General features: G+C 45.6%; 2 protein-coding genes and 1 long non-coding RNA gene across 4 annotated transcripts; 2 read left to right on the top strand and 1 right to left on the bottom strand.

Moving 5' to 3' along the window:
- Positions 1 to 24,714: 24,714 nt before the first annotated feature.
- On the bottom strand, positions 24,715 to 44,637 carry MTPAP (mitochondrial poly(A) polymerase). Its single transcript, XM_072854544.1, has 9 exons — positions 44,421 to 44,637; positions 40,628 to 40,800; positions 40,015 to 40,248; positions 39,454 to 39,678; positions 32,827 to 33,038; positions 30,614 to 30,840; positions 29,295 to 29,387; positions 29,109 to 29,182; positions 24,715 to 27,335 (listed from the first exon to the last, which is right to left on the bottom strand). The coding sequence occupies exons 1-9, from the start codon at positions 44,593 to 44,595 to the stop codon at positions 26,997 to 26,999; spliced, it is 1,752 nt and encodes a 583-aa protein (XP_072710645.1). The 5' UTR covers positions 44,596 to 44,637; the 3' UTR covers positions 24,715 to 26,996.
- Positions 44,638 to 44,641: 4 nt separating this feature from the next.
- Positions 44,642 to 46,056, top strand: LOC140648486 (uncharacterized). The gene is made up of 3 exons (XR_012041230.1): positions 44,642 to 45,108; positions 45,518 to 45,617; positions 46,019 to 46,056. It is a non-coding gene; the product is annotated as an uncharacterized lncRNA (long non-coding RNA).
- A 1,141-nt stretch (positions 46,057 to 47,197) lies between these two features.
- On the top strand, positions 47,198 to 67,306 carry MAP3K8 (mitogen-activated protein kinase kinase kinase 8). Of its 2 annotated transcripts, XM_072854546.1 has the most exons (9): positions 47,198 to 47,221; positions 50,067 to 50,191; positions 51,101 to 51,461; positions 54,257 to 54,421; positions 55,940 to 56,201; positions 58,810 to 58,916; positions 63,126 to 63,278; positions 63,909 to 64,155; positions 65,885 to 67,306. In XM_072854546.1, the coding sequence occupies exons 2-9, from the start codon at positions 50,157 to 50,159 to the stop codon at positions 66,016 to 66,018; spliced, it is 1,464 nt and encodes a 487-aa protein (XP_072710647.1). In that variant the 5' UTR covers positions 47,198 to 47,221; positions 50,067 to 50,156; the 3' UTR covers positions 66,019 to 67,306. The 2 variants fall into 2 exon arrangements, with proteins under 2 accessions (XP_072710647.1, XP_072710646.1); XM_072854545.1 differs by lacking the exon at positions 47,198 to 47,221 and having other exon boundaries at positions 50,104 to 50,191; positions 51,232 to 51,461.
- Positions 67,307 to 121,896: the final 54,590 nt, after the last annotated feature.

Here is a 121,896-nt window from a genome sequence, read left to right as displayed (position 1 = left end):
TAAGAAACAGCAAATCAGTGTTTAAGAGGAAATAAGTAAAGGGAAGCACCATGGTGTATAAAGAATGGAAAATACCCTGCAGGGTATCTTCAGTGTACACGAGGTGTTGCTGTTCACCACCCCTTTGTGAGCTCTGCAACGTGGTGCCTGGTACAACACTGGCACCCGGTGGGTGAGGGTCCCCAGCAGAGCCCCTGCCTGTGGGTGGCCATGGGACGTCAAAAGGGACAGCAAGGAAACTGAAAAATCAACTGGCAAGAAGCAACAGGGTTCAGCCCCAGTCTGAAAAGAAGAGCGCAGATGTAGACGTGCTGGGAATAGCGCTGTCCCAGAGCTGGGATACAACCTCCACTGCCTGCCAGCTGCTGGGAAAGGGAGTTTCATGGTAACCTCAGCCCAGCTTCTTATCTCGCTGACGCTAGGACGTTCACTCCCTTGCAGAGAGATAGCAGGATCCCCGCGCTGCTCCTCCTTCTCCCCGTGTAAGCCTGGAAGGACTGCGATGGCTTGTTTGGGTCGGCTGGGGAGAAGGGCTCTATGCAGCAGCTGGAGGAAACGCTGCCCACTCCCTCTGCAGCTGCACAGCCTCACCCGAGCTGATGCGAAGGAGCCTGGAAAGCATCACCACATCGATAGGGAGGGTGGGGTGACAGAAAAACGCCCTGGAGCCCCTGTGCTATCACACACATCAGTAAGAGCTCCACTGCCAACCTGTGAGAGGCAGCTCCACCACCCAAAAGTGCAACAAGAGATGAAATAGTAGTTCAGGGCTATGTGCTTAGATAACCGGCCTGACTAAAGAAATCTGAGTTTGAGCAGCTTACATAGAAAGGAAGATGTCAACACAGGGAGAATTTCCTATGTGAATACTGTAGGTCTGATTCCAGTTTTCTTGGCTGCACCTTTCTTAGGGAAAAGGGGTGAGTTTGCAGCAGGAGCCTGCTTCTCCATGGACTGCAGCCCTGACCTGCGCAGAAGGATAACCTTGTGGAAGCTTTTGCTCTATGTTGTGTGCTGAGTGAACAAGAGCATAAAAATACTGTCCAACCACTAATGAGAAACCCAGCAATCCCTGTAGTCAACAAACCACGGAGGTTATAGATGAGAAAGATCAGTAAAATTAGGTCAGTTGGAGCATCCCTGCGCCAGTGCCAGAAAACCTTAAAGCTTAAAGGGCTGGCTTTAAAGCAGAGCAGGCATACACATTTCAAAATGCACAGAGGTTGTAAGGGGTCTAAGTCACGCCTGAGCATCCCGGTTCTAACATGTGCAGTCCTGCTGAGGTCTTGCAGTGTCTTTGGTGGCAATCAGGAACCCAGAAGACCCCGTTTTGCTGCAAACATTCATTTGACCTTGCAAGTCACTTACTTACACTTATGATTATTCCACTCTTGTCTGTAGAAGGGAGCTCACCTGAGAACTGCTTTCAGCATTGCGAGATGCTCCAGTCTTACAGTTAACATGACTGCCTGAGTAGTTAAGATACCTGCTCTACTGACCTAGGTAGTAGATGTACACAAAACGTACACAAAATGTACTGACCTAGGTAGTAGGTCAGCACAAAACTAAAGCTTTGTGTGAGGGAGGGCTGGGATATGACTTCTCAAATTCTTGTATGTTTTGGTCTTTAACTCATGGTAACCGTTGGCTGCACTGGAAAAGCTCATCTTTGGAAAAAAACCTTCAGGGATCCTGTTCTCCATAGCCCTGGCGAAGACAAGGATACGAGGTTGTAGGCATAGGGGATACAAAGGGAATGAATCCTTCACTGTCTCTCCTGCTGTTTCAAGTGTCAGAGGAAGCAGGACTGGGAGTAAAACAAACATCTTCCAGCTTGCCAGCTACTTCAGCTCAAACCCCAGGGTTTTCAGGGTTTCCAAGCCTATTACATTCCGAAGGAAGTAAACTCCTTAATGCTCTTGCTGTTGTGACAGCCCAGTAGCCCTACTGAAAGGCAGCAGAGAGAAGTTCAGCAAGGATCAGCTGGACCTGTGTGGCACCAAAATTCAGGAGGGTGTTTCTGGGGCCCCACAGCAGCCTATTCCAACAACGACCATCCCAACAGGCTTTAGAGAAACAAATTCAAAAGTGGGATAGTCCCCAGATGTAGCACAACCTCAAACGGCTGGGAGGAGGCACTTTCAGCCCTCCCGATCTCCTGATTTTGACGAGCTTCAGGTGATCTTCAGATTTTGTTTTGGTTTTTTAGGAAATAAGATCCCAGATGCTCTGAGAAATGACAAGGGAAGGAAAGGCCTGGGAGTATTACCCTTGTGTTGCTGCGCTGTTGCACCAGGCTCAGAGCCAACAGCTTCCTTGCAGCTGTCTGGTGGAAGGAGAACTGATGTCTCCAGAGACAAATTAAGTAATTTGGATGTGCCCCCTGCCTTTTCATATGTAACAGGGTGGCCCTGTGTTCCTTATGGGGTAAGGACACAGTGTTTAGGAGAGAAAATCTGGCCTCTTGCGTGTGCACAGAAAAGAACCCACTAAGATTAGACCATGCACCCTCCCTCAGACCTAAACCAATTGCTCTTCATGGCCCCATCCTGTGGGAGATGCTGAAGGACGGGCCAAGCCCAGCCTGTGGCTCATGGCATCCCTCCAGACGACACTGGCTTGGACCTTCCTCCTGCATCGCTACCAGATCAGAGCATCTGGAGCGTAGCCATGAAGAGAAGTCATAGGATTTTGTTCACAGGCCCCTTTTTTTGAGCTTTCCTTCTAAACTCTTTTCCTTTCCTTTTCTTCCCACCTTCTGCCATGCCTCCTTGTGCTAGAAAAGCCTCGGACTGGCAGTGCCTGGGATGGTGTCACCCAGGCACAGAGCTGGCAGATGCTCCTGCTGGTGGCAGTCCAGCCTTCCTCCTCTCCCAGCACTCTCGGGGGACCCTTTCACCATCTGCTCCCTCCGAAGTACAGGTTTCTACACATACCACTGGTGCTAATAAGAAACATCAAGGTCGCTCCAGCAGAAATTATAATTATCCCCTGCAGCTGGGTAATGATTTTAGGACCTTCCCAGTGAGAAAGGTGTCACTAGTTACTGAAGAGCAAACCTAACAAGCAGCAGAAATAACATCAGACAAGCCAACATCCTTAGCTGGTTATGGGGGAGAAATGCCAGATTTCCTCCTGTATAAAAGAGGAGCTGTATAAAGCCCATGTACAGTCCCTCGTCTTTCAGGGACAGCTTCAGAAAAGCATCCACCTGGGTGGCCGTAAGAAAAGCGTGTCCATGCCTTCCCCTACCCAGCTGCTGTGGGGCTGCCTGCTCAGCACCCACCCGTCGGGCACGTACAGGCATGCTCCAAAGGACTCCGCGTTGCTGCATCTCACCCACGCTCGGTGCAAGGCAGCAACACTGGGGTGGAGGGTGCCCTTGGGCACCTCCAGTGGGGACCAGTGGCCAGAGGTAACGTTCCTACAAGCACATTGCTAGACTTCTTGGAACAGGGGCACGGCTGGTGTGGAAGGAGCATCCCTGAGGATTAGTCTGTTCAGCACAGCACAAAGGTGAAAAACATTATATCTCCATCAAATAAAAGGAAGGAATTGCTAGACTCAAGCTTGCTGATGTTTTCCACTCTTATGGGGGCAGAAATGTTAGTTGCATACCAGTCTGGTGCTTAGGGAGAAAAAAAAATGCGTTTTTATTTTGGATGACAACATCAAAAAGCCCACAGCAAAACAGACAAAAAGAAACATGATAGACTGTAAAGAAACATGCTGGGCTGTTTCTTTCAGATTGTTAACACTTGCCTGTCACATATATTTAGATACCTGTCCTGCGTATATTTTGGATACTTCCAGTGCTCACACGCTAGCAGCTCATTTGCAGGGGAGCCAAGCCAGCGTGGCTGGCCGGGTGTGCACCGTGGTTTCCCAGGGCCTCGTGGTGCCCAGACGCACCGTGCAGCCTCTCGCCACCCTGTGCACATGCAGAGCGCTGCGGTGGCTCCTACCAGCCCTGCTCTCCATCACAGAGCGGTGACAGCCAGCACCGAGCTCTCGCAGAGACTTGTGGCTTTGGGCTGCGTAGTTGGTTGTGCCTCGTGTCTACTAAAGCAGACAGTCTCGGCTGGTTTTAGAAACACACTGCTGCCCGTGCCGGGGCAGATGCTGGCTGCGATGTGCAGGTGTCCTCTGGGCAGGAGAAGCCACGAAGAAGGTCACTGCAGGGGGGGCAAGCGTTCCCCAGCAGGCTTGGGGCTGCACACAAAGAGCAGGAGTGAGGCTGCGGCTCTGGGTCCCTCTCTGGCTGAAATTTGGCTGTACTGCCAGCCAAAAGCCACAGGCACAGAGCAACCACATGGAGCTGCAGGCAGAAAATGAAGGGGCAGGTCAGCCCAGCTGGTTTCTCCATCGGCCGTAGCTTTGTCAGATAGCTCAGTGGTGTCCTCTGCCCCTGTTGATGGTGCAGACACCTGCAAAGCATGGGGCTGCCATCACCAAGCGTGGCCTTTGTGGTGTTAAAGGTGGGATTACTTCAGGATGCTTCGGTTAACAAAGGAAAATTAGCAGGAGGAGGCTTTTCCCAGCTGGGAGGGAGCGTGGGAGGAAGCGTGGTGGGTGACTCACACAATGCCAGCCCAACAATCACAGGAACTTGCTGGGGGAAATGACTAAAATAGCCACGCGGGGCAGCCCTGGAGAGCCGGCTTCACATAAATAACCAGGACACAAAAGCTGAACTGCACAAGGTGAGGGAGAGCACAAGGAGGGGGAGAGGGGAGGTCCCAGAAGGGGATGGCAGAGTCAACAGCTGCCATCCGCCACGGTGAAGGACCCTCTCTGGTGATGGCTGGAAAGTCGGCAGCAGCGCTGAGGGGTGCAGGAGGACCACGGCCTTCCCTGGGCTCCCTAGGACAGGCATCGCAGGTCACCTTCCGTTCCTAGTGAGCTGGGACTAGGCAACTGGTCATGAGCGGTGCCAAAAACAGCCAAGCAAAGGTTTTCTTCTCCCTCTTCCCCATTTGGAAGAACTTTTGAAAAAAGTTATAACAGCCTGACTGCACCAGGAGGAAAGCATTGTCCATGTTGCTGCCTGAGAAGAAAGACGCAGCCCCCATCCCTTCCCTGGCAGGGGAGGCAGAGCTGCTGCCCCGGGCGCCGCTCGTCCGGAGAGCCCAGCTCCATCTGCTGCCGCGTGCCTCAGCCTCAAGAACACGAGTGCCTTTGTGCAAAGTACACAAGCCTTTGCAGAGTTTATATTAAAATGGTGGTTCTAATAAACAATCTCCCTGCAAAACAAGCAAACAGATGAACTTCATCGCGCCAGCCTTTGTTTTCGAACGAGGTTCTCCCTGTTGGCTATCGCTGAGATGAATTTGTTTCTTCATCGCAGATATTCCCTATATAAAATATATAGTTTATTAGCTTTGATCTCTCTCATACAGTACTTGAAGCTGGTCCCAAGTTTTATACAGTTAAATACTACCACATGCTTCAAGAGCTCGGTACAGCCTTTTCTATAAACTAGCATAAATCAGAGTAAGAATTTGAACTGCTACTTGCCAAAATAGAGGGTGTGCCTCTTGCCCAAGCTAAACTCTTTTCTTCATCTCTGCTCTGCTCACAGTTAACCTGCAGTGTAGCAGCCTGGGTTTATACAATACCCATTACGTCCCATACAGGAACACTGCAGCCTTCCAGTGACTCTGGGAAATGCAGAAGAAATATAACAGCAAAAATCACCAACAGTCACGAAAGTCTTTCTGATCCTGGTTAATCCTTCAGCTTCCTGGTTACATTTGTCTGTCAAAACACACGAAACCTTGGGAAAAATATGAAGGGGGGAAAAAGTAATCTGTAGGATATGCAAGACAGTCAGTCTCTGGAAACTCATCCAGTACTTCCTCATCTCACCATCCACAAGGCCATTTCAAGCACAGGAATATCACTCATCACTGTGACAGCCCAGTTTGGTCCTGGAGCATCAAACATCCTCATCTCTGTGGGGAACTGCACCTTCCAGCATCTTTAGGAGGGGCTGAAGGAGAGGGCTGGTCTGGGCAGCAGGGGTTTGTTCCTGCTGAACGCAGCCGGTCTGCTAGAAATTAGATTGAAGCAGAGCCCACATTGGCCCTCAGTTACTTGCAGACATGTTCCTGAAGAACACGGGCAAGGGCTAAAGCAAACAGCGTGTTTCCAGGAGGGCAAGGAGGGAGCAGTTAAAAATCCTACTGAAGGGGAAATTCCTGTGCAGACTGGGGGTGACAGGAAGACATGTAAATGTGTGGGCAGCCAGGAGCCCAGCCTGTGGCTTTATTTCTGATGAGGGCTTGTTCCAAAAGGGATGATGTTTTCCATGGTGCTCAGTTGCTGCAGACTGCAAAGCTGTGTGTCCTGCCTCCATCCGGATACTCCTATGGAGCCTGGCTGGCATCAGGACTGGGGCATATGGAGCATGGCTGATGCTGAAAATGGAGCAAGGCTCTTGGGAAACCCTCTTTTTCGTTGCTTTGGGTGAAGCTCACCTGCTTCGGACAGTATAGCATTGGAGACCACACTTTCCCAGGGCAAGCACAAAACACAAACCCATTGGAAACGAGGCGTCAGTAGCTCCTGTGTTCACCAAAGGGCATGTTTTTGCATGAGCTTATTTTCCCTCTGCAGCCTCCAAGGGCTGTCCAGGGGTCAGAGCCCTGTGCTGCAGTCCCTCGACGTTGCTGTCAGCTGCAAAGGCAGGACTAGGCTTTCTGGGCTGACCATGCAGTTGCATTGCCCTGCTGCACTCAGAAGGTGACCCAGCAGGATTTCCTGACATTTCTCCAGACCTGTCCCAGTTTGGGGCTGGATACCACCGTTTTGATCCACTGAGAAGCGGGTTTCTTGCAGTCCTCTCCTGCACAGAGGCCCGGAGCACTGGAGGAGCTTGTCCTCACCCTGGACCAATGACAAGAAAAACAAGCACCTGAAGAGAGGAGGAGGACATGGAGTGATTTGGTTTCAGTCTGTGCTGCTCACACACACCGAGGGCTCTTTGGAGCAGTCTGAAAAATCCACTTGATTAAAAAATACAGAAACAATTAAACACTTACTGCTGTTTACTTTCGCAATAGGAACAATTGATCCTTCTTCCTTCTGACTTCCACCTCTGACCCTAATTCCTAATTCCACAGCCAAGCACAGTTCAGACAGGGGAAACAGTAGGAGAGATTAAGATTCTGGACTTCAGTTAGAAATACAAATCAGCTTTGAAATAGTCATATTTTTTGGCCTAACCAAAGGAAGTCATCTGTATAAATCAGGCTACGGTCACTTTTTTGTTATAACTAGAAATATGCCAGCTTCCTGGCTGTTGGAAATTATCTTTTTTTATTGTTTTTTTTAATGACACAGGGGTCACGTAGAGCAGGGGAAAGAAAGAGGCAACATACAGGCACCGCTGTGACAGTGGCTGCTGGCACGGCTGGGCACAGCACCCCTTGGTGACAAGCCAGAAGGAAGCTGAGCAGAGGAGATTGCATGGGGTCCCAGGCTCTAAATGGAGCATGTTGGAAGGAAAGGGAACACAAGGAGGAATGATGAGACCCCATGATGACCCTGCTCCTTCAGGGTATTTATTTTCATGGCTTTATTCTGTATTTTGCCACACTGGTGGTGAAACACTTCACAACACCGTATTGCAGGTGGGTCTACTGATGCTGGTGACCTCCCAGCCCACCCCTTGTTAGCTGGTGCGTGTGTCCCAGCGTCACCTGCAACGTGGGCTCATTACAGGTTTGGAGCAAAGGGGCAACTTACCACGTCAGCACAACAGCCCTGCTCCCAAGACCTGCCCGGGGGCTGCACAGCTGCTGGCCACTGCTAACCCGGCGTCTCGCCTCGCTTGCCAGCAGACAGTTACTTCACTTCTGTAAAATGGGTAAGAAAAGTAAACTATTTGCTCTGGTTAAACATACATTAAACAGCTGCAGCTTTCCCCCTTTGTCTTGCTATTTCTTAACCCAAATCATTTCACTGACATAGTTTATGCTACAGCCCAAAAAAGCAGTTGCATTGGTACAACTGAAGTGGACAGCAGGAATGACCATAGTCTCTGCTGCCAGAAAAAAATTCATCACCAAGCTTCCACCTCGTGCATGACAAAGACCAAGAGAGAGCCCAGAACAGCCTCTGGGATAATAACTTTGTGTGTGAGAGGCAGATAGGAGAGAGAGTAGAGGGTGATGGGAGACAAATAATACATTTTCTTTTTCCACTTCTACAAAACGAAGTTTTAATTTAAATGTTTCAGGACTATAGCGATGAGAGGGGAAGTACATTGAGGTATAAAACATATGAAGCATCTCATGGCAAAGAATAGCTGAGAAATGCCCAGCAATAACAGAACTTCAGCTTCACATCTGTTCTTAAATATGTAAAACATCTAAAACTCCACTGGGCAGTTCCCGCTGCCAAATCTGGGTGCACTGGACCTTATATTAAAGCTGTTTTCTCTCTGTAACCAGCTACTGAAGTTTCAAAGCAAAATGTGCTGTCCTTCACTTTGGTTTCCCAGTGTCCTTTCGCTGTTCAGTGTCCCATATGGCACTGATGCTAGATGAGAAGCTATTTCACTAAAAGCTCTCTTCCCCTAAAGAGAGAGAGCATCTCCTGCAAACACAGTGCGTGTACAGATCGGTGTCTTTGAAGACAGGAAAAGGGCATCTTTTTTTTTGAAGCCTGGAATACAACCACCTTCCTGCTGGCCATGTCAGCGTGGCTGCCGCCGACTGAGACTAAGGCTTTGTAAACAAAACCCGAAGATGTCGGGAAGCCACCTCTCTGCTGCCAGTGTTGACATCACCTGCGGTGGGTTACCTCAGCCCGAACACCACTGTGCTGACGGCACCGCTTGCACGCCCTCGATCACCCAGCAGCAGCACGTGCCTGGTCTCCAGCCAGCCCGCCGGCAGCAGGCGCGAGCGCAGGCACACCAGTCCGCCCGCAGCACCCTTCGCAAGCACGTCAAACACACATAGACTCTGATTTCGCAACTGTTTGCAGGCTTCTGTGTTTTTATTGCATTTCTGAATGGTTTGTGATTATTTCCCCCTGGGCTCCAGATGAATGGTGTATGATTATGGGTGTGACCATGATTTGTGCTGTACCATTCAGTAAGTGAAGGGATTGCACGGATAGAAGATCCAGGAGGGTAGAGCTGCGGGAATGCGAGTTATCGTGCAGCAATGTGGCTCTGGTGGCATTTGGAGGGTGACAGGGCTCTGACGAGAGAGTGCATCACGGAGCAAACACGGCATTACCTGGCTCCTGGTGCAGGCAGGTAAGGTGTTCACTCTGACCCTTCCTCCGCCTCCCCAAAGCAAACAACCAATCTGCCACTTCTCCTTGGAGAAATATGGATAAAAATACTGATATATGTGCCTACAGATCCACACAAATATTCTGCTTTTCCAGGCACCTTCCAATGCAATTCTTATTTCTCTTATATGGCAGTGAGGATGTTGGGGGCCAAAAGCCTCCCAGAACGGGGCTGCAAGAAGCAGTACATACTGCCACGTCTCTGCACTTACATCTCCGATATCCACCACGGAAAAGGACAGCAGTGGTGCAACTGTCACTGCTCATCAGCGTCCCAGGACCAGGGAGAGCCAAAGAGCACCAGAATTTACTCTCATCATCTCTATCCATTGAGTGTGGTCACAGAAAGTCAGACATGATCAACCTCAGAGCACAAGTGATTGCTGCAGCACTTCTTCGTCACGTCAGAGGCAAAGCAGAGGCTGTGTGTGGATCTGGCCTGTTCCCCTCTGGAAGCAGTGCTGCAGGGCAGCCTGGCTCACCGTGGTGGGGCTTTCCTGCCTATGGGTCTTCCAGAAGCACAGACTTTTGCAGAGTCGGTTTGGTTTCTGCCCCACCAGTGTCCTCCACACCAGTTTCTGGTGCCCTGCCGGGCAGTCCGTATAGCGGGGCAGGCCTTAGCAGTGGGATTAACCCACTGGGTTCTGATTTCTGAAAGAAATCACTCTTTGGTCATATGCAGATTAATAGAGAATGACACCATGACATTCATTTTCTGCTAAATGCAGAAAAAAAATACCTTATGGGATGCATCTCATTTTCTAGCCAAGCATATAGAAGGTAGGACCTTCTTTCTCTCCAAGTTAAAACTATATGCTCCAGAACATGGAATTTAATTGAAATCCTTTAAGAAGAATCTCCAAATGGCAGGGGCATAGGCTTGAAATCAGAGACCTGCCCTTCTGCCTATTTAGGTGATTTAGTGTGTCCATCATGTTGAGTGTGTACTTGGCTTTAGACATCTGGTTTATGCCAAATGCAACCTGCTCTGGGCTTGCAAACATGGTCTGGGTGCGTAGGAACAAGCTGGAGATGAAGCCTGGCTCTCCATGCTCGCTGCCAACAGGTTTCCCAGGGTGGGGGTATATGTTGCTAAATTTTTGTTCCATTTTTTGTCCTGGAGCAGTGGGTAATATTTTCTTGGATAGAAAATCTTTCCAGCTAGCAGCGTCCAAAATCCAACTGTCACACCATGGCTGAAACTACAGAAGCATTTGGTCTCACTGAAAGAGCTGAGAAGGATAGAAGTGCCAGTGTGGGGCAGAGAGGCGGCTGTTGGCACCCAGACCAGACGGGAAGATGGGGAGCAGGCTGGGGCCGAGGCGGGTTGCTGGGGTGATGTGGGCACATGCAGAGAAATGGGGAGGGGGACTTAATGTTTCCACCAGGCGGCTGGGGGCTCTGCAGACGGACAGGCAAAGGCCAGGCCAATATTTCTGAAAAAGCTGCAGTGGTGTATTAATGCAGAGAGTGTTCTTCTGCTTGAGGAGGCAAACATAAAAGGCAGACGAGCACTTTGGAAAAAAACCTGTCATTTCAGAGTACGCCTGCTCCATGGAAGCGTGAGTACCGGCACGCTTGACAGCAACCACCAGGAACTCTTCCCCGAGCCTGCCCAAGGCTTGTCAGGAGCACGATCAACTTGTGCTGGGCTTGCCGTGGTGGAGCAGGTGGGCTCCCGTGCCATGCCGTGCAATCCCAAGCATGGGGCAGCCGGGGCAAGGGTCCCCAGCCCCAGCGGGGAGCAGCGTGGGGGAGCAGCTCAGCATCCCGTGCCACCCTCTGATGGCCATACAGCTAAAAGCTGCTCTCACCTGCCATTAGCACTTTTTAACATCATTAATCTTTCAGGAAAATTCTGCAGTATTCTAAAGCACACCCTGGGTAGCAAGTTAAATTTGTATGGTTAAACAGAATCATTTCACCTTTTCACTGCAAAGATGCGGCAATGGTACCCCTTGCTGGGGATTTGACGATGTCAGTGCTGGGGCTGGGATGAGGTTAATGGAAAACCTTCACCAGAGCTCTCCTCTGGAAAATGAAGCTGAAATTTTCAAGTATACACCACAGGGGTTTAAGCGTGCAACCCTTGTGCCCCTCAGAGCAGGAAATGTGAGCCCACAGACATGCTGCAAAGCCTGTCTCCTCCTGTAGGCACTGAGGAAGGAGCAGGATTTAGCAATAAGGTGCTGGAGGTGAGTGGGATGAAAAGGGAGGGAAGGAAGGTAGATATATAGAGGTTATAATTACATAGAAACATTGCTGCTGAGGTCATTTGTTCTGGAGAATGCTGTAGAACTGAACAATAATAAAAAACTCCAATATGCTGTAAGCACTGCAGAGAATTAACAGAAAAGTGCATCCTTGCTATAGGATGTTATAGACTTCCCTGAAACCAGGGGGAATATATGGAGCTAGGAACACTTACTCTCAGTGGAAGTGGATCAGGTTAGGGAACATTTAAGCAAATTGGACATACACAGGCCCATGGGACCTCATGGGATGCACCCACAGGTGCTGAGGGGCTGGCCAATGTCATTGAGAGGCCACTCTCTGTAATCTTTGAAAGGTCATGGCAATCAGGAGAGATTCGTGACGACTGGAAGAAAGCAAATGTTCCTCCTTCTTCAGGAAGGGCAAGAAAAAGACTTGGGGAACTTTAGCAAAGAAGGCTCGTGGTGTCCTGACAAAGCATTGCCAGCAGGTCAAGGGGGGTGATCCTTCCCCTCTACTCAGCACTGGTGAGGCCACACCTGGAGTGCTGTGTCCAGTTCTGTGTATAAATACCTGATGGGAGGGTTTAAGGGAGATGGAGCCAAGCTCTTTTCAGTGGTGCCCAGTGACAGGACAAGAGGCAATAGGCACAAGCTGAAATGCAAGAAATTCTATTTAAACACAAGAAAAAACTGCTGTACTGTGAGGGTGGTCAGACACTGGAGCAGGTTGCCCAGAGAGGTAGCAGCGGCTCCATCCCTGGAGACATTCAACATCAACTGGACACAGTCCTGGGCAACCTGCTCTAGCTGATCCTGCTTTGAGCAGGAGGTTGGACTGGATGATCTCCAAAGGTCCCTGCAACCTCATCCAGCCTTATCAGTCTGTGATTCCAATGTTACCCAGCTTCAAATTGTCATGATTTTTATCTCTTCATTCAGTCGTTGATAGAAGGACTTTTTTAGTGAGTGACAGATGAGCTTTTTGTTGGTGAGAAGCATCTGATATACCGGACTTCATCAGCTCTCAGCCCAAACAGAAAAGTCTATAGAACTTCACAGGGATTAAAGAATGCAGCTACTACATGTACCTAACAGGGCTTGAAAGAATTACCCTGGAATAATGAGAATTTTGTAGGAAAATGCCGCAGAACAAATGATATCATTATTCTGGTTCATGCTTACAAGAGTAAGCAAAAGCTCCTTCTGGGAGGACTCTTTTTCAAATTCAGTTTTAGAGAAATCTGGAGGGATGGGAAAGGTTTCCCAGCTTGCTTGGGACTTCAGCAAAGCCCTTTCTAATCTATCGCCTCATGCTCCAGCCTCAGGAGAGAAGGCCAGGCAGGTTGGTTCAGAGCTTGCAAGGAGTGCTTTGGTGCCTTTGATGTGCGCTCCTGCAGAAGCAGCTATTCCATGTTAAAAATATGTAATTTTTGCACAGCAGCTTGCAGCCTCACACTGAGAGAAAGAAGCTGAGCCAAGGGAGGGAGGGCCGATGCTGCAACGTCTGTGGCAGGCAGAACAGATGCATAATTTCATTCTGAAAGAAATCACCTCCTTATACGAGCTGCCTCTGTTATCCCTCCCACCACTATTGGTGGCATTTGCCTTTCTGGAAAGTAAGCCCACCGCACAGAAAAAGTAATTTATCTTCTCCTTTTAGGAGATGTTTTTGCTGGCAGAGCCAGACACCTTCTTTGCTTTTCAAAGTTTTCCAAGCACTGTGGTGGAACGTTTCTAAACACCCTCCAGTAAAGCCCATCAATGCAGTCATTGCTTGGCTGGGCGCGCACACCCCGTCGGGGAGATGTGCTTGGCTTTGTCAGCTGCTTGCACCTCAGCTGGTGCAGTGCCGTGTACCCCGACAGCAGGACAACCTGCACCCCCAGCGCCACGTGTAACCTCATGGAGCTGCGATGAGGAGGCTCGGCTGCGGTTCGGCTGAGCAGTAAATGTTTTTTGACAGGGAACAGCAGTGTGAAGTTTAGTCTTCTGTGCTGCGCTGAAGTCATCCAAAATTATGATCTACAGCATCTCCCCACCCACTGAGTTGCAACTCCTGGGAGCAGACCACCCAATCTGCCTTTCTCAGCGTATCGCAGGCTACTGCAAGGCCAAGTCCACGTGTCATCCCCACACACTACGGGACGGAGAGCTTTCCAACCCATGACCTTCACCATCATCAAGGACTGGTTATGGTTAAACTCCATGCAGACAAAAGGGGTTTTTTCTATTAATGCTGGGGATAAACTCAAAATCAAGACAGGAGGTGGTGTTTTGCTGTCTTCTGACTGTCAGGCTCTGCCTTTCTCCCAGCTGTTGAACGTGCAGAAGAGGAACAACATTTGTCCATAACATGGACTGAATACCAGAAAGGTGTAAGTGATGCAGCAATCCAGCAATGAATAAGCTGACAGGTGAGAGAGAAAGTAGACAGAGAGCAGGAATTCTTTATCTCAAGAAAGAACCCACGCAGGGCTTTTCCCAGCACAAGGGAGAGAGGAGAGTAAGGTTCAGAGGTAGGTGTGAGGAGACCAGAGGAGAGGGGGACGGCACACAGCCCCGACCCTCACTTGTGTGCTTTTACCATCATGAAAAGCGTGAAGCAAAAGGCAGAGAAGCACAGGGGGTTGCAGGGCAGTGCCTGCCCTGGGCTGCTGCCGGCCACCCCATTTCCAGGGAGGCAGTTTCTGCAGAGCAGCTCAGAGCGGGATGCTCTGCCCCCGACCGCAGAGGAAGCCACGGCTGCACCCGACCATTCGGCATATCCCTACCTCCCTGCCGTACGCACGCTGCAGTACGGAGTCACTCTCACGTGCTGACAGCACCATCCGCCTGCCTTTGCTCACTGGTTTTGAAATACAAATGAAGTTTCTTCAAGTTGTGTAAATGCTTTAAAAGGAAGAACACAGAATTAGCCCACTTTTCAAGCTGTCCGTGTAGGAAGGGACTTCTCCCTCCAGTGTTATACGAAGAGAAAACATGCTTTGCGTTATACCCCTAACAGGGCTGAGCAGCACAGAAACACTCTCATGGACTTTGCAAAGGAGATGGGCAAAGGAGGGAATCAGGCCCTTTCCATGTTAACAGATTTATTCACTTCCTTGGGCCAGAATTTCCATTTCCAAGGAGTAGTGGAGCACTGTAGCCCAGGGTTTCAGAATTGGAGCTAAACCCAGGAGCGTCACAGCAGTCAGAGTTTCCTTCTTCCCTTATTGGAAAGTGTGGGGTGATTTTCTCTGCAAACAGACAGCAGAGCAGCCAGCTCCCCCATCCCAGGGACTCTGGATGATTTGGGGAATGCTGCTGCCCAAGGGGTCCCCCAGGGAGGGACAGCGGGGGAGGATGCTGAGAAGATCTCTGTGAGACACTGCACGCACCCTAAAACCTCCTGATAGAGCACAAGACATTCCCCAAGCAGAGCTGCAGCTTTTTTGAGCATTGAAGCATAATTGCTCCCAGCTCCGAAGTCATGTTGGATGAGGACAGAGCTTTCCACATTACCTCTTCTACAGCTAGAAAAGCAAAAGCTGCAAGGTCCACCCTATTGCACAAGAAGGTCTCGCTTACGCAGGGGGATTTCCCAATGAGGAGTGCAACTGGCTGAGCCCAACCCTGTGAGAAGCTCTCTGCGTCACGGGATGCTGTGTGGGCACGAGGCATGGTGCGGTGATGGTGGGGGCGGTTGCCTTGGGAATAAAGCCCACGTCGGCCTTTTTCTGATTAAAACATAAAGAGAATGTAAGTTATTAGAAACTTCTGATATTTACTGCTGACAGGCTGCAAGAGCTCATAAAAGCAAAAGAAAACCAAGCTTGTAGCCTCCTGTGCTCATTAAACAGACAGAGGAGCAGGGGAACTGCGGGCTTTGGGGTCACTTTTATGGACCCCCTTCCAGGGGTGATGGCTGCATGGACATGGGAATGCGTGTGCCCACACAAGAGGGCAATGCAGGAGCAGGAACAAGGGGAGGGCAGCTCCCTCGGTGGCAGCCGCAGCTGAAAGGGTGTGCGAAACTCAGCTAAAGGGTGTGCAAAGCTGCTGCCTTCGAGCAGCTGCAGCCAGAACTCGCTCAGGAAAGCGCTGCACAAGTTTCTTTCCCAAGACATGGGAAAATCTAACAGTTTCCACGATTTTCTTGTCTTAGCCTGTGCTGAGCCACCAGAGCATGTATGTATTTTGCTGTTGACAGTTTTCACTAGAGGTTGAAGTGGTGTAGCCACAATCAGTCCATGGTAGCGCTAGAATTGCATGGGAATTTAATCCAATTATTTTTACTTTTAATGATTTAGGGTAAATTCCCCTACTCTACCTCCGTTGATTATGTATGCCAAAAAAGTGAGATTGAATTTGCCTTCTGTCAGTGAGGTAAATACACTAAAAAAAGGCTTTCAGTCAACTTACAGGACTATTGTCACAGCTGATCCACATTAATAGTTTAACAGCCTTGAGCTTGCTCCTGATTGAACACCTGACCTTGCCAGGGAGGAAAGCACTACACTCCCCCTGAGTTGTAACAGAGAGCTTTTGCAAATCTCAATACATTTTGCTCGTTATAAACAGGAGCTTGTTTCTGAAAATAGTATCAGCAGGATAGGTTGTTATAGCCCAACAAGAAGCTTTCACATAGATGTGTATAGAATGCCTTAGAAGTGCGAGGGAGGAACAAGAAAACTTTCATGAACAACTGAGAAATCTAGCCTTGAACTTTGGGGGGTTTTGAGCACTGTCAGCTGCATCCCTAGTGCCAGTGGAGAAAATCAAGGGCGACCTTGTTTCTCTTAATTTTTATAGGAATCAGACCAAACCCAAACTTTTTAAAAGTAGCTTTATTTAAATTAGTGCATAAAATAGATGCATATTAAAATAGCCTAATATAACAGTAATAATTACAGCATCCAAATCTAAATATAATCTTTAAGCCTGACAGTCAAAGTGTGTGTGGTAAAGTCTTATCAAAAGATGTTTTTTCATCCTTTCATGCTACTCCTTATTCTGGTGTTACAAATATTTAAATGGAAGATTAGAGTGTATCTCATGATCTACACTCCTTTTCTTCTACTTCTTTCAGCAACAAACAGTAGTGGCAGTGTTAAACAAGGTTATATCTTGTTTAATTAAAACCACCACCATTATTTGAACATTTGAAATAGTCAGCTATGCTTTTATTATAGCATCAACTGAGCTATTTGTTGGATCAGTTGGATCAAGTTTCCAGATGACTTCCCATTCTTCCAGATACACACTGGCTCATTTACAGAAACAAAGACTGGACTGGAAGGGATGACTGGCTCACCAGACCTACTGGCCATTCATCACAGTGTGATGCTTCAACAGAAGACATGCTCCGTTTCTGCTTCCCAGCATAAACTGCTGTGTAATTGATTTTTCAGTAATTTTTCAAAGATGCTGAAAAGATTTGGGATTTGACATTGGAGCCCTTTGAAAATTCAAGCTGCGTTTACATACAGATGCTTCTCTGTGTCACAACGTGGTGTTCTGCTCTGTGTTCGCATGCATTTCACGTAAGAGTGCAGTAGCGGAAATCAAAATCCCCTTATTATTCTTTATGCCTTTATTCATAATCAAGAACAATCAAAACCCTCAGCTAGTGACTTCTGTTGAAAGCCATTAAGCTACAGATACATACACAAACACTAGCTAGGGCTTCAGCCCCTACTAGAAGAGAAATCTGACCTTTAGGCAGGTAGACAGAATTTCCCTGGCTTTTTTTAAATTAAGCCTCACCAGCAATAAAAGAAAATAGAGTAAATCAAATTCTCATGATGAGGCTGAAATAAAAATATCAGAGTTACCACTCACTTCCCTTCTGAATTGTGTTGCAACTTAAAATCTTTGATAGCACGTATCGTTATTTCAAATTTATTATCACCTGACTTGGTATCTTTCCTGTATGAGACAGATTTTCATAAGATAATTAACTAAACCCCAGAGAAAAGAATTGCTATAAACGGTTAGGACCTATAGAGGGAGGAGAACAGTCTCATGAAAGTCCACATTGTGCTAATAAACATGCCAAGAAAAAGTATGATCATTAGACAACATCATGTCCAGCCATCAGGATTTACTTCCTTCTTTCCAGTGGAAAAAAAAAGGGTACATGATCTGATCTTGGAACACTGCCTCCAACTGCTTCAAAAATCTATTCAGCTCTCCAGACATGGGACAAAGAGAGTAAATTTTTCGTTGAATGTGTGTGGTGTGGAACCTAAAAAAGTATGGGTCTGGCTGTAATGTTTGCCATAACATATATTCGATCGATGCTGTAAGGCATTGCACATTTCTCCCACTGGTATGAGAAGAAGCTGACAGTCAGTTTCAAGGAGATGCATCATTTGGGAAAGTTATTCTCCCCAAAATAGGAAGGCACAATATGTGCCTCAGCTTCTCCTAGCTATGGAGCAGTATTAGCTGTAGTGCTGCTGCTTATGTAGATAATGGTAATGGAGGACCAGAGGGACAAACCTGGAAAGTACAGCCTGAGGTGCTTGCATGGGCACATGCAGAGACACACCATGCTCCGAAGAGTGCACGATACCATCCAAACCTACCCAACAAAAGCAGTCCCAGGTCCCTCCCTTGGAGCACTGATATAGGGAAAGAGATAAAAGCTTGGTTCTTCATCTTCAATAACCAGAGGCTTTCCTGGAAGGAGGAGACATCAGGGGAGAGCTGGTAGACTCCCACAAGAAGACATGTCACCATGATGTGCAATGGGGTGTCCAATAAAATGTTGTAATGCATTACACAAAATTATGTCCCCAACAACTTTATCTCCTGCCAATTTGCAAAGCCTGTGTTGACTGAATAGGGAAAACCCAAACTGACAGGTGAACAAGTTTCTGAAGCACTATTACAGATATTAAAAGGCACAGGGCTGCAAGAAAAGTCCTGAGCTAACCAAGTTACCTGACAATTTCCCCTGACTCTTAAGTACATGAAATATCCACATGAACATAAACTGCTGTCAGGAACTCATGCTGGAACAGCATCACTGAGTATTTCTAAGGGCCTTCTCCTTGACACAGACCCAGACTTTAATCACAGAGCTTGGATAAAGAGTAAATGAGCTGTTTAATCTGAAAAATTAAACCTCCTCATACACAGTGTCCAGCTATGCCAGCTAGACAGCAAGTATTCGATAGCAAACTGTTTATAGCCTACCTCTGCCAAGGGAAGAATTCAAGTAGTATCAGAATCGGGTTTTTCCTGTCATGCTTCCCATTCCCAGACTCCTTTGTAAAGTCTGCAAACAGAGATGCCAACATACCCCATTCTGACCTACATAGCAAACAATTGGACTTGTGTTCCTGCTGCATTATCACCGAAATGAATCATTGTCACGTCTCCTCAATGGCCTGGCAAGACGCAGAGTTTTCTGCTGGGAAGCGTCAGTTGAATCCTGCACCTACTGCTCTCATGACACCAACTGCATATTTTGTGTTTATCGCAGAAAAGAAAAACACCCAGCAGAAAAAGGCTCGGCTTTAAATTTTGCTCTTTGCCAGGACAAACATGGGAGCAAGTGAAGCACAACTCTGAAAGCTCTAGCTTATTAAACTCCAGGGAAAAAAAATAAAATCATTTCATCAATCTTTTTTGAAAAACAGAATAAAGATGCTAGATAAAAATGTCCGGCCGCCCCCAGCAACATAAATTGCACAATTCTGAGGAACAGAAATGGCCATGCTGTAACACCATTGCCCACTCTTTCTGTATCTGAGAAGAATTTTAGGGTTGTATCTTGCTGTTATTGGAGTCAGGAGGAAAAAATCTTGCCGGGAATGGGGCATGGGGATGACAAACCATTCTTTACCTTCTCAGGCTTCACAGGTCCCTGGCTCAGCTTGGCAATGAAAGGTCCCCACTGAATCAGAAAGATTAACTTCAGGGGAAGGCTTCCCTACTGGGAGCGAGCAGCTGGCAGTAGTTAATATTTATAGTCTTCTGCTGCAATGGTGGGTGGAGTCTAAAAAAGTGTAGGAGATTTGGACTAGGTGTCTTTGAATCAAGTCTGCATTAACCTATGTGATCTGAAGCTTCTCTCTTACCAGCATTTGGAGCATAAAATCCTATCACTTATGCCTAACTGCCACATACTTGTAACCCCATACATGTGGGATAAAATTAAGACAAACCAAGACGCCCGTATTCCCCCTTTACAATTTATAAGGATAAAAGTCAAGTTTTTTGCCAGGGCAGGGTTCAGAAACTTTAGATATCCTGCTGGAAAAAAATTCTTCTCTCCCCATTAAGAGATATCTTTCAGAGTTTGTCAGACATCCAAAATATTATTTCTGCTCTCTTCATTAGAAACCATGTTTTGTAAGCGAGAGACACATTCTTCACAGACTACCATTTACTTAAACAAATTATTAATCATAAAGTGATGCTGGAATGCAAGAAATGCTACATCTCCAACCATGACTCAACAGCAGTTGGTTTGACCTTTGTTTTGTTTGGAAAATCCCCAAAGTTAAAAACCTCTGTTGGGTGAATTGAAGCTGGCCAACAATCAGGTTGGCTTTCTCAGAGTTTTGTTTTCTTGCTTTTTTTTGTGAGCCCTTTAGACATAGTTCCCTAGACACTGAGGGGTTCAGAGATCAACAGTTCAAAACCATTGCTCTACGAAATGCATCCTTGTTTCAGTATGCAACAAACCTCTGCCCACATCTGAGGAAGGAAAGCGCCGGAGAGTTTATTCTTTATCTCATCAAAGACTTCAACAGCACAATGGAACAGCAGCTTACTGAACAAATACAGAGGAGATCTTTTGCTTTACTATATACCTCCTAGAAGAAATATAAAATTAATTGCTGCAAAACATTTCAAAAATTGACAATACTGTCTACAGTAAAAAAGGGAACTAAAATCATACAGCCTAAGTGGGAGAAGTGTAAAGTCTGTTGCTATCTGTAAGCTTTTGCATTTTTAGGATAACTGAAAATGATAATATCTCACATCCCTAAGCCACCTGCAATGCAAACCCTCTTAAACATGGATATTAGTGCAGAACTGTAATAGCTAAGGTCTTCAGTGTCTCAACAAAACAGATCATGGTCATTTCAAATGTGATCTTACTTTGCAAGATCAGATATCAAGCAGTTATAGCAAACCCTCTTTTGATAGGTGTCCAAAGATAATTTTCAAAAGGAAGAAGTATGAATCACCTAAAGATCCACAGAACAATTCTCTATATTGTATTTTTGGAGTCCCAAAATCTCTGAATCTCATTTCATGATGGAGTCAGTAATGTTTCTTTTTTATTTACTGCAGTGGCTAAATACTCACCCTCCCATGTATTGGATATTGTAATTTCCATTTGGTATGCTCTCCCAAATCCCATCCTTTCATAAAAGTAGTGCACCCCTGGGAAGACTACAGAAAATGAAGGGAGGAAGATTGGTTCAGAGAGACAAGGCAGTGTTCCTTGTTATTGCTGGACTGTTACATGTATTACTTTCCACTGTATAATTATTTTTGATAATTAATCTAATAGTAATTACCATTTATCTAATTACTTGAAATATGAAGCCTTTATGTATTCTCCCAGTTCTTTCTCTCATCCTGAAAATCTCCAGCAATAGCTCCTAGAAAAGGACTTTAGAAAGCCAAACTTAAGATGGAAGTATTCAGAAAGAATTTAAATAATACTGCTTTACAACCTAACAATCCGACTTCTAACATACGTACCTTTCTCTGCAGGAAAGCAGAGTTTTGCCTGTGTCCAACATGAGAAAAAGTGATACAGAATTATGGGAATTGTTCCATCCTGTGGAGTCAGCAACACAAATGGGAGGCTATGCCTTACTAATGTGCGGTGCTTTTACTTCCCCTGACAGGCTGTGAGGATAATACCTAGAAGACATATTCTGGGAGTTGTTCCATACGAGATTCCTGTACAGGGCTGCACTGTTTACATTGACTATAAATCTGTATGCACAAGAGAGCTCAGCATGGGAACAAAAACCTATCTCTGAAGTCTTTCTGTGAAAGAAATTGAACATAGTTTTCCCCATAACAACAGGGGAAAACAAATAATTTTGAAGGGTAAAGCCTCTCTCAAAAAATTTGCAGGTAACTTCTGCTTTCTCACACTACAGACTGTTAAACGAGTCTCTTAAATGAACAGACTTCCTAGAAATACGTGCTCACTATAGGTGAGGCACATCAAGTCCAGATAATTGATCCCTCTACGAGCCACGGAAAAGGCAGTATGGAGACTCAATCTACACAAGAAATTAAGCAGTCGAAAAAAGTTACATTGCAACGTGAGAGCCATGTTTTAAAAATTACCCGTTTCTTGAACGCAGCTGTATTCACTGTTGCTCCACAAAATACTATGGGCCAAATTAAATACTATTTTTTACAGATCAGATCAGATGAAATATGATGAAAAGACAATGAGGAGGGGGAAAAGAAGCAGGAAGGTCCTGCAAAAGAAAGCAAAACAACCTCTACTTAAAGAAAGTACAAGAAACAGGTCTGCAAAAACAGTGGATCAAGACTTTCAACTAAGAGGACTTATGGAGGAAGAGATTTTATCTCCAGGCACAGGTTAGCCTTGTATAAATCCTAACCCTTGTTTTAAACAAACTGACCTCAAATTACCCACGACGTTTAGAAGAATTTTGTACTAGAAGAGAACCTTGGTGGTAATTTTGCAATAGGCAAGACAAAGCATTTGGAAGAGAGCTTTCCAGTGAACAAGATGATTTAACTTTGAAAAACTTCCTAATTGTTGACTCCTCAGATCTCCAAAGCAGCCCAGGCTGGAAATCCTAAACTTGCTTTAGTTGAACTTGGCATGGACCTTTAACTAATTTGTTGGCAAAATTATTTTAAAAAAGGTTGTCTATCTTTCCTTTTTCCAAAGGTACAAAACTGTGTCAAGTAAAAACATAGCCTATACCCCCCAGAGAGTATAAACTAAATTGAATTTAGAATTATATTTGCAAGAATGAAGACATGCTGTTGCAAGAACACTTTTCCTCAATGACCACTGACCCAGCACGAGCATGGAGTACAGCTATGTTGCAGCTGAGAACCTGATTTCTCTGGACCCAGAAGTAACAGAGCATCAGCAACGTGCCAAATCCAAGCTGACAAGCTCTGCTGGGCAGCAGAGTTCTCTTCCACACCTGCACGAGTGTCTCTGCATGGTGTTATGTGTTTCTCTGCAGATGCACCAGCACAGCTGAGGCTAGCTCAGATGTTCCCACCATGCTCCCCTGCAGAGGCACAAATGTATTTTCTGCTGCTTTTCTGTCATGCCAATCTGGTACTCACAACCTCTTATTTTCCTGCAGATCCTTTTAGAAATTAATTTTTAGGCAGGATTTGAATGCTGGGGGGACTTTGTAAGCTGGATAAGAGCAGTGTCCATATCAAGGCTTTCAGCTAGGAACAATGAGGGAGGACAACTATAACCAAGTTAAGTGAGGCAGCGGTGGACATGGAATAACAGCAAAGGATGCAAGGTGACGGGAACAAGAGGGACTTCAAGAACAATAAAAAAGGATGAACAGATACCCACCTTAAATGTACAGATACAAACGTGTGGCAGCCTGGGGAACAGTGTTACTACAGCACTGTTGGAATAACAGATATGGTGGGAGAGCTCGCATGTGGTGGAAGCACTGTGATGGATGGATACAAGCTCCTCAGGAAAGACAGGGAAGGAAGAAGGAAAGATTGGCGGGGGTCTTTACAGGAAGGAGCAGCTCGAACATCTGTGATGGATGGTAGCAAGAGTGACAAGCATGTGGCACTGTATCACAGACCAGCCCCCCAGGGTGATGAGGACAGTCAAGCACTGGAACAGGTTGTCCAGAGAGGTTGCGCAGTCTCCATCCTTGGAGATTTCCAAGGCCTGACTAGATAAAGCCCTGAGGAACCTGGTCTAATCTCACAGCTGATCCTGCTTGAGGAGGCTGGACTAGGTGCAGAGGTCTCTCCCAACCCGAATTATACTGTGATCTAAAGCCTACAGGACAGAATCCCAGGCAGGAACTGTAGTTTTGAAATTGAGGCAGAGGAGTAGAGCATCTGCTACCAGCCAAGCAGTCTCAGTTTTGTGACTCTGTCTTAGCCATGAGCACCACGCACAGATGCTCACCCAGCAGCTAACTGTAGACCAAGGCTGCAGATTCCCAGGAAGCTATGGAGGAATGATGGAGCACTGGCAGTGTAGCAGAACCCATTCCTGCAACTGTTGTGAGCATCAAACATTTAGGAAAAAAAAAACAAAAGAAATCCCTAGCAACAAATGTTAACTTGAAGTTAATGTCCCAAAGACCATTTTCTCATGGCAAGGAACTTTTAAATGTTTTCAGTTTCCCTAACCAGCTAAGAGCCAGGGAATGTGAGACAGCACTAAAAACTATTCCCAGCGAGGGGAAGAGGCAGAGGGACAAAAATGTGTTTAATGCACTGATGTTCCTTATATGTGGCCTCCCCAACAGTCCTACCCCACAATATAGCATATCAGTGCCAAGTTTGAGAAGTAAGTACAACTTATTGCCTCACTCTCGCAGAGACATTGTTTACATGTTTTTGGACCATATGGACAAGCTCTCAAATCCAGACTGTCATCATAGTCCTTTCTTGACAAATATCCAACCCTTGTTTTTACCAACAGAACCATATTGATTGTTTCTAACCATCTTCAATGTGATAAGGCTGCTGCCCTCAGGAAATTATAATCACACCATCTCTCTTGATTTGCCAAATACACTCCCTCAAATCTCGGTCCTCTTCTGTCTGGTTTTCTTCCCACAGGTGGCTTCAGTTCCACCAGTGTCACACAGCTCTTCTCCCAGACACAGCTCATGCTCTAGGGACACTTACGGTCGGTTCTCCACCCCCAGCTAGCAGCCTCCTCTATGAAAGCTGCCAGGCGGGCTTATTTCTATCATCAATGATAGCTGCTCCTCAAAGTCTCTAGGCTTTGCTCAGCAGCCAGCCTCCAGCTCCCTGGACTTGCAGACATCTGAAATAATCACCTGTGTATTTCCATTGTTACAACACTGCTTTTGGCTTCTTTCTTTTCTTTTCAGAAATTGGCCTACAGCCATGACAAGGGTTCAGAACTATTCCCAAAGGGGACAGGCAGTCTAAACAGAAAAGTGATGCTGAAAGGCACTGCATGTACAGTAACCATGTTCTGCCCTGCCTTTTAAGGAACACTAAGCAGCTTGAATGCCTATACACATTTAGAAATGAAGTATGTGCTTCAGCGTGGCTCAACTGTATAACCAAATGACAAAGTTTATTGGTATTTGACTACAATTGTCCTGTGTCTATGTGTCAAAATTCTTATAAAATCTCTCCTATGTATGTCAGAGTGAACCACTGTGAATATAATGGAAGTAGGTATATGCTGCCACAGTTCTGCTGTATGCTTCTGTCCCTGAGAAGCCATTTTCTTATTATCCCACTGCAGTATTACCCATTTTGTTTAGCTGGAAAAAAGAAAACTCACAAGTACCCAAGTGCTGCCCTAATCTTCAAAAAGCTTCAAAAAGCTTCAAAGTCTATTGCTGGGGAAACAGCAGAAAACGTACCTCTAGGTTCTATAAAGATTAAAGTAGCAACTGACTCCTTACAGCATCAGTGCCAAGCTTGCTATCAAAGGCTTTGGGTTAGTACCAATAACAAGTTACAATAAGCTTCATACCAGCCTCCAAAAAGAAGTTCACACACTAGCACCAGGATTTAGGTAGAAAACTAAGCTTGAAATTCAAGGGTCAATCTTGAAGAAGTTAATATGAGAATTAATTCCTGTGACCAAAATAATGATTATGTGAGTCATTATTCGAGAAAACTTTCATGAATCGGAAATGGATACATAGAAATATTATTTTAAACTCCAAATAAACTAATATGGAATTGATCTGTAAGAGGGTCTTCCTGCCACTCAACGTCTAAGCCTTTAGTCTGCCAACTGCTGGAAAGCACTTTTCCTTGCCCAGTTTTTACAAGTACTTTGGAAGTATGCATTACTGCCCACAGTATTTGCAATAAATAATACCTCAGGGAAAAGAGAAAACACACTTTTTAACTGTTCAGATGACACCATTAGAAAGAAAGTCTACACAAAATCACATACCACTGCAACATTAAAGAATCTAAAAATACTGAAAGTGAAACTGTAATCATAAACACCAATGGTGCATCTATATGATAATCTCTGAGTCACAGTAATGTCTTATACAGAATTTCTGTTAAGAATAAAGACAACAGTCTGTAGAGTCGTTATCACTGTTACCATTTAGTTTTAATGCATGAGTGGCTCTCAAACTGGACAGGTAGAATACTCACAAATGTACCTGGAAAATCTATCTGACATTTGCATGCCCTCCATTTCCCTTTCTGACTTCCTTCCTTCCCTCCCTCCCCTCTCCCTCTTAAAACACTCTTTTGTGGCAGATGGGCAGAGAACTCAATGCTTTAAGTCAGTGAGAAGCACTGACTCTCACTGGCCCAACTGATCTGGAAGGGGGACAGTCACCGTTCTGCTGAATATCCAACAAACAAGGCAAGACTGGGAACAGGACTCCAGCACGATATATGATTCTCTGTGGATCTCTGCAAGGGACAGATCCCTCTGCAAAGGATAGCGAGAGGAAGGCTTTGGTGTTGCCTAGTAGGCAGCAACTTTGAGGAGAGCGAGGAGACGAGAAGGGCATGCAAAAGCCCCTGCCTGAACCTGAAATACAGGTTTAAAGTGAAGTTGAAGGCAAAATGAGAGACATGAGTGTATATACAAGTGTGGGTGGGAACCAGTCCTATGGGTACAGAAAACAAAAGAGTTGACTGAAGAAATTTGAGATCAGGTGGTAAACACTAGAGCAAAACCACCTTTCCAACGCAAAACAGTTGCACTACCCTTGGAGAGCAATGCTTTACAAAACTGCAAACCCTACTATCTAATTCCATTCTCTTTATTTTGTCTTGGCACTATCTACATGAATGGAAAACAATTGCAAAAATAGATACGTGCACTTTGGTTTTACTGGCTTCCAGAATATGATTGGAATGGAAGCAATGGTTCTAACATTCATCTTCTTTTAAACTGTGGTTTCACTGAAAGGTGGTTGTTTCTTGAGCTTTTAATTAGCCCATCATTTGTATGTTAGCCAACAGAATTCCCAAAGGCTTTTTCCCATGCTGCTCCTGTCAGTCTTTTTAACGGTTACTTCCAAAATGTATCTGTAAAACTTGCATTTGAATGCTCTTCATTTTATAAAACAGATGGAAAAGTGAAGAGTAAGGAGGAGAAAAATGTACAAAAAGAAAGCAGACCTGTACAAAAAAGCATCACGATGGAAAACAGGTCATTTGACTCTCCATTTCACCATACTAGAAATATTAAAAGTAATGTTCTTCAGACTGTGTGTCACATTCAATTCCTAAAACAGAATATCAGCTACTGTGTTTCTGTGCTGAAAGTCACTTTCCCACTGCTTTTTCTAGACTGTTTGCATTATTTAACTTTAAAGAGTCCAAGAGGCTTCTGATTGTTTCACTTCCTATTCCTTTCATCCTATTCTTCATCTTGCTGGGATTACTTTTTCCAAATGGTATCAGTAGGGCTGCCAGTCCCCATGGCTCTTTATTGATCATTCGCTGAGTTTTATCTTCCTTCTGTAAAATCCAGGCACTTTCTCTGGCCACAGCTACAAATTTCTCCAGCTGTGGCTGATTAACATTCTTGCTGATATTAAGGTCTTGTTCAAAGGGATTCCAGATATAAAGAGGAGACGACTCAGGTTTATTTACTTCCTTTCCCTGCAGACAGTGTAAAGAAAAAGCCAAAGTTGCATATATGCATTATAGGCTGAGCAAGTAACAAATCACTCAAGTTATTACATTAGCATTAAGAGTAAAAGCATTTTGACCTAGTAGAGAACTTTCTGCAAAAGAAAAAAAAGGCATTATTAATCAAGTTAATTTTCCTGTCAACCTGACTGTATGACTCCTGTTCTCTGAATCCTCTTAGTGGTGGTTTTCCTTGCCACATTCAGCTTAGATTTCCTTCAAGGCAAAGAACACACAACTACAGCTTAGCCTGTCTTTTTGGCCACTGTCCCATTTGCTTTTCCACAAACCTCAGATCTCACTCATTGCAACCTCCTACTCCTATCTCCATTTGTGTACGGGCAGCATGAGTGTGTCATATTAACCTGCATAGCCCAGTTTGATAAACTACTACAAGCACTTAAACTGTTCAAACCATTCCTCTCACAGTGCTCATTAAGAGCTAGTATAACAAAACAAGATTACTGCCTTGGCTGAAATTCCTCCCAGTTCAGTCTGTCTTTTAAGTACAGAACTATTCAGGTCATGGTCCACTTTTGGGCACTTGGTATAGTACAACACAAGTTGTTGATGACTATGTAGTTTGCTATTTAAATGCACTTCCAACTCAGTGCTTATCAGTACTCCTTAGCTGACCAACTCTGTGTTACAGAACCTCTGCAAGCCTTCCATCACCAGCTCTAGAAGGAGCCTACCAGCTAATGCTAGTCCAGGAAGTGTCTACGTACATGCTACATACTCTTGCCCCAGGGCCAAAAGGACTCACCAGTTAAAGAACAAAACATCAGCAGCACAGACATTTCCCCTGACTAGCTCAGGCTCCAACCTGTGTACATTTTTACCTGCTTTTTTTAAGGCTTAATGGCAAACAAAAGTTCTCCAGCTTAATGAATTAGTTTCTAGGATCAACCTGCAGCAGCAAAGAGCTCTTATGCCAGTAATCCACAGTGCCCAAGTAGAAAATAGAACAAAAAAAAGAGCGTCCGCATAGCAACGTGGCACTGAAATCCCCATCCTGTAAGCAGCCCAGCGGGAACAGGTGCCAGTTAAGGTAGTTACATTCACGTATATTTCTATTGTACTTGCACACACACACACGTATCAATAAATTGCATGACTTAAACATATAAAGTAAACCAAAGTGATAGTGCAGACCTCTTTGCAAGCACAGAATGATCATGTTACCTGTCATGCTTACTGAGTTGTCAGTACACTTACTGTAGGCTGATAGAAAAGGCTGCAGGAAACTCAAATGCCAAAAGCAAGTTTCAGAACTCAGTTGTAAGTTTTAATGCAAACACTGTTTGGGTCTGGACTCCCAACTCTAAATGCAAAGCCTGTTGGTGTACAGGGTTTGTCATAGACTTTTGCTATGACATAACATCATAACATCTTAATGGTCTTTCTCTCACAGAAGCAAAATAGCTTCTACTTTTTAAAACTTCCACTTTTATTACAAGGTTTTCAAGAAAAATCATACAGGCTTAGCATCAGAGTTTGTGGTTTCCAACATCTCCAAGTAATGACACTGTAAATGTTCTTAATGGTGCTGTAAGTGATTAGGCTCTGAGAGGAAAACTCTCTTCCTTCTCAGAAAGGACTCAATTTCTGGATACAACCGATTTAAATGTACTTTGTATATACAATTAAAAATGATAGAAATTGTTGCTTAGCATATGTAGTTTGTCAAAAGGCAGACAGAGAAATTCAACTGATAATGATGAGAGATTAAAATTCATTTACCTTTCGAAGATTTATGGAATTCTTTCTGAAATCAAAGTTTCCAAAATATTCAAAAAAGTCACCCAACAATACATCTAGGGGAAGGAAAAACAACAGCCATCAATAATGTTAAGGAAAAGTTTATTTTCAATATGCTCATAAAAATTAAGAAGAAAAAAAAAAAAAAGTTGATGAAGATTTACCTACCAAGTGTTTCAGTATTTTTTGTAGGCTTAATCTTGCTTAAATCACTAACAAATGAGCAATCATATCCTCCAATTACATGCTTGTCTTTTTTATCTGAAACAAAAATCATGGGCAGATTTTACAGTGATAAAACAATAAAATGCCATTGTATTTAATAAAATTCAGATAACAGACATGACTGAATTCAATGAATTCTATCATATTAAGCGAATCAAATTAGGAGTTTGCGAGTGAACTTTCAGGTTAAGATTCAACTTAAGTGGTTAAAGATTTAAAAGAAAAAAAGTCTATGGACAGGCAAAGGAAAAGAAACATGAGTAAATGGTGTATTTTCAAAAGCCTACAGGAATAAGGCATATGACATCTTTGTATCTCTGAAGTTACTTCTTTTAAGTAACAAACTTGCTAACTCTGCATACAGAGCTTTCTTATACACTAAACAGCACAAATCTCTGAGGTTAATACCTATATGAGGGTTTCAAAAAAATCAGACCCAAAGTGTCCATGATCTCTTTCTGAAAAAAAATTAAGAGAATTAGGAATACTCTTGTAAAATTTCAGGACAGGTGTTTTGTTTTATGCATAAAAATTCTATAGAATTCTGATGGAAATGTTTAAACTGATTTTAAAGCAACTGAACACAGACCTTTTTCTCCACTCAAAGCACTCAAAGCTTCCAAGGAAGCATGTCAATAAGCAGAAGGCATGAGCAAGGAATCAAGAACTTGGGGTGTCATTCTCTATGCTTTCATTAGATTTACTGAAGATAATACACCCTGAAAGCTATGTATGAAACAGCCAGAACAGCTTGTTTGCAAAGATGTAAGAATTATTTGCAGATGGCCTGAACAGTCTCAAGGATATTACAAATTGTGAGGAAAAAGTATAGCCTCTCTTTTAAACATTTGGTATCTATAAAACAATACACATCATATCAATATGCACAAAATCCTTTACACCCGCAGAGACCTTTGAGACCCTACAAGTCTTCTAAAAAACAAAATACAAAATAAACAAAAAACAGCCAGCATGGGAGCATTGAGCAAATAAATGACTTTTAATTATCTGAGGCATAGAACAAGCCTAACGCCTCTAAATAGAATTTAGTATTGTATTGAAAATGGATTTATTTTGCCTTTAAAAATGCATTATTTTCACCAAAAAAATACAAGTAAAACTTGCATATTCCCTCAAACTTAAGGCACACATAATATGCATTAGAATTTGAGAGCATAAAGAAATTGCTTGGGTTTATTCATCAATTCAGAGAAAACAAATGTGAAAGTCACTTCAATAAACACATAAACAGCAGTCCTTACCTGCCAGTTCTTTAAGTTGGTCTAGTGTTGGAATGATAGGTGGTGATCTCTTTTGCAGAAAAAACATGACCATCATGGTTAGGGAGAAGTTTGTAATCCAGGTACCAGGAACACTATTTGTAAGTCCATGAACACGGGCCCAACATCGTACGCTGAACACTAGTGCTCTTACACGGGAGTCAAGACAGCCATAGATATACAAGAGTTCTGAACTTTTTATAGCAATGCTGAAGAAGAAATGAAAAGTAAGAGACATGTAAATAATGAGAGAATTGTGAAGTAGATGACGTGTTCGTTGTTCAGCCCTAGAGCATCAGTTATAAGGGAAGAGGGTATCCATAAAAAAAACCCACCACATTTAACTTTTATGCATTTAAAAAAAATAGAAGAGAATGCCTGAAATTGTCCACGATTAAATACCTGGTAGTTTTCTGTAGTAAGAAGGATACAGTTATGGGTAAATAATAATACTGCATTTGCACTGTTTCCTGTTTCCTTGTTCCACATCACAGTGGGAGAAAACAAAAACAAAAACCCACCATCAAGTACTCAGGAGTGAAACTATGCAGAATCAAGGTGAAAAACATAATTTAGCCACAATTGCCTTTGAGGTACCTTAGATAATACCTCTATCCTAATATATAATAAAATACAGCTAGAACTTCTTTTACAACTTTAATCTAAAATGTAACAAAATAATGCAGTGAAAAATACGTGAAGTGCAGAGACACAATGAAATCTGCAAAACAAGTCAATTCGGTAATTTTCATATGATTAACGTTTGGTCCTGCTGAAAAAACAACTAATCTGAAAGGTTTTCAGATGGATCAGTTTTTGTTCTGCTTCATCATATGGTCATACAAACATTCATCTAGTGTACAAATGGGAGGGCAAGAAAAAGCAGAAGAAAAATGGAAGCACAATGTGAGAGCAAAACTTACTTTGGGGTCAGTTTTGGTCTAAAGTGCTTGTTGAACTACAGTTGCAGAAGTTTTTACTCCCAGTCTTGCACTGAATTCTTCTAAAATTCCACCATGGCATTTTCGGGAAGTTTACCATGCCAAAGTTTTGTAACACCTAGACTTCCAGAATTACAACTGTGAAGTGCTTCCTTGTGTCCACAGAGGTTTGTTATTACTCCAAATGATAACAAGACAACACAGACAGTCCCAACCAGCCAAACCATCAGCAGAGAATTACAAGGAAGTTTGCACAGAACTGTATGCTGACTTTCACTGTAGCTGCATATATTAAAGTAATTTTATTGTAAGACATTTGATCAGTACTGCCTTAACAACTCCTGCATATTCTGAAACAGAACTTCGGGTAATTGAGAAAATTCAGTCTAGGATCTGATTGTATCTGATGTAGACAAATCACAAAATCTGCACTAAAAGTCATATCAAAAGTATTCTGAAAGATAATCAAAAGTATTCTGAAAGATAATCACTCATATTTCACTATTCCCTAACAGCAATGAAAAGGATTAATAACTCATTTTCGATTATGTACCTTTATGCCAGGGCTACATATGTATACTGAATTAAGGTGAGTATTTCTTAATAAAATAAGTGACAGCAAAACAAATTATATGCTTTACTATCAACCAAATGAGAACAAGCTGGAAGAGGAAAAATAGATGCAAAGAGGTATTTCTAAGAAGCCTGCTCCCTCTACTGGGCACTGCTGTGAAAGGTCCTAAATGACAGTAGTGCTTCAGACTCCGTTTTCTGATGCAGTGAGCTAATTTAGCATTCAAGATACCTTGCCAGCAAACAGGTGTATGCAGGCCCTTAAGAAGAAAAAAAAACAGACACCAAAATAACCAGAAGCCCAATCACTGAAAATTAACACAATGGAGCTGCTTAATCTGAAAAACAATCAAAAGAAGGCTGTGTATATACCCGTATACATGAAGGGAAGTAATGACTAACAAACACTGCCTTCTTTCAATTCCTTATAAGCCAATGTTACTGTACAGAGTAGTTTAAGTCTTCAGTTTCAGCTAGCAAATATTTCCTATGCTGGAGAAAGATATCTTGAGCACATTAAAACCTAAGTTCTAGAAGTCAAAAATATCCTTTTTACTTTCAGAGCCAACATTCACATTTGTTAAGAACACAGAAAGGAGTAGGCTAAACAGTTTTCATTACAGGTTTTCAGAACATAAGTACATTAGTATTCCTCCTAAACGTTTTAAAACCAGGTCTCACCTGTTGCTCACTGACAGATCACACTGGAATCCTGTCGGTTGATGAGAAAATTTCACCAGTGGGCAGCGAGCATTGAGTATCTTCTGTATGTTCGCGCATCCAGGACCGAAATTATCAAGGCAATCACCAATCACAGAAAGAATTTTCTGAGTTGCTAATCTTTCAGACGGTAATCTTTTCATCTGATATTCCATTTCAAAGGGACCTTTTTTCTAAAACAGAATTTTAAAAGTAAACTGTTAGCTCTGGAACCAGAGACACATTTAAGAATACTTCTGAAAGACTACAACAATTTGCAAAGGAGTTTGTACAATTAGAGACTGAAAGATAAGAATTATTCAAAGCAGCCCGCAGAACTTAAAAAAGGTAAAAATATATTGCTTTCTCTTTTATATTCTTCTTCAGTGATTCAATTTTTCCAGGTTAATAGATCAACTTACCGTAAAGTTACTTCTTCAGAGGAGGATATAATACTACTACATCTCACTATTGCCTAAAACAAGTAATTCTGGAATTCCCAAGAGACCATATATGCTTTGACTGAAAAGAGGAGTGTACAATTAAATTAGAGTGGGGCAAAACACAACCAAACCACCGTTCATTTCAAACTACCAGTAATTCCATTTCAAATCCTCAAAGAACAATGCGTTATTAGTGAATCACGTAGCAGTGTAAAGGAAAATTACTTTTTAATTTAAAAAAAATAAAAAAATTTAGCATGCAAATTACTTAATGCTTCAAAATGAAGATAAGCTTCTGTAAGACTTAAAATAATCATTTCACATCAGATACAGTTTTTCTGACAAAAAAAACATGGAGATGTATTCTGACAACATCAGACATGAATTTTCCTGTAGGTCTTTGTATTTTGAATTGTCATATTTGTAGTTTATACCTCAATAAAATAACTTCATACCTATGAAATCTCTGTTCTCTTTATAGTCTCTCTATGGTTTTAAGCTTCAGCTAATTTTGCTTGCTAATCCAATACCTGACACTGACTTATCCTCCCCCTTGGAACATGTCATGGGTGAATGCATACTATACAAACAGCATTACACAGTGACCTAACTAGTCCTCTGAGACACAAACAGAGGAGATTGCTTTTGTTGCTACCAGGTTAGTGCAAAGAAAGCATGCACTCACAGACAGGTGAAACAATTCAGAAGTTATGAACCTTGCAGTCTTTCCCACAAACTCACTTTAGGTGCTGAATTTCTGAGTCACTCTGGCAATCACTGAGGTGGCCATTCCTGCTCTCCCCTTGCCAACAGTTCTCCAGCCAGTGCGTGTGTTTGAACACAGCCAGACAGAGGTCCCTAATCCCATTTGGCTGTGGAGCTGCATGCTACAGCAGGGCTGGCTCAAAGTGAAAGGAACCTATAACTATCAACATTGACGTAGGTAACAGGAAAGAAAAAGATGGGGACTCAGCCGCTGGTATTCAGGTAGGTGCGCTGGTATTCAGACCTTTATGTTTGTGACAAAAACCACAATGTGCCTTCCCAGACAGCAGCTCAATATCTCTTAGATGCTGGATGAAGACTTTTTTTGTAATGATAAAACAGACACTCCTAACAATTGATAGAACCTTCATATATAGCTTTGGTGTCAGCTGAGGGGGCTGAAGTACCAATACACTTGCCCCAACCCTGTGGTTCTCCCCCTATTCTTGCCATGTTGCTCAAAACAGCAAATGTAAATAAACTAAACTATTACTTTGGGGTAAATTGATATTGTACCCTCAGCAAGAAGCATAACTGTTTTAACGCAAAAACTGTTACTCTAAAAAATATCACAGAACTCTGTTTTAAATCATTCACTAATCTCCCAAACTAACCTCACGTTAAAAACATCTTATCTGTGGTCAAACACTGTATTGGTAGTCCACTCTTAGTAAAGGATGCTCCCACTTTTGCTGCTTTTTAAATTCACAATCAGTAATCAGTTTGCCATAAGACTCGAAAAATGCTATTTAATGTAAATAGGTGCTGAAATACCTGGTCATCCTCCTCCATGGCTGGTACCTGCTGAAAGGTTGCAACAGTGCAGAAATCAGAAGATACCCTTTCCACTGCTGCTATATCATCTCATAACTAAAGCTACCTCCCCTTGTCTTCACTTGTTCTAAGACAGTCAACTTATGTATGCTAGTAACAGAGTTTGCCAGGGAGAATATCATTATCCCTATAAATCACACTGCCAACTATATGAGACTTCTGCCTTCCTCTGAAGTATTGTCTGTTGCCTATTACAGGAGTTATACTTGACATCTTATTTTCCTACTGTATTGCGTTTATATGGCAAGGTTTTGGTAGTGGGGGTGCTGTAGGGGTGGCTTCTGTCAGAAGACACCAGAAGCTGCTCCTTATGTTGGACAGAGCCAGTTCTAGCCGGCTCCAAGACGGACCTGCTGCTGGCCAAAGCTGAGCCCATCAGCGATGCTGGTGGCACCTTTGTGAGAACATATTTAAGAAAGGGTAAAAAACGCTGTGCAGCAGCTGGGACAGAGAAGTGAGAAAAATGTGAGAGAAACAACCCTGCAGACACCAAGGTCAGTGAAGAAGGAGGGGGAGGAGGTGCTCCAGGCACTGGAGCAGAGATTCCCCTGCAGCCCGTGGTGAAGACCATGGTGAGGCAGGTTGTCCTTCTGCAGCCCATGGAGGCCCACAGTGGAGCAGATATCCACCTGCAGCCTGTGGAGGACCCCACGCCGGAACAGGTGGATGTGCCCTGAGGGAAGCTGCAGCCAGTAGAGAGCCCATGCAGGAGCTGGCTCCTGGCAGGAGCTGCAGGCCATGGAGAGGAGCCCATGGCAGAGCAGGTTTTCCGGCAGGACCTGTGACCCCGTGGGAAACCCATGCGGGAGCAGTCTGATCCTGAGGGATTGTACCCCGTGGGAAGGACCCATGCTGGAGCAGTTCTTGAAGAGCTGCAGCCCGTGGGAAGGACCCCACGCTGGAGCAAGGGAACAGCATGAGGAGGAAGGAGCGGCAGAGACAAGGCATTATGAACTGACCGCAACCCCCATTCCCCATCCCCCTGTGCTGCTTGGGGGGAGGAGGTAGAAGTGTGGGGAGTGAAGTTGAGCCTGGAAAGAAGGGGGAGGAGGGGGTGGGGTGGGGAAGGTGGTTTTAATTTTGTTTTTTTATTTCTCACTATCCTACTCTGTTATTAACTGGCAATAAATTGAGTCTGTTTTGCCTGTGTTAGTTATTGGTAAGTGATCTCCCTGTCCTTATCTCAACCCACAAGCTTTTTCAACTTATTTTCTCCCCCCATCCTGCTGAGGAGGGGGGAGTGAGAGAGCAACTGGGTGGGCAGCTGGAGGCCAGCCAACATTAACCCACCACGCCTACAAAGTACAAAGCTCTCTAAGTGCTGGCACCTTAGTCTCCTATTTTGGCTATGCTTAAATCAAGACACAAGAGTTGCACTAATGATTTCTACACTTCTTCACAGGACAATGCTCTAACGTACCTTATTTTTGTACATACTTTCACATTGATGCAGCAGATATGCCCACATTTTAATGCTCCAAAATTACAACAAAACCAACAAGATCATAATCTTCAGCGCATAAAGATTGTGCTTGTACACAAGACAAAAGCCTCACTGCACCACACAGAGTATAAGTGACGAGTGGTATCCCTCAGGCGTCCATATTGGGACCAGTAGTGTTTAATATCTTCATCAATGACATAGTGGGATCAAGTGCACCCTCAGCAAGTTTGCAGATGACACACCTGAAGGATGGGATGCCATTCAGAGGGACCTGGACAAGCTCGAGAAGTGGGTCCATGTGACCTCATGAGGTTCAACAAGGCCACGTGCAAGGTCCTGCACCTGGACTGGGGCAACCCCCAGTATAAATAAAGGCTGGGGGATGAAGGGATTGAGAGCAACCCTGTGGAGAAGGACCTGGGGGTACTGGTGGATGAAAAGCTGGACATGAGCCGGCAATGTGCACTCACAGTGCAGAAAGCCAACCGTATCCTGGGCTGCACCAAAAGCAGTGTGGCCAGCAGGTCAAGGGAGGCGATTCTGCCCCTCTACTCCGCTCTGGTGAGACCCCACCTGGAGTACTGCATCCAGCTCTGGAGTCCTCAGCACAGGAAAGACATGGAGCTGTTGGAACGGGTCCAGAGGAGGGCCACAAAAATGATACGAGGGATGGAACACCTCTCCTTTGAAGAAAGGCTGAGAGAGTTGGGGTTGTTCAGCGTGGAGAAGAGAAAGCTCTGGGGGAGACCTTATTGCGGCCTTTCAGTACTTAAAGGGGGCCTACAAGAAAGATGGGGACAAACTTTTTAGCAAGGCCTGTTGTGACAGGACATGGGGTAATGGTTTTAAACTAAAAGAGGGTAGATTTAGACTAGATGTAAGGAAGAAATTTTTTATGGTGAGGGTGGTGAAACACTGGAACAGGTTGCCCAGAGAGGTGGTAGATTCCCCATCCCTGGAAGCATTCAAGGTCAGGTTGGACGGGGCTTTGAGCAACCTGATCTAGTTGAAGACGTCCCTGCTCAGTGCAGGGGGGTTGGACTAGATGACCATTAAAGTTCCCTTCCAACACAAACCATTCTATGATTCTGTAAGTGCGCCATGCAGCCTATTAACTTGTCCTGTAACTTAAAGACATATGATCAGATAGTATGCCTGCTGGCTTTTGCTGCAGCATCCCCATAGTAATACGTCTGTTGACCGTCCACAAGTAATCACAACTGCTAGTAACCCTGTTCATCATCAAATAACTCTAAAGTTCACAATAGAACTTCTATTTCTACAGAGGATGAATACTAAAGAAAACAGCTAGTTACAAAACATGCTTTGAAAATAGACATTCTATACTTGAAAGATTTTTCCCTCAAAATTTAAAAGGCAAATTTACTGTTTAAATGCAAAGGGTTCCTAGATTTTAACACTTCCCACACATGCATGATGATCCTGCTTTTCAGCTGACATATTTGCTTTCTTTGTGTTTGATCACTCCAATAATACTAAAAACTATATGCATTTGAAGGGATATTTCTTTAAAAATAAAGTACATAGCAATATACAAATTGTACAGAAAAGCTGAGCGAATTTTCAGTCTTCAAAAGCTTAAGTGCATTGTCAATTTTTTTTTTTTTTTTTAAGGAAAACAAAGCTGTTTTTCCCCAAACTATCTGTCACCAAATAAAAGGAAAAGTTTTCAAAACACCAGAATCACTTACTTAATTACCCACTCAGAATCCATGAAGAATCCCAAATTCTCCACAGGGCATTTCTGATCCAACTTTCCCTTCTTCCTATCCTTGATTCTCATCTCTCTCCTTCATATTTCGTTCTCCAGTCCGAAAGGACATTTACACTGTCCACAGTTAAAAAACAGCAGCAAGAGGTAAGAGCCTTCCAAAAATGCCTTATCTAGTCCTTTCCCATTCTTTATGCCTACACACACAAGGACTGAGACATAACTTACTCTAAATAACTATTACGATTTGAAGCTGCCCAAATCCCAACACTAAACATGTGAGCTTGGTTACATAGTGCAGATTTCCAAATTGTAGTACAGGTTAAGACATGATTAAGATGAAATTTAGGATGTGTGTTGAAAAAGGCAATACTGTTGACTGAATATTGCCTACTGAAGTCTTGTAACCCTCCAACTTCTCAAGGTGTTGATGCAAATTCTGTACTTTGGTCAGCAAATTCAAGTGAGCGTATTTCAATTTCAAGCCTCTACATGTGCTTAGTAATCACCACTTGTCTTGGTGCTTACTGTTGTATTATCAATGAGGCATTCAAATAATTATGAAGTATCTTATGGAAAGTCTGACAACTGAAATATCTGCATTATTGATCTGGCTTGGTTCCTGTTTTGCTCCTGGGTCGGGGTCCCCAAAACATCTACAGTTCACATACATCAGCTTACCCTCGGGTTCCTTTCAGGAGTAAGCCAACTAATTCCCTTCACAATGAAAATCAAGTGCTGTTAACATGGTAATTTTCTCTGGACAGACACCACAAACATGAACATGTGTGCCACCTGCAACTATTCACCAATACTATCCCAGGAGGTCTTAAACTTTCACACCTCCACACACTCTTATGGATATATAAGTACATTATTCAGTAACTTTTCTGTAGCATGAAGTCAACTCTTTAAACTAAGGAAAAGAACCTGACAACCCTCCCAAAATGCATGGGTATACACATGCACAAAATTACTATGCTTCAGAACACAGGGGACCCTAAAAATCAAAGCCAAGCTTTAAAAAAGCATGGATGAAGCCCAGCAGCTCCAGAGAAGAAAACCCAACAGTAGGATGGGAAGGTCTGACATTGCTGAATCAATTTTGGAGGATGAGGGGTTTTTTTTCCACACTGAAATTCACCTTGAGAGTACAAAGACTACGCAAACACCAAATTATTTTCTTCCTGTTGCAAGGAAGATCTCTTTCATGTCACATCCAGCTTTAGAAAGTCTTCAAGTCCAAACATTCAAATAAACTTGTTCACAATCTATAGTATGAACTCATGTAAAACCTAAGTATAAATAAACTGATTCCTGTGTGTGAAACAGCAAATGAGCTGCTCTGTTGAAGAAATCCAACAGACTGAAGATGCACAGCATAATCTTACCATTGTTGTAGCATGCTTTCGTATATCATGGAAGTCCAGAAACATGTCCACATCACATCCCAATTTGCCAAAGGTGTTGACTGAAGAGCCAAATGGCTTTACCACGCTGTCTGGAAAATACGCACGTGTGAAATCCCGAACCAGAGAACAGGCCAGAAATCGGAGCTTGATGTTTTCTTCTGTGAGCTGATACTCATTCAGTAGAATGTACATCTGACTGCTTATCTAGTTAAGAAAACAAACATTGTAAAAATACAATGACCCATCTTCTATCTATTAACATATATTTTCATCTACTTAATATAATTGCAATTAAAAGATTATTTTTTTTAATCTCAAACAGGTTTATTTCATACAGAAGAAATTATTTTGACAATTAAAATGACTAATTTTGTCTATTTGTTTCAATGTAGGAGAACCATTCACACAAAATTCTAACGGGGGTTACTTTTTTTATTTTAATAGAAATAAATTGCTTTATAAGTTGCACATGACCACTTGCAAATTTGAAATAGACATGGTTCAGTTTTAAATGAGAGATATCTAGAAACCTATACTTACATTGTCTGCATGACAAAGCTTTTGAATAAGCTCTTTCGCTGGAATGTGAGACTGAGGAGAGAGGTGAACTGGTGTCTCTTCAGCAGCTTGACTCACTGGGTTTTTCAGCGTGAAAGTAAAAAGTCTAGATTTAAATGGGACGACATGATGCTCTGCAGCACTTGGGATACCAACAGCATCCTGCAATGAGGCTATACTGTCCTTTTCAGAAAATTCTATTAAAGCATGGATACCCTAAAACATTAAGAATGGAAATAGACAGGGTTAGATGAATGCATACAAGCCTTGAACTGATTGTACTGATATTATTCAACTGTTTCCGGGAGTACTGAGACAGTTTAATAAAACAGTCCTGAAGCTGAATGCTATTTTCTGTACCTCAACACTTTTTAGACACCTTTTTTTAGACCTATGCCTTAGGGGAGGTGTTGCTTAGCTGCCTTATGAATAAAAATCTGTTGCTCAGCAACTTGCAAACATTAACAAAGATAAAACTAATTTAATATATTAATTGTATATAATTTGTTTAACTTACATGTATGAGGCCTTGACCAAATGCTAGTATTTCTTTTTGTCTAAGTCTAGATTTCAGTTTACGTTGTTAATTACTTACACGATTTTCAAAAAAGAAGTGACTGTTAATGTTTCCATGACCGGATAAATACTGCAATAATTTTTTTTCATTAAGTTTTGGTGGGCACTTAATTAAAACAGTCTGTTCTGCTTGCTCCAATCGTTCTGTTTGAACCTCAGTGAATGTCTTCTTTCTGATATTGACTTCAGCATCTGTGAGAAGAAACAAGCGTCAATGTTTTTCTACATAAACAAAAAGATTTAAAACTTATTTTAGTACACTTAATCTCCTCCTCTGAGATTGAACAACTGAACAAAGGTTTGCCCTGGCTCTCTAAAAGGGTCACAGCAAAACAGAAAACAATCAAGAATGAATGGAAGACACAAACATAATTGTATTTCTCTCACAAATGCATACATTTGTAAGAATAAGGAATAGGAAATGCAGGAAGAACACAATACTAACTTCCCTTGATACCACAGGAAGCTTGATGATACAAGGAATCTTAGCTCTTTTTTGATTTGCTGTTCACCATCAAAAAATTCATCACACACAGTCGGACTCTACATACAAGTCTAGAAACACCAGCTAGGGTATGAGGCAGAGCTAGACCTTTGGCAAGCTGCACATAAAAGATAATCTCTCTCGGCTACCACAAAACCAGCACTTTCACCTTCGGAACAATTCATCACTTGCTTATTTTTACAACTCCTCACCTTCTTTTACAGTAAACTCCTACTCAAAATTTTCATTTAATACTATACTTTCATCTACTCTACTACAATAAACCCACAGATCAGTCATATCTCACCACGCTACTGGCAATCTATATTGCTGCTGACAGCCTACAGAATTAACATGGAAATGAGACATGCTGGAACATCCAGAAACACAGAAACTTTTTTCTTGACTGCATACAGGCAAAGGGGCCACGTCTTAAATTTGAAATCATAATCACTTCCCTGCAGAGCAAACTAATCCATTGAGCACACCACATTACCAGAGTCTGTGAAGCTGCTACCTGATAATACTGACATTTGTAATTCAGACTGGGAAGCTCGAGAACACACAGTTATTTCCCTGCAGCTACTATCTGCTACAGGAAGATTCAATAGAGAACTCTTTGTTCCATGTTTTTGATTCTGAGGAACCCACAGGATATTGTGGCCTCAAGAAAATCTTAACCATCATCTAATGACACTTGTTAGTATTTATTATTATTTTAAAAAAATCTTTTATTTTACAAGTTTACTGAGCTCTCACGCAGGCTTGTAAATAATAAATACCCAAAGTAGTTGTTTCAATAGTTTAGTTTTGTATAGCATTTTTCATCAGATGACCAAAGAAACACTTTATGAAGATGACAAATATCCTATTTTCCGTGGGGGAAGAGAAGTGTGAGGTGACTGAGATGCAGAAAGGAGAAGTCCCATAGACGAGTGACACAATCAGGAGATGAGCCCAGATCTTCTCACTCCCACAGCTCTCTGCATTAGGCCAGAGTGGCTATGCGATTCTTGCATGATTTACTACCTGTACATGCTTAGTTACTATAGCAGAAGATGTGCTCTGACATCTCTTCCTGGCTCTGCTGTCATTTGCACAGTCCGTCATAGCACAGATGCAGATGATCACATCCAAATGGTGGTGGTAAGCATTTTAAATGCATGAGAGGCAGTCCGCTTTGCTTTCTTCCCCTGTTCCATACAACATTTCCAGTTAGTGCCAGAGTTTCACAATCATTTTAAACAGGTGTACACCAGCACTGCTGCTGGAAGAAACAGCCCCGTCCTCCACATGGTGCTCGTACATATTCTAATGCTGCCCTCTGCACACTGATGCTAATGCAAGCATTCATGTAGTCATGCAGCAAAGCAGATGAGACTAATAATCAAATTTATACACCAAAACAAGAATGATTAACTGAAATCTGGAATTGTTCCTTAATCCATTTTGCTACATATTTGTTAGTACAAGGATACGAACAGCAAAAACTGTTGGTTTTGTGAAACTGTGATAATACAGCCTGATCTCCTCTCTTTAAAAAAAGGTTGCTACCTAATGTTTTTCAAGCTCTGAAACATGAACATAAGTAGAAGCACAGGCCTCAGGCTCACAAATGCATTAACTGTAAGTTACACGGTACGCCCAAGTTACAGCACATGAACAACAGGCAGTCCTCACTAGTTCTTGGCTTGTACTAAAGACACAGCATCAATCAAACATTTCCTATGTCTTTCTAAGGGGGTCTCTCAGGATAACCACTGTCACTTCATAGAAAACATAGAATCATTAAGGTTGGAAAAGACCTCTAAGATCATCAAGTCCAACTGTCAACCCAACACCTCCATGCCTACTAAACCATGTCCCGAAGTGCCACATCTACAAGTTTTTTTAACTCCTCCAGGGATGGTGACTTCACCAGCTCTCTGGGCAGCCTGTTCCAATGCTTGACCACCATTTCAGTGAAGAAATTTTTCCTAATATCCAATCTAAACCTCCCCTGGCGCAACTTGAGGCCATTTCCTCTTGTCCTATCACTTGTTACCTAGGAGAAGAGACCGACCCCCACCTCTCTACAACCTCCTTTCAGGTAGTTGTAGAGAGCGATAAGGTCTCCCCTCAGCCTCCTTTTCTCCAGGCTAAACAACCCCAGTTCCCTCAGCCGCTCCTCATCAGACTTGTGCTCCAGACCCTTCACCAGCTTCGTTGCCCTTCTCTGGACACGCTCCAGCCCCTCAATGTCTCTCTTGTAGTGAGGGGCCCAAAACTGAACACAGTATTCGAGGTGCAGCCTCACCAGTGCCGAGTACAGGGGGCAATCACTTCCCTGGTCCTGCTGGCCACACTATTTTTGATACAAGCCAGGATGCTGTTGGCTTTCTTGGCCACCTGCGCACACTGCTGGCTCATGTTCAGCCGGCTGCCAACCAGCACCCCCAGGTCCTTTTCCGCCAGGCAGCTTTCCAGCCACTCTTCCCCAAGCCTGTAGCATTGCATGGGGTTGTTGTGGCCCAAGTGCAGGACCCAACACTTGGCCTTGTTGAACCTTATAAAATTGGCCTCGGCCCATTGATCCAGCCTGTCCAGATCCCTCTGCAGAGCCTTCCTACCCTCAAGCAGATCAACGCTGCTGCCCAGTTTGGTGTCGTCTTCAAACTTACCAAGGGTGCACTCAATCCCCTCATCCAGATCATTGATAAAGATATTAAACAAGACTGGCCCCAAAACTGAGCCCTGGGGAACACCACTGGTGACCAGCCACCAACTGGATTTACGTCCATTCACCACAACTCTCTGGGCTCGGCCATCCAGCCAGTTTTTTACCCAGCAAAGAGTACACTGGCCTAAGCCATGAGCCACCAGCTTCTCTGGGAGACTGCTGTGGGAGACAGTGTCAAAGGCTTTGCTGAAGTCCAGGTAGATAACATCTACAGCCTTTCCCTCATCTATTAGGTGGGTCACCTGGTCTCGTAGACTGCGTTTATCTCTAGCTGATATCTACAGCCCTAGAGAATGATAGCGGATTCTGGGCTCCTGGACTGCACCCTGGCGCTACGGCCGGGAAAGCACAGGCCGACCTCGCTGCCGTGGGGATGCCCCCCGGCAGGGGCTCCCCAGGCCCCGAGGAGCACACCACGCCCGGGACGCTGCTAGTGCCCAGGATCCTCTCCCGGAGCCGAACCACCCGCCGTGAACACGGCAGGCGGCCACTTCGCTCCCCACGCCCTCGCCTGACCTCATCGCCCCCCGGGAGAAACAGCCGTGCCGCCCCGGCCCCACACGGCAGCCAGGCCCTGAGGGGAACGCGGCGCGGCCCGGCGACCCCTACCTTCACCCGCCTCCTCGGCGGCGGCTGCCTGCGGCGCCCTCTGCACCGCGGCGCCGGAGGAGCCGAGGCGGGCCTGCCCCCGGCCCGCGCAGCCGCCGGCCGCCGCCGCCGGGCCGGTGAGGCGCAGGCAGCCCTGCAGCAGGGACAGGGCCCGCCCGCCCGCGCGGTGCGCCATTACCGGGCAGAGCCGCGCCGGCAGCAGCCTCTGCGCAGGCGCCGTCCGCCGCGTTCGACGGCGGCCGGCGAGGCTCAACCTTCCTCCGTCTGGCGCGGAGCGGGTCCCGGTGCCGCGGGCCGCCCCCGGGTTGCGGCGCCGGGTTGCCGCCGAGGCGTGTGAGAGCAGGCAGCTGCCAGCTCGGGCATGAAGGAGCAAACCTAACCGGCCAGCCCAGCCCAGGCCAGGCCCAAGGCATGTGGGTGCAGGCAGCTGCCTGCTCCCAGGCAGAGGGAGAAAACCCAGCCACCCAGGCCAGGCCAGGCCCCGGGCACGTGGGTGCGGGCAGCGGCCCGTTCCAGGCAGAGGGAACAAACTGAGCTGCTTAGGCCGGGCCCAAGGCGTGTGGGTGCGGGCAGCTGCCCGTCCGGCACGAGGAAGCACGCGGCGGCCTGGGCCCCTGGCATGCCAGGCTGCTGGGGCCTGCGGTCGCCCCTCGCACGGGCCCCCCCAGGCCAGGGCAGGAGGGTAAAGGTGGGCGTGGAGGTGAACCTGGAGGGGAAATAAAACGTTTGCCTAGGCCCGTGCCTGGGATGCAGAAGCAGGGTTGCTGTAGGGGCGGCAGTATGCAGGTTCTGCGGGGTCAGAAGGGCAGTGGTTGGGGTGCAGAGCTGCAGGGCGCCCAGGAAGTCGTGGTTGGCCTGCTGCGTGGTTCCCTGGATGTGGAATGGAGAAGACATCGTTTTCTTCAGTATTTAAAGACAGTCATTTATGTAAAACTTGTGGGTACATCTGTAGTGTATGTTAGGGGCCATGTGACTGCTTCGTGTGTTAGCAGGTCTTCACTGCTGAGCTACGCTCTTGGTAGCCTCCGGGTAAGTCAGGGTCTGTAGGTAATTGCTATAACCTTATTATCTTTGTTTTGTATCCCACGATGATCCAGAAGACAGAGAGTAGATTGCTTGTAAAATACTACGTTTCAATTTATCTCCTATGTACGCATGCCATGGAGCAGGAACTTGTGTTTCCTCCGTCTCTCCACAGTAAGTACGCAAGTTTCCTGTGGAATTCTATGACTTGTCCTTCCTAAATTCATTGATGTAGAGAGGGAGAAACTCCTCCTCTTTTTTCCTTTGAAGCTGGTCTAAAAAAGGAAAATGGTTTCATTAAAATAAATTGTGGGTTTAGGGAAACTAATAACCCAAGCAAGTTCCTGAAAGAGGATACCTAAAGTATCCTAGCATGAGAGCTGCTACATGTTACCGATGTGTCACTCAGCCTTAACCTCCCACCTGCAAGGTCCTGCCAATTCCACCCTCTCCTAGGCCTGGCCTCTCACCTTTTTACCTCTCCTGTAGCCTACCTTCTTCCTCAGTCCCCTTCGTTTCCTTCATCTGTTTTTCCTTCCTTTAATAATCTTCAACTTTCTTGCACTTTTTTACAGATATTTCTTAGCAAATGCACTGAATAGTGCAATTGAACAATGTCAAACTCAACAAAGAAGATGTGTTTCTTTATGGAGGTTTGCCAATGTGCTTATCATCTTGTACATTTTGGAGAAGAAACCCTGTATGAACAGAGGTCAGCCCTGCTAGCGGCGTTGCACATCCTAAATTGTGATGCTGAGGAAAACGAGATCAAGTAGTGAGTCTGTCTGAATCCCTGCACGTTTCAGAATGTCATTTGTGCCATACTTTGGACAATTTTGAGCAACATAGGAGAGGTAGCCTTTAAACAAGGGAGTCAGTGTGCCTGGATAATATAAACAGAAAAGGAGTTGTGTGTACTGAAAATAAACACTGATGCCTAAGGTGAGTGTTTGTCCTGAAACTTTGTAATGAAAGTTTTGCCATTGACTTCAGTAAGCAAATAGTCATTATAGTGCAGATAATAAACCGAAAATACAGCTCGTGTCTCATGAGATCTGGAGACAGGTTCAACTCATCAGCTCCTAGTGCTGCAGCAACTGGTTTTGGTGATTGAGAGGTGCCACTTCTCTCCTTAATCAAAACCGAATTCACTGAAGAGGAGCTATTGGGCAGCACAGTCCTGTGAGAGCAACTGCCTTTTGGAGGGAAAAGAAACGCAGTCCTGCCCAATTTTAGCCATTACCAAACTCGCGCTCCTGTCTCCCGGAGTGTTTTAATCCTTCTGCCACTAGCGAATCTTTCACGTTGTTGTCCTAAATTCCCCCCGCGTTTCGGCTGAAGTTTTACTCGGATAACGCTTGAACTAACTGCGTAGCGAGCCGCTGGGCTCCCCTCTAGATGCGCACGCTGCCCGGGGGAACATCAGGGGCCGTAGGGAAGGGGTTTCCCGATGCCACCCGCCGGGGACCCGCAGCTGCCATCAGGAAATGCCACCGCCAGCGACGGGCCGGGGCAGGACGCGATCGCTCGCCGGGGCCACGGCAGAGCCCGGCCGCCCCCCGCGCTGCGCCCGGGGCAGGGCGGCGCTCGCTCCCGCCTTCCAGGAAACCGAAATTGAAAGGCCGGCCGGAGCCGCCCCGGTCCCCCGCCTCGGGAGGGGCGGGCCGCGCTACCTGCGCCCTTCCCCGCCCCCGGGAGTTTCCCGCGGGACGCGGCCGAGCGGCCCCGGCGCTGGCTGCGTGCGGACGGGCGGCGCGGCCTCTCCCGGCGCCCCGCGGGTAAGCGGGGACGGGGCGCGGGGCTGGGAGGGGGCTGGCGGCGGCGGGGAGAGGCGCCGGGAGGGCCCCGGCGGGACGGGACGGGACGGGGCTGCGGAGGCGGCTCGGCTCCCTCTCCGCTCGCCCTCCAGCCCGGCCGGCTCGCAGCAGGGGACGGAGGCGCGGGGGGTTGTAGCTGAGGCGGGCGTCTGGCCGCCCTCGGCCGCCGGAGCACGCGGTGTGTGCCGCTGGGGTCCCTTATCTCCAGCACCTGTGCTGTGCCCGGGGGGCGGCAGGGCAGGAAGGGGGGCACTGAACACCCCCCTGCTGGAGGTGAGCCTCTGCCACTGTCAGCGCTGGGAGGTTTTTGTTTTATCTTTTTCCCAAGTGGAAGTCTGAAGTGGTGCAGACGTTGAAGTTGTTGCTGTTTCTTGTCCCTTACGAGCAGAGCTTTTTTTCAAAGAGATTGTGTTTTTCGATAACTTTTCTTAAAAGCAAATAAGGACTTTTGTTTCATCGCTGGTGGACAATTACTTGGCACTTAGACCAGAAAATTATTCCCTAAAAGCAGCACAAGAAATCTGTATTATGGGGGTGTGATTGTGTTGAGCCATTCTGTGCAGGTTTTGGTTAGTTTTTTGTTTGTGTTGTTTTTTTTTTTTTTAATTTTTATTGTAGTTTTTGTTTGGTTTTTTTTGTTTTGTTGATCCTTGACACAAAAAAATCCCACAGGGGCTCAGAAGTCTGGTATCCAGTTACTATTATTTTGATATGGTGGATGTAAGGATGCTCTCAAGCAGCACACTTCTCAGAAAAAAGGGGCTTAAGGAAAAGCTACTTGTGATAAATAGAGAAATAAACCCTTGGCTTGCAAATTACTCATGTGACGATGTTGAAATAATGGCAGAACTGGAGAAAGAGCCTTGTGCTTTAGCAACTGACTTAAGTGCTTATATTTAGTTTTATTTTTCCACTGTAGGTAACCAGTTTTTTAACTGAGAACAGAAGTAAAACATACTTAGTGATGTAATTTCATCATTTACTGGATTGTATAGAATGCTTTAGAACATTACTGAGGTGCCCAGCACAGGTACTAGTACTGAATTTTAGGGAAAAAAGGGAGAATGAATTCCCTGTTGGTAACTGGACACCTTTTTTGCCAGTGGTGGAAATATAATATATAAATAGCAGCATAATTTTAAAAATCACCTTTACAGAGTCTAGACACTGCTCTCATTATGTGAATATTTAGTGTTTAGAATTTGCTAGATATAGGGAAAAATGAAGGGTCTGCAGCTTTTCTCAATCACTAAAAGCACAGAACTGAGAATATGCAGGTTATAGTCACTTTTTCCTTGTTATTCAGTGCTTTTTGGGTAGTAGTGAAACTGTTGAGAATATTATTAGTATTGTGCTGTAGTTTGGGAACATTTTGAGGAACAGAGCAGAGCTGGCATTTGTGGAAAGCTGCATTTGGTCTAAAATTTACAGACGCCTTATACATGAAAACATTATCAGAGTGTGAATTAGTTTATTTGTGGTACGTACTTGTCTCTATCCACAAAAGACTAGAGCATCTGGAGGCTCATGTTTTTCTTCAGAAAGTCCCTCAGGACTAGTTTCTAACTTTACCTGACTTTTCACATGCAGTCTCTCAGTTCCTTTTATGACTGGACTGTTTCTTTTCCCTGCACCCCCATTAATTCAGCATCAGAAAAACCAATGAAAAAGCAATGGGGAAAAATAGAAATTTCCTTTATAATAAAGAGTAAATAATTTCAGGCTTTGTTAACAGCCTTTAGCTTGGGCATAGAGCAGGAAGGTGGGATGCTAGGGGTTAGATAACATTCCTAGCATCTTTTATTTCTTGTGTAGGTTGGAAAAACCTGACCTCTCTGAGCACGCCGGATATAAAGCCTGAGTGCTCCCCGCTTGAGTAGTGCTAGTGACCACAAGGTTTCCTGCCCGGCTGCCCTAATGCTAGGGGTGCTGTCAGGTTGACTTGAGGCTGGGTGACCTGGTGTAGAGTGCCGGTGAAAGTTGCTGTGTCCATCTTGGGGGGACGGGGGGGCACGGTGCTGCTCTGCTACTGTCACCCCAGGGGTTTGAAAAGGAGCGCGTTGCACCACAGGAGCTCCCCTTGCCTTTTCCTATGCTGCATCTGCTGAGCTGTCCTGTCCTGCCTTTCGAACTCGTAGCACGTGGTCTGAGTTTCTTTGCCAAGTCAGCCGCGTCATTTTACTCGGTTTTCTTCAACGTTAGAGCTGACGTAAATACTCTAACCCATGAGAAATATGTGCCACAAAACTTCCACGTCCTTATGGGGAGGGTAAGAAAGATAATGATCATAACCAGAAACTGTACCTGGGTAAACGGCATTGCTTCATGGCCTCGGGGACTGAGTCTGCTGCTTGTCCTTGAGATAAATAGGTTGTGCTTGCTGCTTTTCTTTTTTTTAGAGTATCTTTTTGTCTCGTTATCTGTTGCCCAAAATAGATGGTTGCAGTGGATTATGAAAAAGGGAAATGAGAGCTCTCTAAATAGGGCACGCTCTACTCGGTTCTGCTAGAGGAAAAGGAGATCCTTCTCTTCTTTGCTGTTAGAAAAGAATAAAACTCAGGACCTAACCATGGAAAAATTACTTTTCACTACTACTTGGAAATCTGGATGATCATACAGTAGCTTGATTCTTTTTGAGCTGTCATCTTTTTTTCTTTCTGCAAAAAAATCCCCTGTTATCTCAGCCTTGTGATTACTAGTTTTTCTTTCCGTGAAGCCTGTGAAGCAAATGATCATGTGAGTGTAAACCAGTCCTTCTGCTTGGGCTGTTCTGCCATGGCTTTATTTGTTTTGCTTTTTTTAATAGACTGCTACAGAACACTGTGAAATTATCATCGGTGGTAAATACGGGTTCAAGAAACATGACGACTTTAGGGATTATATTGAGACATTTTTGATGGTTTTGTGTGATGTAACCAGGATAAATACAAGGTAAGTGCTCCTAGACATTTACGTGTTGAAAACTCTTTGTGCAAGTATTTTAATGACTGACCACGCGTATGTTTTTAACTTGAACAGAGTAACTCTCTCTGGCTTAAACTAGGATGGGAAAGGACTTCTTGGGATGTTGAATCCAGTTTCTAGTAGTGAAAGTCCGCTTCAGCAAAATGGTCAAGATTTATCTTAAAAAGTTATTGTTAGGAATAGTAAGGGTAGAACAAACTGCTGGAAACTGCTTCAAAAGCTCATTGCTTTTATCATAGCTCCATTTCTGACTTTCTTCTGGAGCTGGTGAAAATTTCAGTTCAAGTCTAGTTCTGGTCAGTTATTTGTAAAAAAGATGGGTTGTGTATCTCAGGTGGTGATTTACTTGTGCTTTATGCAATGATACTAACATGCTTATTACTAGTGGAATGATCTTGCTCTATGACCTTCTCTTTCTGGACACATCACATAAATTGCTCATAAAAACTTGGGGGTAAACTAATTGACTACATTTATATCTGTCTTTGTCATTCATTTCCAAATAATGAATTCCTTCATTTGTATTGAGGATGCTCCTTCATTTTTGCATATCCAGCAAAATATAACTAGTTTGTGCTTCCTTACTGTGCCAGTTCCTCTAACGAAAAGCTTTATCAAAGTAAATTCCAAGAATGAATTGCAGGGGAGGTTCACTAATAACTTCTAAATAAAATTCACTAGCAAAGACTTTTTCTCCATTTCCTCTTCACCCAGTCGACTAATTATGATTTTCTTCATAATACAAATGAATAATTTTAAATCTAACTGTATAATGATGAGCTGTCTATCACCCTGATGGCTTCATTTCGTTCTTTCTTTGCTAAAACAAATTTAGGTGAAAAGTGTTTTCAGGTTTGTTTGTTTCTTTTTTTTCAGGAGTGGTTTTGCAAAGTGGACAGTAATGGAGTATATGAGCACGGGTAGTGATAGCAAAGAGGAGATTGACTTGTTGCTAACTAATTTAAATATGTCTGAAGTGATAGACATCATGGAAAACCTTTATCCAGGTGGAGACCTTGCAGTCTATGAAGACAGCTTAATTACAATGTGTGAAGAGGCAAATCAAAATGAAGAACGTGCGGAATCTTTACTGTTTTGTGAAAGGGAGGTTTCTTTGATGTCCTCTGTCAAATACGGGACTGTGGAAGACCTGCTTGCTTTTGCAAATCAGGTGTCTAACACTGCAAAACAATTTAAAGGATGCAGACAGCAAGAATCTGGAATCCTCTTGAATATGGTATGTCTCTCTTCTTTTTACTTGAAAATTAGTAGACCTTCGGAGTTAGACTTTATTAATGAAACTAAATAAAGATCACCCCCAGTCGCAGGAGTAACAGTCAGGCTATTGTTCCCTTTGCAAATCTGGGACTGGAGGGGATCTCTGAGGTTATCAAGTCTAGCTTCTGCAGTCTCAGGCAGCTATGGAGAAAGGTCTTTCATTCAGAAAGATCCACTCTATGTTGCCTCTTGGTATCCCTGGAGATTAGAAAACATTTCCCAACATTGAATGCGAACTTGAGACACACAGTAAAAAAGCAAAAGCCACAATTATGATGGCTTACAGGTTTGGGAGACGGTAAGGGTTTTCCAGTGCCTTGTGTTCACACAGTAAGAAGAGTTCATTACGCAAAACTCCCAAATAAAGGTCTAGGATCTATTTTGGTATAGTTGCTGAATTCACTTTATGTGCGCAAAATGTTAATAATAATGTAAGAAGAAAAAGTGTATAGTATCAACTGTGACTTTCATAATTACAGTATTATGTAATATCACACACTGCTAAATTCAAGTATAGATGCGTCGTTTTGAGATGTTAATTTTTTCCCTAAAATGATTTGTGTTCTACAAGCATCTGTAGATATTAGTGTCATTGGGCTTCTATTTAAAATCAGTTGCTCTGGAAAAAATCAATTATGAAAAGGAAGTTTATTCATATATGTTTGTGCTGCTGCTTTATTTTCTTAAGATGTTCTACATCTATCATCTTAAATATCTTGTATGTAATATGTTTTATATGTGAATATTGGTTGCTTGAGGCTTGCTGGTTATTTAGATGTGAAATAGCACAGGGTATTGCTTTATAATGATTTGGAGGGAGTATTGCAAAACAGTCACTTTTTAAACTCTGTAACATTGAAATGACACTTAGTAATAGTAAATGTTTCCTATACCTAGGATGGACACTGTTCTACATACTTGTGGTTGTTTTGCTTGCATGTTATTTCTGTAGATGCATACAAATGGTATGAACCAAGTACTATTAGGTGCACGTGATCCATTGAGTAACTGAGGATTGGAGGCAGGGCATTACCTGTACATGCATTTCAGCAGGTGCATCTACATTGTAAATATCTACAGCATTTTAGTTAGGATCAGGAGTGTTTCTGATTGCCTGGTGATCCCACTGACTGCACCGTGGCACACGTCACAAAGGGTCTTGGAGCGCACAAGCTGTATTTCTTTCAGTTGAAACTAAACTGGAGGATGCATTACAGCCACAAACGAGCATTCACTCCACAGGGCCAAGCTAGGAACTAGGCCTAAAAGCCTCCTAAAAATATGAATAGCATGGTGGTCATTGCTCTCTTCCTCTGCAAATCCACTCCACTCAGCCTGTGTTACTTTACAGGATAGGTGTAACCCACATGGATTAGCTAATCTCAACCCTTGAAATGCAGAAGCGAGCAGGCAAGATGTATGGATCGCTGGAGTCTTTATCTTGTCTCTGATAAGTAGAGGGGAGGCTCATTCTGCATATCCTAAGCAAAATACTTTTTATTAAAAGACACCCCTCACCAACAGTTAAGAATTTACCCTCCCCAAAATTAAGAACTTCTAAGACCTAACTTATTTCATGTAGATACTAGTCACAAATGAAAGATTAGCAGTCAAGAAGATACTTTCCTAATTGAAAAACATGAAGGTAGTTAAAGCACAGAAAGATTGTGTTACATCTTAAAAAGAAATTTAAACCCAATAATCTTCCTAATATGCTGTTATTTTAAAAGGGGTAGCTGAAGAGCTGAGTATGTGAGACCATGTGACAGACATGAAGTGATAAATATCCTTGATCTGCCTTTACATATCTTCAAGAATCTTAATAAAGTAGCAGTAAACAGGTTAATGATGTTCCAGATACTGACAGTACTGTATATCGCTGAATTAATTAGAAGCATATTCACAGGAAACTTTACTAATTCTTTAGCTGAGAGAATATTAAGAGGCTGAAGAAATAACATCAAACCTCAAGCAGTACTCACATGGCTGTAGTTAGGAGTTTGGTCTCTCTCTGTCATGTGCAGAGGGAGGGAGCTGTTGTGGAGGAAGATTTAGAGCACGATATTGACTTAGATGCTCTGAATTGCTTCCTGGAGGAGCCCTCCTCGCCTTGTTGATGGTATAGAGAACCAAAGCTCCCAACATTACCTACCTAAAGCAGACAGTGTGACTCCCACTCTTTTTTTTGAAGTACAGTATAAAACTAGAAGAAGGTGGCTGGTAAAATTGCGGCAGACTTCTTCGACCTTTTACTAAGCAGCAGAAACTCTGATACAAGGTGGAAAATTAAAATGTGTTCCCCTAGCAGTACATGTGATATTAGGAAATGCTGAAACTCTTGCTCACGTTGTATAAGATAGTCTGTGAGTAACAGGTATGTGGCATAACAAGTTAGCAGATTAAAGGAAGGACAAACATGTGCAGGTAAATCTAATAACAAGAGGTAGGTTATTTCATTAACCCAGCTGCTGTTGTTGTTGTTTCAAGACAATTAATTGCAACTTACACTTTGTAAGTTAGTCACTGGAGAGAAACGTGGATGCCTGGGCTGTGAATGAATGCCACACCTCACATGCTGTTCCCATTTGGTGTTTCTAAATAAAGACTGCTGAACAGATCGCATGCATCATGCACATATATAAGTGATATGGGTTTTTTTCTACTACATGTATAAAATTAATTAGGCTTGAAGTAGTTTTAACTTCATTGTTCTTTGGTTTGTTTGTTTGTTTGTTTTTTAATTTAACTCCACAGATCACACCCAAGAATGGGCGCTATCAAATCGACTCGGATGTGCTTCTGTTTCCATGGAAGCTGACTTACAGGAACATTGGCTCTGATTTTATTCCTCGGGGAGCTTTTGGGAAGGTGTATTTAGCCCAAGATAGAGAAACCAAGAAACGAATGGCATGCAAACTGGTATGTTAGTTCAATAGTTTTATCTCTGAGCAAATACTGTACAACATAGTACATACAGTCTATTTTCAAATATGTCTGCATCAAATTCCACTGTCAGGCTGATGATCATCTTGGTTTTGTTGGCCTACACAAAGTAGGAAAAATGCACATTTTTAACTGTTAACTTGTTTTAATTTTTTGGCTCTGAGACTGCAAAAGTTTCTGCATTTTGAAAGTATCTGGAAGTATGTGTAACTGCCACGTGGGCAGGCCTGCTGCGGTGCAGAAGTAGAATTTCTACTTGTCCTGCTGTACTCAGGGTGGTAACATATCAGCATTGAGAGGATGTCCCTGCTGAAGGTGATAGCAAACCCCTGTTGCTGCAGATGGTTTTAGGATCTCGTCCTTTAACTGGAGTCCTCAGACTTAAGTTTTCTTTACTCCAGTGCCATTAATGTTCCTGAGAGCTCAGCTCTCATTGTGTTTTGGGTACTGACTGAGCTTAAAGTTGGAGATGTCTTAAGAAAACTGCTGAGCACCCCCCTATTTTTATGCAAGCCAACGTTTTCTTTCAACTTTACCTTTCAACTTACCTTTCATAGTATTCTGAATTGGGCAGTAGATATTTAGGGCCAGTAAAAGCTCAGCTGGGACACTGCTCTATATCCCTTGGCTTGTGAATAAGTACCTGTATTACTTCTGTGTGTGAAAGAGTTGAGGAGGCAGTTGTATGTCCTTCCCTTGCAGCCAGCGTATCCACATGGAGACAGATTTAGTTTGCCACTCCTGCATAACCCACTGCAGAATTAAAGCATCCTAATGTTTCTGAAAATACAAACAGTATTTCTCATTGCAATAACAATGTTAGCCTCTTATTTGATTCACAGCCACAAGTCTGAAGGAAGGAGAATAAAAAGAGCAGTAGTAGCCTTTCCATGTGTAAGCAAACACTGCTTTTTATTGTCTTAGCAATCTGCCATCAGTACTTTTTAAAGAAATATCGTGCTGCCGGGTGCTCGCTTTAAAGCAGGTTTAATTTCTTGTAAGCCATAAAACAGCTGATAAGGATTGAATCGAGGTCAGTAATGGTCCTGAGTGTGATTAGTCTGTAGACTGTGCTGAGCCCTGCAAGCACTGATCCACGTGTCAGATGGGTGTATAGTTCTGGTAGAGCAGATGAGACTGCACAACGCTAATGGAAAAAGCAGTGGGATTTTTATCTCCTTCACCAGGAAGTTTGCATAGAGCTTTTGCGTAACCACCAGATTTTGACAGGAATAACTCTTGCTACATTGCTTTTTCTGGAAGATTGCACTTTTTATTTGGGCATGATTCCAAAAAGTCTCTCAACTTTAAACAGGATGTATCTCAACTGGAAAGGAAGAACAAGTCACAGGATCAAACTAAAGCTCTGTATTTTAACAAGTGGATAGGAGTGCTTTGCTTCCTTCTTCCATTTTAATCTATAGGATAACTAATGTTAGTACAGATAACTTGTTTTTTGAGAAGCTTTTCTGTGGTTTTGTTTCAATGTCCTAGGTCCCAGTGGAACAGTTCAAACCATCGGATGTTGAAATACAGGCATGTTTCCGTCACGAAAACATTGCTGAATTATACGGTGCTATTTTGTGGGATGAGACGATCCATCTCTTTATGGAAGCCGGAGAGGGAGGATCTGTCATGGAAAAGCTGGAGAGTTGTGGTCCTATGAGAGAATTTGAAATCATTTGGGTAACAAAACATATTCTGAAAGGACTTGACTTTCTGCACTCCAAGAGGATTATCCACCACGATATCAAACGTATGTGTGTGTGATTCCTTGGGGTGCTTTCTGGTCCAGGCTGGGCTGGGGCTCCAGTGGAGAGCCTGGGACTGAGCTGGGGCACATAGCCTTGCGTCTCTGGGAGGGAGGGATGGATAATGCTCAACGAATCACAACGTCAGCTTCTGGAGATAATCATTATTTACGCTATTTATTAATTCACTTCAGTGGAGAGGATGATTCGAAAGTCATAGTTCCTTTGCTATTCTTGAGCAACTCAATTTGAAATAAAAACCTAAAGAAAATGAGCAAAATTATCTGTCTGTGTTAAGCCAGATGTTTCCCTCTTTCCATGTAAATTCATCCTGAGTGCTTCCATGCCCACCTTTTCCACTTGCACCTTCTTTTAGGTTTTATGCTTCTGCATGGCTGTTCCTCAGTTTTAGACACTTTGGAACTAAATACATAATTTGTACTGGTTTTTTCTTTCAACCATTACGGCAAATTTTAGTATATATTTGCTTTTAAAAAGCTCTGGGTATTAACATGTTAAAATAATCAAAACTTATTGATATTAAACCTAAATTAAATATTTTAATATGCTTAATATGCTTTAAAATTTAATTTTAATGCATTACATTTAATTTTAAATACTGTTTCTCCCAGCACCACCTCCCCCTGCAGATAAATTCTGCCTTTCTAGTAACAGTGCTTCTAATGAAGACGTATCTCTTCTGCGAGTTAATTTTTGCTAAACTTGAGGGTTTAAAATAGAAATATTCAAACTGAAGTGTTACAATAAATAGTTGATAGAAGATGATTATCAGGAATTGCTAAATTTTTATCTCAGGTTTGCATTTTTTTAGTTAATGTGGATCGGTACTTTAGATGTAAGCCTTTGAAATTCTGACAACTATAAAACTGCTTAATTTTCCCCTTAGTTGTGTTTTCTCGCTTGTATTAGGAGTCTTTGCTATGGGTTTATTGTAATTGGCAGTAACAATGACATTAATTAAAAGGTTTAAAACCCAAACCAGCCAAAACCTAACCCACTACGTCTAGGTAGCGGATAGGAGAACCAGCCCGTTGTGAACGTGGTGGATGTGAGCGCGTTTCGCTTCTTCCAGCCTTTTTCTGCGTTACTGGACACAGGGCGGGAGCTGAGGCGGAGGCCGCCGGGGCTGATGGCCGCCAGGCCTGGCGGCACCTGGGTGCCAATGCCGCCACGCTCCTGCCACAGGGACCTGTTCTGTTTGCGGGGGTGAGCTGGGTAACCCGGGCCCTTAATGGCAGCCGTGCCCGCTGGTTTCTCTGCATCTCTGATTTCTTCCTCACTGCATCGCTGGCTGCTGTGGAGTCTCTGTCCTTCTGACACAGGAGGAGATGGGGATTTTACTGAGAGAAGGTCTGCCCTGCACCGGGAAGGGGAGGAGGACTTTCTGTGGGCTCTTGGGAGCAGCTCAGTGCTGCCACTCATTTTAACCCTTGGCTGGAAAGTGGTTCAATCTAAGGTCATTCAGTGGGCGAAACTTTAGTCCAAAACCAGCCGAAGCTGGGGCTGGGTGCAGGCCCAAACAGGCAGCAGAGCTCGCTGCACTGTGGCAGTGTGGCCCTCTGTGCTGTCCTTTATGTGGTGTTTGAAATCCCTCTCTTCAAAGGTAGCCCTAAAATTACAGACTTATTTGCGTGGTTTTGTAGCACTGGTAAGGAGGCAGGTATGTGAAGGATTGCTTCAGGAACCAGTACCGCTGAAATCAAGCCTGTGTCTTCCCACTGGATGGTCACGGTGGGCAATGTCCAGATGGAAAATGACCCACAGTTTCCTCTGGGAGAAAATGTTTTTCTGTTGTGTAACTTGGAGACTTCATTTGTCCACATCTTCTGAAACAGCAAACAAAAATTTCTGAAGGCTTAGATAGAGCACTATCTTCATAAATATTTCATCAGAAACACAACGGTAAAGAAAGCCTCTGAGTACAAAGTTGTGCCTTAGGCAGAGTTTTATGAAGGAAAGTGAGTTAAGCTCCTAGATATTGCTGCAATTCGGTGGGAGTTTGGAACTGTCTTGTATTACTTTTGCGGCCGTAGTCTGTCCCGTGTCGTCACGCTGAGCCGCTCTCGCTGACTGGTGCAGGAGACTGGTGTGGCTGCTGTGGAGGGGCCTCGATTCCTCTCTACTTCTGTCTTCATTTAAATCATTAGTGTAGAGAAACCTCTTGGTGACCTACAGTTATGTTGTTTATAGCCAGACCTGCACAGCATGCTCTCCACCTTGGAGACCATTAAAAATCTTCAGAGCAAGCCTTGCTGTGCTGAGGTGCCTACCAGTTTTCCACCTCCTCCCTTACCCTCAGCCATTTTCTCTCTCTCTCTCTCTCTCTCTTTTTTTTTTTTAAGCTAGCAAAATGTCCAAACGTTGATTCTTCTTTTATGTAAACCAGTCCAGTTTGATTTTTAAGATATGATTTAAAATTGGACCCAATCACTGACAGACCTTTTTTGGCTAGGAGGAGGACTGTGTTAGCTATAGAGACTGGTTGTGCTAATCTCCCTTTTCAGGCTAACATCCAAATGAAACAGGTATGTTGTAAAATAAATGCCCAATGTGCTAGAAACTTAAATGCTGTCATTTTTGTTTTTCTTTTAGCAAGCAACATTGTCTTTATGTCAACTAAGGCTGTTTTGGTGGATTTTGGCCTAAGTGTGCAAATGACTGAAGACATTTACTATCCCAAAGACCTTAGAGGAACAGAGGTAAGAAGCTGGAGGGACAAAAGCCCTTACGTTGTATTACTCCCATGGTTGTGATGCTTAGGCTCAAATTTGGAGCTTAAGTGTAGAAGCTCCGGCAAAGGAGTTTTATAATAACTTATCAAAAAATTACAAACAAACATCCATGTAATCTCCATTCTATTTTTCTTTTCAACTTACTGAATGGAGAATTAGGCATTACACTTTGAAAGCCATGTCACCTTCTCTGCAGTCCCATTTGTTAGCAATTATTAAATCTGAAGCCAAAGAGAAATTGGAGTTTGCTGAAGTCAAACAAAGGAACAGTACTCTGAGGAGGGTTGTTTGCAGTGAATCAGCTGCTGGTCAGAGATGCTTCAGACTGGAATTTGGTTCTTTGCTCTAGCAAAGATTTCTTCTGAGATTCTAGCTATGGACTGTGGTGACCTGTTCACCACAGTAGTTTGACTCCTCCTTTGAAACCACAGAAATTACAGACCTCTGGGTTTTGTCCCTTAGCATTTCTAAGCTCTGTTCCCCATCGACATGTAACCCTCTTGTCCTTTGGGGGTTATGTATGGCACAGTTGATGATTATCTGGTAAACTGCTTAGGCATTACAGTGATGGAGGTGGGGGCCTTTTAAATGTCCTCAGTAACTTTGACTCTGAACGTGCACAGAGGTCGTGCACGTCGCTTGGGCTGCCCTCATGCCGAAGTGTTTCCAGGGCTGGAGCTTTAGCAAACAACCAAGCAGCAACAATTAGCTTGGACAGCTGCTGCAAATGTGGCTTTGCATGCTCTCTGTTGCCAGAGGAGTTTTCTTACAAGAAACACTTCAGCTGAAGTGTTGGCGCTCTACCATTTTGATAGTCTTCCACAGCATAGGCTTGTGTTTAGAGAAGATACTTGTATAACTGACAAAGAGCATTCCACTCCTTGGAAGGGTAGGATAAACTTAAGATTTCACAGAATGTCAGGCTTGTTTGTTTATTTGTTTTCAAGATATTTGCGAAAATAATTGAACATTTGTTTTCACTGTCTTTCTAGTCAGGGGAGTTAAGAGCTTAAAATGCTTACTGCACTGGAAGCAACATGCTTTCTGGCATTTAATGTACGTGCTTTGTGGGTTTATTATTTTGGTTTGGTTTGGGTTTTTTTGTATGTTTGGGGTTTTTTTGTGTGCTGTCAATGAGAATAAGAAAAAAGGTAGGAATTAGTTGGAAGCCCTAGTAGGGTATTTCCCAAGGATAGAGATGTGTGTAAACAGGAAATTTCCAGGTTTGTGGAGTGGACTGGTGATGATCCGCTCCTGGCTGTTGGAGGACAGGCCAAGTCCATGTTGGCAAGAACAACTGCGAAAAACACTTAGTTCTTCATTTAGTAGGAAGAAAATTATTCCGCACTGTTGAGCACCTGCAGTCATGTCCTCAGAAAGCAGATAATCCCCACAACCCTGAAACATGGCGGTGCTTGGTGTTTGCATTCTCAGGGGAGAGGTAGCCCGTCCTTGGAACTGGCAATCCTGCTGTTCTGACGCAGCATCACAGGCCAGAAGTAAGGTTGCAGAGAGAGCGCTGGGAAAGGAGATTTTTCAAATACTAGTCAAAGACTTATAGGAACATCATGAATGCTAGTCTATAGGTTTTTCTGCTCACAGTCTTCCTCCTAGGCATCTTCCTCTCCATAGTGCCTGTGTTCAGCCATGTGGGGTGCCTAATCTAGTCACTCACAAATGCCCTCTGTAGTCTTTGATAGCACTGGCTTTCTTGAGTTTTTCAAAGTAAGATCTTGACTCTCCAAAGTCCTCCTGAGTTTTTCACCCTCTATTATGCAGCCTTAAGAAGTGGTGCAGTTGTCCAGGAGTGCTGTTGCTGCGCATAGTTGTGCAACCCCTTATTAGGGCTCTATCACTGCCGTGCAGCATCATGGCTGTGAACTGGCTGGTTTCTCTTACATCTGGTATGGGCAGGGACTCGTGTCCGTGAAGGAAGTGGCAGTTGGAGTTATCTTTCTGCTGTGCGTGTTCTGCTCTGGGGATTTAGGATTTTTATTCGCTTCTAGAACACAGAAAGTCTGAATGTAGTGAATCTTCTTTGTGTTTATGAAAATGAATAGTTGCAATTCTGGGCACTGATTGAAAGATAGTTAAATTTTGTTTACTTGGTGTAGCATGAAAAACCTGAGTTTTCTGAACAGTGTGTGTACAACGCATGCAGCACAATATACCATGGTTGTGATGAAACTGCCCTGCAGGAAATACTTTTTCTAGGCATTTGCTACACCTTGTTATGCTTCTGTCACTTTGTTAAAATATGTAAGCTTTAGTTACAACCATTTGAGGGGAGGAAAAAGTTGTCTGCTAAGGTTTATTGAATGGGGAAGGTGTGATTCATTTGGAGGAATGCCAAACTAAAAGTAGCACAGCATGAAGAAAAGGACTGGTTTTTAGCTGGGTTGTGTCTCTGGTCTGACTGGCAGACAAGTGCCAGCCCAGCAGTAGAAAGGAGTGGGATTGGGAAGGTACCTGGGGTTGGGCTGCCTACTTTGGTGGCAACAGTCTTAGGACAGTCTAAATCAGTCTGAAAGCACAGCTTGGGTGCACATCTCATTTTGGTTTTTTGGCCCTGTGCAATCAAGGTGCATCTTGACCATTTTCACACTTTGACTATAACTGCAGACAGGTTCTTGTTCCAGCATCTTTTTTTCCTCAAGAAGGCAACTGCTTTTTGTTTATATAGATTTCACTCAAGTTGCACTGTATTTGCTAATGACTTTTTTTATAAAGGTAGAAATTCTGTTCTTTGCTCCTTATGAGACTTAAAGGTGGCTAGTGCAGACTCACTTATTCTATCTTAACTCTGAGGAAAGCAATGGATAGGAGTAAGTAGCAGCTGTAGACGCCTGCTGAACCTTTGCACACGCTTCCAATCTGAAGCTCTGTTTGCAGATACGGTATGTGATTTACTGGGAAATATTCCTTGGAATTTGTGTGAGCCCTACAGCTGTTCTCAGTCTGTGATAATAAGTAGTCAAACCATGCGGTGATGACTTAACTTCCTGCTCTTGTGTCAGTTAATGGCTTTTAATGTGATTCTTTGTGGCAGGATGACTTGAACTAATTAAAGTTCTGTTTGGCTCCTTTAGAGGGAAATTGGGTGAGGGAAAAGTAGAAACCAGAAGCAAATAGGGTGGCTTGCTAACCTAGTGTGTTGTGGGCTGTGCCCATGTTGTGTTGAAACCTACTGCCTCTGCCAGTGGCGATGGCAGAGCTATGCGGGCAGCTCCTGCCAGCCGCGAGGTGTGGCTCCTGCATCCTGCCTGTCTGGTTCTTCTCCAGCTGTGCTCCGAGCTGCTTGGAGCTAGCAGGAGCTTCCCACCAGATCCTTCTTTGGCATTGTGACAAATCCAAACGTTTCAGTGAAATGTTTGGATGGAAACTGTATTTTGGTTTAGACGAGATTAGAATTTTTGCTTTAAAAAAAGGATGGAAGAGGGATGGTTGCCTTAATAGCTGCTCTGGGGTAACCTGGTGGAAAGGGCACGCAGCAGGACTTACAAGACCTGGTTTTTAATTTATGCCTTGCCTTACCATCCCATTTCTTAGGATAATGCCCCAACATACAGGTTATTGGATAAGGGGGGGTAGAGGAGAAGAGTAAGGAAGACAGGAAGGTGTATATCTGTCAGTTCTGTCCAGAAGAGTTGTGTAGTATCCAATGTAACAGGGATTTGAGGAGTGGACTCCTACCCCCAGCTGGGTGGCTAGCAGCAGGGTCACCCTCTCTCTTTAGCCTAGTGCATGCCCATGTCATTCAAGCAGAACGGAGCAGTCCCAGCAGTGCCCCACAAAACAAACTGGCAATTCGGGCACCTCCTTTTGCTGTGGAGGAATGAGGTTCCTGCTACCCATCTGAATGAAGCAGAGCCATGGCTTAAACCTCAGCCTCTCATAGCTCAGCTTAGTCCCACAGCCACTGAGCTGTGGCCTGTTGGGGAGTTCAAACCTGCAATATGAATTTGTTCAGGTGCCAGACCAGAAAATCTCTGTGATTGTGGTAATGTGCAGAGCAGAAAAATCTTATTCCCCAGATGGTGCTTGGTCTTTAGGCTGCAGGTACTAGTGGGATGCATCCCTTCAGAGGGGGGTTTCCCAGATCACAAAATGTCACGATTTGTCTTTGCTTGCTGTTTTCCCCTATTGATTAGTCTTTTTTTTGACTATTCTTCACAGATTTACATGAGCCCTGAAGTTATCCTCTGCAGAGGCCACACAACAAAAGCGGACATCTACAGCATGGGAGCTACTATTATTCATATGCAAACCGGCATCCCACCTTGGGTGAACAGATATCCTCGTTCTGCATATCCATCCTATCTCTATATTGTAAGTGTCCTTAGCAAAGCTGTAGCTCGGTTTCAGTTGAAGGGTTTCCTGTACTCTTGTTGGGAAAGCTCCAGTCATATAAAAACTATCAAAATATTTGTCAGAGAGATTATATCATCCTTTTTGCTTTGGGGGAGGGACGGAAGAAGTGGGTTTTGATCATTTAGGGGAAGACAGAGGCTGAGCTGGAGTCATCTCTGTGGTTTGTGTTACAATTGACAGGCCTTGGGTTTACTGCAAGGACAGGGTTAGAACAGTGTGAAACTTGATTGAAACAAGCCCATCTGTGTTCTACTTGTCTGTTTTGCTTAGAAGTTGAACGTGAAAACTGGAGCCTGGCAAATTTGATTCTCTGGTTCTTCCAGTGTGGTACAGAAATCTGGTGAATTTGCATTGCACTGGATTTTAGGCTTGCTTCGAGTTGTTTTGAGTTTTTAAATTTATGATAAAATCTGATTTTAAAAAAGGTGGATTTTATGCAGTTACATGTTCTGTTCTAATTGATCAGCCCAGCTCAGGGAGACGATGAGTTGTAAGTGGGGAATTCCCAGACCACTCGTGGTTATCTCTGACTTCCTCTTCCATTGTTTTTGGAATAACTGTTTCAGTGGTCTTTTTTTATTCCAACAGATACACAAGCAAGCTCCCCCCTTAGAGGATATTGCTGAAGACTGCAGCACTTCCATGAGAGAGTTGCTAGAAGCAGCTCTAGAAAGGAACCCTAATCATAGGCTGTCTGCAGCAGACTTACTGAAACACGAAGCCTTACACCCACCCCCAGAAGAGCAACCACGGTGCCAGAGTCTGGACTCGGCATTGTTTGAAAGGAAAAGACTACTCGCAAGGAAGGAGCTGCAGTTGCCAGAAAACATTACAGGTAATGATATCAGGCTTATTTACCTTGCACTTTGTAGATTTTACTTTGTGCCAAAAGGTGATGCGAGTGAATGTTTAGAAACAAATGAAACTCAAAAAGCTTCTGGAAAGAGACTGGTAAAAATCCCAATCAGATGAGATCAGACCCAGAGCTCATTAAGTGTTACGTAAAACGCCCATTGACTTCAACAGGGGAAGAACTTAGCCTGAATTCTGCAGCTCTGGAAGGGCTGGCTCATGAAAAAGTCCTGGCAGTCATTCAGGGCACTTCTTTACGAAGTATAGGCTGCTGTCCCAAATTGCCTTAATTTGCCACAGTAGTAGAGATGTTTTATTGATACTAGTGATTTGTTTGTTAACAAAAAAAAAATGTCCCAACAACCACTACCACCAAAACGAACACTTTTTGCTTCCTTAAAGACACGCACAAAACCATAACTGTAACGTTGCTGAGTGTCAGCAGTACAAGCCCTTTGTTTTAAAAACAAAAATGGCTGTAGGATAGAACACAGTTCCCTTGTGCATTAGTAAGTGCTTTATGAAGGATAATACAGGAACCAGTTAGAACCCTCAGTGTGTCCTCAGATAATATCAAGACCAAGGGAGATTTGGTGCCAGCAACCTGCTAACAAGCTTCAAAATGCTTTTCTTCTACTTCTAAAATATGTTTGGAGGGTGATGACAAAAAGTATTTAAAAACTGACCCCAGACAAGTGTTTTGTTTGATTGTGATAAGTATTTGATTGTGGTAAGGTGGTGAGGCACTGGAACAGGTTGCCCAGAGAAGTTGTGGATGCCCCATCCCTGGAATTGTTCAAGGCCAGGTTGGATGGGGCTTTGAGCAAGCTGGTCTAGTGGAAGGTGTCCCTGACCATGGCAGGGGAGTTGGAACTAGATGATATTTAAGGTCCCTTCCAACCCAAACCATTCTATGATTGTATGATTTGAAAAGATATCTGTGCAAAGTTTTGGGTGCTGTGATGCATAATTGTTGCAATGAATCCACTTAACATTTAAATCAATCACAGCCTTTGCATCTAGAATGGCATTGCTCCTTCTGGATTTTGCCTTGTGGGTGCATAATCCTTTGACCAGCTCAGGCCATCTGAATCAATTCTTTTGAAGATGAAAAAGTATTTGACCGTTAAACTGGAACTTTAGGTGCTTGAGATTCCAGTACACTCATTACACAAGTATTCGGGGGAGTTTTGCCATTGCAAAGGTTTCTTCAGACCTTGATTTAAAAGAAAAAAAAACTGAGACTGATGATCCCATACTTGTTCTGTATTGTCACACCCAGCGACACAAAGAGGATGTCATCTATTTGGATGAAAATTCCCCTGTAATGAAGGGGAATTCTCAACTAGCAGAAAGCTAGCAGAGTTGTTTCTTGCACCAAACTCTCCTTTAGCAGTATGGCTCAGGATGAGGAAGCTCTGCCTAGCTGTCCCAGCTGATGGAGGTTTTTTTGAAATAGTTGAACACACTTGCTGTTTTCAGTAGCAAACTGCTTACGTTTCTTTGCCCTAGAGTTGTGGGTTGATTTGGTATCTTTCATTTTGTTTTATATGAGGTTTATGTTATATTGTCCTTAAAAATTAAGCTTTCTAAACCACAGATGAATAAAAGCAAATATTAGGCCAATTATTCCGGTAATGTCTGCAAACATGGAACTGAACTAATGTAGCTATTTGTGCAATAAGGACATGCTTTGTCTCTTTCCTTTTTAGATTCCTCATTGTGTACCGGAAGCATGGAAGAGTCAGACCTGCTGAAGAGGCAAAGATCACTCTACATAGATCTTGGAGCTCTAGCTGGTTACTTCAATATTGTTAGGGGACCACCAGCCTTAGAATACGACTGACTCAGTAACATTGTATGTCGGCAGGTCAGAAATGGACCTCTACCTCTTAAAACTTGATTTTAAGACTTGATTTTCAAATTTGTACATAAAAATATTGCCATTGTGGGCTGTAAAATGTGAATAGTGTTTAATCGCACAGATGATTAAGCTAAACCCTTAGGGGCTCTGATAAGCTGATCCCAAGCAACAATATTTGTGCGTCTGCTGGTTGACCAACAAGAAGACGGCAAAAAGAACACTGCTGGGAATGTCTTAATCTGGGATATCTTCCTGTGGTGGGCCTTGCACTTTTATAAAACTTGTAATATATGCTTGCAAATACTGCCATCAAAAAACAAAAAAAAACAAAAAACCAAAAAACAAAATTGAGCATGTGGGCTGTAAGATTAGTCTATCTGAGCTGTCCTTAGAGAAAACCTTCCAAAAAGAAAAAAGTCCTTGATTTCTTGATTTAACCAGTCAAAGACTGGTTCAGTCGTCTTCTGTCTTTGAGACTTGGCCAGTCTCTGGCCGTTCTTAATGGAAATCAGGGCCTCCCTTAAGCTGAGCTAATTTCTGTCAGCTATCTCTGGAGCCACAGCATCACTTGGTTACAGATGTGTTTTAACTTTGCATCTTCCCTGGGCTGTCAGAGCTAAGCAGGGTGCTGTTCCCCTTCTCTGTGGGTGTAGGGAATCCTTTATTTGCTATATCAATTAGCTTTGGGAATAGCACAACAAGCTGGCCTTGACAAAGCACGGCAGCGACTCTACCTGCTTCCTGTTACAGCTACCGCAAGGATATCTTGGGTAGTTTTCAAGGGTAGAGCAAATGTTATTCCCTATTGGTAACAGTGGGCAGGCTCGAGGCTCTTGCTTTTTAATACTTTAAAATTGTACATGTATATAATTGCCGTGAGTGCTATGGTTTGGAAAGCGTGTCATTAGTGACAAGCTGTGTTTATGTTCCTATGGAAATGGAATTATATTGTTCTTGCTGTGCTTCATACATTTGAAACATGATGTTTTGGATGATAGTAAAACTATGTAAACTGCATAGTTCTGTACATCCCATGGGATGAGAACGTAAACTTTTATAAAACTCTCTGATGCTTAGGATGACTCTGTATAAGCATTTGTGTTCAAATGGCATACTATGTATGTTGTACACTGAATCTTTTCTGAAGCACAGTCTCTTTTTCATACGTCTGTTATTTAATGCTGCTCCTATCTAACACATGGTCTTAAACAGATGATTTCTAGTTTGATACTGTTATGGTCAAATGAATAAATCCAGCTCAGTGCCTTGAGACGTGGTCACTCTGTTCTTTCATCTTTGAAAACAGTGTGGGGCTGTGACCGTATTTGGGCTAACCTCCCCTACTGTGGCCCAGGTACGCTACACACATCATTCCACTTATTGGGGAGTTGGGTGAAGGTCATTGTTGATGGATTTTGGACTCTGGTAACAGACGATGAGTGTTTCTGACAAAATCTCATTCTCAGACCCCGACACTCCTCAACTGCATGGATGTTGCACAGCAGTTGCGTACAACATGCAATGCTTCAGTCCTGATGTTAATTGCTGCAAAAAATCCTGCTAGGAATAACCCACCTGCTCCAGTACTTTGTGCAAAATCTCTAGATGACTAGCTGCTTTGAGGAGAGCTGTGTAGGGGAGCCCTCTTCATTTTTATCCTGGCTGTAGCAATCAGGATATTTGGGGATCAAACTTTCAGTGTAGCTGACTTAAAGAAAACATGGCCTAATGGTTTGGATGCTCACCTTTGCCTTGAGAGACCTGAGTTAAATTTTCTGGTCTTTTGCTGATAGCTTTTGATCTTTAATGAGATTCACAGAACTAGTAAGAAGCAGCTTTTCAGGTAACTGGAGGTGGGCTTAAGATCTCTTCCCCCGTTCTCCTTCTATAAAATCAAGGTGTTTGTCCCCACCAAATAGTGGCTAGACGTTATGCAAATGCTTATCAAGTGCCTAGATACTTCAACAATGAGATCCATGTAGGAATTATAGGCTGCTAGGGGGCTTTTACCATTGCTTGAAAAATGTTACACTGATTTTTCTTCGTTTATTTTTTTCTTTAATGCCATCCTCCTCTCCCCCCCCCCCCAGTTAAATTACTTGGCATGGAAATCTGCATATGGGGATAGGCTCACTATTTAATATTCGTTCTTAGTATATGGCTGTTATGTATCTTCACACTATGCAAGTAATAAGTGACCACGTTATCCAAAGTAATTACAGTTTATGTATTGCCAGACACAGGTGATAAGGTTTGGCTGAGTGAACCAATAGCTCTGTATAGGCACTTCCATAGGTCTAAACAGTATGAGGCTTCATGACAAATATCACTGCAGAGGGCTGGTACACAGTCAACAAATAGCTGTTCAGGTGCACCGAACACCAAGCATTTGTACCAGCTCTGTGAGCTTTCTAATAGCTGAGGACTATTTTTCAGGTGAGCCTCAGGCTGCAGCTAAGCAGGGATTTCTCTCTGGAGCAATACATCATATCCCAAGCATATCATATCCCTCAAGCATATCCCACAGTGGTTGATGCCTGCGTTGTGTAGGTTCAGCTGTTTGTGCCACTGCCTGGGGAACAAGGTCAGGGAAATGAACTGGGTTAGAAATAACCTGGGAGAGGGAAAATTGTTTCTCTAATCTGGTTGCCTGGGCAGCTGTGTACTTGGAGCAATCAAGGCTGGAGGTGAGGGGGAGGGAATGAAAAAGGATAGTGGGAAAACTCTGCCAGCACAAGCCCCAGGGGGATGGCTGGACTGCACTGAGCTGTGGGATTTTGCAAATGGTTTGCCTCTGTGTTGATTTCTAGTGCGTAGTTTCATTTTCTCTTGGGGGAACACTGAGACTCATGCTAACTGCAAAGCCAAATACAAGTGTTCGGAGAAACCCACTGCTCACAGTAACTGGTGAAATTAGGGAGCCAGAGGTGCCTTTTCCCCTCCTGGCCTTAGCAGGTTTCTTGTCCTCAGACCAGCCTGTGAACCTGAGACTGAGCCCACCACCATGCTCCTCCGCAGGGCTTCTGGGTGTGAGCAGCCTACAGCGGGCTTGGAGGCTGCCTGAAGACGTGCTGAGCTCCCCACTCTGTTCATGAAGGAAGATGGGGTTCAGGTCATGCCTTTGAAACAACATGGGGGGAGAGAGAGAAGTCCAAGTCCCTTTTTTCCTGTTTTCTTGTAGCTGCTGCTTCTTTCCACCCTCTGCCCCCTGTCCTGTCTCCCATGCCTCCTGCAAGTGAGAGGGTTTCACTCACTGCCTGCTTTCTGCAGGTTTCTTAACTCATTCTAAATTCAGGCCCTTGTTTTTCTAATCCTTCAAAAATGTCAGTGGACAGAAGAGACTGGGAGGAGCAATTGGAAGAAGTAGAAATATGGGTTTTCTTGCCTGGAGGTTAAATAAGCTTCCCCGTTAACCCAAATGGAAGTTTGAGAGAAGCTGCAGTAGAAGTACAGAGCAGTTTGCCAGGCCCTCCCCGTGTGCGGTGGTGCTGAGGATGAGGAGGGAGGCCCTTGGCCAAGCACTAGTCTCTTTGTTGGGACCTTGGGGAAAACGGTGTGTTGCTCTTCTGGCTAAATGGCAGAAGGAAAGAGGCAGCTGGGGAAGGGACACTGGAGTTGTGACCCCTGCGGCAGCTGGGAAGATCAAACAGGTCGGTTGGGAAGGGCCGGGGCGTGGAGAGCTGCACAGTGCTGTGCGTGGATGGCTGCAAACAGCTCCCCTGGGGGCTGTACAAGCTGCTTCCAAGGCAGGCTCAGACACCAGGGGCGAGGACTTTGCTTCCTACGGTTCGTTTTGCATCCCGTGCCCAGGGAGGAAGGGCTTTGCAAATTCCCAGTAAACGAGCACCAAAGCACTATTTGGAGCCCGAGCATCCTTTTCTTTTCCTTACAGGAAAGGCCCAGCAAGGTCCATTTCTAAAACTGCCACCATCCAAAGCTAATCATTTGGACAAAGGGAAAACAAGTCCTTTATAAATGGTGTGTGCTGCCCAAACTCAGCAACGCCCAAAAAAATCCAGCTGGACCTTGGGAGTGGCTCCTTACAGTCCCATTGGCACACTCGTGCTGCTTCAGGCTGGCCACCAGAACTAGCCCTGCCAACTGATACCGGGGCACGGTGACTCACCGGGGAGGAGGCCGCGACAGCAACGAGCCTTTGCTCACCCGCACCCCACACCTCCCGCGCGAGGCAGCACCACGTGCCGCCTGAGCAGTGGGGTGGCATGGCCACAGGGTGGGTCTGAGCCGTGCCCCAGAGAAGGTGGGTTTGTCCAGAGAGAGGCTGTCAGAGGGAGGAGAGCTGGGATGAGCCAGGGATGCTCCAGAGTGAGGTGTGCAAGAGCAAACAGCTGTGCATGGCTGATCCTCGTCAAAGCTACATGCAAGAGCAGTGTCACAGTCACCCATCAATTTGGTCTCAAGTGTGGACCTTGTTCCAGTAGGATCCCCTTTCAGAGAAGGATGCTACCATGGTGTCCATGCACAGTGGGGCAATGCCCCACTTTCAGGCTACAACACTAGGCATAGCTTTGCCAATATGAAAAATTCAAATAAATGGTGATGTTTGAAAAGTTTAAAATCCCTCCTGGTGCTGATAGCAAGCCACACGCTGAAGCGGCATGCAGCCAAAGAAGGGTGAGGGATGGAAATGAGAGACCGGCTGGGAGGGACTTGGCGAGGTGTATGTGGAGCCCAAGAGGAGGGGGCGGCAGGAAGGTGTCCATCAAACCTCTGTCAGAGTTGAAGCTCCATGGAGCCAGTGAGCAGCCTGGGGCCTGTTGAGGCTGCTGGCAGTGCGAAGGCTTGCCTTCTCCTGTAACTCTCACCTACAGTAAGCCAACGTCAACTTTTTGTCTTCTGCTGCCCCGCCAAACAAAGAAAAGAAAAACACAGTTTGCCCAAAGAGGAAGTCTTCAAAACCGGTGCGTGAATTCCCAGTGTAGGTCTTTTCCCTTTGCCAGCTCCTCTCTTGCCTGTCTAAACTGCAAGTGAGCAGGAGTATGTCCTGCTGTGTATGGTCCCGCTACACATAAGCTCATGGCAGAGCTGACCCTGAGCAGAGCCTGTGCCTGTATCGCCCCATCACTGTGGTTGCTGCTTTAGGAGCCTTTACCCACCAGCGGTATAAAGATCCCCTCCAGCCACTGAGCTGTTGTGCCTTATTTTTGTGCATAATGATAGTAGTTTCCAAGCTGCACTTGGTGTCCCCATCACCCGGGCCAGCTTCCCTCCCATCCCACAGCGTTCGGTCTCCCTCTGCAACGCGGTCTGGTCTCTGCGAGGCACCGCACAGCACATCCTGCAGTGCCAGCCAGCCTGGTGGCCCTCTGGCACAGGCGCGGAGGGATGCTGGGGGAGGCTGGCACCATGGCTCTGCCTCTGTGCTGGGTCACCAGCTGCTTGGAGATGACTTGACTGTCACTAGTGGCACAGGTGGAGCTGTCTGGGGACCCCTGGCTCCTTCGCCCACTGAGCTCCCACCGCAGTGCCTGGAGATGGTGGGTTTCAGCTGCTGCTCTGGGCACGGCTGGGAGCGTGGCCATGTCCCAGCAATGAGCAGCCCAGTGGCACCGTGTTCCCATCCCCCAGATGCCAGTGGCCCAGGGACAACCTGGACACCCAGGAGCATCTGCTGGGCAAGCCCCTGCCAAGGGCAGCAGGGCCAGGCACCATGGGGACCATGGCTGTGCTTTCTGGCATACAGAGGTGGCAACAGCAGGGCACCAGGGATGCCAGCAAAGGCTCCCACTAAGGGATGTGTTTGAAAAACGGCCTGAAAACCCCATGTAATGATGTATGGTCTAACCGGCTCCCTGCTCACCCGGCAGACCCACTGCGGAGGGACACGTATGCTGCATCCATGTGGGTTTGAGTGTAGGTGGTTTTGAATGAACAGAAAACCAGGTTTCACTGTCTCAGGCAGAGTTAGCCAAATGCCATCTTCATGTATGCACTGGGTTACTTTCAGGGAAAACAGAACCATTTTCTGTGTAAGAAAAGATCTTTTCAAGCAAGCAAGGAAGTACCCTTTGAAGTTAAGTTGGCTCTTCCACAGTAATATGAAAACATCTTTGGCTGCAACACATCAATAACTCATCTTGCCAAAAGCGCAATGTTTCAGGGAAGGGAAATGACCCAAATAATGTTACAAATATTCAGGAAGGTCTGGCTCCCTTTCTGCACTCTTTTATGCAACTACTACTCGAGTTAGGTTTTATTTTCCAGCTTTGCAGCAAGACTCTGGTATTAACTGTGGCACCTTCTCTTAGCCTTCCCTGTAGCGCATGTGAATAAGGGCAGATTTGATAAGAAGTCAGAAATGACCTGGAAGGAGGAGGCCTCGAGGTGTGCCTCTGAGTGTGCATGTCTTAAAGAGAGGCGTGGTATTCCCTCCTGCGCCCCATGAAATTTGTAAATGGGGCCAGAAGGATTCCTTTTCCCATGATGAAGGGGGGGTGACTTCCAGCGCTGATTTATCAGGCGGGCACTTGGGCAGCATTGCACAGACACGTGAAGCCTGAGTTAGCGTGCATGCCCAGCATCCCTGCACACCCCGTGTTCTGGCATGCCAGAGGATGGGGGAACCACTCAGCAAACCACTCCATAAGCAGGTCCGTGGGCAAGAGCCCACTTACACGCACACCTCCAGACCACTTGTTAGGACACATGAGAGATGAAACCAGCACAGTAGGAAGGCCTGCTGGAGATGGTCAGCAACAGAGGCCTCAGGCCCTCGGCTGCCTCAGGAAAGGAAGAAAATTCTGGATTTAGGCAAGGAAACGTGGCGCTCCTTGCAAACTTCAGCTCCTTGTAAACTTCAGCTAACTCCAGCTGTTGTAAGCTGGAATTTGCATTCTCTTAGACTTTAACATTTTGTATGCCCAGCCTTCATATTTCAGTAGGTACTATTCTAGATTTTGCAATAGTGATGATTACAGTACTTCATTGTGCCTTTTTAATCAGAAAAGGTCTGATTTATATTTAGGAAATGGTTTTAGTGAACTGGATAGTGCTGCTATATGAAAAGTCATCACGGCAGAGTGAAGCTTCTCGCAGGAGCAATTAGTACCAGAAGCCATGAAGACAGATCATCTTTTCCAGAATGATATTGTCGGTGTTGTATTTGCAAATGTTGTCTCAGGCAACATCACCTCTGCCCCTGAAAGATTATGAAATGAGGCAGAGGTTACACACCAGGGAAACATGTCCAGCTATTAAATATCGGCCTGTTGAGGATGACTCATCTTTGTAACACTCCCTGCTGGGTGCTCCTCTCCCAAGTCCCATGAGGCTGTGACTATTAAGCTGAAGTCACGCACTCGCAGCGACATAACAGTTTCAGGACAGAGTTTTGAAAATACGAGCAACCAACTGAGTGCATGAGACTGCATGCACAATTTCAAGACTAATTTATAAGGTCAGTTGCCTTAAGTTTGTAAATTGGTATTTTTACAGATGCAGGGACACATTTTCAAAGCTTGAATGGGACAACTCAAATAACCGAGGGTGACTTTGCAGTCCGCCCTGCGTGGTGCAGGGCTTGGACTAGAGATACGTCCTGCTCCATGTGGACCTGAACCTTGAGGGACGGCAGGCAGCAGGAGAAAGCTGAGCCACCCTGCATCCAGTTGCCCACTGACCCACGTTTTGGATGGAGAGCAGAGGCTGGCGCATGAAAAGGCAGTCACAAAAAGGCAAACCTTGTCTCCCTTCAGCGTCTGCCTGCACCCTCACCTTTGGCTGGTGTCCCAGAGCAATGGGACCCTTCCTCCTCCTCTGCTTGCTTACCTAACCTCCCTTCCCAGTCTTGCAAGGTCTCGGGAATGGCTTTTATAATTTCCACCTCCTCGTGACACAATGTCTTGAGGTCTTTTACTCCCTGTCCCTGCAGCTCTCCCAGGTTATTCCTTGAGCCTGGGAGAAACTGCAGAAGGAAGCCTTGTTTCCCCCATCCAGACAACTTTTGACGTGCTGCTGGACGCTGTCCCACCATGCTTGCCCCCCTGCCTGACTCAGTCATCTTCTGTCCCCTCTCCTCTGAGGTCGCTGGGAGAGGGACTACCAGGACCTCAGTGCCTTTCTGAGCAGAAAAGTCCACCTAAGCACTAGCGCTGCGATATGGGAGTTGCTCTCCTCTCTCCTGCCAGCTCCTGCGAGGGAAGGGGTTACTGGGAGAAGAGCCAGGCAGAAAGCCTGGAAGGGTACAAGCCTTTAGCAGAGGACAATACTTGGCATAGCTGCACTGTCACCAAAACCTGCTGAAGAGCAGAGGTGGCCTGTACACTGTGCTTGCCCTCAGCCAGCACGCTGGCAGCGCTGGGCTGGATCAGATGTCAGGTGCTTTGGGAAGCCAGCTGCTGTGGGAACGGGTCCTGTGTGACCCACCAGCTGGTGCTGAGCACGGCACCCAGCGTGTCTCCTGCAGGAGCACCGGCGTATTGCTGCAATACAGAGCAGAAAGATTAAAGATTATTTCCACTTTCCCATCGATGTCAGTGCCTCCACCTCATCTCCTCTCAGGACATGAGGCAGTAAATCCAAAGCCGTTCCACTGCCAACTCGTGAGTCAAAGCCATAGGGTGATGCATGCACCAAAAGGGCACAAGGGGTGCAGAGGCTGACCAGAGACACAGGATGTAGTCTGACCCTATTAATTTGCCTAATGCATTTATCCATTACATGCACACAGGTTTCTCTTTTCTTTGAAATAAGCCTCTTCCAGGCCTTTATCTAGCACATGCCTGCCTGCTTGGCAGGCCACAAGCTAGCAGCTCTCTCTCTGCACCTCGCTGAGCAGGCTGGTGTTTCTGAGTTTAAATCCCTCCACTTCTTTAAGTAAAGGAACAGTCTGGTTTGTGCTACCCTGCCCTCAGGTACCCTAAGACACTTCTTGCAGCTTTACTAGGCTGATGCTTTCATGCCCCTTGCCTTGCATGTGCCCAAGGCCCATGCAGTCTATCTGTAGCTGTCTAGCCAGCAAAAGAGGAAAGCTGCCGGCATTCAGCGAGCCTGCTCCTGCCCCAGCCCTAGCCACGGCAGCTGAGCTGCCTCCTGTCACTCAGACACTTGAGCTCTGAGCTACTCATTTACGGCAGAGTCCTTATAATTATCTCCACCTCCTCCTCAGCAGCCGGTAGCATAGTCCCAGGCATGCACTTCAGAAACCCCCTATGGAGCACGTCTGTCCTGCATCTGCTGGGACAACAGGCAGTCACATATATTTAAGGCGCTATGTTGCTGCTAGTGATGAGCTTCACATAGCTTTCCATCCCAGGGCGGTGCACGCAGGATTATTCACAACCTCCACAACTCCCACGGACTCACTCCTGGCGTGTTGCTGACTCCCGGTGTCACGCCGCTGACTGTGCGAGCGTGCTGCCAGGGACAGAATATCTTCCTGCATTTGTCCCAGTTGGTAAATGGTTTCTCAGCCATGTGCGCTGGAGTCCTCAGCTTATTTCCTTGCTGTTGAGAGCCAAGTATGGTATAATGTTTATTTATTTGTGCCTGAAGCTTGTCTCACATTTCACAGGGTGTGGGAAGGAAAGGCTCGTGTCTGGAGAGCAGCGTGTCCACACACCCCATGTGAGGCTGCCTCACTCATGGAGAGAAAAGCTGTGGCCCTGGCACCACGGGAGGGAATGTGGCTCCCCCCGGTTCGGGCTGAGCATTTTGGCAACAGCATGGTCTCTGTCTTGTACCTTCCCCTGGCGTGGTTCCCCGGCCCTCAAGGTGCTTTCCACAGCGAGGTTTTGTGGAGTCCCTGCAGGGTTGGTGGAGATGCCCCGGGGGATCAGACCTTGCTGCAGACCAGCTCTGGCAGAGGGGAAAGCTCTAGTGTGGGGCAAAATGAACAGAGCGGACGCGTGAGATAGAGAGAGGAAACGGTTCAGAAACCTTAAAACTGAAAGGGATAATGATCATCTTGTCTAACCTTTTGTATAACACAAGCTAAGGGACTCCTTGCAGAAACTCCCCCAGCTCCTCTGCCCTGCCCTGCTCCCTGGAGGAGGAGGGATGGAGAGCGCTGGATGGAGTACTTCAGAAATACGAGAAGACCCGAATGCCACGGCTGAGTGACACCAGCTGCAAAAACTGGCCTCACGGACGTGAGCTACGTGGATTTCTGCTGCAGGCAGAGGAGGGCCGCAGGACCGCTGAGCGGGGCCGGGCAGCGTGGGCACTGTGAGCACCCCTGGGCTGGGCACCTGCAGCAGAGGGTCCTGTCCCGTCTCTGCTGGTGGCAGTGGGAAGTGCTACACAGGAAGGACGCAGGAGCTAGCTACTGCCTCTGGTGCATCCCATGCCCCCAGCATGGTAGTAGCCACCCTAGGAGCCACATCCCTGCCTATGCCTTCATCTGCCTCACCCAGTGTCTTCACGCCTTTGCAATCCCAGACCTGCTCCGCTCTCATCCTTCTCCTGCACAGACCAACGAGCTGCAGGCTATGCCTCCTTCCCTCCCAGGCTGCTGCTTGGTGCCCCGATGGTTTTTGGTGCCCTCCTGGCAGCCTGAGGGTGCTGCATGTGCTTGCTGCTGGGTGAGTCACCCCTGGAGCACCCGTGGGCACCGAGGCGTTGCTATTTCCCTGCCCACCTTCCCCGTGACTTGCCCGCCCCAGCCCCCGACCCTCCTCAGGCACCGCGAGCCCATGTGAAGGCAGGGAAAGGGAGGTGACCCCCGGCAGGGGCTGCTTCCACTTTGCACCCCCTTGACAACTTTCTTGGAAAAGTCTGTCTCAGGCTGATGTTTCCTTATGCATGAGATCAGTTCAGAAATGAGCTGGCAGTGGGGGAAGTTTACTTTAAAAACCACTTTCAGACTTCACCTGAATGCAAAGAAAAGGTCTTTTTCTCTTACATTTTCAGGTAAGTCTAAGCTAGTTTTATTTTCAGCCCTTCTAGCTCGGGGATTTCCTGAGAGCTTAAAGGAGGAAGGTGTCTGGAGCCTAAAAAGGACATAGGAACTGAAGTCCAGCACCTGATCAGCTGATGCCAGCCCTTGATCATGTCTAAAGGCTCTCTTTTTATTTTTTCTTTATGCCCAGACTTCCCTAGAAACTGGAGGAAAACTAGAACTAAGGAGAAACTAAGAGTAAAAATACCGTCAGGGAAAATGTCTGTACAATCACGCTGGTTTTCACAACACCCCAGGCACTGCCGCATCACGCAGCAGACCTTGCACAAAAGAGGAAGAGTTCCTGTGGCGAGTTCTTTCTCCACTTCATTTAACCCATACTTTGCTGTTTGTTTTGATATCCTTTGACTGATACGGCTTGCTTCATGACAGCTCTCACTTTCCCCTTGTACTTTGAGACATCCAAGGCATGACCTTGGCTGCTCAGTCTGTTTTCCCAGCCTCTGCAGGCTCCTGCTCACGCCTGAAACCCTTACTCAGCTACTAACTCATCCCATTAGGGATGGAGCCTTTCCGTACCTTCTTCTTTCTCTTGACAGGTGTTTCTCCTAACAGCTTCTGCATCTTCTGCTTGATGGAGGTTTGGATAAAGCTTGTCAACATTTACAACTGGACAGGGAATTGCCCTGCCAGCCCACGGCCCATTCCCTGCTGCTCTGGCTACCAAGGGCTCTGTGTTTTTTCTCTCCTATGTGGCCTGTGTGCATCTGTCATGCAACCAAATAGAGACCTCTTGGGCATACAACAGCTGTCCATCCATACACCTGGAAGATGTAGGCATGACAGGCACGTGTCTGGTTGTGCAGCGGGGAGGGACGTCACACACTGGCCCTGTACCTTGGCACATCAAGTCCTTGAAAAAGCCTGCTGGCCTCCAAAATTGTCATTGTTACCCCCTCTCTAATAATATTTGGAGAGGGCTATAACAATGCAAATTTGACCTTAAGGAATTTACAACAGATTCCTAAAACTGCCCTGCTAACACTTCTCTATGATCGGTTCAACAAATTGATTTTTATACAGATCAAAATTGCTTTATTTCCCATTCGTGAAGTGAGGAAAGCTTTTCATCCCCTCCCCTGGTACTATTCTCTTTCCTGCTCGCTATCGACTGTATAACCCTGGGTGACATTCCGGCTGCTGTTATCTCTCTACTAGCTGATTTCATGTCTTTCACTGGTATATCAAGATACTCCTCCATTTTATTACCTGGGCTGCCTGCATTTATGTATGATCCTCTTGATTTCTTGGGGTTTTTCATTCTTTCTTTCTGTCTGACATCACCATATTTCTTAGCGGAAACAGGCACAGTTCTCTCATTTACTGTAATGTTTCCTTAATAACTGTCCTTATCAGCAGGACTACTTCCTTTCTCCTTGATGCACATTCTCCTGCCCTCTAGACTTCTTGTATCTCCTACTCGATCTTATTTTTCTCTTCCTGTCTAGTAAGAGTAGGCACAGCAAACAAAGTTTTTTTCAACTGTTGAAACTTGGAGCTGAATGGGAAATTGCTCTGACGATAGGTCGTCAGCTGCGAGAACAATTCCCTACCCAGATCTAAGTTTCAAAGGTTTTTTGTGTTTTTTTTTTTAACTTGAAGTATCAACTAGGATCAGCTGGGCCAGATCCAGCCCCCAAAGGTCAGTCCTTCAGCTACATAGAATTCATGCTGTGAATGTCTCCCTAAGGTCTCACATCCCCAAATTGTTCATATAGCACAAAGTCTTGAAACATCTGTTTGTTTTCACTGTGCAGCCAGGACTTTGCACTCCTTTTCTGTGGCCAGAAAACTCCACTGGGCATCACCTAAAACTTCTTCACTTTAAGCATCTTCCATCACCTGCTGTAGCTGTGCTGACCTATTCCAGTGTGAATTGCTTACAGTCACTTGGTCTAACAAAGAAAAATCCATAGATTTTCAGTGCTCCCAGACGATCTCTGCAGTTTCAAATCTTCACTTGGTGTCATTGCTCTTGGCAAACCTGTTTGCTCTGCAGAGAAACTTGTTATCCTCTCTCGTAAGAAGTGTACAGGTAGATAAACAGATCTGGATCTCATCTCTCCATCCTGACCTCTTCGTTATTCTTTGGTTTCTGGGTCCAGGCCATCTCCATTACACGGCAGCATTGTACACACTCAGTGCTGATTAAAAGCAACAACAAAAATCAGAGCCTTGCTCTCGGCTTTTATTCCAACATTTCTCATGATATCCGAGTGACTGAAGAAATCAGTGGCCGTAGCAAGACCTGGTCCTCCCCATGCATTCTTGGTCCATGGTAGGAGGACAGCTGGGAAAGGCAGGTGTACTGCTGAAGCACGGCTGTGCCTCGGGTTAAGGGACTCCAGCATCGTTCTCAGCTCTGGTGCTGCCTCCCTGGGCGGCTAACACCAAATCTGTACAAAAGAGTGACTATGAAAAAGAGACAGTTACTACCTGTATCAAAATATGGCCACTTACTGAAGGAAAATGTGGAGAATTATTACCTACTTAAGGCAACAGGATAGCTGGACTCTATCACAGAAACAGAGCACGAGCTTGGGCAAATAAGGTAAGGCCTCATGTTCAGAAAATTGGTTGTTTCTCAGCTCTTACTTTGGCAAAATTAAAATTTTGCAGTTATTTTGAGACATTCAGACAGGAATTCTGACTGAAGAGCAAAACATTACTCATAAACATTTTCTGCTAGGCAAAACTGGAACTGAGCTGTGGATGCTGATACGAAGTGGGTATTTCAGAGGGAGGAGAAAGTATGTGGCTGGTTCACAGGGATAGGCAAGTGTCAAAATTTGGTTTTCCTTTAGCTAAGCACAAACCAAATTATCTCATAATGTCCCTCTTTTGTTTCCAAAACCTCCTGACTTTGCTTGAGCCTAAAATACCCTGAGAACAGCTTTTCTTGCTGCTTTTCACTTCTGCTTTCGATGGTAACTGGAAACCAGAAGCTCCAGCACACACGAAAACAGTGGTGACGGGAGAAAGAGAATTACATCTACTGCTTTGAACTACCAATGGAAAAAAAAAGCTAAAACTTCCCAGGTCGGTCTGAGCTTTCGGTGGAGTGTGAGGGGAGGAGGCTGGTGCGACTGCAGTTTATTTCTGCCAAGGCATGGGGTGAAGGCCAGGTTATCTGCCTCCAGCCTGGCTGGGGGCTGCCCATCCAGGTGCAGGGTTTAAATATGAATCGCTGACATTGACTACGAATCACCAAAACACAGCTTTGGAGCTTGTGGGAATTTCCTTTTCCCTTTTTTCCAGGTACACGTGTCCTTCAGGGAGGAATTCCCAAGGAAATCCCCCCACCAGGACCTCGCCTTGGCTGTGGAGAGGGGGACGTTTGATCCCAAGCCCCTTGTTTTGGCAGAAAACTGCTTGCTAGCTCAGCCTGAGGCCTGCGAGGGTAAGCAGGGGTTTGTGAGTGGCTTCCAGCTGGCAGGAGAAGTGGGTGGTGCAATCCCGACCTTCCCTCAGACAGCCCTCTGCAAGGGCAGGGAGTGCCTGGCAGAACCCTTGGCCCTGGCAGGAGCCAAGCCCAGCCGGTGGGTGAATTTTCGGTGCACCAGCTCCCGCTTTTCGAGGTAGCCCTCTGCCCTTGCAGCCGCACCAGATGTGCCCCAAGGGCTTTGCCCTCCATCTCCTCGATGCTCCCCCCACCAATGGCTCCTCTCCCACCGCAGCTCTCGTGCTGCTCGGCCGTGCCTCTTCCCGCTCCCCTCCTGGGTTGCTCCTGCCTTTCCGCTCCCGTTACCAGTCTAAGTGGTGTGTCAGGAAGGACGCAACATGGTTTCATCCTCTTTCTGTAACACCACCTTAGAAACACATAAATGTGCTTTAAATGGCTTCTGTGATGTTCCAGGATTTCCAACACTTAACCACGTCACAGTTAGATGCTTGGTGGGTGCTAGCACACTTGAATTGCCAAGAGAAATGAGAAACAGTACCAGAAAAACCCATAAAATTCTCTCACAGTCTGACAGCATGTTTTCTGAAAGGCAACTGGCTTATGAACAGTGACAGAGGGTAGGGGAGGTATGTGGTTTGGATTTCCACTTCTGGGGAAAAACAGAGCAACTATTAGGGCTGTCACCTGTGAGCACCAGCCTTACCCAAAGCCGTGCTGATACCAACCTGGTAATAACGATACATGCCAGGTTGTTTGCCCCGGCACGGCGGATGCTCACCGATGCATTTCCCCAGGGTGCTGCAGGGCAGCGTCCTGCCTACCGAGCCTTGCAGTGGTTGAGCAGTGTCTGCAGGGGGCAATTAATGTTCTCTGCTCTCAGCTCCACCGAGAGACTCTTTTGCCTGAAAATGACCCAACCGTGACTGAAGGGGTGGTTCAGCGGCTGGGGTGGGGGTGCAGCCCTGGTGCAACTCTCTTCTCTGCTGCAGGTTCCCAGGACACTGGCCAGTCGCTCCTGCTCCTGATGCCTCGATGCCCATCTGCGCTTTCCTGCTCACAAAGCCATTGAGAAGATGAAAACTTGGATGGCTGTGCAGATAGACCCTCTGCCCTCTGGCTGAGAGTTAGTAGTTAGAAACCAACATACTGTCATCTAGACCATGGCTGCTTCTTTCTATCTGTCTCACAGGGTCCAATTTCATCCAGACTGTCACTGTGTGATGTGAGGCTGCAAGGTATATAAAAAAGACATGGCATTTAGAAAGTGGTACAAGAATGTGAAGCCCATGGCAAAGTGCTTTTGGCACTGGGAGGACTCATTTTCACACTGCAGAGAGGCCACCAGACCCTGCCCATGCCTACATTCATCCTTGACTCTGAGGAGGAGACGACCTGCTCTTAGCGAGGTGTGTCGTTTCCCGAGTCATGGGGGAAATCTGGGGCATGGGCATATGTAAAGGCTGTCAAAATATGTCCCTGCAAGCCCATGAAGGTGATGTTGAAGATGATGTGCTATGGGGACCAGAGGAGCAGGGGACAAGTTTCAATGGCCCAACAGGTCCTGCTGTCCCTGCTGTGAGGCAGAGGGATGCCATCGCTTTTGGGATGCCATCTCTGCTCCCCTAGCAGAGCACAGCAAGCAGCAGCAGAGCAGAGGGCAAACAGAAACACACGAGAACAGACATTCTTGGCCTTGGAAACTTCAGTAACAGTCCAAAGTAGTTTTGATAATTAACCCTTTTGTGACTTTACAGTTTTGCATGATAGGCCAGAAAACACCAACCATTTGCTCAACCCCTTATTTAAATTCATCTGGAACTGAAACTCTGTGAAGGTTGCTTGTCAACAATGAATCATAGGGGTCATTTATACAGAAAAACAAGTTAATCATGTTTGCAGCATATAGTAAGGAGATATGCCTCCCACAGCTTCCCCAGGGAGTAGCTTAGCATCCAGAACGGCAAGCAAGTGACTTTCTTGCAGAAGACTTTTATTCTATATAAAGATAAATTTAATTTTTCTTGGTCTCTCCTCTTTTTTTTTTTTTTTTTTTTGCTCCTCCTTTTTGCATTGAATTAAATTAAACCTAAGCCTGAGCGCAGGATGGAGATGTGCTGGGGCAGTGCTGTGGGGATGGCTGACTGGTGAGAAGGCAGCGTGCTGCAGCCTGGGAGCGAGCCCAAACACTTTTGTTCCTGAATGACGTGGCAAATGCCACTCTGGGCACCTCAGTGTTATTATTCTGGGTCGTTGACCAAGCTCAGGTTACTTGGCCATGCTCAGGAGCTGCAGCGGGCGCAACAGGACGTGATTACTTGCATTGCCCCACTGGCAGACAGAGGCCCTCCAGCTGCACAACTGCTTCTCTATCTCCAGCTCAGCATGCTGGATTCTTGCCTTGAAACAAAGGTAAGTATAGTGTTATGTGGCTTGTTGCCTCTCCAGGAGGGAAAGGGGGTGATGGCTGGAGTTGAAGAGGTCCATCACAGACCAAGCTATAGTTTCTGCCCCATAGGGTTATGTATAGACGGGGGAAGTTAGACTATCATTCTGGCACTGCACAGGGCAGTACTAACACAATATTTAAGCTCTTTCCTGCTCTCTCTGGCTGACTTTTTGCAGATCAAGCGGCCTCCAGGAGCAGTGCTACCAAAGTCAGCCTCATTCCTCCTGGCGCTTGGGAGCAGTTTGGGGGAGTTAAAGCCTGAACCACTTCCCTTAGCCTTGTGCAAATCCTAGAGACTCCAGCTCGGTTTGAAAACTTCTATCGCCATCTAGTGATGTCCCTGCGAAAGCCACATTTTCGGGAGCTGCACGGCTGGGACCCAAAACGAGATAGGGGAAAAAAGATAGACCAGCTGAAAGCAGGGCAATTGCAACTGCTTTCCCCCGGTGGGCTGACAGGTTGGTTTCGCATTGTACCAGCTCCCTGCTTGCCTCTGGGAATGCCATGTGTCCAAAATGTGGCTGAGCCTGCAGAGCTGGCTGGGAGGGCACGGGGGTTACGTGCTACCAGTGGGGACAGTGCCTGGGCCCCGCAGACAGCGCCTGCCAGCTTGTCACTCTTTGCTCTGCTGGCAGCCGTCAGCTGCCCTACGGACTCAGTAGCCAGTGTTCACCTACCAAGGGAGAGGATTTCAGCAATGCTCAGTTTAATCCCCAAGCGCAGTGATCTCCCTTGTGTTTCACAGATTAAACTAGGAATATAAATGTCCCGGTAATTTGGTGTTACAAGCATTTTATGGGCAGTTCAGCTTTACTGCCACAAAATATAGGACAGACATTTAAAGTCATCAGATGCAAGAATTAATGTGACGCAGAGAAGAAACATGAACCATAGAGCACGTAAATGTCTTCTATGCAAAAAATAAACTCATTAAGCTGTTAATTAGAAAATAGCAAGCGCTTGTCAATTCACCAGTGATGTAAATTTAATCCACTGTAGCTGAATTTTTTTAAAAATAAAACTTCTAAGACATGACCCAAGGTATTTGTGCAGTAGGAGCAGGAGGATCCAGATTCACAAGACGAAAAATAAAACACATAAGCAAAAAAGTTAAAATAACGGCATTGCTGGCTCATTGGCTCTGTCCTTCCATGCAGCCGTGCAGCAGCCACAGGTTGCCACCTCGCCCGGTGCGGTTCGCACAGCCGGTCTCACGTGAGTGCGTCCCTGCTGCAAAGCGGGAACAAGGAGCTCTTTGCCCTGCCCCAGGCATGTGTTCCCATCCCCATGCAGAGTATGTCTCCCTCTTGCTCCTGCCTTGGACTAGATCTGACTTAAAAACGATCTCACAATAAAATTGAATACATTTGGGAGTGAGCAGGCAGGGATGGGGAACTGGAGAGCTTTCTGCTGCACTGCTGCTGAGCCTCCGATCCCAACCCTGCAGTTTCAGTGTGCTGTGGAAGGACACCCTGGCAACTGTGGCTTGCTTTCCTTTCCGTTTTAGAGCCCAATTCCATTTTCTTTTAATTCCACTCCTCTTCCATTCCAGTCTCTTCCTTCTTCTACTTCCCCATGAGGTACCCAAGTGCATCTGTGGGTACGTGCTCGTGCTGGTGGCCGGGTGACCAAGAGGTCTCCAGGCATGCTGGGCACATTCACGCCAGGCACATTCAGGCCGCTGATTCACCACACTTCTGTGCAAATGCCACCGGCACTTTCTTCTCTCTGCGCCTCTGCTGATATGCAGCATTTCTACTTCTCCCTTTGGGTCTTCGTCTCACTTTCATCCAAGTGACTTTTCCCCTTTAATAACACCACCCAGAATTTCACCAGGTGTGACTCAGCCGCGGTTGGTTCCCTTTCTGCGTGGCACAGGAGGAAGCAGGTATCTGCTCTTGCAGGCTGAGATCAGACCAGCCGCAGCACGTTTTGGCACTTGGGGGCCCTCAGGACTGCACAGGCTTCGCATCGATGGCCTCAGTGACCTGGCTGGAGAGGTCCAGGCTGGCCTTTCTGCTGTGCATTGCACTGACCTGCTTTTGCCCGCTTTCCAGCTCTCCAGGCTGTGTCCAGCCCGTTTGCCTGGGTCTCTGCTCTCTTCCCTGCCCACCTCACCTGGGGGGTTCCCACCTCCTCCGACCTTACACCATGCACAGACTCGGCCGGTTTCTCCTCTGCAGCGGTGGCCCGGTTTTCTCCTCCACAGTCACCGCACCGGGCACAGCTCTTCTAATACACTTTGCTCTGAGCAGCCTTCTTCTCATGTTACCCAAAGATTTTGTGATTTTACCGAGGTTATTTCCCTGACACCTCACTGCCTCACAGTTTCTGGTGCACAGAGGCAGAACTAATCAGCATACATCCATAAAACCACCCAAGGAAGAGAGGTTTTTACATTTGCTAGGCTTGTTTAATGACTTTTTTAAAGAAAAGTGTGTGTGTGTGTGTGTGTTCTTCTAAGGGGGGGACAAGGTTGGTAAAGCAATGCAATGAATGATGCACATAAAACTCTGGGAGGGGGGAGTATAAAATACAATCAACATTTTGTTTAATGGCTGAGGCTCAGAGGATTTTTACTGGCACTTTACCCCAGAGCAGGAGCTGTTGCTCTTTCCTAATAGTATCAGCACTGGAAAGAACATTTATGGAACCACATTTTATAATCAAATGGAAGTAATGGGGTTTTTTTTCTTGCCTTGGGAGAATTCACAAACTTTATGCTGAGGCTTTCTTGGACTTTCCAGTGAGGTCACTTGTGGTGGAAGGCAAGGGACAGAACCATAAAAGCTGGGATACAAATAAATAAACTGAGGAAGTAACCTTTGAAAACAAGGAGAAATACAAAGAGATAGAGAATTGAAAAGAAAGTTTATTCACCGTTCCCAGCACTGAACTGTTTTTTTTATTTATGTTTTAATCTTGGTCAGAATTTTAAAACAAGGTCTTTGGGATTGTTCTTAGCTTGTGCATCACTTTTAAGTAGTATATTAGAAAATGAGTTCACAGCCAAAAAATGCCCAAAAGGTGCAGGGGATTTCCAGTGCATTTCAAGCCAGCAGTGCAGAAGGGTTGTAAGAAGGTAGCTTCATACCCAAAACCCACAACACATTTACCACTGAAATCTCTTTCTGAAATCTCTCAAAACACAAATGTTGACCGTCACTGTTTTGTCCAAAGAGATCAAAAGCTTGGACATGGTGTATTCATTCTGACATATACAGGAAAAAACCCCACAGACCAAAAATTATTCAGTATCCCTTCAACATTTGGCAAATAATCTCAAGACATAAGAAAATACCCTTCCCCCGCCAATTAGCTGCTTCTGGAGAATTTGTGATCAGAAAAAAATAATTTTCTGAGTCCTTCTTGAGTATTGATTCAGTTCTTGTTGGTAAGAAGACAACTGGGCTGTCCCTGGCTCTTCCCCTCCTGGCACTGAGAAATAGTCCAATTATTCCTTCTGCTTGCAGAAGGCCTGAGCTGTGCAGGCATCTCACAGGGTTGCAGTACTTTCTCGTGCTGTGATATAACTGTTTTTTAGAGCTCATGCCTCAGGAGAGGATGGAAAGGCCAAAAAAATAGCATAGGAAGTCAGTCTGTCTTCTCTCACTAATGGCCCACGCTGCAGTCCCTGCTCTGCACCCGTCCTGCAGCAGGGCCACGATGTGCAGCATGGGCCACCCGTCCTGCAGCAGGGCCACGATGTGCAGCATGGGCCACCCGCTCTGCACATGGGGGCCGGGAGGGTGGGCAGCACCCGGGGCCGCTTCCTGGAGGCCCCCCTCCAAAACCCTGCTGCAGCCAAGCAGTTCTTCGCAGGCAGAGAACAAGAGGAAGAACGTTGCATCATTTGGGACTTTCAAGTTTTCAAAGACTTCTCCAGCGTTCAGTAAGGAGACAATTTTAAACAGAGCATTTGTTGTCACACTCGAAATTCATTATGAAAGAAAAGTAGTGTACAGTGGGTTTTGAGCAAACATGAAGACCTACAAACACCTATAAATGGAATTTGCTGAATGAATCGGTGTTCTGTAATGAATGCATACCAGTAAGGATAAATTAAGTCAATACCTGTGCTTACGGCTCAAATGGAAAGATAATATGCCCAGAAGGAATCAGAACTTATTCCATCCAGTTGTTATTATCACTATTTGGCTGTATAAACATCACCTTGCTTGCACAGCCACATACAGTCTGCACAACACTGTTAACCTGTTGACATATTAAAGAGGAACTATGGATTTCCCAGAAGGTCATACCACTTCCTTGACAGTGGTGCAAGGACTTAAATACATACACGACACATCCTGCTATCTCCTGCCTTCACCTGCAGACAGGATCATCAAGGCTGAGCAGAGCCATTTTCTGCAACCAGCTTTGCTTTTGTTGGTAAAGGGTTCCTGTTCCAGGTGAAGAGAAATCATGCAGTAAGGAGAAGGTTAGCCACCTTCTCTCAAAAAACTTTATTAGTTTATAAAATATGTCCAGGAAGTTCCTCCCTGTCTGCCATAATACAGCTTCCTTCAGCCTGCAAATTAAAAACTGTCCTTTGGCTGCTCTGCTCTGTATACACTACAGTCCTTATTAAATAACATTTGACTGAAAAGGATCTGGAAAATCAAATAGAGTTTACAACTAGTTGATAGAGAGAGAGGAAACTTCATAAAGATAAGTGCTTTCATGTTTCAATAGCAACAAGACCTATAAAAATAATCATCAGTATACAATGCCATTTCCTTGAAGTATAAACCCCTGTCTTCTACCAGCCTGGAACTTGTATCTCAATAGAAGTCATACAGAAACCACTTACTTACCACTGGCACCTTAGCAAAAGCTGTGGCTCGCGGTGGTTTCTGATGAAAAGAGTTCTCAGTCACTTGCAGTTTTCCGAATTTATTCACTATTAATATTTTTTGTAACTATGTTGGTTTAAGGGCCTCTAAGTCTGCCATTAGCTGATTTTAGAAGCGGCTTTTAGATCTGTGTAAGCTTTTACAAACTTTACCTTGCTGAATCTTTCAGACTGACATTTCCAGGTGTTTGGGGGAAACTGGTCAGGTTTTTTTTCACAATTTGACCAGAAATGGTTTACTTCTATTTAGGACCGAGTGAAAATCATACGTTTCCCATTAAGACGTTTGTTTGGGACTGAGGTGGGGATGAGCTGGCACTGGGAGGACGGAAGGCTCTCCGGTGGTTTTCATGCTGGATCTTGCGGGAACAGCATATTGACATTTTCTGCATAGGTGAGCTCACCATCCGGGCAATCTGGGTTTGGGAACTGGTTTTGCGAGGATGCTTGTGCGTCACTTCTATATACATGCATTTACGAAACTAAACACTGCTAATGCTTTCATTAAAAACCCCTTACAAATCTCTAACTTGAATTAATTTATTTTGGAGCTAAAATAAAACTTAGTGTCTGCTGATGTAATACATACCAGCAAAAAACTTTCTGTCTTGTGTGACTATGGAGTGAAAGTCCTCAGACAGGGAAATTAGTTATTATATTTAAAGACATTTAAACCCTTCCCTAAAACACTTTATACAATTTTCCTTCCTCTTTAAATAACAGTACTTCTCTATTTATGTTGTTGCAATACTAAAGCTTGTAAATTACCCCAAATTCTGCAAGAACTTGGGTTTTTAGACTCCCTAACTCTTTGCTGGAGATATATTTGCTGGAGTCAGCAAATATTTATGAAAATTTTGCTTTTCGTTAAAAATAGCCTAGTCCCAACAGCTGCAAGATACATCCGCTGCTGTGAAGTCTGTGTGCCTTAAGCTGTCAGAGGCTGGAAAATAACCCCATCATCCCTGTACTTGTATTAGGAAACTTTGTGGTCTCTGAGATAGTTTTAGGTGATGGAGGCCTGACTCCTGGTTTTGCAGCATCTCAGCACTGGCCAGGCTGATTTCTGCATCCCCAGCTCCCCACTTGCACCCGCATCTTGTGAATGCCACCACGTTTTCCCGGTATTAGGGGTTGTCCTCCCTCCTCACACTCTGCTTGGGGATTTCTGAACATCGCTCCGCTCTCACCTGGGCACCATCTCCCGCCCCTTCCCCGTCACTTTTCCAAGCGATGGTTTTGGAGGGCGGGAGAGCCTTTCCCCTCTCCCTCCCAGGTCTGGCTGGGGGGTCTCTCTCGTCGGGGTGAGTTTGGGAGCGGTGCCAGCATGCGGGCCCAGCAACGGTGCCCTGCTGCGGCGGTCAGAGCGGCCCCGGAGGCCGTTCACGTCGTGGGAGGCGCAGCGGTAAAGAAGAACCGGGCTTTACAGAGAAATGGGGAACCTCGTGCCGGGGGTGTTTTGCATCTTCCTGAGCGACCGGGGCGTCGAGCCACGGCGGTGGATAACCCGCTGCGCAGGCAGCGGCCCCGCCGGCCTCGGCACGCCCGGGAGCCGCCGGCGCTGCAGCGCGGGGCGGCCCTGGCCCCGCCCGGCGGCTCCGCGCTCCCGCAGCGCGGCCGGCAGGGGGCAGCGCGTCCCTGCCCGCGGGAGCCGCCCGCCTGCGGCCCGGCAAGCCAGGCCTCCCGCGGAGGTGCGGCCCTGCCCGGGCGGGCTGCGGGGGCGAGGGGGGCGGCTCGGCTCCGGCTGGTTTTCTTCCACGTGCGAGCTCCCGGTCTGGGCAGGGAGGGCAGGCACCGAAAACACACGGCTGGCCAAGCGGAGGAGTATTTAATGTGCTGGCTGAAACGGGCCAAGAGAGATAAGTGACATATCTGATAGCACTGATGGAGAAAGAGCCCCACACAGCACCCACCCTCCTTTTTATGAGCCGCATTTGCATGGCAGGAGATAGGCAGTGTTGGCTAAAGAACACACCAGGAGACAGGGATCTCCTGCAACCTGAGGTTTTCTGTTGATTTAGTGTGTGACCTTGGGTGAGTTGGTTAAACTTGGTATGCTGGTTCCTCGCTGAGTTATTCTGGGAACATTGGACTTCTCCATGGTAGCCTTCCACCCATGAGAGCCTGAAGGCTCTCATATGGTGAGCTGGGGTTCCTCAAGGCTGTCTGCCGTAGGAGCTCACGGGGATCAGAGAATCACAGAGTCATGGAATGCTTTGGATTGGAACGGACCTTTACAGGTCATCTAGTCCAGCCCCCCCTGCAATGAGCAGGGACATCTTCAACTAGATCGGGTTGCTACAGCCCTGTCCAACCTGACCTTGAATGTTTCCAGGGATGGGGCCTCCACTACCTCTCTGGGCAACCTGTGCCAGTGCCTCATCACCCTCATGGTAAAAAATTCCTTTCTTAAATCCAGTCTAAATCTGCCCTCCCTTAGTTTAAAACCATTGCTCCTTGTCCTGTCACAACAGGCCTTGCTAAAAAGTCTGTCCCCGTCTTTCCTGTAGGCCCCCTTTAAGTACTGGAAGGCTGATATAAGGTCTCCCCGCAGCCTCCTCTTCTCCAGGCTGAACAACCCCAACTCTTCAGCCTGTCCTCGTAGGAGAGGTGCTCCAGCCCTCGGATCATTTTTGTGGCCCTCCTCTGGACCCGCTCCAACAGCTCCATGTCTTCCCTGTGCTGAGGACTCCAGAGCTGGATGCAGTACTGCAGGTGGGGTCTCACCAGAGCGGAGTAGAGGGGCAGAATCCCCTCCCTCGACCTGCTGGCCACACTTCTTTTGATGCAGCCCAGGATACGGTTGGCCTTCTGGGCTGCGAGCGCACATTGTCAGCTCATGTCCAGCTTTTCATCCACCAGTACCCCCAAGTCCTTTTCCACAGGGCTACTCTCAATCACATCCTCCCCGATGATGTATTGAAAGCGAGGATTGTCCCAGCCCAGGTGTAGGACGCTGCACTTGGCCTTGTGGAACCTCCCGAGGTTCACACAGGCCCACTTCTCCAGCTTGTCCATGTCCCTCTGGATGACATCCTGTCCTTCTGGTGTGTCAACTGCACCACTCAGCTTGGTGTCATCTGCAAACTTGCTGAGGATGCACTCGATCCCACTGTCTGTGTCATTGATGAAAATACTGAACAGCACTGGTCCCAGTACGGACCCCTGAGGGACACCACTCGTCACTGATCTCCATCTGGACATTGAGCCGTTGACTGCTACCCTCTGGATGTAACCATCCAACCAATTCCTTATCCACTGAACAGTCCACCCATCAAATCCGTATCTCTCCAATTTAGAGAGGAGGATGTTGTGGGGGACCATGTCAAAGGCTTTACAGAAGTCCAGATAGGTGACATCCATTGCTTTTCCCTTGTCCACTGATGTGGTAACTCCTTCATAGAAAGCCACTAGGTTGGTCAGGCAGGACTTGCCCTTGGTGAAACCATGCTGGCTGTCTTGAATCACCTCCCTGTCCTCCATGTGCTCTAGCATAGCTTCTAGGAGGATCTGTTCCATGATCTTCCCAGGCACAGAGGTGAGGCTGACAGGTCAGTAGTTCCCAGGGTCATCCTTTCTACCCTTTTTAAAAACGGGCACAATGTTTCCCTTCTTCCAGTCACCAGGGACTTCACCTGACTGCCATGACTTTTCAAATATTATGGAGAGTGGCTTGGCAGCTACATCAGCCAATTCCCTTGGGACCTGGGATACATCTCATCAGGTCCCATAGACTTATATATGTTCAGGTTCCTCAGGTGGTCACGAACCTGATCTTCCCTTACAGTGGGAGGGGCTTTACCCTCCTGGTCCCCAACATGTTGTCCATTCACTCGGGAGGGGTGAGGAGAGCAGTTGCCAGAGAAGACTGAAGCAAAAAAGTTGTTGAGTACCTCAGTCTTCTCCTCATCTGTTGGTACTAGGTCACCATTCTTGTTCATCAGTGGAGGCACGCTTTATTTAACTTTCCTTTTCTGGTTGATATACCTGTAGAAGACCTTCTTGTTATTCTTTGCATCCTTTGCCAAGTTCAGCTCCAGCTGCGCCTTGGCCTTCCTGACCCCATCCCTACACAACCGGGCAGCGTCCCTATACTCTTCCCAGGTTACCCGTCCCTGCTTCCACTGCCTGTGCAGTGCCCTCTTGCTCTTTAGTTTGACCAGCATGTCTCGACTCAGCCATGCCAGTCTCATCCCTTCCTTGTCTGATTTCCTACATCTGGGGACTGAGAGCTCTTGTGCTTTATGGAAAGCCTCCTTAAAGATCTGCCAGCTCTGTTCTGCTCCCCTGTCCCTGAGGACCGTTTCCCAGGGGGTCCTTACTGACTAACTCCTTGAAGAGCTGGAAGTTTGCTTTCCTAAAATTTAGGGTCCTGACTATACTTCTCGCCTGTCCCATATCCCTGAGGACTGTGAACTCCACTAATGCGTGATCACTGCAGCCTAGGCTGCCTCCAATCTTGATGTCACTGATGAGCTCACTTGCATTGGTGACCATCAGGTCCAGTATCGCATCCCCTCGGGTAGGGGTGTCTATTACCTGGCTTAAGAAGTTATCCTCAATGCACTCCAGGAGTCTCCTGGATTGCCTACAGCTTGCCATGCTACTTTTCCAGCAGATGTTGGGGTGGTTGAAGTCCCCCAGTAGGACAAGAGCTTGCAAGCGTGAAGCCTCCTGTAGCTGGAGGAAGAAGGCTTCATCAGTAGGCTCTCCTTGATCGGGTGGCCTGTAGTAGACACCAACCACAAGGTTCCCTTTGTTGCCTCAGTCTCTGATTCTTACCCATAAGCTTTCAACCTGCTCATGGCTATTCTTCAGGGACAGTTCTTCACACTCTATCCATTTCTTGATATAGAGGGCACACCTCTGCCCCTCCTTCCCCGCCTGTCCCTTCTGAATAGCCTGTAGCCATCGACAGCCACACTCCAGTCATGGGATTTGTCCCACCAGGTGTCAGTAATGGCAACCAGGTCATAGCTTTCTAGCAGCACGGTAGCTTCCAACTCCTCCTGTTTGTTGCCCTTTGTTGCATGGGCAACAAACAGGAGGAGTTGTAGGGGATGGCCCCTACAGAGTCTGCTTGACCGGTTCCGCATCACTTGGGGGTAGGTTTCTTCACCCTTTCTTCTCCTGCCCTCTTTCTCTCCAAGAAAGTGGCCATGGGGGCAGTGTGAAAGTATTTCTGTGCCAAATACTTGGTGCTTTATGGAAAGTACAAAAAGTCCTGTAATATGCAGCTATGGAATGATTTGACTGACTCATTAGAGTTTCTCATTAAAAAAAAAGGTAGATTATTTTTTTCTTTTCCCATTCTAACGATATATGTCTTCATATGGATCTAGTTTATCCATATGTAGGCCCTCTTGGAAACCTGATATATGCTTGGCTTCAATGAAATCATAAGGCAGTAAGTGCCAGAGATAATGTGATATAAAAAGTTCTTTCTTTTGTTCAACATTATCCTTAAACATGTAACTTTCTGTTTCATTGAGTTACACAGTTCCAGTGTTTCCCATTGCTCTTTTTCTACCTCTGTCATCATTTTCATTTCCTGTCTTTCAGCTCCCACTATTTCTGCATCACTTCTTGTGAAAGATTGACCAGAGCTGAACAAATTATTCTTGTCGGGGTAGACTTATTGAACATTTTCAAACACTTTTTCATTGACTTTAAGTGAGCTATGACTATTTGTAGTATACAAGGTTTCAACCTGTGAATATCATGGCATTTTCATCAGTCCTGAGGCAAAATCCCAAATCCCTTAAAGTCAAAGGACACTCTGCCACTAACACAGAGAAGTTTGCGTCAGGCTTTCTGGGTGAAATTCAGCTCACATCTGAAGGTAGGTGTCTTAGTTTGTGAGGCAAAGCCCTGCCGTGTCCATGCTGCAGAGTAAGAGGCAGATTTAAGAAGGACCATAAGCACCATAAGGATGTCATGATACTGCAGTCACTTGCGCTGTGAAGTGAGTATTGCCAGAGCTGTCGCAAGGGCAGGTTGACAGGCACCAAGTGAGGCAAATATGTGACTTCATCCCTCTTTGCCACATACAGTAGAAGTTCAAGTCCTGCTGTCATCGTGCTCTGCGAAAGGTGTTGACACCTGCCTTTAAAGTGCTGGCACGACTCGCAGACACACGGTGACCGCTGCAGATGGTGGCTTGAAGGCTCAGCTCTGCATAGCGTGGAGAGGCAGTGTCAATCACCACTGGAAAATTGGCACAGAAGATTTTTCTGACCTGGGGGGATCCAGCTCAGCAGTGTACTTGGTATGGGCAAGTGCAGGTGTCTAGACTTTGCGCTGTGCCTTTAGGAGTTCTGCTGGATATAAGAATGATCTGGCATGTTTTTAAGGGGAGAAAATGACCAAGGCGAAGCTGTTCCTTTGACTGAAGGATATGAGAGGAGACACTTTTATAACCATCAGAGTAATCCTAAACAAATCCTGAAACTTTAATGGGAGTCATTTTAGCATATTTCCTGTAATTTGTAATATTTATTTTGATATACGTTCAGAAAGTTTATGTAATATTTTTCATGCATGAGCTACTTTTGGCAAAATATAGAGATCTTCACATGCGTACAAATTTGCTATTATGATTGGCCAAGCTTTAATAAATGATTTGTAATAGCAAATATTGGCCATGTGTTTGGAACGGGGGTGTGCCAGGACCACATTACCCAGTGCTCCGGCATGGAAATATCTGCTTATTGCAGATGACCTGACCTCAGCTGGCCTTTGTGTGACCACTGCAGAAATCGGTCTGACCTGTGGCCCTGCTTTCTACCCAGAAAGCTTTTCCAGACTGTACAAGATTGCAGCTTTAGGGGCCAGATTCCTCACTTACACCTTGTCTTATATCCCATTGGCTGTCATTTTCCTGTGGCTCTGCGAGAGCGTTGTATTCTGGCTTTGAATATTCTTTGCACAATGTGAAAAACACTGGCAAACAGGGCCAGAAATTGATCTCACTGTCAATCATGTAATATCGGGGAAACTCTTTTTCATCAGATAGAGTAATTCTGAATTATGGTCTGCATCTGAATCTAGCTTGTTATGTCCACTAGCAAGAGTGATTCTTTTCTGCAATTAATTGAAAATAGTGCAGGAAAAAAATGAAAGCTGGAATTAGGTAAGAAACATTTAGAAACAGGAGTTGCTGAGGTACCTCCTTGTGTACCCATGAGAAAGCAGCACCTTGTGTTAACTACACGCGAGTGAGAATCATTTTGTATTAAGCGCATGCCTTCACAAAGATCAAACTATTCAAGTGAAAATGAAACTGAAATGGTTTTATTAAAACAGGAGAGAAAGCACCACAGTGCTTGATGTCCTCAGTCTGCTGGGTGCCCTTACCCCACAGGTCCCGCTCACCCCCTCTGTGGCCCTGCCTCGGAGGAAGACGTCCCCTCCTCCCCACCTGGGGTCTGGGGCTCCCAAGTTTCGGTGCATCACTGGCTGCTCGTCACTCAAGCGATGCTCTGCTGGCCACAGCCTGTCTCAGTGCTGGTTACCCAGCCCCCAGGCTGCTGCAGACATCACTTGTGTCACCCATGTTCTTCATACACCAGAGTCTCCTGACTCTGATTTTCTTGGACCACAAAATGGAGAGGAATGGTGCAAAGCCCGTGTGTGAGAAGTGGGGCACGCTCAGCTGCAGAGCCCATGGGGAGGCTCCTGCTGGTGAGCACACACCTCCATGCTGGCCCCAGCCCTGGCAGGGCTTTCTCCTTCAGGAGGTGTTTGAAAACTTGGCTGGCTTGAATGAAAGGATTTTCTGTCTTGCTGGCTGCTGACCCGCAGAAGGTCTCCTTGGCCATCGCTGCTGAGGCCAGCGAGCGTGCTGCTGGCTGCTGACCCGCAGAAGGTCTCCTTGGCCATCGCTGCTGAGGCCAGCGAGCGTGCTGCTGCATTACCCAGTGCCCACGCAACCCCGGGCCAGGGGCAGGGGCTTGGCGTGTGGCACAGCTGGGGAGCCTGCAGCCTGCACCCACGCCACGCACTGTGCCAGCCAGCCCGGCGGCTCACGAGGATGCTCAGTTTGCGACAAACTGGGGGCACCGAACTACACCTGAACTAACCCCTCCCTTTTAGGGCACATCTTTACACCAAGTAGACCGAATTGAGCTCAAATCGGAGCAGAAAGCGTATTGGCTTCCAGCTGATTTTAAAGCACGCCCTTCGCACGTCGCAGAGTCGTGCCTGACCCAAGCGTTGCCTCCTCAGCAGGCGCCGGACAAGGGGGCCGGCGGCAGAGCCGCGCTCCGGGCAGTTACCTTATTTTCTAGCACCATCTAGTGGGTAGACAGGCTCTCCTGCACGGGTCACCTTCGGAGAATGTTTTCCCCTTACTGCAGGTTTAAACAAACAGTTATGAAAGCTTGCACTTGACCTCTGCTCTTTTTTCCGTTCATTCCTTACCAGCATTGTTTCACGAAACGATGCACTGATACACGAACAAGCAATCCGTCCCGTCCCCGCAGGCACAGGGCTGCTGAAGGGCACCAGAAGATCTCAGTTTATCATCAGCCCTTCACAGGAACTTGACTGGACAGGCTCTGAAAGAAACTGAACGTTTTGTAAGAAAAAAATACATTTGACAAAGCTGCTACTGATCTAACTTTGCTGCCTGAAATACACGGGACAAGGCAGCTGTAAGCAGATATGAAAAAAAACAAAACAAAACATTAATTTTCTATTATTTATAGTGTGGCTGTCACACACAGAAAATGTGCCAGGGTTTTCTTGGTGGTTGTTTCCCCCCTTGTTTTAAAACATGCGAATAGTAAACAGAGAACAGATAAGGCTGAGCCACAGCTGATGGGAATGTATGAAAAGAGGCAGTGAACAGCGAGACTGCCTAGAGCCCCTGAGCACTCTTGTAACTGAAACTGGGTTTATAGGTTGTGTTCAAGTCAAACAACCTTTAAGCTAATCTTTAACATAGTTTTTGCTGTCAGTATCTGTAGAAGAACCAGGCCAACAGGTACCTTTCAGCAAAAGCTCAGGCCTGATCCTGCTCTGCCTACTCCAAACATGGATGAAGAACGAACCTGTTTGTTTCCATCCAAGGCAGGGATGCAAATTTAGATGCTGTCTGAAGACATATATAGGAAGAAATATATGAGAGAACGGTGTCCTTTCTTGCTTAGCAGCACTCCTCATGGCACAGGGCCCTAACCAAAGGTGCTGCAACGCCAAATGTTGGAGGTGCTGAAGCTTTACTCTCCTTAGTAGACTTGTACCTTATTCACCCAGACTTGGAGCAGAATTTGGCCTCTGGATTTCAAAGAGGTTTGGGAGAAGCCTGTCTTTTGTGTTTGTGCAGAGGTTTTTTTCTGCAAGACGCTTGTATTTCTGTATAGCTGTGTATTACCATTACACAGCAACTTTTTTTCATGTGTATCCTTCCAGACCTCCTGGCATGAAACTTTTATGTTGACTTCTGGGGAATTATTTCCAGTTCTCACCAATTGAGAGGAGAACCCACCCACTGTATGTAAACATATATTGTAAATTGCTTGTGGAAGAACCAGTTGCAGAACGATAGAGAACACGGTCAGAAAAGGGCATTTGGCTGGATTTGGCATTGCACTCATCTACCAGCACTACACAGATGCTCCTCTAAATGTAAAGACATCTGTAGGTAATGCACAGTCAGCTCCATGCTTTCCCATCTGAGTCCCAAGGGAGAGACATTTCTGTGGGGACAGAAATGTGGGAGTGGGACAGAAATGGTGGGAGTCCCTGTGCAAGTGACTCCTGCTCTGGGGAAGCCCTCTGGGAGCTATTGCAGCCCGCACAGCTGGGGCTTTCCTTGGCCAGGCCGTTGGCTTCTTCGGGTCTGCCCAAACCTCTGCTTGGAAATCCCAGAGGCTCATTTTTTTTGTGCTTTATTTCAAGTTTCATCAGGCACAGAAGATCCAATCTCCAGGCTTCAGTTGAGTGGGGTTTTTGCGAGCAGAACGGCACCCAGTTTGCACAGTGCTGATGTAAACATCAACCTCAAATAATTAGTGCATGTGGCCAGTTAATCATCTCGCTGGCTCCAGGTGGACACATGCCAAGACATTTCTGTAGTAGTGAGGCCATTACATTTGCACTTTATTTGCATTGGATGTTTAAATATTTCTGTGTCCCAGTCACAGTTTCCCCCACTAGTTCTTACAAGTGTTATACATGTTTTGGATGGAGCTAGGCAGAAAATATTTTTAGTTAATATAGAAATTCATAGCAGTTTTAGAGCAGTTGAATCAATTTGGGTCAAGTTTGATAAATCATTTTGACAAAAAGTGGGGAGAAGGCCTGGAAAGCATCTTGACATTTTGTTTAAAAATTATGTTTTCATTCTGAAATCAGGCTGTATTTAAAAATTAAAAAATCAAATCAGCCCCAAATACTTCTTTCCTGTTGGCAGTGGAAAAAAAATCTGTTTTTCACCCAATTCTATTGGAGACAGGGCTTGGTGACCTAGTAAGCATGTCTTAAATAGGAAAAGGAATACTTTTGGATTATTTGTGGTTGACCCTATAATGGCTTCCCACTCAGGACTGTCACAAAGGGTTTTGCAAGCAGGGATCTTGTAATATATGTGGTACCTCTGAAGAAATTATTATGCAGGTGACTGTCCCTTCCAGATTTCTTTCAAGGGCTAATAAATCACTGCAGCAAGAGGAGAACGTCTGTAAGACGAGAGGCAGGATTCCTTGTAGGTAACATCTCTGACAGTCTCTTGGCCAGGAAATTTCAGTGGTAGTGCTCATAAAATGACTCTCTGTCTCAGCTCTCACCTCGGGCTCACTATCATCCTGATATCCAGTATCACAGGGAACACTGTGAAGAAGTTTGTCAGGTCTTGCTCTTTTTTCACACCCAGGTGCCTTGCTGATGCATAGCCATCAAGTTTTCAATATGAGTACTGGTCATGCTTGTAAGATGTTTGTAGCATATGAGAAGGTAAGAAGTAGCTGACGTATGGGTGTGGCACTACGGCATCCACGGACAGTCATTTCCTGCACTCCCATTAGCGTTGCTCATTACCATCTGATAGATGATATGCTGCTGTCAGTGCTCTGGCTTGTTTATGCTTGCACAAGAGTGTGAGGTATATAAATACCCCCCCCCCCCAACATACCTATATATATTTTTTTAGTGTATGATAAATATTTAATTGTGAATAAATCCTCTGATCAGTTTAATCCATCCTCTGGTCATGTTCTGGCTTCTGTTTGCTTGTTCATTATTCATAAGCATTTGCTGAATAACACAGACAAACCGTTTTCAGACTATGAGTTTTCTGGGAATCATTCACTTCAGCTATTCACTATTCATCTTTTGTGGTAGAAGACTGGTTACTTAAACCACACAGTGGTTTTCCCTTAATTCCTAACTGGGTATTTATAAACAGTAAAATAAAGATGGACGAATTGTGAATGCTTTTCTTTGATTGTGAAGATCCTTGTTTGCCTGCCTATGTGGGCATGGGTCCCAAGAGCAGCCTTGCCTGGAACCGTGTGCATCCGCACAAACACACAGAAATTTGGGCTTTGGGGAAAGGTCTATGAACATAAAGGAGCACAGCGTGCGGGAGCTGTGTTTCAGGGCATAGAACCTACCATGTATGTGTTGTGGATGGGATCTAGCTGTTCTTATGTTGGCTTTACAGTGCAAAATAACGCGGCCTGTTCTCATTTTCAAGGCTTCGGTCTATCTGCTACCTTTTTGTGCATGTATACCCCTCTTAGTCACGGGGTTGTCCGTTTGGGTGGCTCCTTCCTAGCACCTGCATCCGTGGGTAGGGCTGTGATGCCAACATTAAAAGTCATTGAAAAATGAGAGACAGAGAGATTTTCATCATTGAAGTTCATCTGAAAAAGCACAACAGTCTTGCTCCCCACTGAGCTGAAAGAGTGGGGAGGCTGCCCTCCGGCACGCTTGTGTTTTGTCAGACAGGTCAGGATCCGTGTTTGACTGGCTGCTGCGCCTCTACCAGGGGCTAAGAAGCAGGGAGAGAAGGGAACCAGGTGGGATCTGGTGGGATCAATGCAATCTGGAGCTCTGGCACTGTCACCTAGGGACGATCGCGCAAAGAATGGTGTACATATAATTGCTGTTCATGGAGCAGAAACTGCCTAGAATAATATTGCTTTTGTGACACCTCTGTGATCGGATTCTGGGGACTGTTTGGGTCCCAATGCTTGATAGTTTAGGGTGGACTCCATCTCTCCTATCACTGGATTCCCTTTGTGCTTAGGAGGGCATCTCAGAAGGGTGATGGAACACCTCTGACAGTGCCAGTTTCCCTCTGCGGACCACAGGGATCAAGGCTCAAATGCAGACGTTGACATTCACCTATACTTGCTGTTGTTGTTGCTCTTGCAACACACAGAAGACCTTAATGATCTGTAGGTGTCTCTTGGAGGAGATAACTATTCACTTTGCTGGTTTACAGAAGAGTGTGGGCACCTTTGAGAGGTTTCTACCAGGTTGGCTGTGAGAAGCTTGTCTAGTTTCTTGTGATAATGAGGTGTTTTTGCAATCAGCTGGGAGTGATTCATGGAGCTAAAGACAGATTAAGTGAATGACTGTAATGAGCTGAGATGATTTAGCTTTTATTAGTATTTTCCAAGTAGAAATTCTTCTGGGGAGGGTTTATGCACTATCACCACTAGTACTGTGCTACCCAGCCAGACCATACTGGAAGCCACTGGAGTGTGTGAAAATGCTGAGTGTGTGGAGAATTTTAAAGTAAAAATATCCTAAACTATCTGTGGATTTTAGGGTAACACAGCAAGTGGCTGGGGATTTTGTGGATTGCATTTATGCATGTGCTTAAATTCTGCTTATGTGCTAGTTCTGGTGGCCATACCTTTTTTTATCCTGGGCCTAGACAACAGTGGTATCCTGGGGCAGAGGATGGTGGACTTACTTGCTGCCAGTTACGATATTAATTTTCTGTAATTTGTTTTGACTTGGTTCTATCTATGTGTCTATTTCAAAGTTTATTGCAGAGGCCATCATCATCATAAATAAGGAGATGGAGAAAGGGGAGTTGCCATGGTGATGTTCTAAGCAAGTAGTGTTTGATCTAATCAGTTTTTATTTTGAGCATTTCTAGCTCTGTAATTTAATAACAAAATAGTGAGTTGGACCGTGGATCCTGTTGAGTAGGCATTGTTACTGCCACAGAGGGAAATCAGCCCTGACCTCGGAGAAAGCAGGAACGCAAACCCACTTCAGATAGATAGTACTTTGCTCCTCCCAGAACTGCAAGTAAGTCAACAGTGATTCTTCCTCCCTTACCTGCAATGTTATTCACTGGCAGATGTCAATGTGTTTTATAAAGGTGGTCATTCAAAGACAGCGTTATGGAGACAGAGAGAGGCAAACTACTCATAAAGCACTCATTGTGCTTCCTTGCGCAATGCCCTGCACTGTGTTGCACTGGAGACCAAGAGGACTTCCCCTGTGCTTTGGGAGAAGCCATCACCTGAGTGCTGCGGTGAGTCAGAGCCACAGTTACGAGGTTACAGCAGAACAAGGCAAGGGATCTGTGCTTGCAACTCCTTCCTCAAAACGGTATCAGCGTGTTGGGGGCAGTAGAGGAGAAGGGGAAGGGCTCCTGTAGACACGAGGAAAGAGATACAAGTTGAAATGTAGTAGGTTTTATAAAACATAAGAAAGAGTACAGAAACCATCAGGAAGCATCCCTAAGTTGTGGGAAGAAGAAAGAACCTTTACTTTCCAGGCCAAAGACTAAATGTAACACCTTTGATAAAGGGACTCAAAGCGCGAGGATGGAGCAGCAGTGGGGGTGTCAGGCAAGGTGTCCTTATTCTTTATCAGTTGTGACTCCCAAGTTGTTCTCCTGCCAAGAGGAGAAGGGCCAGATTGGTCCACTGAAGTGGGGATTTTGTGCATACTGAAATCTTTCTCTGCCTCTACCAAGTAAAGAGAAGCTAGGATACTCAAAACCCCCAAACATTTCTTTAGCCTACCTAGAACGAACATCAGAAGTTTTCACAGAATCACAGAATCACAGAATCGTATAGGTTGGAAAAGACCTTTAAGATCATTGAGTCCAACCGTAAACCTAACACTACCAAGACCACCACTATACCATGTCCCTAAGCACCTCATCCAAACGTCTTTTAAATACTTCCAGGGATGGCGACTCAACCACTTCCCTGGGCAGCCTGTTCCAATGCTTGACCACCCTTTCAGTGAAGTAAAATTTCCTAATATCCAATCTAAACCTCCCCTGATACAACTTGAGGCCATTTCCTCTCATCCTATCACTTGTTACCTGGGAGAAGAGACCAACCCCCACCTCTCTACAACCTCCTTTCAGGTAGTTGTAGAGAGCGATAAGGTCTCCCCTCAGCCTCCTTTTCTCCAGGCTAAACAACCCCAGTTCCCTCAGCCGCTCCTCATCAGACTTGTGCTCCAGACCCTTCACCAGCTTCGTTGCCCTTCTCTGGACACGCTCCAGCCCCTCAATGTCTCTCTTGTAGTGAGGGGCCCAAAACTGAACACAGTATTCAAGGTGGGGCCTCACCAGTGCCGAGTACAGGGGCACGATCACTTCTCTAGTCCTGCTGGCCACGCTATTTTTGATACAAGCCGGGATGCCATTGGCTTTCTTGGCCACCTGGGCACACTGCTGGCTCATATTCGGGCGGCTGTCAACCAACACCCCCAGGTCCTTCTCGGCCAGGCAGCTTTCCAGCCACTATTGAACAAGGTAGGCTGATGGGCTGGGCTGCCCAAGGGCTTAGAGAGGTGAGGATGGCATGGGCTGCATCTCCTCTGCAGACTCTCATTAAGGTGGGTCCAACAACACTGTAACGCTGTGTCCAAAGTCTTCAGATGAGAACACTTATTCCTCTGCAGATGCATCGGTGAAAACTGTGACTGAGCTGGCCAGCGAGCGTGCCAGAGAGCTATACTGGATTCCGCTTACCAGTGTGATGAGGTACAAGTTTCCATTTGATCCGTGCGAAGTCTGTAAACCCGTGACCTTGCTGAAGAAGTAAAATAAAAAAATAAATAAAACAAGGCCTCATTCTGTGTCCATGTGAGATTACTTCAACAGTCAGTTTTAACCACAGTCAACAAAGTACCTTATGTTTATCAAGGCACATTTTCCATTATATATACAGACTTTTTTTTTTTTAAATATGAAAGGTCATTTTGAGAGCCCACAATACCGCCCTGTTACATAGGCCCAACAAAATTTCTGGAAATGTTTAATTTGTGTACTGTGTTGAAAGCTCTCTCAAACAAAGTGTGCATCATTTAATCTATTTATAGAACCCCTTGCTTCTCCTAAATACACTCTCATTCTTTCTCTCAGCTAAGAAAGCCTTACTTTCTTTTATCATCAGTTTTTAGTATTTTATTGTGAGCATTAAGTCAAACTTGTTCAAACCAAAGAAGAATATCTGAGATTTTCTGTCTTCTATCTTCCTTTTTTTGTGTTAGTTTGAAAAGGCTTTCTTGAGGACTTGGAAAAACACAAGGTTTAAAAAAAAAGGAAAAGACTAGATACACTAAACTAAAAGGCTCTCTTAACATACATCACTTTCAGTCTACTCTGGTAGACTACAAAGAGTGCGGTTCCACAACACCTTCAATAGTACCTGAGCAGCCTCCTTGAGAAGGTAGACTTGCTTAAGCGTATCTGAGGGCAGACCTGGGGCCCGTGGTTTGTTCTCAGCTAAGGGCTCGACTCTGCTGTGGTGAGATCAGGCCATAAAGAGAAGTAAGGAAAGGTTGCAGAACTGGGCTCTCGGCTATGCTGGGCGTACTTCAAGAATTTAATTTGGCCATGGAAATATTCCCAGCACAGCAGTATTCCCCCTCATTAAAGGAGGGAATATCACTGTAGCCCATAACCTCTGTAGGGGAGGAATTAACTTTTAAACTGAACACTGCATTTGGATAGGAAATGAGCTTAGTGGGGTCTGCGCGCTAAGGAACGCGTGTGCTTTGATACAAATACTCTTTCAAGTTTCAACCTATGCACAGAGTAACAATGGTCAAACACAGACCAGGAATTAATTACTGTGAAGTGGTTTCCAGATAAAAAATATCCTTATTAGTTTATCATTCCTTTTCTGAATGCTTTCTAGTGTCATAATTGTGTTGATTACTAAAATAATTACTGAAATGAACCGTGGAGGTTATTTTTCCTGATGGAGAGTGAGAGAGGACCTTTCAATTGCTTGTGAGCAGGTTCACCCATGCAAAGCTGCATTTTGACCTGCAGCCATGCTGGTCTGCATGAACCTCCCAGTGTGGGCAACCATAAGCACAGCTGCGGCAAAGCTTCTATGGTCTTGCTGTGCAGGACTGCAGGATTTGGGAAGCCCTTGCGGGGGCTTACATCCAGAAGTCAAGCAAGGCTTTATTTCGTTCTACCTTGCCTTTGGTTTCTTTTTCTGGCTTTGGTTCATGGTATGAAAAATAAAATAAAAACTTAGGATTTGGTTATACCTTCAAGTTAGTTTTAATCCTAATAGAAGTATAAATAAAAAGTTGAAGTTTAAATTTGAATTCTTTTTTGATCACCCATTCTTGCATGGTAATTTTGCAGAATATAGTCTAATGCTCTAATGTTGTCAAACAAACATACTTCTCCTGAATAATTTATTTGAGAAAACTGAAGTAACATTTTCTGATATTTGCTCTGTAATATTGGACCTCTGTGGTGAAGGGATAAATTGGAGTCCTGAACATATTCTTTCAGCACTCACATAACTTACTGGAACTGCAAGTACAATTTCTGCCAGTTAATACAGCTGAAGCGTAACATTTTTATGACATTCTCAGTCATTTAATATGTTTTCTTTCTAACTGAAATGTGGCTCATCTGCTAAATGAACCAAGACTTAGGTTAATCTTTTCTGGAGTGTTTCTAAGTCCAGATCACTCTTCTTTTCTTGGGAGATTTCATGACCCTTAAGAACTTCCAAATTCTCATCAGATCTTTCATAGAAAAATGTGTCCAACTTTGATTTTACATATGTATAAAACATGACTATTTTCAATTTCTGACTGAAGCATTTCCAATTACATACTTGGTTTGATCAGATGAAATTTTGCCTTTTTTCTGAAGAATGTAGTCTGGATACATATATAAAAGACAGAGTGTGCGTCGCCCTGTTTTTCTCAGCTTTTTTTTCCATTTTTTCATCATTGCTAGAGAGGATTCAGGAAGAAGATAAAAGATGTTTGGTGTTTCAAGGTGACGTTTTTAATCAAGCACCATGCATGCTCAGTTTGTTTATACTGAGGAATTTTTATTGCCATTTTAGCAGCTTTGGTGTAAGTCCAATGCCTTTAAAGGAATCCTTTTTTCAGTTGAAGCACCAGGATTTGTGGTCCATGTTCTGGCAGAAATCACTGTACTCCAAGACTTGCTGCAGCATCCCAGCTGCACACAGTCTAGTAGGATGAGTGTATTTCTTTAAATTTCATTATAATTTTATAGCTAGAACCAGTCTCAGTTTGTTTGGGTTATTTCCATCCTTTACAGAAATAAGATGCTTTACCTGTTGTGCCAGAGGTTTTTCTTCTGGCAGCGTCTCTGCTGCAAGTTGCAGTTTATTGGCAGAGCGATTTTAAACTCCCGGCTTCAGCAGATGTTGTCAGCTCAGTGCCTTGATGTTGACCATTTCACTTTGTGGACACCTTTCCCAAAGACTGAATTTTCAGTTTTCTCTCTCATTTTGCTTCTTTGCTTTCCTTGACTCCTGCAGTCATCAGCTTTGCTATTTTCATCATATTTGCTCCATTTTCTGTTGGGTTATTCCAAGCATGCCAACAACTTAAAGAATCATTGATTTTAAAAAGAAATAGGTAAGCCTTTCCTTTCACTCCTCCAATATTACAGTCCAAGAGCAGCTTGTCTTGCAAGAATGTAGTGAATGCTCATTATGGAAAAATATTTTGTTGTGCAATACATTACAATGAAATTAGACTTTCCTTCATCTCTATTCTGATATCATCCTGAATGACGGTTGGTGAAGTGGCAACTTCGTCTCTTGTGCTTTCTGCTTTAGTCTAATTTTGAGCTCTGGCTTTCCAGAATGGAGCCAAGAGTTTTGCAGCATTTTGAACCCTACAGTCATTTAAATAATCTTCTGCTTTCAGAGGTGAAATCTGGGCAAGCATCCCATAAGGTAGCGTCATCAAGTATTACAATAGTTGACTTATTTTTCAACATGAGTGGAGAATGGCTTGTTCTATTAAAATTCTGCACTGGGACTTCAGTGATACTGTACATTTGTTATCATACTTTATTGTCCTTATCCTGCATTTCCTTCGTACAGAAAAAAAGAAAATGCAGCATCCCTCTGAGGGCAATGTCTTTGGCTGTACCTCACGGTTTGACTGATGCTCCCTCTGATTCTTCTCGTTAACAAAAAGGTTCCATTTTTACATTGCTGTTTGAAAAACTCTTGCATGAGATTCTCCTGGTTTTTCTCCACCACCAAGATCCAGTTGCCTAAATGTACTCCAGAAGAAATTTAATTTCAGAAAGGGACCCAAACCAGTCACATAGCCCTGCTGAGTGTTCCCAGAAATGAATTAAGTATGGGGATGGTTTTGTAAGGTGTGGACAGCAAATCTGAGGAGCAGGTTAGGGAGAGATGATCATGGGTCTTTACTAGCTTGTGTGAGCTGTTGAGGTGTGGGGAGAGGACCCGTTCTCAGCTGCTCCGTCCCTGCATGGCTGAGGATGAGGGCACTGCTGCTGAGCTGAGGTTGGTCACTCTGCAGCGCAAGTCCAGGCACTGATCAGCCAGTTACCTAAAGTGCTGTACACAGGCCCTGCTTCTCTGTCCCCACCCTGCTACTTTTTCTTAGAAGCTGATTATAAAAAGTTGCTTTATTTTATCTGGACGTCCTCCATCTCTGTACTGGTCAGGTCAGTAAATAGGACACAATTACAATCAGATTCCACTCCAGTGCTGGTAAAAGCAACAGAAAACATTCTCCAATTCCTGTTTGATTTCTGTTTAATCCTATTTAATTGTTTCTAGTTGCTGCAGGGCCCGGGAGGAGTATCTTCCATCTGCTGCCTAGCAGTGCTCCAAAGTCAGGCCAGAGCTGCTGGAAGGTGACCTGGGTGGCTGGATCAGCCTGTGATCCAGTGCTTCCCCAGAGGACAGGCAAAGTGCAACAAGGAACGACTACAGTCACTGCATGGGTCACAGATATGTGAGAGTCCTTGTCCTCATGCCTTCCTTGCAGAAACTGGCCATCCAAGTCAAGATGCTTTGGAAAAGAGCACGTGAGTAATGGATTTAGTGACACTGATGCCCCAGGCCATAGGGAGCACTGAAGAGCAGAGCCATCAAACGCACGCAGGAAGCACCTCCATCACAGTGTTCGTGCAGAGCATGTCATACTGACAGGAAGCAAATGCCCTATTTCTTTCCTTAAAATGACTTTTACAAATTAATTTCTTATAGTTAAAAAGTGATCATTCCTCACCTCACTGAACAGCTACTGCATTTTCACACTTTGACTAGTTGGCAAAGGCCAACTGGATGAGGCCATTGCAGACACAAGTTTGTCTACATGAAGATTTATTTGTGCTCCTGTCCACATGATTCATGCTTGCTCCGGGACGGGGGAAGCTGTAGGTGAAAAGGGATGCTAACCCACCAGGATTTTCCATGCCTTCACATAAAAGAAAATATCTTTTCTATCCTTTTATTTATTTTTCGTCCCATTCAGTGGTGATGTGGAGTGTTGCTAGAACAATAGTCAGTCTAATCCAGACAGTCATTTCATTGTAAATCACCAGGGTGCAGATTTTACAGTTCAGGTATTATTGTTTTTGTTCTGTTTCTTCACTTTTCAGACTTAAAATTGGCCAACACAAGCTTTCAGAAAATGAATAAAAAATTAAATGGCTCAGGACTGGGACATGGTTTGCCAAATATCAGCCTGGGGAAGTGTTCTGTAACTCTGCGGTAAACCCCAATGTATATAATCACAAAGGAAAAGCTGACAGACCTTTAGCAGTAGCTTTGCAGTAATAAAGTATTATTATTAACAGATCCTTTCATCCAGGGATCTCAAAGCACGTTAGGAATATTCCTTTACAGGGAAATGCGCAGCAGTAAGGCACATGGTTTAATCTTTTTTATGCCATGCTGTATCAACAGCCAGGTCTGGGCACCGTCTTCTCAGCATGTGCTGTGTGAGGGACTCAGACTTAGGGACATTGCCATGGCAGAAAGGTTGGGAAGGCATGATCTAGTGTGAGGATAAAGGACCTGTTGAGACATGCATGTGATGGCAAGTTTCTCTGGAGAAGAATCTCAGTGATGAACTTCTCACAGACCCTGACAATGTCCTAAACAACATGAAGGACTCAAAGCATTCAAGAGTATTTTCCCCCTCTTTTCACAACATGCTCTATGCATTCTTATCTCTTCTGTGGGGACAGGCTGCAATGGTGCTCTGTGACTTGGGAGGGACACAGTTTGCTATGGTCGCATTCAACACCATGAACTTGTGGCTGGCAGAGCTGCTCATCCGCTGCCTCCCTCTCTACAGAGACCCAGCTAGAGGACCTGGTAACAGCAAGCATTTGAAGGAATTCAGCTAATCCTTGCATGCAAAATCCTAGGCCATGAAGCTTTGTTTTCCTCTTCTTGGCCGAGACTTAAAAAAATGTGATGTTTTTATTTACTGACTTAATCCCTGGCCAGCCTCCAGGGAACTCGGGTTGCAAAGTCACAGGGGCTGCCTGTGCTCAGACTGTTTGGGTGAGTTTAAGGGACTGGGCTTTCAGAGTGAGACCTGGGCTAGTGCAGGTCACACTAGAGCGGCACGAGCCTTTCTCCCACACATCCTTTCCTTCCCTTCTCTGCTGCACAAATACACCTCTCACGCTTGTGTGTGCTGCTCAAACAGCAGCCGGCAGCCAGCCCGGGGTGGCCTCAGGCAACATTTCCCTTCCTTCTCTTTGCTTACCCCTTCATTCAACAGGTGTATTTATTAGATGACATACCCACTATGCAGTGTTTCACCATTTAGTCTAGGAAAGATTTTATTAATTTCTGACTCCCTTCTGTCTTGCTCAGCAGCTGTTTGTTTAACATGGACTCGAAAGGCTGCATCTGCAGCTTGCTGGACAATGAAGTTAGTCTTTTAAAGGATCCATTTGTAAAATATGGTACATCTGCTAATGAATTTAAGAACATTTTCATGTCACTAAGATAAGCCTTGCAGTGAAGATGCAGTACTGATGGATCACCATGAGAAAAGGCGCAACAGGGAGTACCCCTTGCACAGCTACCTGGGCACCAGCCACGGTGCATGTCTCAGTGTTTCCCCTCGCCAAGGCAGGGATGGCTGTGCATGTGCTGTTAAAGCTTTCATTCGCATGTCTTAGCTCCCTGAACTCCTCTGTTGTGCCAAAATTGTCACTCTGTGATGCGAACATACCTTAACTGAGCCCAGCACTGGCCAGTTCCCATGGGCTAATTGCCAAGGTGGCTGCCAGCCACTAGACGCGTCACACGTGCCTTGGTGAGATGGTCACAGACACACCGTGCAATCCTGGCAGGAGAGGCACTCGGTCTGCTGGAGGACTACAAAGTGAACAAGGCTGCCTTAATCTAGGAAAATAAAACTGATGGCAGGGTCAGGAATTCGTATCACACTCCTGAGAACACCACTTTCTCCGTACAGCACGGATAAGCTAAGAGATCAGGTCATTCCCAGAGCATCAGCTCAGCTCTGCAAAAGCATTCAAACATGGGTTTGGACCAGATTTAGTAAAAATTGAACATCTGTCTGAATGCAAAGTTCACCAGCCCCAAAGACTCTGTGTTCCCCACCCCCTCCCCACAAATGAATCTTATTGTGGGGAAAATACATGAGCAAATAATTAATTTTGGAGTCTGTGGGTGGCCCCCGAGGTGAACTGGAGCGCTGAGTTTTACATACGCACACCCCCATGCAAACTCTGTCTTTGCTTCAAATCAGCATCAGTGAGCCTACGCACACCTCTCCCGAGGCCTTTGTACAAGACTTTTATCCTTCTACCAACGGGGAAGCCAAAGCCCCAGGGTGGAAGACAAGTTGAAAGCTAAGATCCAAATGATTTGGCAGAAATTGGAGCTATTGCAAGATTTTCCAAGATGAGCCCACTGGGGGACCGGAGAGCTCATGATGGTTTAATGGCTTAAAAAAGAGAATGGGGCTTAATCTAGACCATGTGCTGAGACGAGCTGCTGAGTATGGAGGTAGAGTATGGCAAACCCGCCCTGACTACAGCAACTGCCCTCTGCACATCTGGATCGCTCGGAAATGGCATCTGCCTTCCTCAGTTCCTTGTTCTTAAAATACCGAAGCGCTGAGCCAAGCTTCCTTTTTGTGGTCGGACCCTCCTACATGTGGCAGGTTTTGTACCCCAGGGGTGCCCAAGGGTGTGCTTGGAGACCTCTCCAGGGCTGTGGCATTTGGGGAGCAGGGTGGGGGAAGGCAAACCCTGCACTGCCCCTGAGCCAGGCCAGGCATGCGGGCTGCTCCAGCTCTTGCAGAGGATGCTCAGGAAAAGCATCTTGAGGCATTGCTGAAATTAGTCCTGCAAGACAGGGCTGCAAGCAAGGCTTTGGACCCTGCAGCTGCAGCAGAAGGAGCCTCTGTGGTGGGCTTGTTGAAGGTACACAGCAGTACTGTGGCTCTGGAGATGAAGAGACAAATGTCTGGCTCTTAACTTCAAAGGCTGTCAGACCCCAGGAAGCAGAAAAGAGGAGGAAGAAAGGAAGAAGCAGTCACAGGTAGAAAAGTAGGAACAGACCAGTAGAAGAGGACCTCCTAGGGACGTGGGTCCTGGGCTCCCACTCCCCCCTGCTTGTGTCCCTATAGCTCCCCGCTCCCCCCATCCTCGCTGCCGCTGTGCCCAGCCACAGAAGAAGTGGAAACAAAGCATTGCATGGCTTTGGCCCAGAAATACCTTCTAACTATCTGAGATGGGACAAGGCTCTTTTGCTTTCTCAGCATAAACACTGTGAATTATATATGTAATGCCTGGTCTGAGAGAGCTGCTTGCTTAGTCCTGCTGGGATTCAAAGTCCTCTTCTGAACCAGAGCAGGTGCAAGATGTTAGAGAGAAAACAGACCCCAGCAACGGCCCAAGCCCAGCCCAGAGGGATTGCCTGCAGAGAAAAACACAGCCTTGGAGAACCACAATTCCTTTGTTCATACTGCTAAGAAATAAGACATTTATTCATTTAAGGTAGTCTGCTCAGCCCTGACTGGCCAGCACTAACCTCAGTACTGCTGAGGCATGGTTTTGGATGGAGGCTTACTGTGGAAGCTGGAAGATCTCACAACTCATAAACCATCTTCAGCATCCTCCTTAGGACATGACATTCACTTTTAGATAACAACATGCTCTGGTTTGGCTTAGGTTTTGCAAGCCTCTGTAATGAGAAGCAGATCCATCTCACTGGCCTCCGGGTGGCAATGGCTGGTTAAGGGGAACGGGGCAGTCCCGTCAGCCCCATTCACCATCAGTACATGAGGCAGACACTCACAAACACAACCCCTTCCAACAGAGGTGTCTAAACCAGATGGGTCAATGATCCCTGGAGCCATCTACTCATCTCCTCTGTCACAGGAGCCGTGGCAGCTACATCTCTTACCCTGCAGGGCTGGGTGGGATGACCCCCCAGCCTGCTCGCATGGCACAGCCTGATCCCTCTCCATCCACAAAAATGTGCTGCAGCTGGACCAGGGTCACTGCTTACAGATGGTACCGGCCGCACTGCAGAGCCGTGCGTGGAAAAAGCCGAAACCCCACCCCAGGGGCCAGGATGAAGCCTACAGTGGGGAGGAACAAGGCGTTACGTGCCCTGCAGCACACTCATGGGGCCAGAGCATCATGGAGGGTGGTGGGGACAAAACCGTGAAGGATGGGATTTGCAAGAATCCCAATTAGGAGAGTCAGCACCAGAAGGTGCCAAAAAAGCCTGTCACTGCAGAGCCCCTCTCGCTGCCTTGCGGGGTGCCTGGGGCTGCCATGTCAGGGTGACTCCTGGGGACAGAGACCATGAGAAGGGTGTCTTTTCCTGCCTGGACACATTTAACTTCTGACCTGTATCAGCTGTCAGATTAGAAGGGGTTTAGTCACATCAGTCTGAGCAGGAATTAAAGCCAAGCTGCAGGGGTGAAAGGGCAGAGCCTTAAAGGGATCACCTTAATTGACAGGGCCTCTTAATCCCCCTGTTCTTGTACATTAATCCAAATATCTCCAGTTCTTCTTCTTAACCTGTTTTCATAAAGTAAAGAGAATTATGCTTAATATAACAAAGCTAAGTGTAGGAGGAAAGCGTGACCTTAGCCCTCCCGAAGAAGGGGTTTGAGGCTCTTGTGAATGCTGCTCTTTATCCCGGTCACTCCCCAGCCCTTCCCCAGCAGTCTGAGAGCTGGAAATGATCAGGCAGCTCCTCCTTGGCCGAGCCATGGCAGTGATGCTGTGCAGGACGGGGCTGTTGTTTGATGTTCCATTTGCAGTTTACATTTATAATGGCAGTGCTCTGATAACCCGGGTACTTGAAACGGGCCCAAGAAGAGAGGGGCTTGGAGCACACCACATCCATCACCTGATGAGCATGGTCAGCGGGGCTCCACTGCCTGGAGCATCCCTCTCTACAGTAGCAGCCGGCGTGCATGACCTGGAGGCTCTGCTGCCCACCTCCGGCAGGACGTGAAGGGCCGAGCAGAGCTAGAGGTGCCCTTTGAATTGGGCAAGTGCTGGGATTGCTTTCGTAATGCCTGATGCACAGAGGATTTCAGGCTCTTTGACTATCAGCCCAGCAACTTTCCAGACTATCAGCTAATCAGTTGGATTTCCAAAGTTTTAATACACACAAGGAATTATGGACAGCAGCAATTTACATCAAATCACTTTTTGGAAGCAGACTGTTGTTGTGCAAAATCAGTCCTTTCTGAAATGTCTTTTTACAGTAAACTCCCTTGAAGGCTGATCTCCAGCACAGGTGTAGCTGAGATCCCAACCACTAATTGCACTCTGTGGGCAGTGGGAAACCTACCTGGTGACCTGGCAAAGTTAATTACAAGCTGTTAAACTAAGCTGTTAACAGCTAACTAAGTTGTTAAATTCTCAAGGGCATGGATTGTGCATTCATGTTCTTTGGTAGTGCAGCCATGCACTGCGACCAGGGGCTCTCAGCTCTACTGAGAGATAAACAGGGGGATAAAGAAGAGGTTCAGCTCTTGAACCATGGGGAGGAGGGAGAAATCCCACACTTGGTTACATGAGTGTCACAACTCTGACATTAAGAGAGTTTCAGGTGTTGGGGACAGTGCCCATGGTGCCAACCTTGGGGACCACGCTGGCCCTGGGTGGTTTCGGTGGTCATTGCTTCTCACTGCCATGCAGAGCCAGCCTAATGGGAAAAAAACATCCCTAACTCTGCCCTCCTGCCATCCATGTGCATTGTGCTTTGTAGCTACTCTGGCTTGTTCTGGCGGTGAGAAACTTACCCTGCAAACCAAGTTCCTTTCAAAATACATGTAAGACATCTATTTTTCTGCTGGCATGGTGGTGAAAGCCACAGAAAATTGTGGAAAGAATGAAGTTTCCAGGGGCAAATTTATTTTGTCTCTTTCTCAGCCTGCTTAAAGTTCAACTTGGTTGTTTCAGGAGCCAGATTTGTACCAAAGGGAAGCAGTCTAAGAAAGAGTTGTGGATAAAAGAAATCTGAAGGCTATTCAAAAATAAGGAGGAAAAAAAAGCTTTTGAGTGGGCTGAAGGAAAACAAACAGAGATCCCATGAGGAGGAGGAGAGAAGAAAAACTCCAATTAAAAAAAAAAAAAAGAAGTGGATGGTGAAAACCTGATCTCACAGAGGTCAATAATATTTTGCTGCTAGCTTTGCTGGGCCAGGAGTTTATCCATGGTTTCTAATCATGGTGATGGGCTCTTCCTTCCAGAGTTGTTCTTCCATCTTGTGATTCATCATATCTCCTGTCTGGACATGCAGTAGCACAGAACTCCCATTTAGTTAGGAAAATACTCTTTTAATGGAACGAATCACTCTTGGAAAAAACCCTAGTTTGAAATGACAGGAGGAGGAGGGGAAAGGTTTATGACCTTGATACAATTTTTGAACCCCTTGAACACACAAAAATAATTTGAAAGGTTCATTAAACCTCAATTTCCAGCATATTTGCCCATCCCAAAGTTTGGGCTTGTCAGGCCAGAAGCCCAGATTCCTCCTCAGATCCAGCCCTGTGCACAGAGTGACACTGATGCACTTTGTAAAAAGCCTGGCCAAAAACAGAGCCCTGGAAAACGAACTATTTGGGCAGCAGAAGCAAGAGAAAGGAGACCCAGTCTCTTTGAAGTAATCAGCTAGGGAAGGCGTTGGATAAGCTAGGGCCGTTTGTAATCAGATGTCTGAGAGGACTGTCAAAGAAATCTCCTGACACTTGCCTTGTCGCTGATGGTATCTCAGTGCAGATAAAATAAAAGCAGCAGTAAAAGGGAAGTCCGCGCCATTATCTGCCCGCACCTGGGCTGCGAAGGGCCGAGCAGAGACGGCGCCCAGCCATGTCTGAGGCTGCGAGGAGATTTTGGGGTGAGGAGGCTGCCTCCCATGAGGTACAGGGAAGCATCGCCCCGCGGCCCTGGGGAGCACAGCCTGCACCATCAACTCCTGACCGTGCACTGGGGTTTTGTATTTATGGTAGAGAATTTGTATATTTGCAGCCTTAACTATCAGCTCCCTATGAATGCTGGGCTGAAAAGGTGTTTTCTTCCCAGGATAATGGGGAAATGCCATTACAGCTTTTTGAGAAGGATTTGCAGGCTTTCACAAGGTTGCTCACTACATCTCTCCCTGGCATCCAGCATTCATGGGAAGTAGCTTCACAACCTACGGAACCAAACAAAGTCTCAGTTTTGGTGTTTCCTTTCCTTGTGCATTTCCTGGAGTCGAATAGGGTTGAGGTTATGTAGCAGCTTTTACTTTGAGGAGGTATTTCTGGGCTCTCCGTACCCCATGCACTTTGAATCAGCTTGCAAGAATGTGATCCCTTGAAGCTTCTTCTACTGTCAAAACTTAATTGGAATTGGCCAGCAGGCTTGAAGGGACAGACAGATAGACAAACACATAAACAAACAGTGCTATCATATTTACTCTGTTTTTCTTGGAAAGCTGAGATAGAAACTCCAGTAACCTAATCAGAGATCTGGGGTAATACCATGTAGCATCAGCAACCCATCTTAGGCCCTACTCTGTGAGGCATGAATCATTCGTGGGTGCTGTACAAGCACCGAGAACCCGTCCGCCCATGCGGTAACCTCAGCTGTGCCCAGAGTCACCACAACAGATGCACGTTTTGAAATGACCTTTGGAAATTTTGACCATATCTCCACGGCTTTTGTGAGACAATAGCATAAAATGCCCAGTGGGTCTCAAAACAAGGAGCCTCTGTATTACAACTTGGTAAATTCTAGTCCTTGAATGTTTTGGTGGTTTGGGTTTTTATTTCTTTTCTTTCTCTCAGCAGTGGAGAGGCCCTAATTCTGCTGTCTCAGAAGTCCTCTACAGACAGGGGAAGGTCTGGGATTGCTGGGATTTTGGATTGAGCCAGTGCTGTCAAGTACACCTCATAGGGATTTTCCTATTTGGTCTTTGGGCTTAGTGATGCTTTGTGCTGATGTCCTACTGGCACAGATACTCCATAAGCAGATCCCTCTAAGGGAACTTTATTGAGTTTTTATTACATCCTAAACTTATTTACTCCGAGAAATCAACCATCGTCCAAATTCTAGCCACCATGCAGAGACCAAGGGGGTCCATAGGATTACAGTGGTGTGAAGAGAGTCCTTGACCCCTTCACTATATTTAACATAAATCAAATGCCACAATGGGGTTGAAACTCTGTGTATATTAACCATCTTCCCATGCTTATTAAACTACAGTAACTATCTCCCTGCCCTTCCCCCCCTTTCTAATAGCAATATAAATAGTCCAAAGGTCTCTTGTCAACACAGCTCTCAGACTTCTAGCTCTTTGAGGGGCAAACCTACTTTGTTTTATTACTTGTATGGCATTCCTCAAAGAAGGGGACATTGACCTTCTTAAATTCCTTCTGGAGATTAAATACCAAAACCAGCAGTCCACAAGGGAATTAATAGACAGCTTCAATACACACAGCAGGACCTTTGGAGGGGGTCAAGTTATTAACACACTGGGAAATGTAGATTGTATCTTCTGATGCAGGATATATCTTGCATTCTAGATCAGATAATGACAATGGGGCCTAGAGAGTTGCATTTCTGAGATGAGTTCTGCAGCTCTCAGCAGATCTTCCAATTCTGCATATTTTACTGAGGGCACAAACTTTGCTGACTTTAGAAGTCTTCACATAAAAAAGAACGCATAACAAACTTATTTTTTGGGAGGAATTGTGCCTTCTGTGTTAACAGTGGGCCCATATGGCTTTATTTTTCATTAGACAAGGAATCTTACCTGGGGGCTTAATACTTATTCAACCTCCTACCACCTCAAACCAGACAACCCTACAAAAAATATTTGGTTAATATTTACATATTTAAGGAAATTAATGTCAGGCATTGAAAGCCCTTTAAAGTTCCTTTTTGTGCACTTTTGGATAATCAAAGTTCACAGAAACTGTTTAAGCCTGATGATACCTAAATGGTCATGGAAAACTCATTTCAGCTTTCCTGCAGTGCATATTTGCACTGGAAGCATGATTAAAAATATTCACTTCAGGTAGTGGGGCCAAGGAACAAGGATTTGTGATAGAATCAACCAAAGGTTTTAGATTGATTCACCATTTCTGTAAAACTTTGATACTTCAAAAAAGTAAGGAAATATGACAGTTTAACAGTCCTCCCTTGGTTTTGAACTGCTATGCATCAGTCTGAGATTTTACCTTTGAAATTCTCAAGAAGGGAATAACATCTTACAAAATGTCTTCTTTTTTTCTCCCCTCCATTTGCTTTATGTGGTCGGCCACTGCTAAACAACACAAGTTGTTGAGATGAAAGCCCTACAGTAAATGAAAATTGTGAAAAAAAATGAATAAGTTGGAATATATTACTTGTTATGAAATATTCCTTTGGCATGAATTGCAATAAACAAACCAGCATCCATTCCAAAACAGCTGTAAACAAACCTTTACTACTCCCTGATTGCCAAAAATCTCACAGCACTCAAATTGACATGGAAAAAAGCATTAATGTTGGTGAGGGATGAATTTCAGGAAGGCTGGGTTTGGTCTGGATAAGCATATCTGACATATGCAAGCCTTCTGGGAGCCTATAAAAACAAGCTTTCTTGGGAGATTTCCTGCACTTCTGGTTGCGTTGGAAATGTCATGACAGCTGGCTTCGCCACAGCACTTGGGCACTCCAGGTTGTGTTCCTGGCCAGAAATCAAGGAAACAAAGATGCCTGGAAAGGGAAGAAACCACATAACAATACTTAGAGCTTCTAGAGCAATTCCCAGCCATCGTACTCAGCGTGCTCTTACATGCACTCAGAGCCACGTGATGGCTGTGTGGAAGATCTGCTCTTCTCCCTCCGTGCGGAAACAAACTGAGGAACAAATGGTTGAAAAATGCTTTCCATCTCTTTTCTAGTTGCATGCAGGATGTACAAATATGCAGGCCAATCCTTACTGTTCTACCCTTGGGGCACAGGAAAAGTGCAAAGGTAAAAGCTGTCACAAATCCATTGTACATGCCCACATTGCTGTATAATTTAGTATCTCTTCCACCTTCTGTCCTCTCCCCATGAATTAGTTTGATCTATCAAATCCCAATAACAACTTAAAAAATGCAATCCTGCCATATGGAAGCCGAGTTTGAAATGCAGAGGACCTGTTAGAGGTTTGAATCCTAACCTTAGTGGAGCTTTTAGCAAAGGCAAAATAGACTTTGACTTCGTCCTAGTGATAACATTAGGACATGTTATCATTTGTGTACCAGTCTCGTCTCATACAAACAAAAAAGCATAGCGAAACTGTGGAACCATTTGCCAAAAGAAGTTCTGGGTGCTAAAAGACTGCATGGGTTCAAAAAGGCAAATTAAGAGAAGAAAAATCTAGCAATTGCAGTGAAAAAAACCGTATCATGCTTGGAGGTGCGTTTGCTATGAATTGCTGGATGTCAGGGGAGTATTTGGAGGCTGTGCCAGTGCTTGCTGATTCTGTGCTCACCCTATGAGCTGGGCATCTGCACCAGCACTACGGGAGCACCAGGTACCGCAGGAGCACAGGGAGGAGATCTCACTGCAGGAGATGGGCTGCTGCCCTGAACCAGTGCAGAAGAAATGCCCCTTTGCTGCCCATCCCGCATGAGGATCAGATTTTTCCTTATCTTTGTGTTGTTTTTCACTGATTTGAGCAGCAAAGGCAATGCTGTTGGACAAAAATCTTCCTCTAATAAGACTTCTAGGTATGCTCCAGATAGCTTATTGCTCCTTACGGAGCGTCTCCAGCTGGCGCCATGCTCTTTCCAAAAGATACTCCAAGTGAGGCCTCAAGCTGATGCCTCCCTGGGCTGTAAGCCTCACTAGGCAGTGTGCTAGCCATGGACTATCAGCTGGGCTGTCCCAAACATCTCCTGGAAATACCTTGCTCCTTCTTGGTAGTCTTGAAGAACACTCCCCATCCCCTCATGTGACTGGAAGTGGGGCCAGATTTGCTGCCTTCTGCTGGTTTGACAGACAATTCAGAGGCAAAAGATTATTTTTCCAAGGCAGACTTTCATGGAAACACAGCTCCCTTGAATATACAAGGGATGATGAAAGGCAGTGGGGGAGAAGGTCTCCTGCTCTGGTCTTGCTGAGATACCTTTATATTTCCTCATGATTCCTCAAACCACTGCCTTGGTGCTGCCCTTCCCATTGGCAGTCTTCTCTGTCATAGGATGAATTCATCCTTGAATTCATCTGGCCAAAAGACTGAGGAATTAATGCTGTGCCTGCTTTGCAAGGTTATGCTACCTTTGGGCAAGGCTTTTGGTGTCAGGCTTCCTCATGACTTGTGTGTTAGGAGCACCTGGGTGTGCTTGCCCCCTTTCAAGAGAGATGAGGGGTTAACCTACCATCCCTGTCTGTGGGGACAAGGCACAGCTTTTTCTGCCTCTGTGGCTTGTAGCTGTACCTGTATCTGTAGAACACAATGAAGTGTAAAATACACGTCTGGCTTTTGATCCTTGGGCCAAATGCAACCCCGGTGTAACCCCACTGGCTTTCCTACTGAAATAAACTAATTTCCTCCAGGAGGCTCTTGCAGGTTTTGCTTTTGGCTTCCAGCCTAATTCCTTATCATCCCCTGCTCCTCCATACATATCCTGGGAAAGAAAGGTGTCACCAACCTGGGAGCACAGGGTTGGCAAAGCAGGAAGGAGGTGGCAAAGCAAGTCTGTCTGCACAAGGCTCAAATGTTAGATCTGTTGTTCTTCTAATAAAGAACCAGTTTAGGTTTATGAACACAAAGGGCTTTGATGTTGCTACTCAGCACATGGTGCCTTAAAGATAATAGATGGTTTCATGGGCTGAGCCCTTGGCTGGGGGTCGGCAGCTAACGCCGTGCGAGCCGTGCTCCAGCAGAGCCTCCCTTGGCAAGCGTAAGCTCTCCCAAGGGCAGCCACAAGAGCACCCCCACCTCTTCCAGCCATCTGGAGAGGGCAGATAGCTGCCTCCCTCATGGCGTCTTGCAGAGCTGCATTGATGTTTGCACGGTTCTTTGAAGATAACTTATTTACCAGCTAACATTTGCTAACTTGTTCCATCCCTTTGGGTTGAGCTTCATGTGGGCAGCGCAGGCAGCTCCAGCCTGATGTTAAACCCGTGCCAGGAGGAACTACCTTCTCCTCGGCCCCTCGGCTCTGCCGCTCGGAGGCACACCTCTGACAAGCTGCTTGGCTCGGGGTTTCGGTGCGGCTTGGCTATTACTTGGCTCCAGCGAGGAGCTCTGACACTGCTTCTTCCTGGCAGCTAGTGCCCACGCGAACACGCGAACACGTGGATGTATGTGAACCTGCTCTGGGGCTGCCACGCCAGCCCCCCCGCGGGGCACACACCCTTCCTGGGGACCTGCCCTCTCCCAGGCACTCCCTGGCGTCTCCCCGTCCTTCTCCTGCAGCTCACATCCTTCTGGCACGGTCAGGATCTCTGCCACCCCCCGACCCATCTCCCAGGGCTCTGCCCCAAGAGGGGTTTGTGTCCCCTCTTGTTCCCTTCTGGCCCTTGGGAGCCGCCGGCCGAGGAAGAAGGCGTCATTTTGAAGGTGCACTTGGCACTGCCAGTAAAGAGGCTGCCGATCCCACGAGGGAGACCAAAGCATTGTAACGAGGAGAAGGCGTAAATCCCTGGCAGGAGCTTTAATCCTCTTACTGAGCTGTCAGTTATGATTTATCATCCAGTTTAATTTTAGTGCTGTTGCATCGTCAGTGCTCCTACCCTGTGCAACGGCTGGGTCGTTTCCCTTGGGAAGGAGGGGGGAGGGTGTGAGTGTGTGTGCGGGGGGTGTGAGTGTGGGTGCTTCAAACTGTGTAACAGGAGATGAATTCAAAGTGCCTCCTCGGGACATTGTCACTGTAGATGGGCACTTCGTCTCTGTGGTGGAGCCGTCAGGCCCTCCAAGTCCCGATCAGCATCCCAACCCGAAGCGAGTCCCGTTTCAGTGGCGCTCCCCCTCCCCACGCCGGCACATAATGTTTCTATTGTGCCGATGCTGTTTTTCTGGGGAAGCGGCAGGGATTTAAATATCATAAAGGCAGAAGTTAGGCTTTGATATACTGTCAGCAAAAGCTGAATACTGTAATTTCGAGCAATTTTCTCCAAGCTCCCCTTCCCACCCTCCCCCTCCGGCCCCCGGCCCCCTCCTCTCCCTGGGCCTCCTCCCTGGTGCTTTTTTCCTGACAAGACGCTCCGTCGCTTCTCTCACATGATCCTCACCCGGCAAATTAATGTGCTGCTGCTGATGAGAGACAGTGGGTTACTGTGAGCGTAGGCTCTCTCGTCTCCTCTCGCTATTACACCCTGGCAACTTCAAAGGTCCAGTCATCCTGTTTCCATCTTCCCGTGGGTCTGCAGGCCCTGACTCAACGGCGTGGTTCAAAAGTGCAGGCTGCTGGGACGGCAAGAGCCCCGGCCCCGTGGCCGACCATCGACGCAGCCACGGTCAGCGCTGCAGATCTCCTTCCCCTTCTCCTCCTGGGATTAATTGCCACTCTAGGAGGGTAACCCTCCTTCTCCCACTTTGCTCCTTTGCTGAGGCAGGCTTTTGTAGAAAGAGCCTCTTTCCTTCTTTTTTTTTTCCACACAACTATTTAATCTTTTGTGATCTGCCCTTCTGGGCTGCCTGGCAGTTTCCCTGGTGGTAACCACGCTGTTTGTTTTAGCTGGTAACAAGATACTGTTTTGAAAAGTAATTCTGATTACTTCGTGAATTTAGGCTTTATTTCGTATGTGCTCTTTCCGCCGCAGAGAGACATCTTTGTGATTTTTCCCTCGGTAACAATGATTTTTGCGTATGCGTGAAGGAAAGGTGCATGGGGAAAGGGCTGAAGGTCTGCCTGCCTGCCTGTCTCCTGTCCTCAAAAATGTGGAGTACTGGTGAGAAATGTTGCTGCATTTTAACTATTTCTGGGCTTTTGCACCCCGGTGGATGGCTGTGTGGCGAGACGAGGACAGCAGCCATTGGGAACCAGGGCTGTGTGGGTGCCACCCCAGCCGCAGAGCTCACTCACAGGGCAAGGCTTGGTGCACCGGGCCACATGCCTCCATCTCCCTTCCCAGTCTTTGGCTCATGGGTGAGCAAAGTGCCCAGAAACCCTGGACCGGCCAGTCTGCGAGGGAAAGGCCACTCCTTCCAAAATCAGAGTGCTTTGTGTCCGTAAGCCACTCCATAAAGAGCACTCCCACCCCATCCAGAGTCTCTCTGCCCAAACAGTATTCAGGGAGAAGCATAAAGGGCCCATATATTCTCCATGTCATCCCCTGCCTGAATCCTTCGTGATGAGGAACAGTAAATATTTCTCTTCTTCTTGGCTGCAAAGGTCCCAAGAGGGCCGCCGGCTGCAGTGGCAGTCCTTGCTGTCCAGACAGGGGACAGCCACCCTTCGGGACCAGCAACACACACTCAGGGAAGCTTCCCTAAGAAAAAGTAGATGTCCATCCCTGCAGCTACGAAGAC

Source organism: Ciconia boyciana, chromosome 2 (genome assembly GCF_034638445.1).
Source record: "Ciconia boyciana chromosome 2, ASM3463844v1, whole genome shotgun sequence".
Lineage (NCBI taxonomy): Eukaryota > Metazoa > Chordata > Aves > Ciconiiformes > Ciconiidae > Ciconia > Ciconia boyciana.
Note: the sequence above shows the minus strand (reverse complement) of the source record. Positions and strands in the feature narration are given on the sequence as shown.

Coding starts and splice junctions, on each gene's coding strand:
- MTPAP (XM_072854544.1), bottom strand. CDS start 44,595: ATGGCGCACCGCGCGGGCGGGCGGGCCCTGTCCCTGCTGCAGGGCTGC. Junction 40,249..40,627: donor ACTTCTTTTTTGAAAATCGT/GTAAGTAATTAA, acceptor TTAATGTTTTAG/GGTATCCATGCTTTAATAGA. Junction 29,388..30,613: donor CCAACTTAAAGAACTGGCAG/GTAAGGACTGCT, acceptor TTTTTGTTTCAG/ATAAAAAAGACAAGCATGTA.
- MAP3K8 (XM_072854546.1), top strand. CDS start 50,157: ATGGTTTTGTGTGATGTAACCAGGATAAATACAAG. Junction 58,917..63,125: donor AAGACCTTAGAGGAACAGAG/GTAAGAAGCTGG, acceptor TATTCTTCACAG/ATTTACATGAGCCCTGAAGT. Junction 64,156..65,884: donor GTTGCCAGAAAACATTACAG/GTAATGATATCA, acceptor TTTCCTTTTTAG/ATTCCTCATTGTGTACCGGA.